Below are 142381 nucleotides of genomic sequence, written 5' to 3' on the forward strand. Positions count from 1 at the left end.
GCAGTCCGTGAGTTCGAGCCCCGTGTCGGGCTCTGGGCTGACGGCTCAGAGCCTAGAGGCTGCTTCAGATTCTGTGTCTCCCTCTCTCTCTCTCCCCCCTCCTCAGCTCATGCTCCGTCTCTCTCATTGTCTCAAAAATAAATAAACATTTTAAAAAAAATGTTTTTTAGGGGCTCAGTCGGTTAAGCGTCCGACTTCAGCTCAGGTCACGAACTCGCGGTCTGTGAGTTCGAGCCCCGCGTCGGGCTCTGGGCTGATGGCTCAGAGCCTGGAGCCTGCTTCCGATTCTGTGTCTCCCTCTCTCTCTGCCCCTCCCCCATTCATGCTCTGTCTCTCTCTGTCTCAAAAATAAATAAACGTTAAAAAAAATTTAAAAAAAAATTTTTTTAATCTATAACAATGCATTCCAGACACAGTACAGGGTAGTATGCAGGACAGTGCCAGATGCTGTTCTTAGTGTTTGTTATTCTAAGCACACACAGCTTCACAACAATCCTATGGGGTAGGTATACACTACCCCCATTTTACAGATGATGAGACTGACCTACCCACAGTCACACAACCAATAAGTGGCAGAGCAAGATCCAACCCCAGGCACTTGCCTCCAGCCTCTGCCTGCACCGGCACTGTGTTCTCCCTCTCCCCCATGCTCTATGGCAGGTGGTCCCATCATCGGGAAATTCAGGGAAGTGGAGGCACGGCCTGTGGTTCAGACAGAGGCCTGTGGGTCTTGCCCACGAGAGAGGAAAGTGTCCAGAGAGTGTGTCTGGGTCTGTGTGTCCTGAGGAACTCCAAGGCCAAGTGTTGAGAAGGGATGTCAGAGGAAGGGGTCAGCTGAGACAAGCAGATCCTGTCTTGTTTCCAGACTAGAGAGAATAAAGACCTCTATTCGGAGCCCCTGCCTTCCCCCTCCCCGGCTGGCTGCTCCCAGAAGGGCCTCTTGCCTCCTCCCCACTCCGGGAAGGCCCTGAAGAACTTGCCCTTCCTCCTGACCCTGCCCTGGGAACCACAGCTAAATCTTACCCCACGATTATCCAGCCGCACCCCGCTTGGGTCCATGGCCTCCCAGCCCCTGGGGACTTCTCGGCGGGTACCTGGTCTGGCTCTCCCCGCTGGCACAGGAAAGAATGTGCTTCTGTCATCCTATCCTCCCTCCCCGACCCTAGCCCAGTGCAGAATTGGATTAAGAACAAAAATATGAGCTGTGTTTGTTTTAATCAGCTTCAAGACATGGGGGCTTTTAAAGGGAAGGAGAGCAGGCCGGAGCTGGCCTCGGGGCAGGCAGGCCGGGCGGTGATGCCATCCCAGGGTCAGGAGCGAGCCAAACAGGAGTGCATCCGAAGGTCAGATCCTGGGGCAGATAAGGGCTGAGAGGAGGAGACCTGGGGGCCGAGGGCCTAGGGCCGAGGGCCGGGGCTGAGGGAGGAAGAAAAAGATGGCAGGAGGGAGGGGAAACATAGGTCCCCCCCCCCACCCAGAGAGTGCTGGAGTGAGGTGGGAGAGGAGGGAAGGGGGAGGCCCCTGTGGAGAAGAGCAGCAGGGAGTAATTTTTTCCAGAGGAGGGGCTTCCTCGGGGTCTCTGGAATGAGGGATGATGGGAAGGAGGTGAGGGAGTGTCAGTGATGATCTCCACCACCCATTGCAGGAAGAACCCCCACCACAGTCTGCCACTGAGCCTGAGGAATGGTGTCTGGACTTGAACTTCATGCCCTGATGTGCCAGCACTAGGGACACAGGTGCTAACCTTAAGTCAAACATGTGGAACCCAGTGGAAAACGGGAGGTGTCAGGGCCAGACTGAGGGAACAAAGGCCTGGTCTCTGGGCAGATGGAAGATTTGATGAAGACCTGGAGGCTGTGAGGTGTGGAGGAAGGGCTCTGAGGTGGGACCAGGAGCCTGGGTGCCCAGGGATCCTGGGATATTTAGCCTCTTCTTAAGAAGAAGCCCCTGTGGCCATACAATCAAACACTTGCTATATGAATGGCTATACTCACATTAGCTCTGTGAGCCAAGGAAAGGGGCCCAGAGAGGTTCAGGGACTGGTCCAAGATCACACAGCCAATAAGAGTCAAAGCTGGTATAGTTACCTAAGGTTTAGGATAACCAGCTGGCACTCTGACCCCTGTGGGTTGAACAGTCTCGACTTGTTCTGAGGTCGAAGCATCCAGATGGAAATAATGCTGTGTGATGTCAGACAGTTGAGGACAGAACTCTCAGAGGCCCTTCCCAGAACCCTCCTGCTCCCCAGCCACCAGGAGAAGGGTCTGGATGGGCCCTGCCCACACTCCAGCGCTTTGGGCCACCCTTGCCTGGAAGCAGCTGTGAGGTGATGGCTGGAGTCTGGGCCAGCCGTTAGACCAGAGCATGGGCTCCTGGGGACAGATCTGGGTCTTCTAATCTGGGTTCACAGAAGGGATCTGGTCCATGATGATGCTATTACCAGTTGGAGGTAAAGGAGAAAAACCAGTAGTGAATTCTTTATGCGGTTACATTCAGTTAGCTTCTAAGTTAGAAATGATATCATCCTTTTTCTGATTTGAAATGCTCTTCCTTTCTTGTCACAAAACATAATGAAAGTAGGACTTCTAGAAAGTCTATTCTCAGCAAAATAAAAATTGTCAAACCTTTTCCTCTTTTCAGTTAAGAGCAATTTTTAACCAACTGGTCCGTATAATCCCCAAGTTTGGGAACAGCTGTATTATTTATTTGGAGACATTCTTACCTAGCCCGAGACACAGTCCAAAGCTCTGCATGCTGCAAGTGCTTAATAAATGCAGCTCACAGGAATTCTCACAGTCTAGGTCAACAGGGACATGGGTGGGGAGGTTTGGGGTCTAGAACCTCAGATGGCTGTGCAGGCCTGGGCAAATTACTGCATTTCAGCCTCAGTTTCCTCTTCTGCAAAGAGGAGGAGACAGGACCATCTGGCGACCCTGAGATGAATTTCGGTGGCACCATTCCACAAGCCAAGGAGGGGCAAGTCTGAACTCCTGGAAAACAGACAGGGCCAGTCTCAAGCACGGCGTGTGCAGCTGTGGCCCAGGCAGAAGACTTGGCGGGGGACAACAAGGGAATGTACCTGTTCAGCTGGCCCGTGTGAGAGAATCTCCAGAATCAGCAACAGAGGGGCTGCTAGCCCCAAGGAAAGAGTATAACTGGACATTAGCCAGGACTCAGGCCCAAACCAAATGAAGGGCCCCTTGCCCACTGTCCCGAGCCTCTGGCTGCATCTCCCCACCCCTCCAGGCTGGGACCGGTCTCAGAGCCTCCCCTCCACCATGAGTCATGCCACCTTCTATAGGTCAAGTCCATCTGATCCGGTGCAGCAAACCTCAGCTTAGCCCCTGCTCTGATGCCAAGTGCGGGGGGCACACGCATTATCCGGGAAAACGACGCACACAGTAGTGTTCCCTCATTTTGATTTAGGATGTAAGTGTCCATGCGGATCGACTGTAGTCAAGTCTGCTAAGAGGCAATTGGACTAAATAAAGTATGACCAGTCTCTGCCCTTGAGGACCAGCTTTTGAAAAACACCCCTACCGACCTGAAAGGAATACACAGGAGAGAGGAAACCCATTCCACCCCCAGGGAGCATTCTGGCTAACGGAGAAGGTGAGTGTTCTGCACAGACCCAGTAACAAGGTAAAACCAGAGGCAGAAGGCATGGGCTGTTGGCCATCGAAGGGGCCGGACGAAGATGTCTCTCTGAGTGCTGGAGCTAGGTTAGAATCGGGAGGGGAAGGGCCGAGGCCGCTCTGCTCCTCCCTGAAGCAGGGCCCTCACACCAACCGGGGGAGGAAGGGCCTGGCCTGTCTGGGACAGGCACTGTCTCCAGGGTGTGGGTGACATTTTCCAGCTTGGGTCTGGAAAGAAGCGTCTTGGCCAGGGTCCCTGGGTGCAGGGGAGAGGGCATGACTGCCTCCACAAAGTGTGGAAAGGACAGGGAGCTGTGGGGGGCTGGGGGGGGGGCAGTTCTGCCCCTCGGGCAGCTCAGCTCTGCACAGTCTCAGCCCCATTCCCCAGACACCAGGGGGCACCCGCTGCTGACGCCATGGCATTGGGTTTCCCCTGGGCTGGCTCAGGCTACTGTCACCAGGCCTGCCGGGAAATTGCTGCTGACACTGGGAAAGGGCCCGGGGAGTGGGGGACCTGGTCTGTGCAGTCAGCGAGCTCTGAGCAGGCACGAAATGGGCTGGAGCAGGGGGACAGCTGTGGGCTGAGGGGGTTCTAGCAGCACGGAGCTGGGCCCTGCGTCTCCATCCTGGTTCTGCTCCTCTTAAACTGTCCCCAGGGAGGCTGGGGAGCTTTGGAGCTCGTGGCCAACATGGCTGCGCGGGGTGAGAAAGGGAGAGGAAGAGGCCAGGACAAGAGGGTCACAGGACCCCCTCCACTTCCCCGCCCCCAAGGTTGTACAAACTGGCGCCTCAGCATCCCTCCAGGAAGAAAGCCACAGCTGCCCCACCCTCACCGGGCCCATGCCTGCTGCCTCAAGGTGTCCCCCTACCAGCTTTAATCTGGATGGGGATCATGTCCCCCTCCTCATGGGTTGTCCCCTGTGCTGCTGTCCCACTGGGTCCTAGACGGCCTGCTCTGCACCCTCCCCCCCTGTGCCATCCCTCTCTCTCTCCCTCCCCTGCTACCTCTCTCTTCTCTGCTGTTTATTAAAATAAAAACATGCATTAGCTCCCAGGTACTCCTAAGTATTTCCAAGACCTGGGCAGAAACTGAGGAGGGCTGGGGGTAAGCAGCAGGAGGGAGCCTCAGACTGGGAGTTGAGGTCCCCCAACTGTTACTGCCCCTCCGGGTTCTCCACCACAAAGTGTGTGGCTGTTGGGGATGGAATGACCAGGGACACACAGCACTCTGGGCTCTCAAGGGCGATACTTACAGGAGGCCGGGCCCAATCCCCACCTGCAAAGAAACATCCGTGGACTTCTCTCCCCTTTGAACTGCACCGTCCCCCACCCCACCGGAGATGAAAGCGCTCCGTCCTGGACTGTGACACCCCCCGTAGCTTTGGTCCTGGACTGCCCCGGCCTAGCCGCAGCCCCAGGAGGGAGGAAGCAGAGGGTGCAGAGTAGAAGTAGGCCCAGTGGAAGTTCAGGAAGGGGCAAGTCTGTTGGGAGAAAGCCACCAGGATGCCAGGGTAAGTGTGGGGACGGAGATGGGGCTGGGGGGAGGGCGGTGAGCAGCCACTGTGAATACAGGGCAGGGGTGTACGAGTCCAGCCAGGGACCCCCAGGAGGCAACGGACAGTTGATGGTACCGGTCTGGCAGCCTGAGGCACTTGATCTCATGACCCCCGACTGGGCAGGCCTCTCCCCAGGAACTTCACAAGGGCAGGGATGGACCATTCACAGAGATGATCAATCCATCCATGTACCCACCAACAGGTGTAGGTTCATGCATACCCACCACAGACCCGACACTGTGACAAACGTGCAGAAGGCCCCAAAGGCCTACTTCTTCCTCAGTCTAGGAGACTCAGGAAGGCACTTCAGAACGGGGTGGGGTCGTTGGGGTAGGGAGAGACCACTAACTTGTTGGTTGGTTCCCAAATTTGGTATGAATAGACTGTCAAATTATAATGTTCTTACTTTTCATTTAATCACAAAAGAAAAGGATTTTAACACTTGTTTTGAAAGAAGTAAAGAGGATAGAATGAGAAACAGTCCTTCTCAATATCAACTAGAGATAAAGATTCAGCTAGGGGTAGCTTTGGGGGGAAACGACTGAAAGGGACACCAGGTGGCCTGGGAGGCATGGGTCAAGTGCAAGTCCCAGATCCGGGCAGCCATCACAGAGCTATGGTACACAGAGATGTTCACCGAGCTGTCCATCTGGGAGTAGTGCACGTGACCATGTAAGTCACCCCTAAATGAAGAAAGGAAATAAGGCACAAGTCAGACATTGAGCCCAAGGAAGCTTGTGCACTTGGGGGCCACGCTTCACAAATTCAAATTCCAGCTCTAACCCTTGGTATCTTTGTGACTTTGAACAAACTAGCCTCTCTGTACCTCGGTTTCTTCATCTCTGAAATGGGAATCATAATTACACTGACCTCAAAGAGTTCCTGTGAAGATTTAATGAGTTAATGCATGTGAAACCCATCAAATGGTATTTGCCCTGTAGTAATTACTCAGTGGTATTTGTTATTATTCCAAGAAAGTGCAGCTGCCAACTTTATGCTGAAATATAAAAATAGATTGGACAACTTTGCATCAAGGAAAGAAAACATAGTGACATTTTATAGGGTGAATCACATTATATGATATTGCTCTCTTACACAAACTTATTAGAGGCTCTCTATATGATTACTCATTCATTATTCAACAAATATTTACTGAATGTCACTAGCTTCTGTGACTGTTCCAGAGAGTGGGAATAAAGCAGTGAATCACACAAAGTCTCTGCCCTCATGAATTTACATTCTCCCGTGGGAGATAGTCAGTAAACAAATAAGCAAATAAATGTATAATGTTAACAGAGAATACCAGTCAGGATAAATCCCCCCAAAATCTACATGTAGATGTACCACATTCAAACTGCAGAAAATCAGTACAAAGAGCAAATCTTGAAAGAAGCCAGAAGGAAAAATGTGTTTTGCCTATAAAGAACAACAGTAAGAGTACATTGGACTTGTCTTCAGACGCCATGCAAGCAAGATCAAAGCGGAATGCAATATTTAAAATGTTGGAATTAAAAAAAAAAACCCACCTAGAATTCCAGAGCAAGTGAAATTATCCTTCTGAAGTGAAAGAGAAATAAAGACTTTCTCAGACAAGCCATGTCAACAGTGGTAAGTGCTGTGAGGAAAAATAAAGCAGGGTAGGGGCGCCTGGCTGGCCCAGTGGGTAGAGCATCCGACTCTTGATCTTGGGGTCATGAGTTTGAGGCCCATGTTGGATGTAGAGATTACTTAATGAAAAAATAAATAAATAAATAAAGCAGGGTGAAGGGTTAGAGAATGGTGGGGGAAGATGCTCTCTTGGGGAGGCCAGGAGACCTCTCCAAGGGGGTGCCATTTCTGTGGAGACCTGAATGAAGTGAAGGTTTGAAGCAGGAGCCATGTGAGGATCAGGGAGAGAGAGCCCCTGGCACAGGGCACTGTAGGGGCAAAGGCCCTGAGGTGGGAGGGAGTGTTGGTGCAACACGAGGAAGCCATCACGGCGGGAGCATGGCCAGCCCAGGGCAGAGGGTGTGAAGAAGGAAAGGCACAGGGCCCATGTCATGGAAGGAGTCTGGAGTTTGTCCTGCGTGCCATGAGAAGCCATTGAAGAAATTTGAACTGAGAGGTGACACAACCTGATTTATATCTTCAAAAGCTCACTCTTGGCTTTGGCGTGTAGAGAACAGAGAGGAGCTGTAAAGCATTGTCCAGGCCAGAGATGGCGGGGCACGGACCAGGACAGTGTCAGAAGGCGGGAGGGGTGGGGTGTGACTGGATTCTGGATATTTTTGGAAGGGAGAGCCAATCAAACAATGAATGGACTGGATAAAGGGGCCAAGTGGATATTTTGGCCTTAGCAACTGCAGAGTAGCAGTGCCTGTGGCAGACATGGGGGACCTGGAACAGAAGCAGGTCTGGGGGCGGGGGGGGGGGGGGGTGTTGGCAATCAAGAGTCCTGCCCTGTTCGGCCACGTTAAGTTTAAGATGTCTCTGAGGCCCGCAACTGGGCAGAACAACTGGACAGCTAGATGCACAAGTCTAGACCTCAAGGGAGCAGGCAGAGCTCAAAATATCATTTGGGAATTGTCATCAGCCGGGAGTGTAGCTCAAATGCCCTGCTGGTTCTCATGCTTGGGGTTTTCTCATAAGCATTACAAAAATTCCCTGTAGCTCTGCTAAGGAAAGTGCAAACAGTCTTTCTAGGGTCGTCTCATTAAAGTGGGGATATTCTGGGCAACATCAGAGGTGGCGAGACCAGCACCCCTTGTCTCCAGCAGCTCTGTGGGTCCTCTTGCTGAGGCCTGAAGAACATGGCTCAGTGGAAAAGATGTCTGTGGTGGAGCTCTCTCGAAGGTGTGGTCCGAAACTAGCTGAGAGGGAGGCTTTAGGCCAATGGCCAGGGGACAATTTCTCCAGGGCAGAGCCACTCAGTGCCCCGGGTGGAACCTGCAATAATCCTAGATGGTGCTTAGAAGAAAGAGTGAGACCATCATTCCTCTCCAATTCCCTTTCATATCGGCTTACAATGTGCCCTCTAAGTAGCAGGGGTATCTGGTCACCAACAATGTGGCCAACGGAGCTCTGATGCCCTCTAACACTTGCTAACATTCCTGCTATAGGAAAGAAAGCAAACCTTGGATGCAAAGCCTTCTATAGGCAACAATGGAATCTAGCCACAATGGTATCACACCGCTATGATTCTGTTTTATTTGTTTTTATGGCTACTCCCTGTTTATAACAAGTGCTACCAGTGTTCCATTTATGATACGGATGTAAAATTTCCTTTTAAAAGATATTCTCGTGTGTGCCTACGTACACATATGTGTGTAGTGAGTTAATTTAAAGAAAAATGCTAATGGCCCAAGTGGCATTCAAACGTGGCCAAAATCACGAAGGTGCTACTTACGTAACTAAAGTCTGAAGAACACATGGCCATGTAAGATGCAGAAAGGAAAACAGCAGCCCTGAGCCTCATATTCATATACAAGGTTATAATCACCCAAGTCACCCCAAGATCAAGGGTGGGAACATTTTCCTTTCCCTCCATAGTCCCTGCAGGCCAGAAGTGGATAAGAGTCCCTCTTCCGTGTGGCTTTTGGTATTCTGCCACGAATGGATTTCACCAAAGGGGAAAATTCTCTAAATATACAATTTTCACCATCTCAAGGCCATAAAATGATGTTGTTATCAATGAGAGCCCTCCCCCCAAGTGCTGCAAATTCATGAAATGGCCTTTGAATCAGCAAAGATTATGACATGCCCTTTAAGTAATGGCTGCATCTGGTCATACTTCTAACCCATGGAGACAGAAGTTCTGGACAATCACTTCTGTAAACAGTGCACTCTTGAAATTAAGAAGTGGGTCTGGACACGATTCAGGGCCTTCCAGAGCCTGGCCCCGAGCAGACCTAAGGGCTCTCTGTGCCGTGTCAGATGATAGCAAACGTGTGGGGTCCACAGACCCAGGCAGAGAACAAGCTCAGAACGTGGATAGAAGATGCTCAGAAGCCAGTCCTGCTGACCTCTTGGGACCCTGTAGAAGCCGCCACGCCCCTTTCCTGGAGCCTTTTTGGTCCAGTGATATTATCCTGTAAGTAGGAAGCGTGGGTCCTGGGTTCTCAGTACCTCCAGCTGCGGCTGGGCTGAGGGAGGCACAGCTGTCTGGCCTGAGGCTGTGTCTCTTGTGAAGGAGAAACATCCGGCCAATTCCATCAAGAATGTCAGTCAAAATGCAGGGGAGTAATGGGTCAGTTCAGCCATCCTGTCCAACAGCACTTGCATTCAGAGAGCAGGCGCCTGGACGGTCCTCGGCCAGGGAGAGGCCCACCTCCTGAGGACCGTGGCCTGAGCAACACCCTCGTCCCAACAGTCTGCTCCCACGTGGAGCCTCGGGCTTGTGGCCTACAGCCTGGGGGTGGCACAGGGACCCTCGGGTGTGACCCAGGATGTGGGGACCCAAAGACTCAGGGAAAGCTATGCAGAGGTGAAAGGGCAAACCTGTTTCCAGTCTCCTTATCAGGAACAGCCGAGTGAAGGGAAGTGGGCGGCCCTGGAGGTCAGGCTGGGGGCCATGGCGGGGGCAGGGCCAGGCCCAGGAGACCTGAGAGAGACCCGATGGGTGGGGGAGAAAGAGAAAGGCAGGACCAGGGAAGGACTGACTGCAAACTCTTTGCCAAGGGGAGGAGCAGCTAGGAGCATCCCGTTTTGCCTGGGGCTGAAGGGCTTCCTGTAATACAGGGCTTCCAGGTTTAAGACCAGATGGATGGTCACCCCAGGAGCGGCCCTGGCTAGGGGACTGTCAGAATCCCCCACACTGTCCCAGGCTCGCCTCCCCCCTGTCCCAACCACCTTTACTCATCCAATACTAAGGGATGCCTCCTCTATGCCAGGCCTGCTGCCAAGCACTGGGGGGCCATCAGTGAAAGGACAGACTTGCCCCCTGCTGTCCAGAACTTGTCCCTTATGCCTCTCTCAAAGCCCAGGCGGATGGCTCACACCCACCGCCACCACTGCCCAGTCGGCCCACCACATCATGGCTCCAGGGCATGCTTCTGGGAAGCTCTTTTCTATCTACCCAACCCCCAGGGTGGGGACTACATCTAGTTCATGGCTCTACCTCCCACTGTGCCCAACACAGGCCCCTGTGCGGGACAGGTGCTTAATACATGTCTTTGGATAAGCGGCTAAAGTACTGAGGACGGCTGGAAGTGGGAACACCTCAGCGACCTGTGAATGCCCGCAGCCCACCACCAGCCCACCCCACAAGCACACACACATGTGCATACGGGGCGCACTTAGTCTATGAGGACATTCTCCCCAACCCAGCACAGTGGTGCACCCATGCCCTCTCAGCTGGGGAGTGAGAGGGGGAAACACAGCAAGCCTGAGGGCAGACCCAGCCCAGGTTGGGGGAGGGTGGGCCCCGAGATGAAAGGCAGGAGGACCAAAGCTGGCTTTGCCCTTAGCTGAGAGGTGTTCCTCTTGGGCTCGGCCATCCTGTTCCCTTAGGGGTCCCACCTACAGGGAGCCCACAAGAGTCAACATGCCCCGTGTGTGTCCAGGGGCATCATGGGGAGGCAGAGCCCAAGAACCTACCCTTTTTGGGCCTTGGGCCTTGCGGCTGGAGAAGCCAGCAGGAACCCGGAGGGGAGGCTAGGCAGCTGGGGCTAGGACATCCAGGACTGCTGAGGGCGGGGGCGTGGGTGGTGGTGCTGGAAGAGGTTAGGAGTTCCAGCTACAACTCCAACAGACTCAGCTGCCCACCTAAGGAGTAGGGAATTGAATCACTGAGGTCACCATGGGACTGTAAGCCTCTTGCAGGCAGGGGCTGTATGCATTCATCTTAGTCTTCCCGACAGGGCAGTGTTTAGAGCAGGCTCTCCACACTTTCTCTGCACTGTGCCAAAAACAAGCCTGGCCCCAGAGAACAGGACCCCACGTTTCTGTTCTGCCCCCTGGTGGCAGTTTGTTGTATTGCAACTCACAGGATCCAACAAGCTCCCAGAAGTGGGGGTTCTGACTGCCGCTGAGCTCAGCCCCCTGAGATGGTCTTGGGGTATCATTAGGATAGGGCCCCTGGGTGTTCTTGGAACAGCTGGAACTCAGTCACTACCAACCAGCTGGGGAGTGGGAGAAAAGAACAGGATGTGGGAAGACAAGGCTGGAGAAAACAGCAGCCTGGGACCTGATGTGTGCTCTATCCACAGGCCACAGACAGGGACTGTACAGAAGGGACTTTGCAATTATTGTCACTGAAACTCAGGTGTCCAGGATTGGATTATGGCTTAATCACCATCTTTGGTTCCTGATGCACTCTTATGCTTTCATTATTCAATTAGATATTTTTTCATAACGCCCAAGAACCTATGAACCAGGCGTTTTCTTTCTTTTAAAGCAGCAGAGCTCCCCCGCCTTTTATCCCAAAGGAAATTTCACATAGAACCCCAGTACGTAAAAAGTGGAACTGCTCTGGTTGCAGTGGGGGTGGGGGCTGGCCACTAACACCTTGGCTTCCCCCTTTCTCTGCCCAGCAGCCCCAAGTAGCCCCTTGGAATTCTGTAGAACCTGATCTATACCAACAACGTCCAGGAGGGCAGGAACCTGTCTCCTCCATCACTGTGCCCCACTGTACAGCAGGTGTCCAATTTGGTGCCCCGTTTCAACACCAAGTGGGTGAAATGAATTGAATGAGATACACTTGTTCCAAAGACTATCCAAGTCTGGTCTGGGGAGGCAGCACCAAAAAATGCCTCTGTACCCCAAAGTCTCCCCCATTCACCTATCACAGTGCCTACCGTTCCCCATTACCACACAGTCTAGCCCTGCATGTCCTCCAGAACCTAGAACAGATGCTACCTCCTCCATGAAGCCTTCCCAGAATGCTGAATGCTGAAGCCACTTCGTTACACCTCTCTCCTGCATTCTTTACATGCACTCAGCCTTCAGCTCGAGTTACGTGCACGCCAGTCTCATTTCCCCAGCAATGCAGATGCGGCACCTCTTTTGCGGCACCTCAGAGTGCTAGTGGGGGGGAGGGGCAGAGAGAGAAGGAGACACAGAATGTGAATCAGGCTCCAGGCTCCGAGCTGTCAGCACAGAGCCCGATGCAGGGCTCCAAACCACGAACCGCGAGATCATGACCTGAGCCGAAATTGGACACCCAACCGACTGAGCCACCCAGGCACCCTGCAGATGCTGCACCTCTTAAGGGCCGGACACGTTTGATTGCCTTCCGCACCCATCTCAGCGCCTTCACACAGTAATATTTAATAAATCTGCGGAAGAAGGAACGTCTCCTCATGCTCCTAAGGGTACCAGGTCTCCAGAAAGCCCTGTTAAAATTCTCCAGGAGGGGCACCTGGAATCAATTTGACCTACTAAGATATTAGCATGGAGTGCTTTATCCACTCCACAAACTGTCACCAAGCAGTGCGAGTAGAAGGGGATCTAGTATAGGGAAGTTTGGGTGGAAAAGAGGCATTTAGGGCCTCACTAGTGCCAGAGACGCGCACAGCGGATGCGTCCTTGGCCCCGAGAAGGATTCAGAGAGTGTGGCCAAGGAAGAGCTGGGGGTAGAGAAGAGGAGGGAAGGTCCCTGGCTCCCACACCAGAGTTTGCCTCCCCACGCCTGTCTCTGGGGCCTCGTAGGCTGGGACACAGGGGACTGGTTCCCTTTTTCTCCCGCAGAACATCTGGGGCTGCATCAGACATAACTGTCTGGTAAAGAAAATTGTTATGGAAATATGTAACCGTGAGACGTTATCAAAGGCGTCTTTAAAGTCCCTCTTCAACCCCCAGCCGGTGGAGGGAACTGGAAATTGGAAAACTGGGAGACAATCACAGGACCATCAAAGTGGCCGAAATTCAATCCAATCTGCAGGGTTGAGGATGGCTAGCAGACCCCTGCCCCAGCCCAGAAGGCTGCAAACCCACTGTTTAAAAACCAAATCAACAGCATCATCAGATCCGGGTCTGGAGCAAACAAACGGCGCCCACAAAGGCTTCCCTGGATTTCCCTTGCGTTGGGGAAATCTGAGAAGCGAGGCCCTGGGGAGGCTCCCAGCTTGCAGGGTTTCTATCTTCTCCTGCCCACCCACCCCACCCCCAGTCTGGGCTCTGGCTCTTTGTCTCCATCCCTCTTGATATCTTTCTTCTTCACATCTTTTTGTGCGTCTTTCTCCTTCCATCTGTCTCTCTTCTCTATATCTCTTTCCACATTTCTTTTTCTGATAGTGTTCTCTCTTCTCTCCACATTTTCCTCTCACCATCCATCTTTTTGTGACACTTCCACTTGTTTTTTGTGAATTTCCATCCCTTTCGTGTCTTTCAGCACCAGATCTGTCTCTTCTCTTTCTTTCCTTTTTTCTTTTTCTTTTTCTTTCTTTTCTTTCTCTTTCTTTCCTTTCTTTCTTCTCTCTTTCTTTCTCTTTCTTTTTTTTCTTTCTGTTCCTCTCTCTCCCTCTCTCCCCTTCCTTCCTTCCTTCCTTCCTTCGTTCCTTCCTTCCTTCCTTCCTTCCTTCCACAGCCACAACCTTGCTTCCTTGGCTTCTTTTTACTTTTTCTGCCCCTTTTTTCTGCTTATGAATTCCCTGCAATTTCAGACTATATATATAAGATGAAATCCTCTTTAACTAGTTTGTTTAACAACGTGAGTCCTGGGTATTTCCCCCCAGCTCTGCAAACACAAATGGCCCTCCATGCATGCCCATCCCGGGACCCTTCTCCCAAAGTCCATCACCATGAACTGTCCATCCCTGCAATATAACTGCCAGCACACACAGGCACACCAAATAGACATGTGGTTTTACCTACGAGCTGGCTCTGCAGACATGGAAATTTATGTCTGGAGGGGTGGAATGCTACAGCACATAAAACTGATACACGCTGAGAACTTTCTTAATTTACAATTTTTTTTATGTGGGGTGAAAGAAAGAGACTGTAATTTTGCTACTAATAAAGTTCTCTATATTTATCATCAGGATGTGACAGTTTCTCTTCATTCACATTTCTCGTGGCCGTGACCTTAAAGGCTCTGTTAGATTGAAGGTTTGCGATTAGACACGAGCCCAAGTCGCGCGCGTCTCACTGGAAACGCTCGGGAGTTTCACTCCTGCAAAATTTCCCAGTGACCACGAGAAGAAAGCTCCATTTTGAGTCACCCACCTTAGAAGAATCACTTCGGGAACGGAAAGGGAAACGCACACGTATGTTTATCGAAAGATGGAACTGAGAAAGGGCAGGAGAAAACGAAAGCAGAAGCCGGGCCTGACGCCGCGGGAGCCCCGGGAAGGCACGGGAGCCCGCACGGCAGGGCACGGACAACCGACGGAACTTGACGATTCTCTGCCCGGCCGCTCACCGCGGGCGGCCCGGGAGCTGCAGCAGCGGGGTCGGAGCAGGCGACACCCGGCCGCCTGTCCCGCAGCCCGTCGGGCCATCTGTCAGTCGCAGACCCCAGGAGCCACGCTCTCGGCTAGCGCGTTTCCTGGGCCGGTCGCCTCCCGTTGGGCTCCGGGCTAGCCTGGCCGCACCGCGGACAAGCTGTGGGCTGCTGTCAAAGCACCAGGCCTCAAGTTCACGGGCACCGCGTCCGTTCGCCCGGGTGCGCGCCCCGGCCCCGCGCGGGCCCCGGTGCTGGAGTCCGAGGCCCCGGCTGGAGAGAAGACCGCGCCGGGCGGCCTCGGGCTCCACCTTCGGGACTCTCCGAGCCCCAAGGCCCCCGGCCATCCGGGAAGAAACCAAGCGCCTGTTCCCTTTGATCTGGTTTTATAGAGATTCGATGTTGACATTAAACTTTGAATGCTTTTATCTATTTCAATCTCTTATTCCCTTTTTGGGAGGGGACTCCTGGGCCCGAGCGGCAAACAATCTCCTCCCTCGAGCGAGCAGGACTCGCGGGCACCGGGATCGGCAGATCTGGAAGCTCGAGGGTGCGGGGGCGACTCTGGTCGCAGCACCCACCCACATGCACACGCAACTCGCCTGGCGTACCCCCCTTCCCCACCCGCTCGCCTGGCTACCCCCTTTCCCCCCTCGCGCGCCAGGCGGCTCTCCGCAAGGCCGGCGCGGGAGGCGGGTGCGCGGTGCAGGAGCGGCGGAGAGACCAGGGCTCCGGGAGGCAGGCGCAAGGCGCGGAGCTGCACAGGAACTGGGCGCCGCCACCGCCGGCCTCGGTCCTCCCTGCGCAGCCCCCATACCCATGCCGAGAGGCTGAATTACTTTCAGGTGTGGACCACTTAATAAAATAAATCTTCTGGGGCAGGAGGCAAGTTTCCAGGGGCCCAACTCAAATCAGCAGACTTCACATTTAGAAAGAGGGGTTTCCCTAAAATCCCTTAGGGGTTTTGTGGAGCAGGGGGAAAGGGGGTTCAGGAGCAACAGGGTGTCTCTTCCCCGGGATGAGACTATCTTGGCGGGGGAGCCGAGAGCCTCTCTCTTTGTCTTTTTTGGTCTCTCCTTGGGCTCTGGCTCTGTTCTCCGTAGTTCAGAATGGAATCAACCGCTTTGGGGACCAGATCACTAGGAAACCCACCCAGAGCCCTCCAGCCCAGTCGGGAGACCCAGTGGAAACAGAAAGCTGTGTTTCCCTCCTCTCCCTCACTTCTTCTCTCTCTTTCTCTCCTTTGTCTCCATCATCCATTGCCCAACGTTCTCTTGATCTGACATTTCCAAATCCAGTTTTGCAACACTCCAGGGAAACTCCAATTATCTCTGGGGCTTTGTGAAATGCTCAAGACGAAATAAGCTTCAATTAACTTTAATTATTTAACTGCAGGTTATGGACCTCTCGTTGGGCAGGAGAAAGCAGAGGACAATGTTGGTGAATTCAGGCAAACCATCCCCAGGGTGTCACAGCTCTCTGAAGGTGAGTAATGCCAGCTTCAGAAATTTCAGGGCTCGGGAAAGAATCCCGGACTCGGGCAAAGAAAACCAAGTCCCCGGGAGGTCAGGGCCTTAGTTTAGTAAGGTTTAGGGCCATGGAACGCTCCCCACTCTCTTGCCAACCATCTCCAGCTAGGCGTTTGAAGGAGGAAGGGAGCGGGTTTCTCCCCCACTGCCCCATTCTACTTCCATCTAAAATTCTTCACTAAAATGCAGTTTACATTGAACACAGCAGTTCCTTCACTGTTTGAATTCAGACAACAGAATTTTTTTGCATGAACTCCCCGGGAATTTGGGCTGAATGTAAACATACTATCTGTCACGGTTCTGCTCTTGTACAAGAGTAACTCACCCAGAAGTCTTGGAGAGCCCCTCACTCCTCCTCACACCTCCAGATCCAGAAAACTGCCCTTCTCCTGAGCTCAGGGATGAGAGCCCCAAGAGGTGACCAGATGGCTGTGGCGGAGGGCAGCTCACTCTCACGGCGTCTGACAGGAGCCCACATGTTTCCCGTACAGAGAACAAATCTGCCCCATTAAAGCGTTACTCCGTTGGGGAAAACACTGAGGCAATATTGGAAACATGCTGGGCCCACTGCGAGAGCCGGAAGGAGAGGCAGGTCTTCTATGGAAGGCAGTGAAGGCCAGTAGGCGAAACTAATCCCACTACGTCCACCCTCACTAGGCCAGGCAGATTGAGGGAGGGATTATTGGCCAAAACATCTGCACGGGGCGAGCCTGATGGGGCTAGTGGTGCAGTTACAGAGAGCACATCAAGGGACAGACAGGGAAAGAAGGTGCTGGTGACTTGGGGGGCAGCTGAGGGAACCCAGCCCGGCTTCCTGGGCTTGGGGCCCAACTGGAGAGTCTACTTCCCAGAGCCTGAACTTTATGGCAAATAACTCCATGGTTGGAACAGCAACACTGCTGACCTAAGTAGCTTATTACAAATGGAAAATATATAAACACATAACAACTGCCTCTAAGAAAAAATGTATTAACCGCACCCCCCCCCATGTTATTTGCAAAATAAATAGCTGAGAACATATGGGTGAGGAGGGAAGTGGCTGTGTCCTAATTAGCTATATGCTCTCGGCAAAAGTTTCCTCTCTAGGCCTCCCTTCCCTTATTTTAAAATGAAGATGACAGCCTAGATCAGCGGTGCTCAATCTTTAGACGGCATCGGTATCACCCAGAAAAAAGTATTAAAGTTTTCTGGGCCCCACCCCCAAGACTTTCTGGCTTGGTAGGTCTGGGGTAGGACCAGTGATCTGCCTTTCTAACAAGTTCCTTGATGCTGCCGCTGTTGCTGGCCTGAGGCCCATCCTTTGAGAACCTTTGGACTAGATGATGTTTAGGTGATGCCCTTCCAGGTCTAGCATTCTGTTCCATCTCCATGCCCCTGTATTTCCCCCTCACCCCCTGAAGTGTTTGGAACCAAATATGAGAGGCTTGATGTTTCTATACTCAAGCTTGTAGCCCCTGTCATCAGTACAGAATAAATCTTTCAACTGGCCAACATGGGCCGACCATCCTGCCCCCCGAGGGATTCCTGACCCCTCAGTGCATGTATTCCAGTCTGAATTAACCCCAGCTGGCTGACTGCGGGGGCCTGAATCTCCAACAGTGGCTAACGCTGGTTTCCCTTTGTACCAAGCAAGGCTGGGCCTAATCCTAACTAAATCCCGAGCAGGCCTGTTGTGTAGAGGGTTGCCTTCAGAGGGATTGGCAGGAGCCCAGGGTACATCTCCAGGCCCCTCGATGTAGCCTAGTGTCTGCCAAACATTTGCCCCAACACACACACACGCACACGCACACACTTGGCCACACGCAGAACCCCCGGTCGTCAGGAGAACTAGTTTTACTTTGATGTACCTCTCGCTGCACATTTGTTTCAGCTCCTCTCCTGGAGCCACAGCCTTATTTATCTTCTTGGCATGGGTTCTTAGAATACTTCCATTCAGGCAGCAGCAAAATCACTCAGCTCCACTGTTTTATGAAGTTTATCAAACAGCAAAATATCCGGTCTCTTTGTCCAATGGATCTGGTGTGAATGTGCCTACAGAGCTGCTTTTCCCCAGACGTCCCGGGGTCTGTGTGTGGTTACGGATACCCTCCCCTGTATGCACCCCACCAAATCCAGGGCTTGCCTGCTTCGGCTGCAAGGCCCCCCACCCCGCCCCCCTGCAAAGCAGATGCAGGCTTTGAGGCTTCTCCCAAATCGGGAGACCCAGCTACACATACTCCACACATGCACACGCCATGTTCACACCCCGCTGACAGAGCCCGAGACTCCCACAGCAGACCGGCAACCCCTGATACCCCCACCTGAGCCCTGGCCTGGCGCAGCACCCCCACCCCCAAAGGCAAGAGCTGCTTCTGCGACCATCACTGTCCTCTCAATCCCAAGGTTTGGGACCTCTGTGGAGAGAGCCATCTTCCCTGCAGCTCAGGGCTCAGGCTCTGCCCACCCATTTAAAGGGACCAAGTGTTGGACAGTCTACACAGGTCAGTTCAGAACAGCTGCAGGCCTGGTCTTCTCCAGCGTTCCTCATCCAGCACCCAAAGCATCCTGCTTGTTTCCCAGGAATCATGCCAACCCCAGGGCTGGGCTCTCTACCTCTCCACCTCCACTCCCTCCGGAGGCTTCCCAGCCAGGCCCCATACTCCCTGAGGGGCAAGAGAGCCAGCTCTCAGCCCTGCTCTCACTCAGAACCTGGTATGCCCAGTGCTGGCACCAGAATGGCAGTGATCACAGGATTTCAGAGCCTGGCAAGTCCACTTGGAGCCTTCCTCCCTCTGCCCCAAAGTCCAGGGAGTAGCCCTGACTTCGCAGCTGGTAATGTATACTGAGTGAAGGACCCCTTTCTGGATGGACATCTGCCTCAGAGGTTCAAAATGTCCCCTGAAGGCATATCCCTGTGCCCTGTCTCTGCAGCGCCCATTCTCTGGGCTGCTGGTCATCCATACACCACAACCCGCCCCCCCCCCCGCCCCCAACCATGGCAATCTGTCACTTCTTCCGACTAAATATCTCTTCCTTCCAACCATCCCTCATCATTCCCTCAGCCACACCCTAGGTTCAGGCTTTAGTCACGTCATCCAGGACCACTCTCTTGCACACTGACTGTGTCCCCTTCTTCCATATCCCCTGGCTACCTGGGGCAAGTGACTCTCTCTGTGCTCTAGTTTCCTCATCTTTAAAATGGAGATAATGGCGGCGGGGGGTGGGGCACCTGGGTAGCTCATCGGTTAAGCATCCTACTTCGACTCAGTCTGCTACAGTTTGCGATTTCGATCTTCGAGAGTTCAAGCCCCACATCAGGCTTGCTGCTGTCAGCATGGAGCCCGCTTCATATCCTCTGTCCCTCTCTCTCTCTCTGCCCCTCCCTCACTTGCACGCTCTCTCTCTCTCCCAAAAATAAATAAACATTAAAAATATGTATATATGTATATATATGTGTGTGTGTGTGTGTGTGTGTGTGTGTGTGTGTATATATATATATATATATATATATATATATATATATATATGCCTAGGCTCAGCCTTGGTCACTTGACCACTTGACCTAGGTAGGCTCAGCAACTACCCTCCTCTCCATCTGTCCATATTTTGCTGACCCTTCACATCTTCTCAGACCACAGCTCAGACATCTACAAGGACTCTCTGCAAGGGGCAACGGCCCTCTGCTTTGGTCCCCAGGGCTGTGCATCTGGGAGTCCAGAGATGGGTGCTGATATTCTCATGACCACCCAGCGGTTGTCTTCTCCACCTGGAGGGGACTTGGCATACACCATGCCTTCCTGCCTGTGTTTGTTCCTCAGCAGCGGCGGCCTGTCTCACACTTAGCAAACATTCTCATTTCACTGGGCAATTGTTCACGTGTCCACATCTTGTCTCCCCAGGAGGAAACAAAGTCTAGTAAGAAGGATCCACCCAGAATTTGGAATGGGGGTGCTAAAAATGCACCCCCACCCCAATTTCTGCCCAGCACCATCTCTGCCCCACCCAAGGCTCAGATTCACTGAATGGCTGGGGCGAAAGCACAGCTCACATCCCCCAGGTCTGTCTGAAAAGACTCAAGACGGCACAGTGCAAGCTGATCAGGCTGCCCGCCTGGAGGTCCATCCTGGTTCCACGTTTAGGAAGTATATGACACCCTGGATGACTTACTTCTTGGAGTTCTGTGTTATCATCTGTGAAGCAGAAATAATAACATCTACCTCCTGGGTGGGTTGTATGCCGTTTTAAAAAGTGGCGTGCCTAGTTCAGGCTGAACTCAGAGTGGGCTCTCAACACAGCCCCCCTCCCGATCCCCCGTCACTCAGTTCAAGGCCTAAGGCCAGGGTCCCCTTTGCTAAGCTGACAGCAATGCATATAGCGGACTGTAGAATCCTGCTCAGGGAAAAGGTGAGTCGGCTTCCTTCCTCCACCCACATGGGTGAAGAGCCCCCATGGAGCCCCAAGATCAGCTCGCTGTACTAAGGGAGCCCCTAGGAGTTCATGTGCTGTGACCGCTGAACACTCAGGGTACGGAAAAAAACAGGGCACACCTGTCCCCATTTCCGTACCTCCCCAGTCTTCCTCAAGACAGGCAGTGAGCGTGGCTCTCACCGGCCACCGGGCTTTGCCACTCACCTGCCAGCCTCCTCATCCTGCCCCTTCAGGGACTCTTCTGAACTCATCAGTACAGCCAGTCTTTCTGAGCCAACATTTGGCATTAGAGCCTCTGGAGTCAGGCGCCTTGAGTGTGAATAGCTGCAGTACTTTGCAGCAGTGGGATATGGGCAGATTTCTGAGCCCAGTCTGGGTAGCCGGTCTCCACAACGGCCCCATGCTTGTGAGATCCCCTCCCACACTAAATCGGAACCGAGAAGAACTGTGTGGCCGGCACAATATGGCCACGGTAATGGTGTGTAAGTTCAGAGGCCAGGCCATAAACGGCACTGCACCTTCCGCCGTGGTCTCTTGGATCATTCGCTGCGGGGGAAGCCAGCCGCCCCGCCGTGAGGACACCCAAGCAGCCAGATGGAAAGGTCCACACGGGGAGGAACTGAGGCCTCCCATCAACAGCCAACATCAACTATGTGAGCGAACCGCCTTGGAAATCAATGCTCCAGCCCGCATCAAGCCTTCAGAGAACTGCAGCCCCCCAAGGCACACCACTCAGCCAAGCTGCTCCTGAATCCCTGGCCCACAGTCACTGACCATTGTTGCTTTAAGCCTACCAAGTGTTGGGGTGATGGGTTACTCAGTACTGGATGACTGACTATGGGGATATTAACGCCAACTTTGTAACAAGGTAAAGACAAAATGAGATGTGTTTGCTTGGCACATTGTAGGTGTTCTGTAACTGGGGGATATTATTATTATTATTATTATTATTATTATTATTATTATTATTATCATTATCATTATTATTACTATTACCTGGCCCACTACCTCTCCTGCCCTGGTGACCCCAGAGGAGGCCAGGCAGAGGCCCTTTTACCCTTGTCCACTTACTTTTCTCCCAGTCTCTCGTAAACGTCACTCTCTGCCTTCCTCCAGTGCAGGAGCAGGCAGCAGACTGGGGTGGATGTATATCTGTGGCAAGGTGGTGAGCGCCTTCTGGAACTCTGGGGTGCACCCCGCTCACAGGGCTGAGGGTGTTCGGTGGTGTGTGTTTGCATTTCCTTTGAAGGGCCCCAAATGTGATAATTACATACTTGTTAGCCCTATAAAACAACAAATCTGGAATCTACACTCTGGAACCAATGGATTTCCTGCTGGAATGAGTTCAAGAGGTGCCCCAGCCAGCATTCCCGGTAAGAGCCAAAACTCTGCTACAAAAGGCCTCCCAGATTGCCACACTTGGCCTGCATCACGCAGCCCCGCTGCCCCTCCTCCAACCCTCCACCTCAGGGCGCCCAGCAAACAGATGCACTTGGTTCTTCTTCTTCTCCACTTTTTCTCTTCATATTATTTACTACCTGCCTGCTAGGTGTGGGTCCTTATGCCCCCTGAAAGTCAGGGGACCACTGGGCCACGGGGCTTGCTCCTCCTCATCTCTCACTTGCAAATCTGGTGCTTGAAGCTGGGCTTGGCATGAATGGATGCCCGTGGAACCGTCCTGCCCTCCCCCTGGAGTCTCTCGATTCAGGTGGACGCCTCTGCCTTTGTCTCTCTTCCTCCCACTTCAGCAGGGACTCTTCCTGCCCTGCCCCCAGCAATTCAACAAATCCAAGTTCCCCAAACTTGGCTTCCTCTTTCCCCTCCTCTGAGCCGTTTTCTCTGGATGCCTTCTCTCCCTGCCCCCTCCATACCTCTTCCCCTCCTAAGCCCCACTCAGTTTTCTACCTGGAAGTGCTCCCTGACCAGCTGCCCCCAGCCCAAGGCCGGGACAGGTGCCTGTCTCATGGCCACCATGGCCCCTGTGATCTACGCGTCCATTGCTCTGTGTCTCTCCTGCCAGCCCGGAAAAGCCATGGGAGTAAGGGTTCTATTCCCTCAGTCCTCACTGTGCAGCCCCAATGTCTGGCACATGGCAGGCATTCAATAAATGCTGGATGAGGGGTGCCCGGGTGGCTCAGTGGGTTAAGCGTCTGACTTCGGCTCAGGTCATGATCTCGTGGTTCATGAGTTCGACCCCCATGTCGGGCTCTGTGCTTACAGCTCAGGGCCTGGACCCTGCTTCGGATACTGTGTCTCCCTCCCTCTCTCTGCCCCTGCCCCTCTTCTCAAAAATAAATAAACATTAAATAATTTTTTAAATGCTGGATGAATACATGAATGCACGATATTAATTGATCAAAGTATTCGAACTGCCAAGAAGTCCAAACCTGCCTCCTTCTGTTTTACACCAAGAATGAGTTCATAGAAAACTCTCCCACAAAATCACTTCTCCTGGTCTGAGCTGGCCCTTGCCACAGAACTCATTTACCTTCACACAAAGGCAGTTAGGCAGCCATCGGGCCACACCAGGCACTCAGGACACATCCCAGACCTAGCTCCGCCTCTCTGTTCACTGCCCCCATCCCGACCTGACCCCAGGGAGGAGGGCAGAGAGCAAAAGCAGGGAAATATAGGTTCAGGGTGGAGTCGGGCTCAAGAAACATCTGTATAAACACTGTTTTGTTCATTCCGGTGAAGCTGGCCTACAAAATCCTATCCCTCTCCTTTTCCAGGAGAGCAACGGAGGTATCGGCAGGTTAAGTGACTCTCCCAGCAAAACAGATCAAATGAACGGAAGAGAAAAAATAGTTCCATAACTCCCCAGAAACTTCACCCCACAGCACAGACTACAGCCTGGATGGTCAGAATCACAGCCCAGGATTCTGGGTATATCCACAGCCCAAAGCTTCCCACCCCCTTCCTTCTTTCTTTTAAAAATCATGGGTAAGGAGGAAGCACCGGATCTGAGGGTTTATTTACCATTCCTTAGCCTGACCTTCCAGGAAGAATGTCACTAATGAGAAACAATCTACTTAGGCTCCCAAACCCAGAATTTTCATAGGGATCAATTTAGGATTTCAGAGTCTAAACAAGACAAGGGTAATACCAACTATCTTCCCTTGGAAGAAACAAATACAAAGCAACGGAGTTTTTCCTGTCTGGAAGGAAGTTTCGTATGCGGCAGATCTGGGTTTACATCTTTCCCGCTGTTCCGGCCCCTTTTGGATAGCCACTGGGGACAAAGGGAAGAGCGTTCGCCTTCATGTGGTGCAGGCTGAGGGTGGTCCAAAACCAAAGAAAGCAGTAGTTGGGACTGGCTCCCTAATTCAAGAACTGACCTTACAGGTGAGGCTGGAAGCTAGGAACTCTGCTCTCGAGACCAGATCCCGTTCTGATTCACATCCAAATGATGCTTGTGTCAGCTGTGGGGGAGACACTTCCATTCCAGCAAAGTGTGTGCCTCATGAAGGCGGGAGTCACATCTGTATGGCAGGGCCAACAAATGCCTGTCACATAGTGAGTCCTCCTATTGAATGAATGAATGAATGAGTGATGAATGAAACAATTAGCTAATGTAAAACAGCTGCATAGACATAGCCAGTAAGCATCATTTTTATTTTACTTTTTTAATGTTTATTTATTTATTTGGAGGGTGGGGGACAGAGAGAGAGAGAGAGAGAGAGAGAATCCCAGGCAGGCCCCTCGCTGTCAGCACAGAGCCCAACGCGGGGTTCAAACTCACGAACCGTGAGATCATGATCTGAGTCAAAATCAAGAGTCGGGTGCTTAACCGACTAGCCACCCAGGCGCCCCAAATGACTCATTTTGATTTCAAAAGCAGTTTTTCTCAGCAGGTGGAAAGTTGTAGTTTTGGGGTGGCGGTTTTTGTTGTTTTGAGTTTTTTCATGATAGGACCTAGAATGATCTGGATCATCCCATCAGCTCATCTCACTTAGTCCATGGATAATACAGCAGGGACAAACACCATTGTAACGGAACTGGTTATTATTAAGCAGCACAAAGGGGGAACTCGCAAATTCTCTTAAACCTTTGCCCCACATCTGGCTGTGTCAGTGGGTCGTAAAAACCTCTCAGGTGTCAGCCGCTGTGTTTCATTTGGTATCAGCTTAGCAGAAACCACCCTCCACCTACTATCCCAGCCACCACAGCTGGGTGAGGCATGTCTCAATAAACTGCCACTAGGTGATCAGGAAGGCAGTAGTGTGGCTCCACCTTGGGCCAACTCTGTCCCTGATCCACTCTGGCCTCAACTTCCTTTTCAGGAAAAAGTCCCAACCTTCCTCCGGGAAAAGGAGGGTGTGCACTGAATCATTTCAGATTTGTCATGTTGGCTGAAGAAGGACTGATGGTCAGAGTCAGGTGGGAGACCGTGGATCTGGGCATAAGTTCTGGTTCTGCCACTAAGTGGCTGCGTCCACTCTGGGCAAATGGCTCCTTCTGTGGCCTCAGGCTCTTCTCTGTAAAATGGGGATAATAGTTGTGCCTACTTCATGGAGTTGTTGTGAGAATTAAACAAACAGGTGTCTACAGGATACGTCAGACAGTGCCTGGCATGCTGCAAGATAAATCAGCTGTTGTTTTTATCTGTAAAATGAGGGCCCCTGTTGTACTCCAGGATCTCTCAGCCCTCCTAACAGAAAAACTGAATATCTCTAAGAGTGCCATTTTTTGTGTTTTCTATGCACCTCTGCCCCATCAAACTCTTTCCAGACCTCATACAGATAAGCGTTTGCACTAGTGGTTTAAAAGGGGAACAGGAAAGCTGTACCCTGTCTTGCATGACCCTAGGAAAAAAGCCTCTCAGTAGGGCAACTCTATCTACGCATCCAATCTGAAAGTCCGCTGGGGCTTTCTGCTGCCTCAGTTCAACTGGCAGCATGGAAATTGGTTCTGTTCAGAGAGTGGGGAATGGCAGGAGGGGCTTCTACGCTTGGGCTGGGGTGTGAGTCCCTAGGTCTCTCTGATCGGCCCCAGCCTGTAGCCCATGCAGCCTGGGGCCAGGAGTCTTCCGCCAATTCAGTGATGGAACTCAGAACCCTGGGCTGCTGTTTCTGGGTATTGTAATGGTAATAATGATCTCGTTAATTAACACAGTTCATCACGTCCATCAAAACAGAAGTGCTTCTCAAGAATCCTTTGTCCATCCCGCGCACATGGCCCATTTTTATGACAAGACACCTGAGGCTGAGAAAGGTTACCACCTGAGGCAAAACACTTGTCATTTAAGCCAAGCTGCCTTGTTTAAATTGCTGGTGATATTTTTCTTGTGTCCTACTCGCATCGCTCACAATAAGCTGCTTGATGACTTTGTTGAACAGAAGCAGTGTCCTGAGTTGACGCTCCTAAAAAGTCGACAGTATCCACAGCCCTAGCCCCATAACTATTGAAAACCTTATTAACGAGCAAAAGTGGTCAATGCTCACAATAAGCTGCTTGATGACTTTGTTGAACAGAAGCAGTGTCCTGAGTTGACGCTCCTAAAAAGTTGACAGTATCCACAGCCCTAGCCCCATAACTATTGAAAACCTTATTAACGAGCAAAAGGGGTCAATGCAAATGGATTGCCCAGAGCTGCGATCCACTGGATCCTAGAGAATGGATCCTCCTGGTGAGGTCAGAGAGGAAGCTTAATTCTGAGCTGAGCCTCCCTCTTGGCTGGAAATACCAGCCCCAGGTGCTCCCATCCCACCGCCCCAGCCTGCAGTCTGTGATTAGGGGCCCTAATGGCCATAATGCCTCCAATGTGGTGTTTAAACCAATAAGGCTTCAGAGAAGTTACGGTATGTTTAATAACGGCTTAATGACTACTTGTGAGATGCAAGGCTTCTGGTTCCTGTTTGGCCTTGATTTACAGCCCAACTCTGGCTGAGGACAGCCAAGAAACCCCCTTTAAGCCCCCAGCGGAAGAGGGAGGTGTTCACACCAGACCTCTTGGATTCCTTTAAAAATTGAGAATTCAAATGAAATACAAATGATATTTGACTCCCCACCCCTCTCACTAGTCCCTGGAGGTACTGAAAATAAAAAGCAGTGTAACCCAGACTTAGGAACCCCTCAATCCACACAAGTGAGCAGGGTTCCAGGGTCCTCAGGACTTTCTTCCCAGGTCTTAGGGTGGGGGTTGTTTCTCTTCTCAGAAATTCCAAGCTACTTCGCTAGTCCTATGCTTCCTTTTGGCTGGGAGGCTCAGCTTCTAGGACATGCCACCCTACCCTCACCTCCCTGCAAAATGGCAGGCCTGGGGCAGCAGGGCCCTGAGGTCTGGGCTACCTACCACCAGCCTTTCCCCAGTGGATCCCCAGGCACTTCCAGATCATTTGAGAGGTATCCACTCCATGCCTCCTGTTCAAACCCCAAACCCTCCAGGTACGCCTCCACCTGCTCCAGAGTCAACCTCTGCTGAACCCTGTCCCTTCTGGCCCTGTCTCTGCTTCTCAGACCCACCAGGAATACACAGAAAAGCTCTAAGGATTGACTCAATCCAGCCTCCAGAGTCAGAGGAGGACACTAGTGACAGTTCAAGGTCCCAGAGCTAATTAATGATAGTGCCCAGGCCCAAGCTTCTTAGCCCCCTTTCCCGGAGTAGTGCTGTTTCCACACATCTCTGTCAAGGGCTCCCCTCCCCGTGAGGAACAAGGGATCCCCAAGAGAGGTGTTTTTGCTGGAGGCAACGTTTTTCCAGCTCCTAGCAAAGACTTGGGTTAAAGTGCCAGCCCAGCCCCTCCCCCACCCCGCCCTGATCCCAGGTTTCTGTCAGGAGCCCAGGCCTAAAAGTGTTCTCTGGGAGCAGAGGCTCTCCCCCCAGGTGCCTCACGCCTCTAGGGGCAAGAGACTCCAGGCAGGGTATCAGGACCGGGGTTGCTGCTCTGAGCCAGGGACTCACCAAGGTGTGCGGACAAAGCGGACCCTGCCGTCGAGAGAAGGTGGCTTCCTCCCTGTGCTCGAACTGCCTCCGAATACGGGGGCTGGGGTGAAGCAGGGGGCTCCCGGGCTCCGAGGGGTTAACCCGCGCGGGGCTGCACGTGACGTGGATGGTTCCAGCATTAAGTCAGAGGCGCGGCCCCCTCCCCTGTCCCCCGCCCCCCCGCGGCGCGCGCCGCTCCCGGGGGCTCCGCGCCCCCGAGCCCAGGTCCCTCCCCCTTGGCGGCCGCTCACAGGCCGCACGGGCAGCGCGAGGCCCGGAGCCCCGGCGGCCTGTGCGCCGGGAGCCGGCATGGACCCCGAGCGCTGCGCGCCTTTCGGCGTGGGGCCCGGGCCCGGCCCTTACGCGGCCTCGGGGGACGAGCCACCGGGCCCCCACGGGACCCCCGCCGGCGCGCCTCACCTGCACCCCGCGCCGCCCCGCGGCCCGCGCCTGACCCGTTTTCCGGCCTGCGGACCCCTGGAGCCCTACCTCCCAGAGCCGGCCAAGCCGCCCGCCAAGTACCTGCAGGACCTCGGGCCCGGCCCGGCGCTCAACGGCAGCCACTTCTACGAGGGCCCCGCGGAAGGTAACGCGCGGCGCGGACGTAGCGCTCAGCCCCGACCCGCTCACCCACCCTTCCCCGGCCGCCCGGGCCTCCCTGCTTCTCTCGCCCGCTCGCCCAGCTCTCCACTGTTTTGACCCTCTAGCCCGTCGTCGCCACGGGTCCCTCACAAGGCCCACCGGCGCTGGTCCAGGCCGGGCAAAGCCAGCGCGGTGCGGGAGGCAGAGCCGCTCAAGCCTCCGGTGGCGGGAAAGGGGAGGGGGAGGTCGCTCGAGGGTGGAGCTGCGACGGCCCCCGGCCCAGTCGGGCCCGAAGGCGACCGGAGGCGGGAAAGAGAAATCCTGCTTGGCCGGAGTTGGCCTGGAACTGCCACTGACCCAGAAGCCGGGACCGGGCCCAGGGCCTGGGCCCCGCACTGAGCCCGTGGTCCCGATGCGGGGAGAGAAGCTCGGTTTTTGTGTCTGGCGTCCGTTCAGGGTCCTGAGCTTGGGCCCCGACCTGGAGTGGCCAAGCAGGACTCCAGGGGGCTGCGGCCTGGCCTCCACTGGCTTCTCCTCCCAGGCCCGGCCACCGAAGGGAAGGCGCTGCCTGTGCGTTAGGCTTTGGGCGGCGCGGCCGCGGCTGTTCCCGGAGTGCCGGGGCCATTCTCAATACCGAATAACTGTGTTCTTATTTCTCAGACCAACCTGGCCTCCCCGTCGTTATGCACGGGGAGGGCCGCCCTTCTCGCAGTCTTGGCTTCCTCGCACTGGATCGCCACCGCTGGGGCCGTCGAGAGTAGCCCGGTGGGCCTGTCCCCTGGGCTCCTCGGGCCCCGGGCCGGTGCCCCATGAGCTGAGGCCAAATGGACGCAGAACGCGCCTGACCGCCGGGGCCTGCAACGCGGGCCCGCAGCCCCGCCGCCACCCGCGGCACCGACCTACCTGTAGGAGTTTGGGCGCCCGCCCATCTGCGCTGCCGCATCCCGCACCTTAGGCCCAGAGTTGAATCCTCTGAAGTCGGCCCCAATCCGCCTCCACCCCGCTGGCGCCTCGCGGGCCTCCACAGAATGGTCAGACAGCTCAGGCCTTCGCTCAGCCGGAGCAATGGGAATGTGTAGGGGAGGGCGGGGAGCTGTGTGGGGGTCAGCGGAGGAAATGAGCGAGTCCGCGGAGCTCCGTGTCTGTGCCCTTTGAAAGAGGCTCTCCTGATAAAAACCACAGTTGGGACTTAATGAGAAGCAGTTGGCCTGGCTCCTCTGATCCCAGCCAGACGGCGGCGGCCGCGCAGCTCCATGAGCACCGCCGGGGACAGGTACCCGGCCTGGCTGGGCGCGCGCGCGTCGGGCGAGACCCACCCCGCGGGCCCGCGTCCCTGCTGGGCGCACCGGGTCCCTCACGCACCGCGGGGAAGCCAGGACGGGCAAAGTGCGGAGAGCGCTGGAGCTGAATGAGCGACGGGGCGTGGAGGGACCGGCCCAGCGACGGCGAGGGTGTCAACAACGAAATGCGTGGAAGTAAACCCGAAGAGTGTTAACAACAACCAAAAAGAGGGAACACTGAACAAAACAACGGAGGAGAGAGGCGAGAAGGAGAGGTCAACGAATGTCGGCAAGCAAGACAGAACGTTAAGAAATACACGGAGAGCGAACAGAAAAAGAAGAAAAAGCAAGCGGAGGATCCAACGATCGAACGAAGCGGGTACATGGAGGAGGGAAAGGACAAAAAAGAGTAGAAGCAGGAAAAAAAAAATGAAAGGAAAATAAAGGACATCCTAAAAGAGCAGAAAACAGCAAAATGAGATCAAGTGGGAGAAGAAAATTGACGATTCGAGTTGAGCGGACGACAGGCCAAACGAAAAACAGGCGCAGCGGGTGCGAGCCGAGCCTGGGACCTTGGCCGCCGCTCGCCTCCCGGGTGCCCAGGGCCGAAACTCGGCGGGCGCGGGCGGCTTGCGTCCCTGCGGGGGAGCGGGGCTGCTGGGGAGGGACAGCCGCGGGGGACTAGGGCCGCACGGTCTACGAGGTAGGAAGTGGTGGCAATGGGGGAACACACCTTATTTCCCGGCCTCTAAATTGACGGGCTGCGAGCGTTTCCAGCTCAGTCCAGTGAGCGCGCAGCTGCGCCCCATCTGCGGCGCGATCTTTGCCGAGGCCGGGCAGTCGCGAGCTCCAGAGTCTGGCGCTTCTCTCCCGCTCTTTGCGGCACCCTTGGCGGAGAGCGCCCAGCCCTGCCCTAGACCCCGGCCGCGTACTGGCGGTGCCAGCCACCCTTGGAGTGTGGTGCGCGCGGCTGCTCACAGGGCCGGATCAGTGCCCGGCCGTTCCTTCCTGCTCCGCCGGGGCCGCCCGGGCCGCCCCTGGCTCGGCTCTCAGACCTGGGAACCACCGCCTCGGAGGCCCCGAGCCGGGTAACTGGAGGGCCGCGCTCATCGGCCCGACTGCAGACCTCGAGGATTCCCAATCACTGGCCCTCGGCTGAGGCCCCTACGCCAAAGCTGGAAACTCTAGGGAGAGCGCCAAGGCCCCGCTAGAGTCCGGCGCACGGCGTTCTTGTCCATAACGGTTTCAGGTTATCAGCCGGAGCTTCGAGAGCCCAGGCCTTGGCGAGCTCTGCGGATCGCGTGGGAAACGGCGCGGGCGCCGACTGGGAGGAAGGCTCCCACGGAAGCCGAAAGCCGGATGGTTGGCCGTGCGGCCTCAGGGGACGCTCTCTGAGGAGGCAGTGGGGCTCCCGGTTGGCGTCCCAAGCGGTACTGCTCCCGAGCTGCTGCTCTGGCTTTGAGACAGCCTCTAGCAGGGGCTCTGGCGGCCCCCAGGGTGGGGGAGAGCAGCGGGCGTGAGAGCAGAGTCAGGGACGCAGCACCGTCGCTGCCTCAGAGGTTTCCGTCCAGGCTCCAGTCTTTCAGGCCCGACAGACTTCTGCTGTGGTGCTGTGGTCTTGCAGGCTGTGGACACCCTGGTGCTGAGCCCCAGGATGGATACCAGTCTCCACCATGAGCACTCCCCCTCAACCACAGGGTGTCCCCACCAGGTGCAAGTGAATCCTATACACAGCCTGCACACATCTTGAAAGTGCTGGGCGCTGTGGGGTGCATGCACCCTTCTCTTTACAAGCTCAGATGCAAACTGCTGGCTTCCCTAACTACTCTGCCTTTCCTTCCTTTCCTCCACCGCTGCCCTTCATTGATCCCACCTGCACCAGAGCACTGGGCTTTGCTCTTCTATGAGGTGTGCCCCTGTTCCCCCAAAGAGGGAGGAATGCCTGCTTTTCCCTGGAGCCCTCCAGGCAGATGGAGGTTTCGGGGCAATGGCAATGGGGACGGGAGAAGTGCTCCCATCCCTTGGGAGGGCTGTAGTATGGGCAGGCATGGGAGGCCAGCAGAGGCCAGCAGAGGCCAGCAGGCTTGGCCCCCTCTTCTGGTGGCTATTCTGAAAAGTCCTGCTGCCCGTTGTCTCTCTTGCTCTGGCAGCTCAGAGCCCAGAGCTAGTCCCTTCCTCTGGGCAGATCCTGTTAGGACAGCCACCGAAGGCTCAAGAGCCGGATCAGCAGGCCTCAGAGCTTTGGGGAGCCCTCTACAGTGACATCGGTGCTCCCCTGACCCCCATCCCTGAGCCATTCTCAGCCTTTTTTGCCTGGAGTCCAGCAGTGCCTCCCTCAGAACCCAGGACTCCCAAGACTCTACGTCTCAAAGCTGTTGTATGTGGGGTGCCCTCGAAAATTTTAGTCTCCCAGTCTCCCTGACCATTCAGTTATTTGGTTCCGTTCCCATGAGTCCTTATTCCTCAGCTGCTACCAGTGTACCTCCCTCTAGAACCAAAACATGTTGGCTAAGAATGGAAGTCAGTAGCTGGTGCCCTTTCTTCCCTATGCTCCACTTGAGTTGTGACCTGGCGCCTAGGCTGTTGCCGTGCACAGCCCCGGGGGGCAGGCTCTCACAACATGGCGCTTACTGCCCAGCCTGGCTGGTCCAGGCAGGTCACCCACCACCTTCCATCTGAGGGGGACCTTGCCCAACTTGTCCTCCGTAATGCAGCCAGGGAGCCAGAACCTGAAAAATCCCATCTCTCTGGTCCCCTCCTTCCCTGATGACAGCTGTGATCCCGACACCAAGTCCCAAGGAAGAAACTGCCTCTTGGTGCCAGCTTGCTGGGCCTGCTGGGGCCCAGGCCCCTGCCGGGGATGGGCCAGGGCCAGGGCAGGGCTGCGTGAGTCAGTGGGGCGTCTTTGTGGCGGGAGCTCCTGGGAGGACTGTTGAGGAGAGATTTCATGGCGGCTCTGCTGGGGGCCTCTCCAGAGGAGAGGGCGGAGCATCAGCAGTGACCTATTTTTCATCATGCCCGGGGTTGTGACAGAGCTCCACCAAGCTTCCTGAGGGCTAGCATGTCAGAGTGGGGCTGCTGGCAGCTGGGCCCAGCTGCAGCCAAGACCCCCCACCCCGCTGCTTGCTAATCAAGGGCAATGGGGGAGCCATCAGAAATTACGCTGAGAAGGGAGGGGGCAGACAATAACCAGAATGATGGGGTTGGGGGCTGGATGCTGTTTTGACACTGGTCCGCTGTCTCTCCTTCTCTGAGCATAGCCTGTCTCCTGCCTCTCTAACACTGCAGCTCGAGTCCTTGCCCAAACATCACAATTTTCAGAGGCATGAGACAATCTTTTTGGAAGCATCTTTATCCCATCTTGCCCTTCATACCCCAGGGCCGGGGTTGTCCTGAGACTCGGGGTCCAGAGAATGAGGCACAGCCAGACCAGCCAACAGTGATCTGAGTGCCCCTGTCCATTGCCTGCCTGGACCTGGGACCCGATGCATGGGCGTGAGGACCTGGGAACCAAGGCCCACAGTCAGGGACAAGGAGGCACTTCCTGGCAGGGGCAGGAGATGTCGAACACCCCATTCTCGCCCCCTCCTCCCGCCCCTGCGCCTCTGTGCTGGGCCCTGCCACGGCGCCAATCCTGGCACCTCCACACCCTGTGGGATGCACCACCACAAAGCACTTCCCTGAAATGAACCCTCCTCCGGCCCCAGCAGATCCGCCCAGACCACAGAGCACATGGTTCCCTAGGGCCCCCTCCCCAGCTGGAGGCTCAGCAAGCAGGCCTCCGAATGCCAGGCTCCCATGGAGGGTGGCTGCTGAGACAAGGGAAGAGAAAGGAAGGGGGAGGCGGGGACTGAAGCGTCAACGTTCTTCCCCCTCCCCCAGTCCACCCACAAAACCTCCTGGTTCGGTTTCCATCCTCCTTTTTGTGTTTTCCATTGCAGCTGAGGAGAAGGCCTCCAAAGCTGCCAGCTTCCCCCAGCTGCCCTTGGACTGCCGAGGGGGCCCCAGGGACGGGCCCTCTAACTTGCAAGGCTCCCCAGGCCCTTGTCTGGCCAGCTTGCGTGTCCCTCTGTCCCCGGGACTCCCTGACTCCATGGAGTTGGCCAAGAACAAGAGCAAGAAACGCCGTAACCGCACGACCTTCAGCACATTCCAGCTGGAGGAGCTGGAGAAAGTCTTCCAGAAAACCCACTACCCTGATGTGTATGCCCGGGAGCAGCTGGCTCTGCGCACGGACCTAACCGAGGCCCGGGTACAGGTGAGGGCGCTCCGGACATGGGCCTCTCTGGCCGCCTCTACCACCCCGACCACGGGCCCGGCCACGGGAGAGGTGGGCACTAGTGCCACACAGAGCTGCCTTTCCCAGGTGCCTGCCCCCAGCCTGCCTGCCCTGGGCTCCCCCTCCATGCCCAGCTCTGCTGCAGCCACAGGCTTGCAGTCCAAGTTGAGGCCTAGGCCTCATGGGAGTGGTAGCCTCTTGGAGCCCAAAGACTTGTCTGGGAGTCCTAGCTCTGCCATTTTCTAGCTGACCAGGTGACTGGGGGCATGCCATTGGATTGCTCAGCGTCACTTTCCCTACTTAGGGAGTCTTTGAGGACCACAGATATGACAGCATTTTGGAAGCCGCGAAATGCTGAACACATATCAGGGCTGCTCCTGAGGTAGCTGCTCAGAGTCGGAGGGTCCCCACTGGGTGGGGGGCGTCTCAGGCTCCATGATGCTCAAAGCCATCTTGAGCCAGCGACCGTCAGTCCTGCCAGCTCCCAGACCCTGGCTGGGACAGCCTGGCCAGGGACTCTTCCCCACCCCACAGACTCCCCAGCAGAGATCAGGCTCCATGGCTTCCCAGATGGGGCTGTGGCCAGCTTCAAGTGGGGCGGGGGGGACAGGGTGAGGAGATGGAGGGATGCTGGGAAGGGAACAGGGGAAAGGGAGAAGGGAAGCCCCTGTCCAAGCCATGTCAGAAGTGGGAAAGAACATGAAGGTGGACAGCAGGGGGTGGGAGTGGGAAAGGAGGCTTCAGTCGAAGCCTGGCCCAAGAGGAAGATGGTGGTTGTTGCCTTGTTTTGAACTGGCATGATGCATGACAGGCTCCCCGAAACCAAGCAGAAGGCACTGGGAGAGGAGTGGGACTCGGGCTTCTCGGGAGAGGTGAGGAGGTCACCTCTAGGCAGAGGACATTCTCTCTCCCACCACAGGGGAGACTCAATAGGGACAAAGCTCACGCCTAGCATACCCTGTATGGAGCCTCTCAGGACACTCTGTCTGAAGGTACTGGGGCAGGGGCCTGCTCTGGAAGAATGTGGGGGCCCGCAGGCCAGTCCACAGAGAGGCCAGCTGCCACCTGGCTGAGAAGGCCCTACAGCTGGATTCCGTGTAGGACCAGAGGGGCTTGGGCTATTTCCCCTTCTCTGCTGGGTCCTCCTGCTTCCGCTTTCCTCCCGAAACAGACTTTTAGGACGGTCCTCCCAGGGTCCCCCAGGCCCTGAGGCCGTCAGGATGAGAGACCAAACATTCACAAGAGCCCATGAGATTCCATGAGCCGGGGACGTTCAGGACATTGAGTCTCGGGCGCCTCAGTGAGCCTCTAGGGTAGGGTCTGCATAGCTGTTGCTGTGGAACTGCCATGGAGAAGTGGAGCGCACCCTCCTGCTCCTCTTCCAGGACTCTTCAACCCTGAAGGGGTCGCATGGGTGGCCGCAGGCTCCCAGACCTAGTCCCAAAGAATCCCGAGGGCTGAGGCCCTAGAGTAGGGCTCTTTTCTCTGACGGGAACGTGGCATCTACCCGTAGGCCCTGCCCCATGGACAGCAACAAACAACCACCCAGGACAATGCAGAGGGCACGGACAGAGTGCAAGTGGACGTCTACAGTGGGGACTCTAGAGATAACGGCATGATGGGGAAGAGTTCCCAGTAAAGCAATCAGCTCACCAGCTCGACTCCTTCAGCTGCCTGCAGGGGAGGGATAGTAGAGAAAGAGAGGCCGGGCAGCTGGGCGGCTGGGATGGTGTATCCCTGACCTTGCCTCAGGTCTCCTCTGGGATCTCTGTATCTGGGGGTTAGGGGGCTGGGGGTATGCCGAGCTTTTGAACTGTCGTGGCTTCGCCCGCCTGCATGAATAGGAGTGTGAAGGGATCATGGGGGGAGTGTGAGGGGCTGGGGTGGGGTTGCATTCACACGTACACACACACACACACACACGCACACACATGCGCACACACACACACACACAGCTTCTCTTGTGGTTCCCAGCTAGATCCCTGAAAAGCAAGAGGATGGCTTGGTTTCGTTTTGATATTGCCGACATCTAGCCCCGGGGCCTGACACACAAATGTTTAGTAAGTGATAGAAATACAGAATGTACGCACTGGTACACGTAAATATAACGGTCATACGGCGTATGCCCAACAGCAGCTTCGTCACAGATATGTACACGGATGTGCACAGCACACAGGCTCCCCTGACCTGCCAAGAGCTCGCAAATAAGCAGGAGACGCAGGTTACAAAATGGATAATGGCAATAGGGTGTGGTAAGTATGAGAGAGATGCCAGAGCACCATACCACGCAGGTCCAGGGGAGATGTACGCATGTGTTTGTGGCAGAAGAGTGGCGGGGGGAGGGGATGGGCAGCCCCGGCAGGGGAAGCCCGAGTGAAGACAGGGAGTAGCAAGGTAGCAGACTGTCTCAAAGGCAAGCTGGGGTGGGAGGCAACTAGGAAGAACCAAGTGTTACTGCCCAGCCAGAGATGTGGCTGTGGAGAGGGGCCGGGCTCTGGGCTGAGGATGAGAGGTGGGCAGACGGAAAGGAGAAGAGGCAGGGTGGGGCTAGAGCCTGGGCACCGGTACACCTCGGAAGTGCCCCGGCCTCTGAGGCCACACAGATCCCACAACACCCTGAGTGACACAACCCGGCTGGAGAACCAAGAGAGTGACTCAGCCTGGTGAGTGGGGGTGGGGGGTGGCCCAAGGGACCAGTAAGCCCCCTCTGAACTTGGGCCTGTTCTAGGCTCCATTCCAGGTTCTCCTGGCCCTGAGAACAACATGGATTTAGAAGTTCCTGCAGCTCAAGATCCCCCAGGCAGGAGCCAGTGCCCCACCCTGCAGGAGGACACACACCCTCAGCTCTCTCCCCAGCAGGCTCTGTTCCTCGGGGCTGCTTTGTCACTCTCTCCGCCTCGCCCCTCTGTCCCCCAGGTCTGGTTCCAGAACCGCAGAGCGAAGTGGCGGAAGCGAGAGCGATACGGGAAGATCCAGGAGGGGCGGAACCCCTTCCCGTCTCCCTATGACATCTCTGTGTTGCCCAGAGCAGACAGCCACCCCCCGGTGAGACCCCTCTTCCCCTGAGGCAGGGCCTGGCCAAGTCCCGTGGGGGTAGCTCTGGCCCCAGGGAGACCTGAAGCAGCATTAGGGTTTTGTGTGACCATGGGTAAAGCACTTCTGCTCTGCAAAATGGGGCTCTTCTGTCTCGTGAGTGGGGCATGCAGAGCAGCTGGCACGAAGGAAGCACTGGAGAAAACCTCATCTGGAGGAGCCGCGGCAGGGGTCTCCTGAGTATGCCATTTCGAGTGTTGGGGGTAGGAGGGAGCAGATTCTAGACCTGGGCCAAGTGGAGGTTTCCTGGTAGGTTTCTGAAGCCCCAGGAGCAAAGACAGAACCCTTAGGTGAGGGTGGCAGCCCCTGGGTTACTAACTCATGGGCCTCCTTCTCTTTTCAGCTGCAGAACTCCCTGTGGCCCAGCCCAGGGTCTGGGAGCCCCGCGGGACCCTGCCTCGTGTCTCCGGAGGGCATGCCCTCCCCGTGCATGTCTCCATACTCCCACACTCATGGGAATGTGGCCGGCTTCATGGGGGTGCCGGCCTCCCCCGGAGCCCATCCTGGCATCTACTCCATCCACGGCTTTTCCCCTGCCCTGGGGGCCCACAGCTTTGAGTCTTCCCCAGATGCCGACTATAAGTCTCCAAGCCTCATCTCGCTCAGGGTGAAATCCAAGGAGCCACCCAGCCTACTGAACTGGACCACGTGATCGGTTGCATGGACATACAGACTAAGCTGCCCATCCCCTTTTCTGTTCCCAGCTGCTCCCACCCCACCCCAGCCTGGATGTCAGAGAGGACACACCTCTGCCTCCAAACCCCAGATGGTTCTCGGAGGCCCAGGCAGAGCAGCTGGGATCCTCAGCCTCCCGCAGGGAATAAGCTAGAGTTTGTTTTTTGTTTTTTTTTTTTCTCTTAGAATAAGATGGAGCTGCCCAGGAGAAAGTGGGGTTCAAAGCAGGTAGGATTCTTCCTATTACACATTAGGTCCCTTCATCCAACTCTGGGCTGGAGGGAGGAAGACACTGCCCTGCTTCCTTCAGATGTTGTCCAAGTTTAACTGTCATCCCTCCAGCTGAAATGGCTGAATTGGCTCCTCATTCAGGGAACCCCGTAAAATAAAAGGAGGAGGATGCTGGTTGAACCAGAAGCAGCTCTTTGTGACTTAGGGGAAACCAGTCTTGCAGGACCATCTAGGGCCAGACTTACTTCCCCCTCCCGCCACCAGGGGGCGAGCGCTCAGCGTCTGGAGCTCACGAGGCCAGTTGGTGTAAACGGTGCCCGCAGCCTCTGCTCTAGCCATCCCTCATCCCTTACTCTGGCCCTGTGCCCCTCCCCCAACATGCCATGGAGTCCTCTTCCCCTCCAAGGGGATGGAAATTTGGATTCTCTTCTATGGAATCAGGCCAGAGCAGGCTTCCTTGGTTTACTCATTGGATGTTGGTAAGAATAAAACAGATTTCCACAGATTTGAAGCCCTTGAGATCTCAACCCAGACTTTGGTTTAAAAAAAAAAAAAAAAAGGCGTGCTGCCTAACATGATAATAAAGATGGCAAGTGTTTCCTAGACCAGGCGACTGTGCATCCTCAGGGTTTGGCACTCGGTTACGCTAGAGCTGGTCGGTGCCCAGGGCTCAGGCTCAGCCAGGCCCTCCTGAGGGGCCAGCAGGGATCCTGGGGGCTAGGGGAAGGTAGGCTGCAGCAGAGCCCCCAAGGCTGATACATGCCATGCCTGGCCCCGTCACCTACCCAGGACCTCTGTGGCTTCAGCTAGTGCGTGCGGGTGGTAGGAAGAGCCCCACTCTAGAGTCAAAAGGGAAAGGGGCAATCGGGGCCTGAGGGTCGGAAGGCCAGTGGGAAAGTGGAGATAAGCTTGTGGCTGAACTGGCAGCGGAAGGGAGGTGGAATGAAAGATGGGGGCCCACTGAGAGCTCTGAGCTCCCCTGGGCCAGAACCCCAGAGCAATGGGGGTGGGGCAGCCTCTTGCTCCCAGATGCCCCAGGAGCGAGTCTGAGCTGTGGGGCAGAGACGAAAGCCAGGACTCTTTCTTGTGGTTTCAGAGTATTAGCCATTCTATCCTTCACCCCCACTTTCTGCCTTATCTCCACAGCCGGGAAAGCAGGAAAAAAGCAGGCCTGGCCTCCCATCCTCCCAGTAAACACAACCACATTGCTCAGAGGAGCTCAGCCTCAGCCAGCAGCCCAGCCACCCCGCCCCGTGCCTCCTCTTCCAGGCACAGAGAAGCCCAAGCACACAAAGACACCAGGGCTGTGCTTATTCCCAAAGAGGGAGCATGTCCCCCAGCAGGTCAGATTTTCCTGCCAAGACTGTCACTGTGACTAGGCTCAAGCATCGCCCAGAAGAAACCAGTCTTCCTTCCCTTCCCTTGAGGGCCTGGCTTCTGGTGATTTCTCTCCATACTGACACTGGCTCTGAGGTCCAGGTGTGAGCCCTGAGAGCCCGAGCAGTAGGGAGAGGCAGCCCCGGCACCTCGGATGAACACAACCCCCTTCGTACTGCTGGCCAATAGTGAACTGGGGGCTCAAATCCAAATTTCTAACTCAGGGCTAAGAGCCCTGCACTAGAAGTTTCTTCACCCAAGGAGCGACCAGCAAGATTTCGAGTTCTGTTGTCAAAAAGTCAGAGATGCAAAAAGACTAGTTTGTGCTACAGATATTTATTGAAGGCCCACTCTGTGCCAGGCATCGTGCTGGGTGTCAGGGACAGAATGACGGTCAAGAAAAACACAATTCCCTCTCTCACACAGCTTGGGGGCGGTGGGGGGTGGGGGAGAGAGGAAAGGATCTATGAAAGCAAAGGAAGCAGAAGTGGGAAAGAGACAGACTAGAGAAGACAGTAAAGCCAAGCCAGAGATCCATGCAGCAAGAGTGGGAGAGGCAGGCAGAGGCTGGGAGTGAACCGTGAGGGAGGGAGGCCCTGGTGGGGGAGGGCACAGGGAGGCCAGAGACCAGCTACTGGCTCTCATCCAGGGGCATCTGCCCACAGCTCATATTTTTCTGTCCCGTGACAGCTAAATGAAGAGAAAGCGAACTTTACAACCGCCCACTTCACACATAATGAATATGAATGGGCATCCCGGAGCCTGTTCCCTGGGATTATCTGTGAGCTGATGGTTTCTCCCACTGACTGGGCCATCCCAGCCGGCCTGTCCCCTGGCTGGGACACAGGCAGCCCTTCCACCTGCTTCCCATTAGCCGTCCTCCCGTCCTCCCCTCCTCCTCCACACCCTAGGCGTCTCACCCCTAAGACACAGTGCCCAGTCTTCAGGCGCCCCTGCCCCCAGCCTCACTACAAAGGTGACCTCAGCCCTCAGCCTAGGTCCCAGGTTTCCCCAAAGCCAGGCTGGGGCGATGCTCACCCCTTCTGGAAAAGGAAATGGTTAGTGGCCCCACCTGCAATCCCAAATTTAAGAGATGCTAGGCTCAGTGTCCCTTTGCTAGGGCTCCTCGGCCCCAGTGAGGCCCACCCAGAGAAGCTCTAAATCTTCATCCCGGCCAGGGCACAGACCCCAGGCCCAGAGTGGAGAGCCCTAGCTGCTAGCAGGCCCTTCAGTCCAGGTTTCTGGTCTCAGGCCGGCATGGGGAAATGCTTCTCATTAGAGGCATTCAATCTTCCTTCCCCACCTCCCCCCAAGCATTTACACATCAACCTGAATTACAACCCTGAAGTGCAGACCTTCTGCAGCCCCAGACAGGAACAGAGCCCAGCATTGCCAGAACTGGGCATTTCCTGTCTCAGGCAGAAGGAGCACATACCTCCCTCCCGCCCCAGGCTCATCCCAGCCATTTCAGCAGGGGCAATGAGCATAAAGTATCTGCTCTCAGAGTCCCGATGCCCGAGCCCCCTCCCTTCCCCATTGACAACGGCAGGCACCCCACCCAGGCTCTTCTCCAGGAGGGCACCGGCTGGGACCAGTGGGACCCATGTGGCCCTGCAGACGTCCTCCTCGGTGCCGACCACATTACTGCTCTCACTTGCTGTTGTAGCCATCTGTCCATCGACTGAGAGCTTGTCGAGGAAAGTGAGAGTGTGGTACTCTGTTTAGCTGGATGCCCAGGGCATCCGGAACGGGGCCTGGTCCAGAAGAGGCCTTCAAAGGATGACGGCAGAGATGCTAGGTGAGTGACTGACTTTTGAAAGCCGCCTCTATCTAGAGCAGTGAGCTCAGGATGAGGGATATAAGGAGGCCTAAGACATGGTTCTGGTCCTCGAAGGGGGGTCTCCTTTCCAGGGGCCTCGGGAAATGGATGCAAATTCTCATCAGCTGGAGGGGGAAGGGCCATTAGTAGGACTAATAGCTGCGGTTAGTTAGCAGTGCTCTTCCTCATCAGCCAGGTATGTAGGTCTCCGTTACCCTTCATCTTATTCGTGACCACCGTGCTATTTTTACACTGATTTTTATAGATAAGCCAACTGAGGCTTGGAGCTGGAGGAGCTCAAGGCCCTTTAGTGTGTAAATGGGAGAGCCTGCAGCCTGACGCTGACCGTGCCAAGTGCCAAATGAATGGCACAGCTACTGCATCCCCGAGCAGGCAGTTCAGTAGGGGACAGACGGGAAGCCGGCCTCCTGGGAGAGAAGCCTAGAGGGTCTGGTGGGGCAGCCACACGAGTCCTCTGGGGCCCAGGAGAGAAAGACATTTAAGCTCAGGCTGAAAAGGCAAGTAGCAGCAACAGCCCCCAAATTACCTTGACAGGGGCACATGTGGGACATACCAGAGGCCGGGCCAAGGCCTCACTGACATTTGCCCAGAATCTTCTTGCCAAGGACTGTATTTGAGCAAATACTAAGTACCGACTAAAGTGACTAAAAGAGCAAGTGAATGCACTGGTGGTAGGTGCTGGGGAATAAAAATGATTCATTAGAGAAAGGGCACGGTGGAAGGGGTGGGGAACGGGGCATACACACTTTGCAAACAGAGCCCTGGGTTGGCATCCAGGCTCTGGCTCTCGTTATTTTGTGACCTTGGGCAAGTTCTTTATCCTTTCTGTGCCAGTTTCTCATGTGCAAAATAAGCACTATAATGGTACTACTTTTCAGGGTTATTATAAGCAAGAAGCTATTACATATAAAGTGCTCAGAGTAGTGACCGGCACATAGTAAGCACTAAACATTTGCTAGCTCCTGTGTGGAAAATGAACTTTCAAGAAGCATCAATATTGGGCCTGGCACCTAACTGGCCCTCAGTAAGTGATAACTCTTGATTAACAGGGGACAGTTCCCTCAGGTGATAAAGCCACGGGGTAACTCATCCCTCAGTGGATTGAAGGAGCACTGGACCTTGAGCCTGGTTGGCAATAATCAACATTTTATATAACTCAGCCATTTACAAAGGATCTTCACATACCTTGCCCGTCTCAGGACCCATATGAGAAATGAAGCCAGAGATTGTGGATGGCCACTTGCTCCAAAAGACATTTCTGTACAAAAGCTTGGATTTGAAAGGCCAATCTACCACTAGCACATTCTGCAGCTATGATAAGGCTCTTACTCTCCTAGGCCAGGCCCTGGGCCTACAGATGTGTGGATCCTCCCACGCACCCGGGCTTTATGGCCCTTGCAGCTTTGATATCTTGTGTTCTTTTCCGCACAAATTTTTATATAGACATTTATAGACCTTTGCAACCCAAGGGGAAAAAATGGCAACTCTGGTTAAGGGAAGCTTCAGAGGAGAATGGGGAAATCAAAAAAGGGGAAGGAAGCAAAGCTGTCAGACAAGCTGGCTCAGTGAGCCAGGCTGCCTGGTGGAGTACGAATGTGAAAATCTATCTTACCCAAACTAAAATTTCATGATGCATACTTCCTATTGGTCCTGGCATGAAACAGCAGAAAATGCATCACGCACACATGAATTGTGTCAAACTCCCTTGTCCTGTGCAAGTTGCTTAGGGGCAAAAAGTCGATCAGTCACAGGGAATTCCTATCAGAGGCTGTGTGACTTACAGAAAAAATACAGTGCTCGCTTCCCCTCTGCTGCTCCTAACCATGCTGGCACATCAGGCTTCTCTTGGAAGCCCAGCTTGGGGCCTGCACTGAGGCTCAGTCAAAACCCAGGCCAAGCAGGCACTGAACAGAAGAACCCACGAGAGGGAGATTTTCCCCAGAGTACATTTCCTATATAAGTCAAGAGACTTAAGATCCCGTACACATGGCCTAAAGGTAAGACAAGGGACCTTTTAAGTCATCCTGGAAAGGAAACAGTACTTTCATAAGCATCAGAAACAAAGCCTCAAGATCAAACTAGGTGGAAGCAGACGTGCCCAGGATCGCAAGGCCAGGTGCAGGCTCCAGGGTCTGCAAACCGACACCTCCCAGAGATCGTCCTTGCCTCTTCCTCCAGCGAGGCGGGCTCCTGGGCCCTCAGACACACTCCTTCCCACTGTGAGGCTGACTCCAGATGGTCTGCTTCCCCAGGCTCTGGGCAAAGAAGTTTCCTCTCAGTCCCAACCACCTACCCTTGCGAGGGCCCAGAGCAGCCGACCTAGCCCCTCCCCCTCCCTAGCACTGAAACTGGTTTGGCTGAGGCCCCCTCAGGAGAGCGATCCGGAGATGCCTGGGGCTCCTAATGCAACTCTATCAAACACAGGGGTATAGGACAACTTATCACCTCAGCAGCCCAGAGCCCTGAGCTGGGCTGGAACAATCCTGGATTGACTCTGGATAAATGCCAACTCCCCCAGTACCTCCCCCTCAGGTGGCAAAGGCAGGCAGCCTGGCAGGGAACAAGCGGGTGACCTATCAATGCTGGCAGGAAAACCCATTTTCTGGACTTATAGATACTCAGGGACCGTATTTCCTGCAGACAAGGCAATGGGGGTCATTTTTGCTTCCTTTTAATGTAAACAGAATACACAAACACGTTAAAAACCCCAACGTGACACAAGAGAATACACAGAGATTTATATATAGGTATTTACAGACCCCTGCAAGCCAAGAGGAAAAATGGCACCTCTGGTTAAGGGCAGCTTCCGTTCCTACCCCCCAACCCTGTCCAAAACCAAAGTACTGAGGCAGCTGTAGGAGCCTCTGCAATTGCCTCGGGACGAAAGCAGGAGGCTGGAGTGACATCAGAAACCCCCCAAAGCAAAACCAAGATTCCGACTTTCTGACCCTGGCCTAATGCTAAGCCCTCCTCCTCGGCCGGCTGAGACTCCAAGGATGTGTGTGTCTCAGGAAGAGCCTCAGTGTGGCCCCTGCAACTCAGATGCAACGGCGTCCCAGCCCATCTAGGCTTTTCCCAGCCTTGGGCTGACTGAGAAATGAGCCACAACCGACCACGTCCAAGAGAAGAGGGTGGGGATGAGTGAAGAAGAGATGATCCCACGCAGAGAGCTCGCTGCTCTGAGCAGAACGCTGGGAATGAATGAAGGGCCAAATTTGACTCACCCACAAGCCCAGCGGGGCCTAGGGAGGGCACAGTGGGGCTGTGGTGCCACCTGGAGGGAGGTGGGAGCACTGCGGCAATGAACTGGGACAGCCCCTGGGGCACCTCCAGATCACCCCTTCTTTCCTTTGCAGTCAGTCCCCTGCCCAGGAGCCTCACTGCAGCAGCTCCTCCCAGGAAATGGGCTTGGAGAAGACCTCCCTTTCTAACCAGAGGTCGTAGTTCATCTGGAAGTCCTCAGGGAGGTCCACCCGCTGGCCCAGGACACTCTGCAGGCAGTTGTCCACAGGTAGGAAGTCCGGGTTGCTATGGGCTCGGTCATACCGCCGGGCATTGAAGCGTTCGATATTGGCACGGAGGGCACATTCCTCTGCCTGGAAGTCCCAGGGCCGCGCATCAAGATCTGAGACAAAGCAGGAAGACACGTTCAGGGGCCAAGCGCTCGTGGCAGCTCCCCCTAGGTTCACTAGAGCTTGGGGCCAGGCTGGCCCTGGCCTGAAATGTTGATTGTCAACTGGGAGCCAGAGACCTCCAATCTCTATCCTCGGGAAGACTGACAGGGCTTTTTCCTTAGACACAAAGGAAACTCAGGTAAAAAGAGAAAAGCCAGATCTACAGGGAAAGGGGCCACACTGCAGTTTAGGGGGACCCAGCCAGGGAGAGCCATGGAATGACATACTTCTCTGAAAGTTACACTCTCCTGGCTCTCTGAGATCAATGGCAGGAAACTGCAGATTCCCTCATTTGCTCATTCCCTCAGTTTCCTGACCAGGGACTGGGGGCCACGCTGGGTCTACACAAATTCAGGGCATCGGGGTACAGATGTGGTCACCTGGCCATGGGGCTGTGGGCTAGAATGGTATGGTGTGGCAGCACACTCAGGAAAGCCCGGGAAGAGCCCACTCTGCCTGAAGGCTGAGGGAGCCCCCCAGATGGGAGGGACACATACAGATACCGAACAGTGAGGCGTATGAGGGAGGCTTCCTGCCAAGGGCAAGAAAAGTGGGGGACAACGTGGTTAATGTGCCAAGATCCCTGTATGTGACAGAGGCTGGGCTGGAGAGAAGCTGGATCAGATTATGAAGGAGGGGAAGGGAGGCTGGGCAAGCCTCACATGCCTTAAGAGTGTGGCTCAAATTCTAAGGGAAATCAGAAGCTAACAAAGGATTTCACTCGGGGAGTTAGCCCCACAAGATATGCTTTTTAAAAAGATCACTGGGGCAGGGCGTCTCAGTGGCTCAGTCAGTTGAACATCTGACTTCAGCTCAGGTCATGCATGACCTCACAGTTTGTGAGTTCAGGCCCTGCATGGGGCTCTGTGCTGACAGCTCAGAGCCTGGAGCCTGCTTGGGATTCTGTGTCTCCGTTTCTCTCTGCCCCTCCCCAACTCTTGCTCTGTCTCTCTCTGCCTCTCAAAAATAAAGAAAAAAAAATTTTTAAAAGATCACTGGGGCACACTTTGAGGCACCGATGAAGAAACTGGGGGCAAGGAAGCCATCAGGCTCTGTGGGAATTTCAGTGGCCAGAACTAAGAAGGTTGTAGTGAGGAGAGAAAAGATGGGAGAGCATCTTGTGAGAGTTTCTGGAAAAGGAACTAGTTCAGGGGGAGGAAGAGAGTACTGGGGGATGATCACAGGCACCAAGTCAAGGCAGCTTCTCAAAGTCCTTCCTGGAGCTCCTATCCTGAGGCCACAAAAGCAGGAACTAGATTCTTCGGGGTTCTGGAAAGCTGTCACCCCTAACCCCCCCACCCCCCTGGCCCGGCCCAGCTTGTGCCAGAGCCTTACCGTTGCCGTACGCCCAGTCGTCATTCAGCCGATGCCGCACCTTCTGGTAGATGGCGGACATGGTCTTCATGTTGCTCTTCCGCCACTGCCGTCCCAGATACTTGGTTTGCACCTTGAGCAGCTTCAGCACGTAGAGCTGCATCATGGCCTGTTTCACCTTCAAGGCCCGCTTCAAGATGGGGGCCGACTTGAACACCACTAGCATCTGGAAAGAGGCACGAGGACCAGGCTGAGGGCAGAGAAAAACTCCTGCACTACCACCTTCTAGGGTTAAGGGTAACTAACCATCCCAGTTTTCCCCAGACTGAGAGGGTTTCCCGGGCATGGACGCCCCACTGCCCAAATCACAGGTCATTGTGAAATCTGAGGAAAGCCGTGAAGTCTCTCACTGTGAACGTTCCTATGTGCATGTACGTAAAATCTCCGAGGATTCGTGGACTTCCCTACTCCAAAGGCGTCCTCAGACTCAAGGTTAAGGGAAACTCCTAGAACCCTGGTTGTGTTACTGATGGAGATTAAGAGAATGTAGTAAAATCCCTTCTCTAAGTGTCGATTCGTTTCAGGCCATGACCGAGACTCTTCTAGCTTCTAGTTCAACTCAGCAAGGGGCCAGGCATCAGCCATTAACATGCAAGGATGTGGCTACAGGAAGAGTCCAGTGAGAAGGGTATAGGGCAGCAGCAAGCCTACTCCACGGACGTCCTGGGAGGGGACAGCACGAAGTGTGGCCCTCTGCCTTGAGCTCCGAGTTGCGTGCCTGCTGACTGTACTAGCTCACCATCGTCCTCGAATGCTTCCATTTTGTCAGCTTGTTCAAGATCCGAAGCAGATTGATGCAAGAAAAGAGGTTCCTCCAGCAAAACTGGTTGTTGTCACCTGCTTCCTGCAGGGAAAACCCAGGAATGCCTGTAACTCTCACAGCTGCAGGGTGCTCAGTGGTTTCCAAGGCCCTCACACCTCTCTCGGAACTGCCAGCTCTCTCCTCGTCTATAGCGGCAGCCCTCTCCTCTCCTCAGCCCAGGGTACTTCCATCCCAGAGCTTGGCAGAGATAAGGGAGTCCCCTAGAATTTTTCTGCAGGAAACACGGAGCATGATTTGAGGGGGCTGTGCCATCAGCCTCCACACCCGGGGCACCCACACCCAGGCTTCCTCAGAGCTGTGCCCCACAGAGATCCAGTGTGGGAGAGGGAAACCACACGACCAGGTGAGCTCTGGGTCGGCAGCCCCTGAACACCACACTCCTGATGAACTACTCCCTGTATCCAAATCTTTCCACTCTGCAAGGTCCCTCCTCCGGCCCTTCTGTGCAATTACAGTGCTTTAAAAGCCAGCACCCAACGGGTGACCTCATCTGTGAGCCCCTCTATCTCTGTATCGGGGGAGGCAGGCCCTCCAACACCCCCCTCACGCCAAAGGAACAGCGTGACTCACCAGACTCTCAGCAGTCAGTTCCGGCAGCTCATGTACCACGCAGTGAGGGTAATCCAGGACAGAGATGCTGCAGGGAGAAAGAGAAGCCGGGCGACCACCGTGAGCAAAGATAGGGGCTGGAGAGACAGCTGGGACGTGGCTGGCTCCCAGCCTTCCTCCTTACTTGCTGGGAGTGGAAGCAGGACTGCCTAGCCTGTACTCCCCTCATTTCCCCAGCTAGAGGATGATGAAATCCCTGTTTCAAGAGAACTTATACGGTCCCTCTATGACCAGGGACCAGCCTGTCATCTTGTAAGGTTCAGAGAGACTGCTTTCCCAATAGCAATGAGTCTGGGGCTGGAGCAGAAGATTTCTCTAGGCAATTAATGTATGCCAAGCCCCTAAAGGAGACGGCGTCTGGCCCACAGCTCACTCTGCGGTGTACCATCAAATACAGCTGGTACCAGGCGACGGGGACAGGGGTAGAGTCAGCAGATGGGTCCTTACGGTGCACGTGGCAGAGCTCCGTAGAGAACAGGAGGCCCGGCCAGTGTCCTCGAAGAAGCACACAACAGTGAGGGCCCAGGATGAGAACCCTCCCACCCAGGCACAGACTGAGTCACCTGTCACTAGACTAGCTGGACTCAGACCTGACACACCGGCATTTTCCAGAGCAGAGACCATGACTCGTCCATCTTTGTGTCCTGACGTCTGGCAGAGTGCTGGCTTGTAGGTGCTGAATGAGCTCAGGAGAGGCCAGCCGGGCCTCTGGCCATCCCTACCCCTTCCTGATCCCTCATCCTTATCACCTGTTCTTGGCGGTGATGTAGGACATGATGTTTTGATTGAAGAACTTTAGGATCAAAGGGATGCAATTGGCAAACACCAGGTGCTGGGCCATGTATTCAAACTGAAACCAATAGAAAAAAATAAGCATGCCCTTTAGGACCACACCCTCCTCCCTCCAGTGATAAAAGGCCTTAGTTGGAGGACTGGATCTTAAAACATTCACGCAGAGCTCAAGGGGGTTTGAAGGGCAAGGCCTCCCTGGGGCTGGAGGAGCAGCGCTGCCTGAGGCTCTGGCCCAGTGAACAGAAGGGAAGGCCCGGCAGGTACCTGGTAGACGTGGTTCAACTTAAAATGCTTGAGCAGCAACAGCAGGACAGCAGAAATGGCCTTAACAATGACCTCTTTGTGGCGGTTCACATCCACCCCTAGCTTCATGCTCTGCAACACGGTGGTGCTGGAAACACAATTTCCGGGTGAGCCACCAGCATGGGCAGCGCTACCCTTTGGGCACTCGCAGGAGAGATGGGATTCCTGAGCCTTCCCCAGGCAAAGGCTTCCACCTCACCACCCACCCTGTGGACATCTCTGAGATCAGGGCCAGGGCTCCTCCCACCCACCTCAACAAGCAATCCAGCTCAGCAAAATTTGCTTCCTGGGGGGCCTCAAACACGTTCTTAGCCTATTGCCCTGCTTTTCCTCCCAAAATGAACTTCTCCTTTTCAAGATCTTCCTACACTTTTGCCATGAGATGAACCTGGGTTCCTCAAAGTGTATTCTGGGGAACGCTAGCACACTGAGATGTTTCAGGCTATGGAGAAAAAAGGGCTTTGGAGTCAGATAAATGGAAGAAGCACTGAGTTAAATCGGTTTCTTAATTCAGGACTTCTCACTGTAAATCAAGAGGAGATTTAATATTTGACTCTGGGACCCTTCTTCCAAGGACCATCATGATGGCCTAGTGTTCTGGGACACTCCCTTTGGTAGTAGCCAATCCCTGCCTCCTCCCTCATGCAGCTATCACTGCCAGACTCAAGGGGCCCAGCCCCCAAGCCCCCAGGGAGCCGGGCTGAGCTGGCACCCTGGCACGCAGGAAGGAGGTCAGATCAAAGCCCAGGTCCTTCTCAAAGCAGAAAATGATCTTGCTTTGTACTCTTACATCAAAGTGATGAGGTCAGTGCCTCAGGGAAAAAGAACCCCTAAGGATTTCACTATCAGCTAGAGATATCCGCAAATACTCCACATGTCAAATCGCCAGCCAATAGGAAAGAATCCTATACCCAGCTCAGGTTCAGCTGCTGGCTGGTAAACTGTCCAGAAGCTAAACCTACAGGTCCTGGGTGTGTTGCTCAGACAGCTTTCGAGGGAAGGTTTCAGGAAATGTCGAACACAGCCTGATTCATTTTATAGAGGAGAAGATGACTTTTCCCTAGTTCACTCAGTGGCAAAGTCTACACTAGAATCCAGGCCAACCACACTAAGCCACTTCCCCAACCAGTAAAACCAAATATTTAATCCCATAGATACATTTTCTTTCTTCTGAGTCAGGAACACCCTAAACTTAACCTACAGAGAAGTTGAGCCAAAAAAAGAAAACAAACGAGCAAGAGTGGGACCAAGAGGAAAACGCTTCCCCTAGCTCCTCTACTTGGCGGCCCCTAGCCTGCTCCATTCACAGGCATACTACTCACGGCATCTCCTCAGGCAGGACGTCTGCTAAGATGTTGATTGAGTCTGTTTTGGCTTTCGAGGTGGGGGCGGCAGCCAGCAGGATCTTCAGCAGCGCGATCTGGGGAGCAGCAGACCGAAGCCTGAGAAGTGGTCCTTCGGGAGGTGTTCGGGGGGGCGGGAGGAGGGGCTGACACCGGCAGGGCATCCTCTCAAGGCCAGTGTAGCAGGGAGGGCGGTCCCATGGCAGGTACTGATGGGCACCGGAGGGGTCCCAGACCCAGAGCACTCACGAAGAGGAGGCGACACCTCAAGAGCAGGAGCACTCACCATGTACTGGGGCAGGCTGGGAAGCAAGCCTTGGTAAAGGGTTTCCGCGGGTACCTGCTCCACTTCCTCTTCTCCCTTGTAACACAACAGGTACAAATACAAAACCCCAGTCCTGACTCTGCTCTCCTGAGCCAGCTTGCTAGCTGGCTGGAGGAGAATCTGTTAAGTATTGATGTAAATGATGATGTCGGTAACAATGGCAAACCGTGAAGAATACACGTGCTACACGTGCTACACGTGCCAGGCACCATACTTGTAATAACTCACTTCAACTTTACTGCAGCTCTATGGAGGAGGGACTATCATCATTCCCATTCTACAGGCAAGGAAACTAAAGCACAGAGAGATTTGGTAACTTGCCTAAGTTGCCACCTACTGAGTGGTGGAGCCGGGAGTCAGAGGCAGGTGACTGTGCTCTTGACCCCCACCCTAGACATACGCCAGCCCTGGTGTGGGAGCGAGACTGGGAGTTTTTTTTTTTTTTTTAATTTTTTTTTTTCAACGTTTTTTATTTATTTTTTGGGACAGAGAGAGACAGAGCATGAACGGGGGAGGGTCAGAAAGAGAGGGAGACACAGAATCGGAAACAGGCTCCAGGCTCCGAGCCATCAGCCCAGAGCCCGACGCGGGGCTCGAACTCACGGACCGCGAGATCGTGACCTGGCTGAAGTCGGACGCTTAACCGACTGCGCCACCCAGGCGCCCCGAGACTGGGAGTTTTTTGAAGACGGGGTCTGGAGCAGCTCTGTAGTCTGGGCCCAGCAGTGCCTGGGAGCTGTTGGCGGTCCAGTGGCCGAAGAAGGCCTCAGACTCACCCCCGAGAGAGGAGAGCGAAGGTACTCCTCCTCCATCTGCGCCTGTACCTCTGCAATCGACGTGTACTTGTGCTGGAGAAAAAGAGGGAACGCCTCTCAGTCTCCGGCCAGAGCCCCGCACCCTGGCAAAGACCTCAGGCAACTTTCCTCAAACCCGAGCTTCTCAAAGAGGGCTAAGTCACCACAAAGATCCCTAACTCAAATCCTGAAATATTTTCTAAGTGGGCACATACTTAAAACCAGTCTAAAAGCACACATTAGACACAAACTAAGGGAAAGGGTTTTTTTCAGATAGCTATAAAGACAGAAGAAAAAACTATTAAAGGGAGAATCAAGTACTCAGGAGCAAGTACTCAAGTACTCAGAAGCTAGTACTCAAAAGCCTAGCCGCACAAGGCCCACTTCGTACTACAAATCTCAAACACACACTTCAAAAACATACCGACATTCACACGCCGACATGTTGTCAGGGAAGACATCCTTTCCCCACTCGTGATGCCTCCTCCCATGTGGAGAGACATGTGCGTGTAAAAACTCCTGGCCTCCCTGCTTCTTCCCACAAGCTCTTTCCTCACTTTGCTGACTGGCAGGTATGGAGGAGGAACAGGACTTTCTGACCCCAACCTCCTTCTCTCTTTAGAAAGAAAAAAAAAGCCTGGACTCTCTTCTGCTCCTCAACCAGGCTTAGCATAGTTCCAGCCCTGCCTGGCCCTGGCTGCCTAATTCTGGAAGTAAAGCATTGGGATGCATATCATTACCATGTTCTTACGGCTCACTCTCCAGTAGCTCTATCAGCAGTAAAGCTGGTGTTTTGATCTCCATCTGCCCAGTTCTCGATCTCAAATGCTTTAGAACTAAGGCTAGGAAAACTCAGGCCCCTTAAAACTCCCAACTATCAAACACATTTTTTTTTTTTAATTTTTTTAAACGTTTATTTATTATTGAGAGACAGAGCATGAGGATAGGAGGGGCAGAGAGAGGCGGAGACACAGAATCCGAAGCAGGCTCCAGACTGAGCTGTCAGCACAGAGCCTGATGCGGGGTTGAACTCACAAACTGCGAGATCATGACCTGAGTCGAAGTTGGACGCTTAACCGACTGAGCCACCCAGGCGCCCCTCAAGTATATCTTTAATAATGGCCCAGTTAAGTCCCCAACAAGAACTCAGCTAAAATAAGTAAAACTTACAAAGAGCTGTGTTAAAGGTATGGCTGTGGTCCACCCATTCCCCTGCCCCAGGCTCCTTCAGGCAGACAACCATCTCAAAAGGTTTATCCCAACAGGCTGCTCTCACTTTACTCACTTGGGACCAAAGTAGGCCAAAACCTCACCCAAGGCCACCTACCTGTTTCAGAGTCTTGATGCTTTCGTGGATTGGCCTGGGCAGCCCCACCACTGTGTTCGTGTCACTGCAGAATAAAGAAAGCCCTGTGTTGAGCCCGGACATCAACTCGCCTTGATCCACAAACACCAGAGGCCAGGAGAGTGCACTCCCGCTACCTTCCTTCAAAAGGAACTCAGATCACACTCACCTGCCTAGAGTGTAACCGATAAACTTGCTACGGCTGGACTCGAGGAACATCTCAATGTCTTTCTCTCTGCCAAAGAGAACGAACAAAGTTTTTATTAAAAGTTATTTCAAGGTGCCATGGTTAATAAAACATAGAAGGTTCAGAAACTGCAAAGCCAGAAGAAAAGGTCTCCCACCACTTTTTTTTTTTTTTTAAGTTTTCATTTTTCAGAGAGAGAGACAGAACATGAGCAGGGGAGGGGCAGAGAGAGAGAGGGAGACACAGAATCCGAAGCAGGCTCCAGACTCTGTCAGCACAGAGTCCGATGCAGGGCTTGAACCCATGAACCAAAAGATCATGACTTGAGCCGAAGTCAGACGCTTAACCGACTGAGCCACCCAGGCGCCCCCACTGTTTTTCTTTTTAGTAAAAAAAAGAAAAAAGAAAATCTTCACACTGTCTTAATGTCCTTCATAACGTTGTTGGGTCAATAACCTGAAAGTGTATTATGTGTATGTAACCAGTTTACCTGTAAAATTAAGGTGACACATCAAACTTAAAGCACATGTCATTCAGATACCAATAACAAGTTTGTCAAAAGAATTTCTCAAATATGTAAAGTTTTTACAACTGGATCTATACGCTTCTGATATTTTCATATGAGTCCTGTTCTCCTGCCTCAGACAAGCAGCACATGTCACGTTTTCTGAAGACTTGCATTGTAATCCCATCCACAGATCACTGAAAACTGGGGTTTCAGATGGAAAAAGTGACTTCTGCATTGCCCTTTCACATACTCACCTATTTCTTAAGTTGGTGACTTTTTAAACAGAAACCACTCATATCCAGGTACCTTCCCACCTGATTTATGCATACATATCTCAAACACCTTACCTAGGATTCTAAAGCTCTTCCTTAATCTTTAATTTTTCTGTTAAAAACCACATACAACCCCAAGGTGAGTGGAGATGGGTTCAGTTAAGTGTCCTTGTTCTCATTTTTCCCTATTCCCCCTTCATTAGTACGGCTAACCAAGAGCTAATTCATATTACTGATTCAAGAGCCATACACGGGTCTCTCCGAGGCCAGCACCCTGAGGCCTCTAGGCCAACACAGGGTACTTTAAGAGAGCTTCATCCCAGAGCCAAGGTCAGCCTGGCCCTTCAGAGGATCTCGTGTGGTGACTCAGGCCTGGGGCAGGCTTAGGGGTGGAAGGCCTCTGGTTTCAAGAGCCAGGAGTGTTCCAGGTATCTGAGGCTCACCTGACCTTGGGAGCCCACGGAAGCCCCTTTGGGCAGGTAAGCCTGTCAGTCTGAGGGTGCTGCAGTGGGGGAGGCATCACTTCATCCCGCTCAAGGGGGAATGTCTCCCCCTCCAGGCTGTTGTCATCGTCATTCTCCTCTTCCTCTTCTCGAGAGTCATCAGCCTTGTAAGGATCCCGCTCATTGAAGGCATCCAAGTTGTCCTGTTTTATCAGTGCCTGAAAACAGAGGGAAGGGGAATCGGACAAGTGCCAAGCAAGGAACCATAAGAGGGCAAGGAGGCTAGACAAGCCATAACACACAAAGGTGGAAGGCAGAGCCAAGGGCAGTGGAAAAACCAGAGAGGAAGTCAAGGTTGGGCCCAGAGGACAAATCCTCTCTTGACGCAGTGCCTCAAGAGTGCCATGTGGTGAGTGTCCACTCAGAGACACAGCATCCCCCAGCCTGGAGGCCTTCATTTGGATTAGCTGCTCAGAGAGGATTTCCAACAACCCCACCCACCCGGGGATCAGGCTGCCACGCGATGTGCCCCTTCAGACCCTCAGGAGTCACCAGGGACACCAGTCACCCTCACCTTGTGCTCCCGACGGCCCCGCTTCTGCTGCTGCTCAATCAGGTCTGAGGCAGACGCCGGCGGGGAGGCGGCCCTCATGTTGCGGATCACCTTGATGCTGTCCTCAGGCAGCGGGGGAAGGCCCAGGACGGTGCGCTTCTCGGCCTTCATGCTCTGCAGCTCCTCGAAGCCGCCCAGTGTGCACTGCAACGCGGACGAGGGGCGGGGCCGGGGTCACACATCTACAAATGGGTCCCTCAGCCCTGCGTCAGGCTTGAAAGCATGCGTGACACCATGACCTGCATCAATCTCTGAACCAGGGACTAAACCCACTCACACGAGAATTCAGCGACACCAACGTGGGAGTGGAGAAAGCAGACCAAGGGAAGGAGGTATGCGGGCTGACTGAGCCGGCACACACAGGTTTAGCTCTGCACGTAGGATATATACTCTTCATGCCAAAAAAGCAAACTCAAGAGCCTATCCTTTCAGGTTTCTAGAAAAGCCTGTGACTCACATGCTTCCAAAGCTGTACCTACCAGTCTTTCAAATTCAAATCGGGAATACATCATTAGATACTCCAACATCCCCCTAGAAGCCAAACCCCAGTGGTATTCAGCTTTTGTCTCTGGCTTCAGCAAGGCTTTGTGAGGAACCAAGAGGATGTCTCACCAAAATATAATGTGCGCACCACTCTAAAGAGATCCTAAACTCACGAGCCTGGCTCTGTAGAGTTGGCCTGCTCTGGAAAGAGGGAGATGAGCCCCAGGGGGAGGAGGAGTCTCGACGGCAGCTCCACTCTCTGCTGAGGTCTCTCGTCCAGGTGGAAAAGGCGGCGAGCTCGGCTGCCGACAATGCCCCAAGCCGAGGGTGCTGGCCACTCTTTCCCTAGCCAGAAACAGGCTCCACACCACACCCTGAGGAAGATGGCGCTAGCCCAGGGCTCGCTCTTGCTTCCTTCAAGTGACCTCTGACTGAGGGGACCCAGTTACACCAGCTCTAATTCTGCTTCCAATCACTTTACTGACTCCAGCCAGGTTCAGAAGCAGCCTGTCTGGCTGGGGGAAGGTGTTTTATGACTCCAGGAGTCAGGGAGCCAACAATCTATTTTGACTCAAGGGCCAAGTCCTCTTTGCCTGCCGTGAGTCAAGCGTGCTATTTTGTTTTAAACCAAAGCAGTTAATTACATGTTAATTTATATAGAGATTTTCATACAATTCAACATTTAAAAGGATATACAGTACCCCCCTTCAAGGGGGTACTCACCAACACTGTCTTCCAGAGAAGTAAGAGAACTTTCTTCATGGGGAAGTGAGGGGCATGACCGCTGCAAAATTTGGTCACCATCCCAAACAGCATGATGGCAAATGGTTCGTTGTTGTACAGGGGGGAACCTAGAGGCAACACAAAATGATCAGGGCCACTAGCAGGAACAGGACCCTCCCACAGGCCAGCAGCCTCAGCTCCCGGGCAGAGCCTCCAGATGCCAGGATCTTCAGGGCCCTACCCAGCTCAGCCCTGAAGGTCTGTCGCATGGTCCTCCACTCGGCCTTATCGCCCTCACACTCCTGGTGAACGGTCTCCACAATCAGGTACATGATGTTGAGCAGTACCCTGGGAACAAGAGCCAGTCATAATGGTGAAGAATGAGGAATCAAGGGGGCGTCCTGGCTTCCTCACATTCCAGCTGACATGAGGAAAGCTCGTGCACAAAGGCTAGTTGGTGGCGGACGGCTGTGACATGGGGAGAACTGAGAGTCTCACAGGGCCCCTCTTGGTGTGCCCTTCTCACCCAAGTGCTAAGGTTACGACCAGATGTTACCCTGCTTTGTATTCCGGCACTGAGCTAAGTGCTCACTCAAAGCAGGTGCTTAATAAATAAATGGTTGCTGAACGCATTAATATGAACAAGAACGGCCATAAGCATTTACTGCCCTAAGCTCCCTGGAGCAGGAAAAACAGAGGTGGGCATGAGCTGTGGAAGTAGCTGCCGGATCAGAAGAAGCAACGCAGAGTCAAGGCAACAAGAAGCAAAGGTTACCACACTGGCACGGGAATCGGGAGCGAGCAGGCGGTGCCCCAACCACCGTGGGGAACACCACAAAGAGCCAGTCTGAAAACTCCCAAACAGAGACAGATTCTAAGCCTCACGGAAATGGGAAGGTGATCTTACTGTTTAGCAGCCGCTATTACTTCTCGTGCGGCCACAAAACGCCACAAAGGAGGTGGGGGTCGAGCTACCCACAGAAGGCGGAGCCCAAGGAACCACGTCGTGTGTTTCACCAAACACAAAATACCACACCACCAAGGTCTCGGCAGCAGCGCGGGCAGGAGGCCGCCCCTCGCCACGGCTCTAGTAAGCAGCTTCACCCGACGTTTCCTTTAGGAGTCTCCTCCGAGCCCCTCCTAGGGAGGGCCCTCAGCAGGGCCACCACAGGCCACACTGAGTCAACATGTGCAGAAGGAGTGCATACGTGGCGAGGACACCTGAGGATGCCCTCCTGCCCCTGCTCCAATCTCATCCTCGGGGAGCCTAGGCTCGCCGCCTGCTCACCTCAGGTCTGTGCTGTCAGCCAGGGAGATGGCCGGCTTCCTCACCGCACTGCTGCAGGCGGCACTGTTGCTACAGGAGAAGATTGGGGAGTCAGGCCCTCCTCCAGGAAGGACGATGAAAAGTTCCCCTGACAAGTGCTGGGGAACAAAATGCTTTATCGTGTGTTACGACTGCCCAAGAGGCCACAGTTCAACGTGACCAGAACGGAGCTGGGACCGCACCCCCCCCCCCCACCCCGCCCCATGTGGCCCACTCGCCCTTCTCAAAAGCAGTTGGTTCTGCAAGCTCTGTCCCTTCATCCCCTGCCTCCCCTTCCCTACTCAAGCTCCCCAGAAGAACTCACTCTATCTCCATATTCAGAAGCTCCACCAAAGCATTGAACGTGCCCACCTCCAGGAGCAGAAAGATGTTGTAGCGCATCCAGGACTGCACCTCTGCCTCTGAGCTACACTCCCCAAAGGTGCCTGCGAACATGGGGCACAGCTGAGTCCCTCCCTGTATCCGACAGGGCGGTGCCAGGGTGCCTGGGGGCCCACTCGGTACCTTGGGCAACGTAGAGGATTGCTCGAGCCACCTTGAGTCTTTTCTCCCTGGCAGTGACTTCCAAGCCATCCAGGAGCCTCATGGCATGCGTACGGTGCTGGTTGGTGTCCAGCTCGGTCCATTTCTTGTCTGTTACTGCAGGGCAAGAGACCACTTACACAGGAGCCCAGAAAAATCCTCGCAATGGAATGGGTACAATGTTAACTTCCTGAATTCAGGCCTGCCACAAGATCAGAAAACTCAGAAAGATAAGTTACTCTCTTACAGCAGCGTAAGGCCACACTGCTGCTCTATGCATCTGAGTTTTCAGACTGAAACACTGCTAGTTTTGGTGCAATTTCAATCACATAAAAAGTTACTTCCCCCCAATACTCACACTCTGAAAAGCCACCACCAGAGCACCAGCAGGCCCACCCTGAAGGTCACATGTGGCTTTGAACAACCGTGGTTCAGCAGGTTTCTTAGGTCAGTCCAGGGTGACTCCAGTCACTCAGATGACTAAGAGAAACCCTGCGGCCCTCATGGTGCTGGGTCAAAGGAACCAAGAAGTGAGGGGAATCCTCTCACCATGGATCCGGAAGTCTTCCTCAAAGCATTTTCGATTCATCAGGAATTCCGGCCCTTCCGTGTAGCTGTAAAGCTCTGTCAAGAACAAAGCCCCATCAGCTCCATGTCCGCGTTCTGTAGGGGCCTCATATATAGCAGAGACGTAAGGCATTTGCTTCTAAGCCCCATTCTGTCCCTCGGTCACAGTGACTCCAGGCCTGTCCAGTTACTAAGGGGGTCTTAGTGCTCTGACGGGCCCGACAGAGAGAGTGCTGACTTCCCCTGTAGCAGATAATCAGAGTGCCAGTTACAGACAAATCCAGGCATTTCCAGTCCAGTGCACATCGATTCTGCCATGCCACAGGCTGACTGCCACTATGGACACGTGTCTCTCCAGTGGCTACTATGGAGCAGCTCAGGCTAGCTCACGTTACACATGAGCGGCAGCGACAGATGTGCACAGATGCAGGCACGCTTGTCGGCACGCCCCATGACCTGCCGCCCTAGGAGACACCACCGCCAGGCAGGCAGTGGATGGCCGAGGAGCATCACCATCTGTGACTGGGCCATGGTCAACCGACCTGACCGCACAGAGGTGCTTTGCCAAAGTTATGAGCTATACAAGGCTTGAATCCCATAATTAACATGTTTTATCTATCTATCTACCTCATTACTAGGCTAGCCAGGGGGGAAAATGAACTCCAAAATGACATTCACTCTTAATTGTATTAAAGACCAATATGGGAAAAAACACCCCCAAATAACATGAAGGTCTATGCTTTACCTGAGAGCTCTGCAGCCCACTTGTCCGTGTCAGCATATTCAAACTCGAGATCTGGAGACTCGGAGTAGCCCTTTTGAGAAAAGGAGAGAGAGTAACGCAAAAGACCATTGTGAGTATTTTCCAAAGGAAGAAACACATATGCGTCCAGAGACACTGCTGGGTTACAAGACACCACCGCCTCCACTCCTTTGAGGTTTTATCACATTTCGCCTCCTGGGCTAGCTCAGGCCTCCTGATTAAGACCTTGCACAGCACCTTCCACTTTTCCTTAGAGCGCTTACAACTGACCATTATATACCGGCACGTGTATTTGTTTTGTGTCTGCCCCTCCACGAGAGTGCAAGGTCCCTGAGAGCGAGAACTCTGTCCACCAGTCTGCTCACCAATGACTTCACAATGCCCAGCACACTACCTGGCCTGAATGAGGGCATGAATGACGAGTTTATAGTCAAATAAATTCTCGTTAGATGAATGAACACAAAGCTTCTATGTGTTCTGTGCAGTGAATGTACCATTCCACATGGTGCTACGATTCCGGAAGGCTCACTTCTTTCTGGCTAGTAGGCCATCAACAGCTCAGGACAAAATGCGTATTGACACTCTCAGCTTTCCTGCCCTTCTCTCAAATTTCAGTGAGAACTGACAGACAGAGAAGGTAGCAGCCTAACAGAATGGTCTCCCTCCCACACACAGGAGAGAATCTGACAAAGAGAATCTTTTCACTGACGGGGATAGGTGATCACCGAGGAGGAGAAACACCATCTGGGAAGCCTGGTGCTCGGAAGATAGAAGAGGTGATGAACAGGTAGAGCCCTCAGGCTTAATTACAAGCTACTTGGGAAGACAAAGACCACCCACAAAGTGACATAACAAACCCACAGAAACTGAAAAAAAAAAAAAAAAATGAAGAACTCTACTCCATCAGAGGCAACAGAAGGTACACTTTCACAAGTTACTGAGCTTCAGTTTCCTCATTTATGGAATGGGAATGACAAAAATCTATCTTCAAGGTGTTTTTTTGTTTTTTTTTTTAATGTTTATTTTTGAAGGAGACAGAGCATGAGTCAGGGAGGGACAGAGAGAGAGGGAGACACAGAATTCGAAGCAGGCTCCAGGCTCTGAGCTGTTAGCACAGAGCCCGACGCGGGGCTCAAACCCACGAACCACGAGATCATGACCTGAGCCGAAGTCGGACGCTTAACTGACTGAGCCACCCAGGCGCCCCAATCTTCAAAGTTTTTAGGCCAAATCAAAATTATGTAGCACACAGTGGGCGCTTATCAGGTGTCGGCCTCCCTGTCCTCCAGGCATTGCTCAGGCTCCCAGCCCACGGATTCCAGCTGTGCCCCAAAGAGCTGAGTACAGCACCAGGATCTCTAAGAAAACGAACTGAAACAGGCCTCTCAGCCTGAACGTGTTCACTGACTGGCCTTTCATGTGTTTAGTCTCTATGGAAATTAAAGGGTAGAAAGAGACATTTAAATGCATCGAAGGGTATTTATCTGATCATTTGTGGCTACTTAGGAAAATTTATCACTAGTTTTATTTATTTATTTTTATTTTTGAGAGCGAGCAAGGGAGAGGGGCAGAGAGAGAGAAAGAAAGAGAATCTTAAGCAGGCTCCACACTCACCATGGAGCCGGACATGGGGCTCAATCCCACAACCCTGGGATCATGACCTGAGCCAAAACCAAGAGTCATGCTCAACCAACAGTCACCCAGGCACCTCCACAGCTAGTTTTAAACTAAAACTCCTCTTCTTGGGACGCCTGGGTGGCTCTGTCGGTTAAGCGTCGACTTGGGCTCAGGTCATGATCTCACGGTTCATGAGTTCAAGCCCGGCTTTAGGCTCTGTGCTGACAGCTCAGAGCCTGGAGCCTGCTTCCGATTCTGTGTCTCTCTCTCTCTCTGATCCTTCCCCGTTTGTGCTCTGTCTCTCAAAAATAAATAAACATTAAACTAAAACTCCTCTTCTGATGAAGGCAGGTTCACTCCCACCACTTTCATAATCCTCTATCACACCACAATGCAAAGGCTTCTAAAAAGTCAGATTCATTGCTTTTTCAAATAATGCGCTTCAAAATTAAAGTACCTCCATTTTGGACTTGGCAAATTCTGACACGTTTTACCAGAGGTTTGCACTCGCCAACAAAATACAAAAGCTTGAGAGGAACTGATTTCACCTATCTAAAGATGGTATCCTCGCCCTGTGGTAGGACCTGGGACACTGCGCTTGGACAAGGAGGAATTCCCCATCATTAATAAGCGCCTCACTGCTGACCAGCCCCTGAGTTATCTCAGGTGGAGACCTCACGGTAAAAACTCTGGGAACGTGCTGATTAAGAAGCCCTAAAGTGCTGTGACGCGTGTGTCTTCATTCATGAAATCTACAATGGGAGGCAGTGGGAGGAATTCTTTAACTCCGGGTGAGGTGACTAGTCAGCTCCAGACTACGGTGTCTCCGGAACCAGAGGAACAGCCCACTAGCAAGAGAGGGAATGCTGAGCCCTAATGCATGTTTACAATGTATATTTATGACTGTTAACAGTTCAGCATCGGACGCATCAGGCACCGTCAAACTAGGGCCAGGACCTGTACTAGCTAAGGTCAGAGTGAATAGGCAACCCCCTGCTATACTCGAAAACGCCGGGCGCGTAGTACCATTAGTGATAATTGGCTCCGTCCGGTTTTGAGCTCCCTTCCCAGCCCACACACGCCGCCCACCGCGCGCTGCAAAGCCCACAGGACCAGCGGACAGAGATGGTTAGGGGTCGGGATGCAGCCGCCCGCCCCCTGGGAGCGCACGCAGACCACTGACTCCTCATCTCCGAACTGGGACCGGGAGCGGCTTCCCCAGGGGCTGGGGCCCCGAGGCCGCACCCTCAGCCCCCGCCCCAGAGGAACAAACGAGCAGTCGCCGGCTTCGGGAGGTTCTCCCGAGCGGCGGAGCTCGGGGATGGGACCCCGGCTTCACACCCCCGGCTCCGGGGGTGCCAGCCTTGTTTCCTGCTCCTTTCTCTGTAAAATGACAACTCCTCCGCCGGGCCATGTCCAACCCTCTGGGAAGCCCAGCTGGAACCCGAAAGCAGCCCCGGGCCCCTCGCAACCGCCCGCCCGGTGCCGTCCTCGCCCCCCGAAGCTCCTGACCTCCGAGTCTTTGCGCTGGTTGCGGTTGAACTCCCGGGCTTTGCCCCCGGGCAGGAGGCCTCCGCCGGCCCGCGGGGCTCCGGGTGGAGGCTGCGCGGTTGCCGGTGGCGGAGGTGGTGGCGGCTGGGGCTGTTTGTTGTTCATGATCAGCGGGCCGGGGCCGCCGGCTGCCGGCTCCATCTTGGCTGCTCCACACCCCCGGCTCAATTCACGGACTGTAGGCGTGCTACAACTCTCGCGTGATTTCCCCCAGGAAACTTCCCCGATCGCCATATTAAGTGTGGCGGCAAGTGCTGGAAGCCATCTTGGCTGCCCAACATCTCGCGAGATTGCCTCTGCTGTGACTCTTCTCTCTCTCCAGTCTTTTTGGTTCTCACCTCCTTCAGTCCCGGTTTAGGTGCGGTTTTATCTGTGAGTACTCCCGTAGCTCCCTCAGTCAGTTTAGTTGCCCCTGCCCTTCTTTAACATAGCTTTGCACTTGTCACTGCTATAGCTCTGTTCCAAACGTTAGGAGATATAATAGTGAACAAAATGGACACGATCCCAGTTTTCACGGAGTTTACATTCACTTGGGGGAAATACGGGGAACAAACGAATAAGTCAATAAAACAGATTTATGATAAACATGCATTCATCATTCATTCAATAAACACTAAATGCTTCCTGCACTTTCAGGCAGTGCTATAGAATGGGGAACAAATTAAGTTCCTGCTCTAATGGTACATAACTTAGTACCTAGTGGGAGAGGTAAACAATGAGCACACAAATACATTAGAGAAGTAAGTGCTGAGAAGAAACAAAAAGAAGTGTAACAGATTAGGAAGTGGCAGTGATGATGGGACGCATGGCTATATTAGGTTGGATGCCCAGGGAAAACAAGCCTGAGGGTATGATTTTAAATGAGTTCTGAAGAAGCGCCATGGAGACAATTCAAGTGGAGGGACCGGCCAGCTACAGAGCCCCTGAGGTCAGTGTGGCAGGTGAGGGGATTAGGGAGAGGATAGGAGGAGATGAGGGCCAGATACATGCAGAGCCATGAAGGGCATGAAAACTTTTTGAATTTTATTCTAAGTGAAAAGGAAAACCATCAGAGTATGTCAACCACGGAGGTGTATGGTCTGATGTTTAAAAGACCAGTCTGGCTGCTTTTTTGGAGAAAGGATTAGAGAGTTGAGAGTGGATGAGGGTAAACAGATTAGGAGATTATATAGATGAAAATGGGTAGGAGATTATATAGATGAAAATGATGGTGCTTGCACCAGAGTAGTTATGATATTTCTACATTGTGTGGGTAGACTGGACAGGATTTAGTGAAAGGCTGGAATCCTATCAGCAGGATAGAGAGGAATAAAGGATGGGTCCTAGATTTTTGGTTTGAGAAACTAGGTGAGTGGTTGTATTGCTTATTAAAATAGGGAAGTCTGGGAGAAAGAAAAACAGGTTTAGGAGGAAGATCAAGATTTCAGTTTTGGACATGTCACATTTGAGATGCCCATTAAACATCTTAGAGGTGATGTGTCATAATTACCTGCTACTGTGTGGTAAAGTCCTTAAAGGCATTTTCTCCATCTTTCTCTCTCCAGAGTGCCACCTTTGCTGCTCCAGCTCGATTCCCAGAAAGTCCCTGTGATGCAGCTTTGGCGAAATTTCCACCAGGGTCCCAACTAGTAGGTGCTTTAGAAGTCTTTGCTGTAAAATAATGAATGAATCTAAAGCCACTCTGTTGCTACTTCTTCCTATTGATCTTCCTGTCCTTTGTCCCTGTTTCTTTTCATATCCAGTAACACACTTGGTAAATTAGCATTTCATCCAAGCTGGGCTGGGCCAAGGTGACAGGAAAAATGAAGGAATTTGCAGGAAAGGGACCCATGCAGTTCTTGGATAAAATCAGCAGATCCCACAAAACCCAACACATAACTGCTTTCTAGTTTTAGTAACTGGTTGGGCCAACGTCTAAGACTGGCCTACCACAAGCTCTATCTCCTTGGGGGGAAAAATAGGCCTTTAAACACCCTATATTGCTTCAGCTACATCCGGGACAGGGAAGGTTTAAGGTTTTTGTTCAGTTATTCCCCTTGTAGTAATAGGTCCTAAGGAAACAAAGATTTAGACAAAGATATATGTACGATGAGATGTTCCAGCCAGTGGTATTTTCAGCTGTGCAAAATTGGGGCCAACCTAATTTGAGAAATAGCCAATAAGAAAATGGGTAACTAAATAATGGAGCACTGACAAAACAGAATATACAGAAACCATTGATATTTGTGTTTAATAATTAAGAATTTTTAGAGACCCTTAGGAAAATGGTTCCTTCTCTCCTCATCTGTAAAATGATGATAATCCCTTGTTTTATGAGACTATGGATCAAATGAGCTAATTTATGTGAAATAATTTTGATCACTATAAAGCATTTTTTAAAAAGGAATTATTGGGGCACCTGGGTGGCTCAGTCGGTTGAGCATCCGACTTCGGCTCAGGTCATGATCTCACGGTTCGTGAGTTTGAGCCCCGTGTCGGGCTCTGTGCTGGCAGCTCAGAGCCTGGAGCCTGCTTCAAATTCTATGTCTTCCTCTCTCTCTCTGCTCCCCCCTGGCTCATGCTCTGTCTCTCTCTCCTTCAAAAATAAATAAAAACATTAAAAAAAAAAAAAAGAATTATTGCCAAAAGGTGAAGCCTAGGTGAGAAGGCCCTTCCTCTACCATAAGTGGTTATGGTTCAAGAGACCGGAGGAAGTTAAATTTCATATCTGAGTCATTACAGCATGGCAGGGGCTGTACCAAGAAGACGGTGGTTATCCCAGTTAGGCTCTGGAGTAGGAAGTTGACACATACTGTGTGCCTCCAGGGTGTCATCTACTGAGCAAGATGCTTCACCTCCGTCTATACCTAACTGCATGCCGGGAGGCAAAGTGAGCCTCTTTCTGGCAATTTCTGTCTTAGCCCTGGTCAGGTTATTACCAGTCCATGAAATGCTGCATATTAAAGTCATGACTTGTGGGGCACCTATGGGCCAGGTCTTAACCTCTATCTAGTTGCAATGCCATGTGGCGTTTTCTCCATTAATGGTTATGAGAGGAAGAAAATATGGATAATGTGTTAGTTAGTTAGTTAGTTAGTGAATAGGGCAAATAACCTGAATCTTGTCTCCCAAAGGAATCAGCTGTCTGTCCCGGGACATATTAATTTATAACTTCTTAGCCTTCTTACATGCAGTATGGCTTAGTCAAAAGAGGACACAGAAATACATCCAGGGGAGCCTGGGTGGCTCAGTCTGTTAAGGGTCTGACTCTTGATTTCGGCTCAGGTCATGATCTCACGGTTGAGTTTGTGCGATTAAGTCCCACATCAGGGCTGACAGTTCAGAGCCCACTTGGGATTCTGTCTCTCCCTCTCCTTCTGCCCCTTCCTTGCTCATTCTCTTTCCCTCTCTCTCTCTCAAAATAGATAAACTTAAAGAAAATTAAAACACACACACACACACACACACACACACACACACACACATCCAATGACTGATTTGACATCTCACTTGGATATCTAATAGGCATTTCAAACTTAACATGTTACAAACAGAACTCCCAATTTTCCCTCCCTTTACCCAAACCTGCTCTTCTCTTGCTTTTCCTCATCTGAATAGATGATATTACCAACCGCCCATTTTTCTCAAGCCAAAACCTAGGACACATCCTTAATTTCTCTCCTTCCCCCTTCCATCTAGTGGGGCGGTGACTTTCCCATCAAAACCTGTCCTGGCGCCTTCCCTGCCCTTCACGAACATCATTACTCGTCTTCCCTGCTTCCCTCGCTGCTGTTGTTTTCCTGATTCTCCCCACAGCCAGACTGAGCTTTTAGAACCACATATCAACTGGTGTAATTTCTTTGCTCTTACTCTGCCATGGCTTCCCACCTCACTTAGATTTAAGTTGTAACTCTACAAGGCCCACATGGGCCCAGCAGGGCTCTGCCTGCTTCTCTGACCTCAGCCCCTACCACACTCCTCCATTAGCCTCAGGGCCCTCCGCACTCTCTCTCTCTCTCTCTCTCTCTCTCTAGCCTGCCAAGTTTGCAGCCACCTCAAGGCCTTTGCACTAGCTGGTTTTTTGCAGTGAGGGGAGCAGGGAACTTGGGATGTTCTTTTCGTAGATAGTAACAATAACAACAGCAACTCTCTATATATGTTTACTATATATATATGGCGGGCACCATGCCAAGGACTTAAACTCATTTAATCATGGTATTTCTCCCATTTTGCAGATGGAGAAGCCAAGAATTTGAAAGGTAAAGGGTTTGCTCAAGGTCACATAGTGTCTTAGGTCAGGTTCCCTGGAAAACAGGCTCTGAGGCAGAGATTTAGGAGGTATGTTGGAGACTGATCCTGGTAATAACACCTGTACAAAGGTGGGAGAAACAGGACTTGGGGCTGGAGGAGGGAGAAGTTCAACTGTGACACAGTTGTCACAGAGATCTCAGTGGATCCTTAAGGGTTATCCCATATTGGAGGCCAAGGGGCCAGGCCTTTATACTCCTGCATGGACAAATCCTTGGGCGGCAGACTGCCTGGGAAGGGGGTATATCCTTGGGCAAGGTAGCTCTCTTTACCAAAAGCAACAGCTGGAGAAGGACTTAGCTGCAAACTGCTAGCAGCCAACACTCTGTGCAATAGAAGCAGGAGAGCCCGGTCTTGGAAGGAGAATTTGAGCCATGCATCACAGCATCCAGGCCACATCAGGCATTAGTTTCTAGCTCTGTGCAGCAAATGACCCTAACATTTAAGGATCGAGACAGCAAACATTTATTATCTCATAGTTTCTATTGGTCAAAAATCTGGGGATAGCTTTGCTGAGTGCATTTCACTCAAGGATGTTAAAGAAAAAAATATTCTGACACTTTGTTAACATAGTAAAGAAGACTTTAGTCAGTACCCTTGCAATAGGTGTCAAGGCTATCGGTAGGTGAGAAAGATTGGGCTCAACTCCAAATCCAGCAAAAATAGCTGGGGATTTGTAGCCAACAAGTGGAATGAGGGGGTCAGTGGATGAAAAAAAGTTACCAAGAGGAGACAGCTAGGGTAGGGCGATTCTTGCTAAACTGACTCAAAAGGAATTCTTGCTGAAGGCAGGCCAAGGTGATCAGATATCAAGGATAGAGAATGAAGAATATGATCAGATATCAAGAGTGAGGAGATTCTTGCTAAACTGACTTAGTGGGATTCTTGTTACATTTTGGCTATGCAGGCCTGGCAAGGATCCCCCCCTTACTCTACCTCTCCCTCTGCACCTCTGCCTGCTCTTTCTCTCTCTTAAAAAAGAAAGAAAAGAAAAGAACAGAAAAGAAAAGAAAAGAAAAGAAAAGAAAAGAAAAGAAAAGAAAAGAAAAGAAAAAAGGGCTCAGAGGAGCCTGACTCCAGTTTGGACAAGCAGAGCGTCTTTGTCAAGGTCTGTCATGAGGTTACAGTCAAGCTATTGTCCAGGGCTGTGGTCTTATCTGACAGCTTGACCTGGGGAGGGGAGAGATGATGGGACATATTCAAATGATAGGCAAGTGTTAAAATCATAGGGGGTGCAGGGAGAGGCTTCTAGGAAGATGGAGTAGGAAGCACCAGGACTCGGTCTCCCCACCTAGAGCAGAGTTGCACTGGCAGAATCTGTCTGATGTAACTATTTTGGAACCCTGAAGTTTGTTGAAGGCTTTGCAACTTCCAGGGGAAGGGCTGGAGAGTAATTTATGATTAACTTTGATCAATTTCAGCTTTTAGTACACAATTTACCCATCCCCAGTGGCTTGTTACTATTCTCTCTTTTTTTTTCTATATGAGACTAATACATTTAAAAAATAATTGGAGGTGCCTACGTGGCTCAGTGGGTTGAGTGTCTGTCTGGCTCTTGATTTCGGCTCAGGTCATGATCCCAGGGGCATGGGATTGAGGCTTGTGGCCAGCTCGCGCTGCTTAAGATTCTCTCTCTCCCTCCCTCTCCCCCTCTTGCAAGGGCTCCCTCTCTCTCTTAAAAAAATAAAAAATAATAATAATAAAGAAAAAATTGTTAGCGTGAAAACCAGTATTACTGTATCTTTGGTTTGTAACTCCACACTTTGTGTTTTACATAACTTAGAAGAATAATGAATTTTAAAGAATTATTAGTCTGTTTTGGGGTATACAATGTATAAAGATGATATTTTGTAACATCAACAACCAAAAGGGGTGAGAACAGAGTGAAGGAGCAGAGTTTTTGTATATTATTGAAGGTATATGTTCAAATTAGAGCATTGTAAGTTTAGAATCTTCAGTGTAACCCCATGGTAACCACAAAGAAAATAGCTATATAATACACACAAAAGGAAATGAGAAAGGAATTTAAACAATTCACTACGAAAAAAAAATCAACTAAACACAAAAGAAGACCATAATGCAGGAAATGAGGGACTGTAAGGCATATAGAATACAAATAGCACAGTGACAGAAGTAAGTCCCCCTTAATACGTAATTACTTTAAGTGTACATAGATTTAACTCCCCAGTCAAAAGGCAGAGATTGGCAGAGTGGACAAACACATGACCTAACTATATGCTGTCTATAAGAGACTCACTTGAGATCCAAAGGCACATCTGCAGATGATGAAAGGAGTTGAAAGGAGAGGATGGAAAAAGATATTCCATATAAATAGTCACCAAAAGAGAGCAGGGATGGCCATACTAATATCAGACAGAATCGATTTTAAATTAAAAAAAAATTAGAAGAGACAAAGAAGGACATTATGTCTTAATAAAAGCCTCAATACAGCACGAAGCTATGATAATTACATTTATGCACCTGATGAAGACCATCAAGATATATAAAGCAAACACTGATAGAATTGAAGGGGGAAACGGACAGTTCTACGGTAACGGTTGGAGACTCCGATACCCCACTCACAATAATGGTTAGAACAACCAGACAGAAGATAATCAAGGAAACAGAGGGCTCAAACAACACAATAAACCAACTAGATCTAACAGGCACACAGAACACTCTATCCAAGAAAGGGGAACCCTCTTGCACCGTTGGTGGGAATGCAAACTGGTACAGCTGCTCTGGAAAACAATGTGGAACTTCCTCAAAAAATTAAAACCAGAACTACCCTACGACCCAGCAATAGCACTATTAGGAATTTATCCCCAGGATACAGGAGTGCTGATTCATAGGGGCACATGTGCCCCAATGTTTATTAGCAGCACTATCAACAATAGCAAAATTATGGAAAGAGCCCAAATGTCCATCAACTGATAAATGGATAAAAAAGATATGGTTTATATATACAATGGAATACTACTTGGCAATGAGAAAGAATGAAATCTTGTCATTTGCAACAATGTGGACGGAACTGGAGGGTATTATGCTATGTGAAATAAGTCAGTCAGAGAAATATGTCATATGTTTTCACTCATATGTGGAATTTGAGAGGTTTAACAGAAGACCAAAGGGGAAGGGAAGGAAAATTAAGTTTCAAACAGAGAGGGAGGCAAACCATAAGAGACTCATAAATACAGAGAACAAACTGAGGGTTGATGGGGGTGGGGGATTGGGGGGGGGGGGGAAATGGGAGATGGGCATTGAGGGCACGTGTTGGGATGAGCACTGGGTGTTGTAAGTGATGAATCATGGGAATCTACTCCTGAAGCCAAGAGTGCACTGTATATACACTGTATGTTAGCTAACTTAACAACAAACTATTAAAAAAAAAGAGAACACTCTATCCAACAACAAAAGCATACACTTTAGTAAGCCCACAGCATAGATAGGAAAAAGCCACAGGCGGTGGTTTGCTCCCCATTGTATGTGTGACAGAGAAAGACAGTTCCCTTCTTACTATACCTATTAGATTTGAGATAAAGTCACCTTTGCTTAAAAGAAAGTTCACACTCAGCTCTCCCCTCTGTCGACAGATTTGCATGAAAGCAAGCTGTAGGAGTGAGTGCACCTCAGAGAAGGCTGTGCTCACTTAACCTTCAGTAGAGCAGTATGCTCTTATTTATCCAGTTCAAGCTCTTTCTCCTTTCCCTGATGAGAAAACACCTCTAAGTGGCCCTGTGGAAGTAATTTGCCCAGATAGAAACCCAAAGGCAAGAGAATCATTGAAGAGAATGGACCTTTCGCTTGGTGTTTATGCGCTGAAATAGTGGTGTCAGTAATGAACATGAGTGTGAATTTCTGTGGTTTAAAAACAACCAAATCCAGAGCACAAGGGCCCCACGGGTCATCAGTAAATCTTTGGGGCCCCAAGAGAGGAAACTTTGACCTGGTTTGGTTCTGGCTTTGGGAAGCAGAATTCTTTACGCCAGGAGGCAGCAGGTTCCCTGGGCTGTCAGGGCCATTAGCAAAGTCATGGCATCTGCAGTTTGGGTCTTCATGCCCATGCTCTTTCCTCTGCTGGAAGGATCTTCGCTAAGACATAAGAACCATAGGGAAACTGCCTGAAAGTACCCTTGGGGAGTTTCCAGGTGACTCAGAAGAAAGGCCACAAGGGAGCCAGAAAGACTGGAGGTCAAATCCTAGGTCTACCTGTCAGTGGCACTGTGACTGGAGATACGTGGTTTCCTCATGGCTCTGAGCTTGTTTCAGCAGGTCTGGGGCAGGATCCTGGGATCCGTATTTTTCAAACCAAACATTCAAACCAAACCTGGTTGGAGGCTGTTTCTTAGAAGCAATATTGCCTGGTGTTAAGCATAGACCCTGAAGCCGGACTGTCTGGGTTAATTCCAGCTTCACCAACTTGGGAGTTGTATACCCTCGGGCAAGTTACTCCACCTCCCTGTCTCAATTTCCCCATCTGTACTATGGAGATAATAGTAATATCTGTCTTATGGGGTTATTGTGAAGATCAAGTATGCTTATTGTGTAAAGCATTTAGAATGGAGCCAGTTAGAGCAAACACTATGTGTTACTATTCCATAGCCACAAACCTCATCCACAACTCCAAAATTAAAAAAATTTTAAAAATCAGAAATTCCCCTTGAAGCTTGTCACAAATCAGTTTAGCAGCAAAACCTGATCTAAATGAATGGGAGGCTTTTGATAGTCTTTATCCCTTATTCTGTGAATATTAAAACATAATTGAGAAAATATCAACACATTTGATTATGGAATGTCACCGCCCCATAGGTATTACATAATATACTGAGTATTTGTGTATTTCCTAAAAATATGAAATATTCTCAACTTCAAAACACAAGGTTTCAGAGAAGGGACCGTGGAGCTATATTTTATTATTTGTTGGCAGGAGACCATGTGTGACAACCAGAGAATGTGAGAAAAGTCGCCATCTGGTGGTTGCAATGGAGAACCACGTCACACGGAGGGCAGGATGGGCGGGGGAAAGCCTGAACATCAGAGACAAATAGACCCTCTGGCCCACAATCTAGAGCAATTCTTTCTAGAGGACGTTTTAAAATATGTTCAAGGGCTGCGGTACGGGCAGAGAAGACACCACTGCCAAGAAAATGAATATTCAATTTATTAAAGCAACAAAAACATTACTTCAGCTTTTTCAAGTACAGCTTTTAGATCTTATTTATAAATCTAGCAAATGTTAATTACTTTTAATTGAGAGAAATTTGAATACCCAATTTATTTATAAATTTAAACTCCTTTAAACATTTCCGATTTGAGTTCCTTTTTTTTGTTCGGTTTTGAGAGACAGTGCACACACACGCCGTTACACACCCTAATTGGAATCACAAATTACTTTCCCAGGTAATTTTTAAGTTGCTTTATCAGTCTGCTGAGATTTCCTAATACCATAGTGAATCCTGGCCAGGATGCAGGTGGATTTAGCATACGCTACCTAGACTAGAATACTTTGTTCAATATCCTTTTTTTTCTAAGTTTATTTTTGAGAGAGAGAGAGAGCATGAGCAGGGGAGGGGCAGAGAGAAGGAGGAATAGAATCTAAAGCAGGCTCCAGGCTCTGAGGTGTCAGCACAGAGCCCTACATGGGGCTTGAACTCAAACCATGAGATCATGACTTGAGCTGAAACCAAGAGTTGGACGCTTAACCAACTGAGTCACCCAGTTCCCCTTTCATTTTTTATTAAGCCATTCATTCATATCAGTATATAGACTCATAGTTTCCTATTTATTCAATGGTTTTTAAGCCATTATTTTGGTGTCAGATTGTCTCAGATTTGCCCAGTGTGAATCCCTTAAAGCTGGCCTCTGTGTCTTTTTGACATGCCCCCATCATTTTTTTGAGTACTTCCTTTCTCTCTGGCTCACCTTGTACTTTTCCTGCCCAGCCATGGAATCAGCCCTTTCTCCAGTCAGTCCTGGCTCCTTTAAGTGGAAAATGTAGTACCTGAATCTGGATGCTAGATGTGTGCACCATAATGGGGGAAGGAGACAGCTGCCAGGTTCACGTATTAGACAGAGCTAGGGAATGTTTGTACACACACATACCTATGTTTATTTTGGAATTCATGAATTCACAGCAATACCTCCTATTCAAACACACTAGAGTTCATCCTAGTCTTCTCTCTTTCCGATTGGTAACACCTTCTCCAAAAATGAGAAAAATTGGCTTCTATTATTCTTACGATTTTTGCTTATTTGATCAAGTCCCATGTTCCTATCCTACCTGCCACTGTCATCCCTCCCCTGTGTCAACGTCCCCCTCATCCCACTTAGGATAACTCCCTGCACTGGGCCTCACCCCAGCTCCCACATCCACATACCTGGCTACAAATCCATGTAGGTGCCTAGCTTGCTCTGCCCTACCGAATGGCAGAATTGTGGGTAAAGGAAAAAGGAAAGAGGAATCTGAGACTTATTGGAATTTTATGTAAACTCCACAAAAGAAATCTGATTCTCACTGATGTATCTCAAGTATCTAAAACAGACTTTTGGCACATAGTAGGCGATAAGAAAACTTTGAAGAATCAGTTTTATGAAACTATAAGGTCAACAGTTCATTTAAATTCCTTATATTCAAATATTTAAGATATTTTCCCACCATAACAGATGACTTTTTATAATCTCAAGAGTTATCAAATAGATTCACAAGACGGTTAAAAGTTTAAATCACTAATTAGGCAATATGAAGTTTATCTTAAATTCAGATTTATGTGTATGGATGAAGCTTCCAGAATTAAAAACACGTCATTTTTCTAGTCTGCATAGAAATCATCAACATTGTTTGGGGCCAATTTAACAAAACATAAAAGGTTTTGTTTTTTTTAAATTTTTTTTAATGTTTATTTATTTTTGAGAGACAGAGCACGAGCGGGGGAGGGGCAGAGAGAGTGGGAGACACAGAATCCGGAGCAGGCTTCAGCTTCTGAGCTGCCAGCACAGAGCCCAGTGCGGGGCTCGAACCCACGAACTGTGAGATCATGACCTGAGCTGAAGTCTGACGCTTAACTGAGTGAGCCACCCAGGCACCCCCGTATTATTTTTTTTTTTCAAAAAATTGTTTTAACGTTTATTTTTGAGAGACAGAACACAAGCAGGGGAGGGGCAGAGAGAGAGAGAGGGAAACACAGAATCCAAAGCAGGCTCCAGGCTCTGAGCTGTCAGCACAGAGCCCGACTTGGGACTTGGAACTCACAAACTGAGATCATGACCTGAGCTGAATGAAGTCTGACGCTTAACTGAGTGAGCCACCCAGGCACCCTAGAAAAGTATTACTTTTGAAAGATATTAATACATAGTCACATCAGAAGCCACAGAGATAACTCTAGAGATGGCTACAGGTGTGGGAGGGGCTGAAGCTTTCCTAACTTTAGAGACTTTAAGGAAAAAAAAAAGGTACAGGGTCTTAAAGGGGAACTGCACAAATGAGGAACCCTGAAGCGTAAGCAGATTTGTCTTTTTTTTTTTTTAACTTTTTAAAGATTTTAAGTAATCTCTACACCCAATGTGGGGCTCAAACTCACAACCCTGAGATCAAGAGTTGCACACTCCACTGACTGAGTCAGTCAGGTGCCCCGCAGATTTGCTTCTTGATGGAGTTTACAATGGAAGTGCTTTGGCACAGAGCAGGCAAAAAAACTTAGGATCACTACAGGGGCGTCTGGGTGGCTCAGTGGGTTGAGCTCTTGACTTTGGCTCAGGTTGTGATTCTGGGGTTGTGGGATTGAGCCCTGCGCCAGCCTCCATGTTGAGGGCGGAGCCTGAATGAGATTTTCTCTCCCTCTCTCATCTCTCTCTCTCTATACACATATATATATGGAGATATTATTGAACTCTGCACCCAGCCTGCTCCTCTCCATATTAGGTCCTCAGCAAATCTCTATCAGAGACTGCTGACTGGCCCATGACTCATCCCACCCTCGAAAACAAATTCTAATGACGTTCTGCTGTTCAGTCAAGAATGACACAGAATCCCAATAAGGTCTTATCATTTTAATTGACTTTAATGATTATTGCTCATCTGCAAGGATTAATATTGCATTCATTAAAAATCATTCAATACAAAATAAACTTGTTCCTCCCAAGTTGCTCTCCACACGCTCCCTCTGATGCCAGACATTTTCCCACAGTGTCCTTTGTTACATGGCTTGACAGAGATGGAACCCTTACCTATTATTCCTATGGACACAGAAATAGATGGGGAGCAGGGGGCAGGCCAGAGGGCTGCGGGACCTGGGCCCCTTCCCTCCAGCAGAGCTGATGCGATGGATACCACTGTTGGCCAGGTTACCTCCCCTAAAGGATGGGGTGTTCTGATTGGCTGGTTCAATGCCCTGGGGAAAAAGGGCTTGAACCATTAGCATCTACAGAAAAGAAAGCATGGTCACACTGAAAAGGAGTGGGAAGGGGCTGGGTGGGGGAGAACTAGGAGAGGAAAAGGAAAAACGTTTTGGCAAGACTCTGCTAGAAGGCTGCAGAGTGAAAGCTTTCCTTTCGTATGTTACTGTTTTTTTAATGTCTGTCTCTCTGATCAATGGCAACAGAGAAATGAACATTTCTAGTACCTAGCACTAATGCCTGACCCAACTTTGAAGGATCACCAGCTAGAACAAGTTGAGGATTTGGAATCCTGGATAATTATATACTTAAAGCTCATGAGCATAAAGCTCATTGGACCATGCAGAAATGCTGGTAAGCAGGGTGCATGGCATGGGAACACACCTCTCTAATCTTTGAGGGCCTCTCTAGGGATTCTTTCCAAGTATGGGCCAGGACGCACGGATTACCTTCTCTGTGCACAAACTGCCCTTTAAGATCTTGGTTCAAAAACTCTTTGTGAAATGTGTCAATTAAAAGTGGTACCACTTCCGTGAAACTAACATTATACATGGGGCCTAAAGTCCCGGACCAGTTATACGGAACTGTATTTCCCTCACCCTGGCCCAATTTATCCTTCTTCCTCCCATCCACATCTACCTCCCTTTAAATATTTTAGGTTGCAAAAGCACAGCTGACCAGAAATTTGCTCTTAAAGGATAAATCCTAAAGATAGAGCTCAGTGTTTTAGACTGAGTAATGGCTCAAGAAATTCGCCATCAGCACAAGCTGTATGGGGCAGAGCTGATAGAATTTGCCGTTATGGCCCCAGTTCATTGATGCTATCAACTATGGGCTTAGAAACAGAGGGACTTATCAAGAGTTTGAGATCAGCACTTCTCTAGACTCAACTGTGTACTCTCAGCTCCAAAGGTTCAAAAGAGAAACTGGTAACAACTAATCACCCAAGCAGTTCCTCAGTGTTAACACTAAACATTTTTTTTTTTTTTTTTTTGTACAACAGAAATCAATGCTAAGGGACAAAATTCAACTGAATAGAGTGCAGTCTGGTTAAAAACCTGAAAAATGAGAAGGTCTGGTGGGAGTGGAGGAAGGGCTGTACTAAATCCAAGTGGACCAACTGGATCTTAACAATACACATCTCTGAACCAGACACACCACCTTCACACAGGAAACAGGGCTTGGAACATCTGGGGAAATGAACATGCGCCACCTACATCTAACCTACCTGGCTGGTGGGTACCATCCCTGCTCCTCTGAAGAAGTGAAAGAGCACTGATTTCAGCAGCTAAGAAATGGGCTCTTTTAAGGCAATTTAGACATTGCAGATTGTTCAACATGGAAGGTACCTTAGCATTTCCTGTTAATAAGGTACCCAATTAAGACTAAAGTCCCCAGAAATGGGAAAGGAAGAATCACCTTTCTGGGTTGGGAGAGTAAAATCCTTCTTTAGTGACTAGGGTGAGGAACCTTGAACCTCAGTTTCATCTAAAGAGCCATGAAGCAAGTTCCTGTGTGGTCTGCAGAACTTGGATAATGAGATGAAAAAACAAAAATGAAATTATAGAAAAAAAAAAAAATCAACAGGAAAGGAATAAGAAGAAAATAAAAGTTATCTTAAAAAATATTTCTTTTAGAGTTGTGTGGTTCATGTGGACTGGTCCTTGGGAATATGGTCCATTAGTATCTGTAAATAAAGAGATTGGTTGGTTAGCACTTGTGTCTTCCACATTGAGAGATCCAAGAGAAAAATCTAAAACAGGGGACACTCCCCAGGGTCCTTCCCCAGCCCCAGCTGGGATCCCGAAAGCCGTTCCCCAGGGATCATTCTTCCCTGTGCTTCCACAGGGCTTATGACAGTGCCACCTCTGGCTTCATTTCCTGCTCCCTGAAAACATAAGCCAGTGGTTTTCAACCCCAACTGTATATTAGATTAATCTAGGGAGTTTTTATCAAATAAGTCTGGGCCCCAAGCCAGACCAAATGTATCAGACTGTCAGGGAGTGAGGCCCAAGCTTCCCAACTCTAGAAAACCCTTAGTCCTTATATCTACCACTAGATAACACAATTTCTCTGCCTATCTTGTTAGGTTGGAGCAGAGTTCTTATACTCTTCAGAATCAGGCACAACACTTTATTTAAGAAAGCCAGCTAACCTGCTTGGTTTAATACTGCGTAAAAGAGCTTTTCACTTGTTTTTCCCAAGTTACCTGTAATAATTGGGTTTGAATGGCCCATTTTTGTTGAGTCCCAGATATTTTGCTTGGTCATCTGTCAGCTCTGTCAGGTGGGCATCAAATGATGGCAGGTGCAAGCTGGCAACATACTCATCTAGGAAGAACACAGTGATGGGGGAGCAGACCCCATTTCAACCTGCCTCTCAGAACATAACCTCCCCCTATTTTCATCTGAAGCTTTTTGAGAAAGAGGACAAGAAATGGAATAACTGCAAGCATCTACAACTCAAAATATTTGCTTAAGGAGCCCTCAAAGTTGCCTTTTTTGGCAGGGTACTCCCCCCTGCACATCCAGCGTGTGTTTAGAAAGGCATTTGCCAGGGTAACAAAATGGGGTGGGCTTGTACCTCTGCATCCTTCTCTGGCAAAGCTTCTGGCTTTACCCCAGTGGCCAACATGCTATGTATCACTCTCATCTTCCTGCAACAACTTCTTTAACTGAATTATACTCAAACTACAGAACAAAGTAGACACCGGTAGCTCAAAAGACCTTTGTGTCATTAAGATTTATTTAGAATAACATCCATAAGGGCCTTGAATTTTAGGATCATGGATTTCTAAGGCAGCTGGTGCAAATTTATTACTCTTCCCTGGATAAACTTCCTGGGCTTTTATGAATATGAATTAAAGAAAAAAACTCAATCTGTTGGAGGAGATGAGAGCGAGAGGTCTTTTAGCTTTAATCAAGGGGACAGGGGCTGATCAATTATAGATGGGAGGTGGGCATCACTATTCAAGAAGGGAAAGAATCAGAGAGGACATGTTTTCCATATGAACGCAACACAGCTGTCCCCTAGAATCTCAGAGGTTGCATTATTTACACAGAGGATGGACAATAAAACCTAGATTTGTTTCTGTTTCTCTCATCTTGGTCCCAGGCTGAAGTCACTAGTGGTAGGAATTTTACTGAACTTCATAAGGCTACTCAGACTAAGAGCATCTACCCTAAACCACCGTGCTAAACACTTAGGCTCGTTAGTTGTAATTCTTACTACAATTCTGCACTGTATGTAAGTATTACTCTGACTTTATTGATGAAGAAACTGAGGCCCGTAGCGATTAGAACTTGTCCCGAGGTCCAGAAACCATGAGAGGTTAGGATGGGGATTACAACTCTGACTCTAAATCTAATACTTTTCATGATAATCATTTCACCAAACCATTCAAGAGTCTGAAGATCGGTACAGGTTCCTACTGTTTCTCACTCACCCATCTTCTTAGGAAGCAGGTATACGTCTTGTTTGTATCGTCCCTCAGGTGCATTATAGAGTTCTATCAGTGCCAAAGCCTAGGTTGAGAGAAGAGGGTGAAAAAACACAGAAACACTTCTTAGACAGGGACACAAAAACAAAACTAGATGTAACAGGGTCTTGGGGTAAGTACTACAGTGATGTATCATAGTGACAGCACCTAGGACTTGGCCTGTAATAACCACCATCACACATCGTAAAAGGATTTGCTGCTGTTTTTGTTTAGTTCCTAATAAAAGAACAGACTAAATACAACTAAGCCAGAACACTACATTCTCAGCTAACACAGCCAACTTAAAGGGACACAAACTCCAAGTCTGCCTGACTGAAGACTCTTCTCTACATTCGAGAAAGCCTGTCTTGCCCACCCACGACCTGAAACGTGTTGAAAAGAACATAGCAGGGCACACTCTCATCGGAACTATGCCCGAGGCCCCGTCCCACTAATCCCAGGGCAGGAGAAACAGGCATTTAGTCACATACCTGTGTTGTAGCTGTGATGGACAGAACAAAGGTGGGAACTGTGGAGCAGCTCAAATTGAGCAGACGACCCTGGAAAGGTAAGAGAGCCCTGGGATGAGTTTTGCTCCCCTTCGGGTTTCAGATTCCAGGGTCATCCAAGTTAAGCAAATGCAACTCAGATGGTAGAGAAAGCATTACAGTTCCAGATCAGGACTCGAGATTTTATCTCATTTTCTTAAGTCCATCGGAGTAAGACAAATGAAGAACGAGCTGTGGTCAGGAAAGAGTATGTTACTTGGGAAAAGGTAGGTGTTTTTTTTTGAGTGGTTCTATGTTAGGGACCAGAAAATGTACGAAGGAGATCTGTATCCAATGACAGAGTTCAGGGAAACATGACATAACATTTCCTCCCTGCCCCTCCTCCTGCCGCAGATCTAACTACGGTGCCTGTGCCGCACTGCCAAAGCCCTTCCGAGTGCGTACCTCTGCCAGGAGGACGACGCGTTTGCCATCTGGCCAAATGACATGGTCCACCTGAGAACGCACTCGCTCCCATGTCAGCTCTGGAGTGCGGAGGCTGGTCTGAAAGGAAGACAGCACAGTTGACTGTGGCTCTAATGAAAGGAAGGGGAAAAAGGCCTTGCAGTCAATGAATGAGAGAAACCATACCACATCAATTTCCGTGTTGGAGTGGCCCATATTGCACACGATACAACTGTTTTTCATGCGGTCCAAGTGCTCCCGTGTCACTACATTCTTATTTCCTAAAAATAAAGGGAGAGCGGCTGAAGGAAGATGTTGGGCAACAAAGGTACCAACCGGCTTTCAGTAGAAGACGGGAAAGAGGAGTTTCGCTGCATGAAAGGGCATGTATACTCTGTGAGAAAAGTGTATGCTGCATAACTGCTCTTCAGGCTCACTGATTTGGTTTTAAGATTCAACTGTATAAAAAGCCATCAGGAAAAAAGTCTCTTTGTTCTGGAAAACACTGAGGTTCTGATCGCTTATGCTAGTTCTGAGACTTCTACTCCGAGCACAGGCCTCCCCTACTTTATGTGACGGTCAGACCACTTTCACGATCTGGCCTCAGAGTTACCACTCCTCCACGCACCTCGGAGCACGGACACTTACCCGTGCAAGTTATTACGACATCAACTTGCCGGATGACTTCATTTAGCTTTACAACCCTGAACCCATCCATGCTGGAAGAAAAGGAAGGAACATTATGAGCAAAGCAAGGAAGCAGTGGGACAGAAGCTGGTCACAAAATGAGACTGCTAAATTCCCTTGCAAAGTCAGGTCCAGGGCTACCTCACAGGGATGATAAGTGACAAGCTGTGCTAAACTATAGACTGGCCTCTTCAGACTCCCCAAGACTCCATTCAGGAAGGGAAAATGCCAAGAAGCTCCCGGAGTGCCCTGGGATTATAATGGAGGGAACAGAGCCATCCTAGCCTTCTCTTCCTCTGAGAGATTTCTGCAAGGAATGGTTAATACGATCCATCATGAACTCTCAGAAGCACGAAGTACTGGGGTCAATCTAATCGTATCACCACTCTGTTCTTACCAGGCCTGCAGAGCACAGATGGGGTCGATTTCTGTGATGTAGACAATTGCTCCAAGGGCCTTGAGAGCAGCACAGCAGCCCTTTCCCACCTGCAGCACGTAAGAAAGAAGTAGGGTGACAGGTCCATCACGGCATGGGTACTGGGGCAGGTAGGCTCTTCGGGAGATGGGGATGAACCTCCCTGAAATCACCATCTAGTGAGCCCTTGTGGGGATGCTCCAATCCAAGCAGAGCAGAAACAGATCCAGATTATGCTGTGACCCTTAGTCAGAGAGGTGATTTAGCGGACACTCACATTTCATAGCAAGGGCTGGGGCTTGGGATGGTAAAAGAAATCAGGAGATCAAATAGGTGTTACCATTAGGAAAACAAGACCAAGGAAGAGCAACTGTAACCTCTCCTATCTTAGTCCAGAAAAACTTGATTAACTCTCATCTAAGATGCATCTAACTCAAGGAAAGCCCAGCAGCTTGGGAACTTCCGTGGGTAACAGATGACAACAAAATCTCCTTCACCTTTTCTAGTTTACAGATAATCAACTATGTATCACTTTGGGTCCCACCCTTCACTCCAATATCAGGGCACTTGTGTGGCTAAAATGCTACATATTCACTCGAACTAAGTCTCATAAAAAGTAACTGTTATGGGGGGGGGGGGGCGGGTGATGCCCACATTCCATTCTACAAGACAACGCGGTGAGATCTGAAGATTCGATTCATTTTGTGCATCTCTATTCCTAAGTCTGAATAAAACACTTTTGCTATTATTTTGAGATACGTTATCTAAAAGCATGTTTTAACCTCACAGCAGTGACCATCCTGACAGCACAAATCTCCTGCACTCAACATTTCTGGTAAGTCTACGAAAAGACACACTGAGGCCCAGCTATTTACCTCACCATAGCCACACACCACCACTTGTTTCCCACCAAACATCACATCTGTGGTCCTCTTCAGGCTGTGGAAAACAGACAAGGGCTCAACTTAAACATTATTAGCCCAAACACAGTCCCTCTGCACACAATTAAAAGAACTCTGGCTGGAAGCTGCCTGGGCTTGGTATGAAATGGACCCCTCTGACAAACCTTTAAAGCCAAAGGAAGACCACGGGACAAGACTGGAGTGGTATCAGATTAACACTGCAACCCAACCCAGATCTGTCCCCTGTAAGTCTGAGTATCTCTACATTTCAACTTACCCATCCAAAATGGACTCTCGGCAGCAGTACAAGTTATCAAACTTCTGTTTGGTAACAGAATCATTGACATTCATGGCCGGAACACAGAGCTTCCCAGCTTTGGAGAGCTGATATAGCCTAAAGGGAGAAGAAGCCACAAAAACAAACAAAAACAAAGTTAGCTGATGAAACAATATGCAGCAAAATCTGCCTAATTTTCTTCAAGCTTCATGCTGCCCTCCCCAAGGACATTAGTAACCAAGATCATTTCCTCACACTTCTTTTCATTTTCTCTCCCCCTTAGCCCTCCCCCCACCCCTTTTTTTGGAAGGGAAAAAAACCCCTTTCCATTGAAGAAATTTACTTCTCTTCCATAAAAGGGGATGTATTTCCTTAGACCAGCATTTTCTCAATATATATAAAAAAACATGCCCACCCCTGATAAACAAAGATTATCAATGACTCTGCTTTGGTTCCCTCCGTGTGCGTGTGTGAGCATGTGCGATGTGCTCCCAACTGAGAAACACTCTTTTAGATAGAGATCTTTTAGATTTTCCGACAAGCCAAGAATATTTTGCCCAGTTTTGCTTTTTGTAGTGTGTATAATGTATACTTTTACAATAGGATTTTTTTTATATTTCAAATATAAAATTATAATACAATATTGAATACAGTTTTTCCAGATATATTCACTCCCTACACCTCCCAGCATTGGCTGAGACTCACAGTGGGTTAAGTGGGAAAGAAAAATGTGTGAACGAGAACCTGAGATAACTTCCTCTTAGGGCCTCCTGGATTCTTCAAAAGGAAAAACTCAGAAGTTTTATCTAATGAAGATACTCCCAATTTAGTTACAAGTCTGAAACATAGCCCTAAAGCCTGACAGAGACCAGAAGAATTTGCTGAGGCAAGAACACAAGGGGCAGCTACTCCAGAATCTGTTACCTGTGAACACCAGTCACGCTCTCTTCCACAATGCCTCGGATCTTCTTAAACACGTTTGGATACTTCTTATAAACCCAGTGGGTTAAGTCTCCCCCATCATCCAGGATCTATAGAACAGCCAGAAGACTTCTATGGGCATTCAGGCTGCTAGAGCTGGGGGGAACTTTGAACCCACTTTCTGTACTAGTAAGAGAGCCCTGTATGTTTTGGAAGAGCACTCCTCAGAGCTCCTTAGAGCAGGTTTAGACAGTGGAAACACAGTCAAATTTGTCGGTGTAAATGGTTAAAAGGATTCCTAAGTTTGTTCTTGGCTAGAGGGAAGAGTATTAGGCTAATCATAGACTCATTTTTAGTCTAGAGTCTTGAAATATATAACTCCTTGGAATGCAAAAGGAGAGCTGGGGCAGGAAGGAAAGAAACCAGAATCCTATTCCAAAGAGGTACCACATTACTTCTTTCTATTTCTTTCTGCCGTGTTTGAGCCACATGTGTTCACTTTAGTCTTACCCTTCCCCCACCTTTCCATTCAGTACTCCGACCCATTCTGAATAGGTTATCAAGCAACAAAGTAAGTGCATGAAGAACAAACATCCAAAACATATTTAGGGAACCATGCTTTGAGGGAAAAAAGGAAACAAATCTGTGGTCAAAGTGTAGGATGAATATGTATCATTACCATGTTAGCTTGCCAACCATCCATGTTCACACAGCGGTCAATACACCACCAGAAGTCATCTTCCGACTCGCCCTTCCAAGCAAACACTGCAACTCCTGTAGGGATGGGAACAAATCAGCTGACTCCTCCTTCCGGGAATTCCCTATACCAATACCACTTTCTGAGATCCACGTGAAGAGAAAAAGGCTACAGAACCTATGTTGGAAAGGAAACAACTTCGAAGGGGCAAAAAGTCAAAAGAGCACCTTTAGTTGAGGAATCGGTAATGAATTTAAGAGATTTTTGTTTTAAAAATATTTTAGAACCTTAAAATGTTATTCTCTTTGGCCAATTTCACACTTGGAACTCTGTCCTAAGGAGATAAAATGAAGTGGGAATTAAAATAAAGTTGTTCACTGGAACATTATTCGTATTAGCAAATATCTTAAAACAACCTAAATGTTTAACATGAGTATTGATAGTGAAGTAAAACCACGTGGCCATATGATTATTACAAATGATGCTATCAAGTTTTCAGTGACATGGAAAACTACTTCTGAAAATGTTGTATTTTAGGTTATAAAATTGTATACGTACAGAGATTTATTTATCTCTGTAAAAAGTGAATTGAAAAAAGGAAAAAATGTGTCAAATATCCCTGTGTACTAGGATTATTATTATTATTATTTTGGAAACTCCTCTAAATTTTCTGCAATAAACACCAGAAAAAGGTAAACAAGAAAAACAGAACTATTATAAAATTGCTGAGGATCTCAAGGAGACAGGAGGTCCTTCAAGAAACTTCATCGTTCTGGAACGCCTGGGTGGCTCAGTTGGTTAAGCCTCCAACTTCGGCTCAGGTCATGATCTCATAGTTTGTGGCTTCGAGTTCCACGTCGGGCCCTGTGCTGACAGCTCAGATCCTGGAGCCTGCTTTGCATTCTGTGTCTCCCTCTCTCTGCCCCTTCCCACTCATGCTCTGCCCTTCCCTCTCTCAAAAATAAATAAACATTAAAAAAAAAAAATTTCATGGTGGTTTTCTTCTGAACATTTTAACAATAAAAATTGTTTTATGCTTAAGTGAACTTACAAGCAGTCGACAATTTTTCAATGAGCTACTAATACAGAAGGCACTTCTTAACTTGTGTTCTCTCAAAAGTGATGAGCCTTTGGTGAAAAAAGACCAGCTGAACTTGTATACCTCACACAGTTGAATACTCTGTTCACTTAACATTATAATTAAGCATTTCCCCATGTAATTAAGATTCTTTTCAAGGGTTGGTCATTCTTAATGACCATATGATATTTCATCACGGATATGGACCTTCATTTTATTACCCATTTTCTTCCTGTTGATATTCTTAATACCCTCCAAATTTTACAGCCCCTGGACATACATGATACTGTAAGGACTATTTTAATACATAAATACTACATTTAGATAATTATTTTGAGGCAAAGGTGGTGAAAAAGCCGAACTTACCAGCCTCAGCCAGTGCTGCGGCCACTTCATTCTGAGTGGAGTAGATGTTGCAAGCAGACCAGCGGCACTGGGCCCCCAGGGCACAGAGTGTCTCAATCAACACCTATGCAGATAGGGAGCAAGAAAGGGTGAGAAAGAGGAGGGCCAGATAGGAGTGGCATGTGCGGGAACAGTACGGGCAACTCTGCAGCAACCTAGCCGCACTGTGACATTACAGAAGGTATAATCCAGCGAGGCAGCACACTGGTATCTAACTTCACCCAAAAGATGTGCTCCTAAAAGTCATTACATTTTCCTAACAATCATATTTTTGCAACTCTAGATCTCCCGAAGTCAGGTTATGATTATACGTATGTATACAAAGAAGAAAACCCCATTATTGGGTAACAGGAGGCCCCACCTGATGGTCATTTGCATTTGGAGACTGGATAGATAGGGAAGGAAAAGCAAGTAAAAAGAGTTTGTTTTTTTCTCCTCATCACGAGTCCCTCCTTTTTCTCCCAGCAAACTCACCGCTGTCTGGGCTGTGATGTGTGTACAGCCCACTATTTTAGCACCAGCCAAGGGCTTCTCCCCCTGAGCACGTTTCCTGAGTGAAATCAGAGCAGACATGTCTGTGAAAGAACAGAGGATTTGAGCCAGGCCTGCACCAGCAATATCACCAATTCCTGCCCCAGCAACATCTAGGGCTGCTCTGTATCTGTTGAGATATCGCAAGATAAGGTAGAAAAACTCTAAGTATATTTCCTCGATGAATTGGCAGCTTCAACAGCAGAACAACAGTGGGGAGCTGCCAGCCAATCACCTGGAATTTCTTTTTCACTGTTTCAGCCTTGTATACAGAGGGCTGAATGGAGAATGAAGTAACTTCTCAAATCTGATCCAAGTGGAGGGTGAGTCTCCTCATTCATTTGGGAGGAGGGGGAAATGGTTATGGCAGTGGCTAATGGGCTCCTATATATAATCATCAGACCAGGAAGGAAGACTTCACCCTCAGCAGACGAGCACTTGTTTCTCTCTGCTACCGAAGCCCATTCTGTCAGTGTGTCTGGTTTCTGTACTACCCCCTCCCAGTACAGAGCATGCCTGTAGTGGGAAAGCAACAAGAGTAAAAAGACTGTACCAGGAATGGGGTCGGTGAGGAAACCAAATTTAACTGTCAGTCACTTTTACTCTAGCTCCAGCAGAGGGTGCTCAGGACCAGAGACCGAAGGAGACCCTAGGCGACCACATCCTTAGCTGAAAACCCTCCCACATTTGCCGCTTCTGGGAAATGTGGGTCTCTGAGATTGGCAGCTATGGTAGGATCCCGCAGAACTAACCACCGTGTAGTGTTCTGGGACTTGCTGACTCCACAGGCAGATCTCCGAATATGGTGTCATGGGGGAGGAAAACAGAAACTACACTGTGTAATTACTATGTGCTGAGAACAGGAAGCAAGGAGAACAAGAACCCTGAGGCTCCGGCTCCAACAGAGAGATCTGCTTGTACAAGAATCCGGAACACTGAACGTTCCCAGAGGATTTTTCAAGTTAGTTTTCAAGTGTGAAGTTGTCTATGGATCCTGATGACCAGCAACTGGGTTGCTTCTGGTCCCCTACCACTCCCTTTCTTTACCTTGCTCAGCAATCTCAATCTCCCGGCGTCCAAATTCTGCCTGCTTGATGTTCTTCACGCAGAAATTGCTGCTGCCCTTGGAGTTGGTTTGCTGCTTCTCTCGGGGGGAAACCTCATCATCAGAGCTATCTGTGTAGGACGCAGCTGGAGCCAGAAGAGAAAGAAACAAGGATAGGAGAACCTCAATAGCCCCCAACTCCACAAAGCGCACTCCCCAAAGGTCTCATTTAAGTGAAGTGAACTCTTAACTGCGGCCATCTTTTATGTCACTCTCAGCCCTACTCCTACAGAATAACAGAGGAATGCGATTGTTGGGGATCTTTCAGTGTTGTGGCCCCTCTATCCACCCTGATGATACTGTGCCATTACTGCTTGTAACCAGAAGCTACTGATCCCAATTCTGCACCGGCCCTCGTGAATCCCAAGATAACAGGGGCACCTGGTCCCAACCTGGACTGTAGTCAGACATGGCAAAAATGGAAGAATAACTTAGGGCATATAAGGAATGCAATTTCTGTAGATCACTGGTTTTCAAACTGAAGCATCTAAAGCACTCATCAGAATTACATGGAAGGTCAAAATACAAATGGCTAGGCCCCACCGCCAGAAATTCCCATTCAGTAGGTCTCAGATAGGACCCAAGAATTAGCATTTCTAACAAGTTCCCAGCTGTTGCTGACAGTGCTGTTCAGAAAACCACATTCACAGAACCACTAATACGGATGACAGCGACAAGAAAATCTTACAAGGGATTTTATACTAGGTTGTGCTCAAAGAATACAGAGATGGAAAGAAAGGACTCAGAAGGTGAGCAGCTCTGGTTCTACTGTCAGCCCTAAGATCCCTCAAGATGTTCAACATTAAAAAAGCAGCTTCATATAAAGGCTAAAAATGTCCTTTCAGACAGATATGTAGGAAGGCATATAATAATCACTCCCTGACTCTTAAATCACCTCTTTCTTCTCTGAATCGAGTATTTCCTGATCTCGATCTCAGCCGGTATGTCAGGTCTCTCACTGTCTCCTACATACTACTTGCTAACACAAATACTCCTAAAGGTATCTGTCCCACTAGAGCAGTTTAACTGTATCACAAAGCTTTTAAAAATGCTCTGACAGGTTCCTGTTAACACATGGCCGTCAAGATCTTTGAGGACTTCGTTAAAGCTTTCTTCACTCACTCCTTTCTTCCTCTTTTAACTCAGCCTTTCACAATTAATTCTTTCTTAGCTGTGATCAGCCCGTTTATGACCCCCAGTCTTTTGTACCTGTCACTCCAAGACACCTTTTGTTTATGACAGCCATTATATTTGGAATCTTTTCTTGTACACAGGCCCACAGCGACTCTGTATATTCATTTATTTCAGTACTTAACCCTGTGTACCACCCTTTGTTCTCATCTGCCTATCTTATTTACACTGGGTTACCAGCAGCACAGAACAAAAGGACAAGTTTTTAAAAATGTGTTTACTTGTTTGTTTTTTCACATTCCTTTTACCTTGAGCCCAGTCCTTAATGTTGATACCATAGGGGTGCCTGGGGGGCTCAGTCAGTTGAGCACTGGACTCTTGATTTCAGCTCAGGTCACGCTTCTCACAGTTCCTGAGATCAAGCCCCACATCAGGCTCTGTGCTGACAGAGTGGAGCCTGCTTGGGATTCTCTCTCTCTTTCTCTTTCTCTCTGCCCCTCCCCTGCTCATGCTCACATGCTCTCTCTCAAAATAAATAAATAAGCTTAAAAAAAATAACAATACCATACAAATAGTATTCTGGCAAAAGTCAACAAATGGGTTTTGGTACAAATCCCTTTGTAGACACTAACGGCAATCTATGACCTTGGGCAAGCCTCTGAACCTTTTGACGATGTTTCCTCAGTTGAAAAATGAGGTGGGCTTAGGTTGGATGTCCCTGTGGATCTTCCAGTACTCAAATCCTAAATTCTATATCTTTTTCCACATTAACTTTCTAGTAGCCCATCTAAAGTTGAGAAGGGCACAATTAAAAAAAAAAAAAAAAAGGCTACTTACATAGGGTTAAAATAGGATACGGGAACTAGAAAGAAACAGAACTAGAGACACATTATAGTAGTTTGAACCTTTCCTATTCCAAAGGTTAACAGGGGAGGACACTTCAACATAAAGGGTAACCTAGTGAATGAAAGGAGCCAAAATACTAGTTTTTATTGTCACAATTCAAGCAGTCTTGGAGCCGAGGAAGAAAAAGTCAGGTGGCAGGGTATATCTTATACAACCAAATTAGAAATTATACTTCCAAAGTACACCTCTTTTTCAAGGCCAGTTCTGTCAGCCAAAATAGAATTGATTTTCTCCCTTTGTACGTGGGCAGATAAACGTGGGAATGGGAACTGGCCCAGTACTACCGACCAGGCACTGGCCACAGACCACACACAGACACGGCCACGCATGGGAAGAGAGTCTCCAGATGACAAAAGCCTCACCAGCTACAAGCCTGGCTGGGGACATTTCCAGTGCTCAACTGCTAATTATCAGCTTTTAGCACAAAGGTGGGAAGTCCTGACATGAGGTCCTTTCAGATTCTAGGTAAGTAAAGAGCAGGGGGTAGAGAACTAGCTTAAGACCGTGCAACAGAGAAGAAAGATCGGAGTGGACTCAGAGCCCGCACTTACCTGAACTGTAGCTGTCGGTGGAGGACTGGGAGATGGAGCGAGACAAAGACCGGCGGCCTGTCTTGGTGGGGAACTTGGTGAACTCTTGCATGTCATCGGCAAACTGGATTTGCTGTAGGAGGAAGACACACACTTGAAAACTTACAACAAGGATGCTATAAAATGCTCCATTTTTTAAGGCCATACATTTCCTTCCCTGAAACCTCAGGTGATCACGTGGCCCCTACCAAGCCACCAACTCTCCCACCAGAATGAGGGCAGGCAGAGGCTACTTGCGGACTCCTCTCCAAATGCCAATTACTATCTCTTTCCAATTGTTTCAGAACCTTTTGTGGGAGGAGGGGGGCAGAGCTCAAGACCCAGCTTTTTGTACCATCTGTCCAAAATTCACAAGTCCCTCTTCTCACAATCCGTAAAGTTTTATTTCTTCTTACAACCTTGACACATCAAACCCTTCACTCTTCCTCCCAACTCTACCAAAAAACAGGCACCATTTCATACTGCTTCTGCTCTTTTTCATTTTCCAGAATATAGTCTTGTAGCACATTCTTATCCTGAAATTAGCACAGGTCTTGTTGTTTGAAAAATTATGGGGATGCCTTGAAATGGTGATGGTGGGTGCCAAGCCAGAGTCCAATCATACCCATACCTCACAAAGCCAATATAGTGTCCTTAGAACCTGCTACGTCCAGTAAAATGCTGGAATACACTAAAGAAAGCCAAATTAAAAAATATATGCACACCATGGTAAAATCCAACTAATCAGGACTAATTTAAAGGAAGGAGAAAAGAAATGACTTGGTAAACTCTGTATTCAAAACTTCCTTAAATGAAATACACCAGAACTAGGTAACTGTCTGAAGGATATTTGGAAAACTGGCTTTAATAAATAGCAAATACAATTAATATTATTTATAGTCAAATTAGCGGATGTTTCTAAAGTATATGAAAACATTTTCCTCCATTAAATGACTTAAACTTTCCTCCTGAACTCTTATTTAAACTCTGATAAACCCTTCAAGATATAAGAAATAAACTTCAGCCTCCTGAAAAACAGAATGGTTTGAGACTCTGAATTAAGATTCTCCTCTCCTCACAACCTGACTAAATCTGAAAGGTTCCCATGGAGAATCCATTAAGCTAAGTCTTTAGCAGATATCTTTGGAAATGTAAAAGCTATTACAGATTAAAATCTTCTCTCCATAATGCTAGCAACATGGTTATAGCCACTTTGAAGCCAGGAATAGTAAACTCCCCATTTGTTACAGCTGCAAAACATTCCTCTCCTCTGTCACATGTACCTTTGAGATAGGGTAGCATCAGCTGGCAGTAGAAGAATCAGGCTTAAATGTGCAACACAGCAAAATAAATAAGTAAATAAAAGAGACTCGGGCTAAACAACATATATATGGCACTAGAACGTGACTAACAAGTATCTTTGTACATCTGAAGCAGTTTTTTCAGTTTAGATGCTAAAACTTTATAGCTTAAATGCCAAAAGCACTAGTTCCTTTCGGGAGGGGCGGGGGGAACCACCTACTCCGTTGAAGTGGCCACAGGTCAGCATCTGCCCTTCTCGATAGGATTTTCCACTGCATGTTCACATGACTTCTGCAGTCAGCAAAGCTAGTTTTACTGAAGAGATTAATCCAAGACCAAGGTAATGACTTTCAACCCAATATGCAGTTCTTTTGGTGGCAGAAAAAATAGAGTCAAGATACCATCAATGGCTTTTAACACTCTCCAAAGGCAGCCCTTCCTCCAACAGCCTTCTTGTTCCTGGCATGGGCAGTCTAGTCGGAAGCTAGTCTTCTCTCTTGGCTGTTATGATTCCCTCCTCTGTTCATCTTTTTTCAAAAGGCTCTGGGCATATTCCCAAACACCACCTACCTGGCGGTGGAGGAGGGAAATGCAGTAACATTTGCAGTTTCTTAAATAAAAAAAATAGAGAGGTGGCTGTGGCAAGATAGAACTGTGTTTCTTCAGCAACCTAAGAAGTGACTTAACAGTCATAATCCCACCTTGTATTAATGAAGCTCGTCAGTGGCCTAAAGCTTAGCAAAATCTTTCCCATCTAAAAATATTAGACTGTGTTGCAAGCAGCTTACCAATCAGTGCTGTGCCCCATCTCTCAAATCATTAATATGGTGCCTATTTGAAGTGGGCAGCATGTTAATTCAAGCCATGACATGGATGGATGGCTGTCTATTCTCACAACTCTTTGACACTTTCACTGCTTGTAAATAAGGTAGTCCAGCTCTACAAAGATGCGTGATAACCTGTCTTCTCTCCCACCACCAAACTGCGCAAAGAGATCTGCCCTGCCAGTTCCCACCAGGCCTGCTTGCCCCCCTGGATGTCTTTACAGCTAGTACCCGTCTTCCTTCCGAAGTACTTCCCGGAGTGCCGCTCACCTTCACATTATAAACAAAGACACTGCTGTCAAAAGCAATTTTGGGTATCACAGTTTTCCCTCTAATGAAACCAGATCTCTGTAACAGCCTTCTAATTGGGATGGATTCACTGCATTTACACCCAATACGATCACTTAAGTAAAAACAAAATCCAAAGATGGATTGTTCTGTTTACATTATTTCCTATTGTCATGATTTCTTCCAAACATAATTTTTAGTTGGTATACTTCAGTGTTTCTTCAAAGCTGTATCTATAAGGAAGGCTAGGTCTAAATATGATGCAGAATGGGAAAGAGGGGAGGGGGAAAAAGAGATACAGTAATTGGAAATCCAAAAAGTATCTGATCATCAAAAAGTCCTACGTTAAAGAACTATTTGTGTTTGAAGGCTCACCACCCTGTAAACAGCCTTACCCACAACAAGCATGCCAGTATTTCATTCTTGAACTAATATTACATCTGAGAAAGGCTAGAAGGTCAGATTGACCCATTCTCCAAATAGCACATCCAAATACAGAAGTCTACTTGCTGTGCCTTAAAAACTCAATTAAATATCAGGCCAATTTAGTGTGCTATTTCAGAGCACCTTTTCAAAGGGCTCAGTGGGTACAATGGCTGACTCCCTTCAACACATGACACTGAAAATGATAAAGAGAAGCTCTACCAAAGAAACAATTTGGGATATGGTACATCCACCACCTAGTGGTTAAGTATGGTGACAAAGTGAGCTGAAAGAATTGCTGTATGTAATTTATCAAGAAAAAGGGATCACAGGCAATCCAAAAGTTATAAGCCTCCAAGGAAGAAAAATTGTTGTATACTACTCAATTTATCCTAACTGATATTTCTTACCATAAGAAGCTGAAAAGCTTCTTTCCACAAACATTTCTTCCATCTATTCAAATGTCAAATAGCTTAGCCACACTTCTGTCCCCGGTCCAACCCAATTTTGCTGTCTAGCTCCTGAATCACAGGGAATTAAAAGCCATAGGAATTCCACTATGACACTATGGCCAATGGATGGTGATCAGGAGAATAATCATTATTATATCCTTTTAATCAACACATTTGGCAGGCACCAACTAAGTACCCAGTGGTATTTCAGGAAAGATCTATGAGGTGAAATATGCACAATCTGTAGATGTGTTTTGACCGACAGGGTAATGATAACACAAATGGCTGTGAGAGAATTTTACTGCTTCTTAAGAAAGATACTAGATATTGTGGTCTTAACAGCCTTATCTGGATATTGTTTAGCTTAGGCCTCCAAAAAACAGAGGTTAGATGAGACATCTTATTAAACGTATTATTTCACATGCTTATCTAACAGCTTGTCATTTCCTCAGAAAGGTTTCCTCCTAGGGGTGAAGGACTAGACTCAAAGGTAAACAGCAATTATTAGGAAAACAAATCATTAAGAAAGCATAGCTTAGAAGTGAGTAAAGGGATCAGTCTGTCTCAACTGCTGAGGAATATCTGAAGAAGGGCCAGTCAGTACCCCTCCTCCTGGTACACTACTGATTTTCTGAGACATCCCCAAACTTATATAATCTGTTCCAGTGTCTCTTCTAGCATGTTGTGTGTGCAGATTTTTCTGTTTTGAAGTTATGGTCAGCATACTTCTTAGCAACTGAGCAAAAAGATGACTATTAATGAAGCTAGCAATTTTAACAAGTCAATTACTAAGCAACGTATTATGACACCTTCCAGGATTCCTACATCTCTTCCAATCCCTCTTTCACACATCTTCTGTCTAATGTATTCCTTCTCCTACAGATTCTACCCTCATCTGCTCTTTATTCAGAGGAAAGGAAGAGGGTATGGCTGTCAGCCTAAACTAAATAGGTACAAGACTTTTCTCCTTGATACTTACCACTGATCAGTCTGATTCCATTTCAGATGAATCAAAAGAAACAGTTATCAATAAACACCAGCTTTTAAGTACAAGAACTACAGAAGTCTGCACATCTTTCAAACCTTCAATTAGGTAAAAGAAATTTCCCAAAGAAGAAGGGTATCCTCTTCCCAACACTTTGCTCTCAGGTACACCACCAGAAAACAATTTATCTCAAGGGAATCAATCTCAGGCCACAGAGTCAAATCCACAGTCACCTTCAGTCACTTCCATTCCCCAGCGCAGAAACCAGTCTTCTGAGACTCAGCAGGTTTTGGCTGCTCCCTGTCCTCCTTCCCTGTCTCAAGTTTCTTAAGTTCTCAGTTTCCCCAGATGGGGCCTGAGCTTCTGGAGGGGGAGGGAATGGCAAGCTGACTAATCACAGCACGTATCTCCCTCCACCACTCCACTCCTCTCTGGGTAACAGGAGGGTAACAGGATATAATGTGAGTGTGTGCATACACACACACTGCTAGAATCCAATTCCAGAAGAAATACTCCTTTCAAAAATGGGAATCAAGTTCATCTTTCATCAATGTTGGTGGGAGGAAGGGGTGAGGCAATACCAGGGTTCATAATGCCAAGTCACTTAGCTGGTGAGGAAGGAACATAAAGTTTGAATACCTCTGCAAAGAGCAGTTTTATCCTTATCGGCTACTCTCTACCCCACCTCCCACCCTTCATATGAGACAACATACCTCACTGGCTTTGCTAATTACCTCCTGAGGTGCTCTAATGAAAATAAGTGATCTAGGCCTCCAACTGCCAACTAGAGGTAAAATTAAGAGGTTAAAAAGTGGCAACAAATAGGACAGGGAAGGACTTCCTAATCTTTTGAAAACTGCAATTTACACTAGATACACATCCCGACTATGTTTCAATGCCTATTTAGCTATCTGCCCGTCCAACTGCCTGGCCTGTCCATACTTTCCTCATCCTCAATCTGCTACAAATAGTATATGAAAACATGCTTGTTGTTCTTTTTCTCTTAACATTCGATTATCATCAACTCTAGCATATTTTTATTTTAATTTTTAAAATATTTATTTTTAATATTTATTTTTGAGAGATAGGCAGACACAGAATCCAAAGCAGGCTCAAGGCTCTGAGCTGTCAGCACAGGGCCTGATGCGGGGCTCGAAACCATGGACCGTGAGATCATGACCTGAGCCAAAGTCGGACGCTTAACTGACTGAGCCATCCAGGCGCACCAATGTTTATTTTTGAGACAGAGAGCGTGCGTGTGTGGGGGGGGGCGGGCAGAGAGAGAGAGGGAGACAGAGAATCTGAAGCAGATTTCATGCTGTCAGCTCAAAGCCCAACCTGGGGCTGGAATCCCCAAACCATGAGTTCATGACCTGAGCCAAAGTCGGATGCTCAACTAACTGAGCCACCCAGGTCCTCCATTTATTTATGCAGAGGTGACTGAAGAAATCTAGGTTCCTGGAACATACCCATGACTTTAGTGATACACCAAAGTTCCCTTCCAACTCCCTCTGCACCCCCACTGTTTCATTTTCCCAACTTTATTATGATCATTTTCTACATACAAAAACTTATCAATAGTATAATGAACACCTTTATACCCTCCATCTACACTGAATCTATTTTCCACATTAGGTTTCTTTCTCTGCATATATACACATGTATACATGCACACTTTCAAGTGGTTCTGCCAAAAAAAAGGGTTGCAAACATGAAAATTCACCAATAAATTCTACAGAATGAATTTTCTAAGGATATTCCCCTACAGAACCACAATATCATACTTAAGAATATTAACAATAATCCTGTATCATCCAGTCTGTATTCAAACTCCTCTAATCATCTCAAGAATTTCTTTCAAAAAGATGTAGTATATGCACAATAGAATATTACATGGCCATAAAAAATGAAATGACATTTCCAGCAACCAAAGGCTATAATGCTAAGTGAAGTAAGTCCATCAGAGAAAGACAAATACCATATGATATCGCTTGTATGTGGAATTTAAAAAACAAGCAGAGAAAAAAGAAACAAAAACAGACTCCTAAGGACAGAGAACAAACCTAGTGGTTACCAGAATGGAGGTGGGTGGGGGATGGGTGAAGCAGATATAGGAGATTAAGAGTAGACTTATCTTGATGAGCATTGAGTAATGTGTAGAATTGTTTAATCACTATATTGTACATCTGAAACTAATGTAACACTGTGTTAATTATACTTGAGTAATTTTAAAAAAAGAGTGTCTTTCATAGTTATAGACCTAAATGCCTCCCCAATTCTTCCAACCCAGGTAGAACCAAGGTTCACTAAATGCATTTGGTTGTTAGGTTCCTTCAGTGCCTGGTTATCTATCTAGAATAGTTCTCCTGTGTTTTTCTCCCCCTGCTGCAATATTGACGTTTCCTGGACAAGTCCAGGCCAGTTGCCTTTTGGAATCTCCCACTTTTCAGATTACTTTTTCCTATAAATTGGAAGTTCAGCTTTGAGGTTTGATTAGAAAGAGATTAAGATTTTGGCAAGAATACTTCATAGATAATGTTGTATACTTTACTTTGCATTGTATTAGGTAGCATATCATGTTAGGTCATTCCATTATTAGTGACACTAAACTGAACCCTGGGTTAAAGTGAGATCATCAGTCTCTGAAAGGTGTATTTTCTCCTTTGCAAGTAAAGGTTAAATTGTGGGGTGATATCTGTCAGCTTGTGAATATCCTGTTCCCTAGTGACTTTACCATCTGTTCATAATCCTTGCCTGAACCAATTATATTGTGGTGGGGGTGGGGGGATGTTATAGAAACATGTTTTTTTCCCTTACCATTCTTGTCACATATATTAGCTGGCATTACTTTTTGTAAGGAGAAACTTTTCTTCTCCCTCTTTCATTTTTTTTCCTTCCTTGTCTTTCATATTTTTATTTATTCAATCTGTTACACTCAATAACACAATGAGTACACTGAATGCTCCAATTGTCTCAAACTGGGCCAGTGGGAGTCTCCTTCAAGCTGATTCTTCTGTTTAAGTGCTTCCTTCCTTTCTGGTATAAGAAGATATACCAGGCTCACCTTGTTCTTTCTCTGCTTCAGATCTGGAATCAACGATTTCTCCATTTCTCCAAGCTCTGGTTTCTTTCAGTGGGGAATGGTATTTAGAAAATAATATCTGAGTTTAAAATGTGCTAATTGTTAATAGAAGTGTCAGTGCTCCTAAGTTCTTGCAGGGGATAGAGAAATAAATCTTTTTGTTTACTCATGAGTTTATATTGATATTTCCATTTCAAATTTAACATTTTTTAAACTTTTAATTTTCCTATTTGTATTTCTTTTCTCTTATTACTGTTTTTTTTTAAGTGTATTTAGTAAGAGAAAGAGGGAAGGAGCAGATAGGGAGAGAGACAGAGAATCCCAGGCAGGCTCTGTGCTGACAGCGCAGAGCCTGATGCGGAATCCCACGAACCAGGAGATCACAACCTGAACCAAAATCAAGAGTCAGACATTAAACCGACTGAGCCACCCAGGCACCCTCTGTCTTAGGTTGACAATGCTGGTCTCTAATAGCAATGATATGCTTACTTGTTTTATTCTAGAATACAAATAAAACAATTTCAAAATTACAAGACTAATGTTACTAACAATATTCTATGTAGTGAAGTGTCAATATTTCACTGAAGTTCCTTTTGTCCTTAGAAAATATCTCACGAAGGATATATAGGTGAAGTATGGTTTTCTGAGTGGTTAATATCAATTTGATATGTAGCTAGATTCATTTGTTTCTGTTTACAAGCAATTTTAAGGTTTCCTTTGTCTTTAATTTTTTAACACATAAGGCACATGTCTCAAAAGTTTTAAAGGTATATTCAGAGAAGTCTCACTGCCATTTCTATCTCCCCAACCTTCCTCCCTCCTCACCATTTTCATTAATTTCTGGTTTATGTTCATTAATACAGGTTAAAAAAAATAGCAAGTATATACTTATACTCGTATTTTCCCTGTCTTTCTTACTCAAAAAATAGACTGCTAAAATATTCTGCACCTTGTTTTTTTCCCTTAGCAATCACTTTGTATTGGTTCAGAGTGTAAAAATCAATAATTCTTAAGTGCTGGGAAAGACTGAGCCAGATTACTACTGTTCACCTTATATGTTTGTCATAAAAAGTCATTAGACTTAATTCACAGTCCTCTCTAAAGCCTATCTTGACTTTAAACAAAACTCACAAGAACTTAAACTGGCAAACCTCACTGCAAGGTACGCTGGGATGTTAAGATGAAAATTTGCCAACTGCTTACAAATAGGCAAATGTGTATTCTTCAAATTAATTTCTATCAGAGAAAAGTTAACAGTGAAAGCAAGCAATCAATCATTGGACAGGTGTAGAAGATGGAGTTTCTGACATTTTGGAAGGTGGCCACACAGACTGAATAAATGCCATCTGTATAATTTCTTAGCCTGCCAAGAAGAAACAAGATTGGAGACGTATAAAAACAATCCTTCCTTCCTTCCTTCAATTTGGAAGTTTAGCTTAAATGAAGTTGAAAGCCAATTACATCTTAGAAATTCAAACCCTCTACACATATTTGCTTGAGTGAATGGGAAGGCTATATCCACTGAGGGGTGAAAGACATGAAAATCTTTGCCAAATAGTTTATGGCAAAAGAGCTACAAGCAGCTCCAAAAAAGTGACAGCTGAGTTGACCTGGGTGTGCTTTCTAAACCCTAGGTTAATACCCAACAAAGGTTAATGAGACAGAAACCATATCAGTTGTTTTTTGTTACCATCTACTGCTTCCCATAAAGTATAGGCTCAAGGGAGGAAAACGCCATCAAAATTCAACACCAAATAAAATAATAATCAGACTTTAAAGACCGAATATTGAATAGCTAACTATGTAGTAACAGGTATTGTTTCCAAGTGTGGGTGGGTCAATGGGATCCTTCAGAATCTGCTCTGTAGACAGATGGAATAGTTTCGATTTCAAAAAACAAGGTTAAAATCACTTTAAAGATCAGCTGTAGGCGGCTTTAGTTTCCACAGCTCTTAAAAACACAAAATAGCAAACATCTAGGAGATTAGAAACATAATTCAAGGACAAGAATCTGACAGTCACATCAAATACAATCACACTGTATTTTCCATTCTAGAAAGGTAATATTTGCCATCCCTTCCTGACTTTCTAATTTGAGATGTATATATTCAATTTTAGATAAAAGTCTCAGCATGAAATCATGACCTTAAATAGTCTGTAAGAAAAAAGGTAGTTGATGGGGCACCTGGGTGTCTCAGTTGGCTAAGTGTCTGACTCTTGGTTTTGGCTCAGGTCATGATCTCACAACTTGTGGGTTGGAGCCCCACGGTAGGCTCTGTGCTGACTGCACAGAACCTGCTTGGGATTCTGTCTCCCTCTCTGCCCCACCAGAAGTCTGTCTCTCTCAAAAATAAACATTAAAAAAAAAAAAAAAAAAGAAAGAAACAAGGTAGTTGAAAGGAATTGGTGGTTGCAACGTGCCTGGGGCTATTTAACAATAAGAACCACCTATTGCTCCAGGATGAATACAGTGCAATTCCCTAAACTCTCTAGCTCCCCAACCAGAACACAGAAGTGAGTTTTCCTGACCTGTGACTTTCTGAACAGCCATTTTCTAATGAGGAAAAGTGGACAGATGCACAAGGATAAAGATCTCTTCCTTTAGGCTGTACTGCAAACCAAAAGTCAAAATCAAATTTGGTATAGGAAGAGTTATTCTTCAAATGTGATCAATAAGCAATACTGCAAGAACATCACTGATCTAAATATTTTTCAAACCATTCTTGTTTAAATTCTGGCATATAAAGAACAAGTAAAACCACTGCAAGCATTACATCAGGACTTTTACCTAAAGCTGATTATAGATTTGAAATCCACACTTACTGGTATCATAAAAACCAAGGTCCTGAATGCCTAAATTTCTATGACATTCTAGTTTAAGCACTCTGCTTCAACATCAGTGGCCCACAGATATGATTTCTTTACAGAAGATTTGTATTTTCAAAACATGTTGGAATCTTTTGAGTGAGAGATCTACTCTTCACAGATGAAAAAACAGAACAGGGGTTGGGGTTAAGTGACTTGCTGAAGGCAAATGTGTTAACAAACTGAGATTTAGAAAAAGCAAAAAAAAAAAAAAAAAAAAAAAATCCCTACAAGCCTAGTACCATTATATTATCCTTCTTCCAGAATAGGCTGGGGGAAACAGCAGCTCTCCCCTTTATTTTCAAGAGGTCAGTTAAAGGATAGTCCACTATTGCACTGAAGTTTTCTGAGCTTCCATATGAAGACTTGTGAGCTCTAGGGAAGGAAGAGAATTCTCTCCATTCCAAAATCTACATTGATTTTGGGAAAAGTGAAATGATGCAGAGAAATGTAGTATTTTAAAGCTGCCAATGAATTGCTTTAAGAGGTGCTGCTCCTTGGATGTGGAAAGGGTGAGGAGAGAGTAAGAGCCCAAACGTGGAGGCAAAAAGCTCCGGTCTAGCATACACTTCCACCATCTTCTGAGGATGGAATGGGGAGGAGGAGAACGTACGGGCAATCTAATCCAGATCACTAGGATGAAAGAAATGACCCCAGAACTTCCTACTGTAGGCATCAAAAGCAACTTAGAAATTCCACCTGTTATTTATTTATTCAACAGGTTTTCAATCTGGTATGATTAAAACTGATCAATGATTTGGTTTTTTTCATCATCTGGGAAACATTATTATTGTTATTATTATTATTATTTTTAACGTTTATTTATTTTTGAGAGACAGAGAGAGAGCATGAGCCGGGGAGGGGCAGAGAGAGAGGGAGACACAGAATCTGAAGCAGGTTCCAGGCTCTGAGCTGTTAGCACAGAGCCTGACATGGGGCTCCAACCCACGAACCGTGAAATCATGATCTGAGCCGAAGTCTGATGCTTAACCAACTGAGCCACCCAGGTGCCCTGAAACCTGCTATTTTCATTTAAAATGACCATATTTTAAAACATACAACAGAGAATATATTTTAAATGTGCTTTTTAAGGTAACTTATTTATGTTGTATACAATGGTAATGGGGGAACTTTTCTTTCACACAACAGTACAATCTATATAACTAACTGTATAGTTTTGTATGGTGAATAGAACCTTAAAACAGACCTAAACAGTCCCAGGAAGTGAGGCCTGAAATTCCTTTGATCACTCAAAGGGCTTCTTTAAAAATAGAAAGTAAACATAATTGGTGGTATAATTATATTCCCCCTAGATTAGGGAGTTTTGGGTTTAATGCATCACTGAGCAAACAATGAGATGTCCTTATATTAATAGCAGGTTAGAAACTTTAATAGCAGAACAGTTTTTCCATATGCTGGACAACTGGAGCAGTTACAACTGGAATCATCTAGAGCCTCCAGGCTCCTTTGGGGAGGACTATGGGCTCTGAGTGTATAGAAGTTTGATGATCTCACATTCCTGAGACTGATCCCTATGTTGGGCTCTGCACTGAGTGTGGAGCCTGCTTAAAATTCTCTCTCCCTCTGTCCTTCTCCTCAGCTCACATTCTCTCAAAAAAAAAAAAAAAAAAAAAAAAAAAAAAAAAAAAAAAGTTTGGCCTGGAAGACCTTGAATACAGCACAATTTCAGCATCCCTCAGTGTGGGTCTGGAAAGTTCCCCTTAGACGTCAGGCAGAGTGACAAGAATTCCCCGTAAAGACCACCCTTAAAGAGGTCTTGATCTGTAGTTACACTAAAGGTCAGATTTTAGGGAGGTAAAGGCAGAATTGGCACAGGACTCAGTGTGTTCATTGTGCTCCATTCTCTATTATCTGGCTGGGTTATTTCTATGTAATTCTTTCTCCCAGTGTCCCAAACAAAATTTCACTCATGTTTCTGCGGTACATGTTGTACTATACATTATACTAACCCTGAAGCACAGTTTAGCCATTCGCTCAAGTCAAACACCAACTTTTCCAAGGATAGAGACATATTAATATTGGTATACATGAAGCAAAGCCTTATCTGCCCTCTCCTTTTATCTTGAGTTCTGTTTGATAATAAAACAATAGTGACAGACCCTTTAGAACTAAAATGTAATCTTTTTTTTTTTTTCTTGGTCTGGGTCTCAAATCCACTCTCTTTGGTTTCAGGCTATCTGGCTTACCAGCTCAGTCAATTGTCTGAGTTCTGCCCTCTTTTTTTTTCCTATCCTCTTTCTCCAGTCTTTACTCCTTGGGTATTTTCTCAGCCCCTCATTTATCAACTCCTTCTGTGATGTTGTGTTTTGAAGCCAGGATTTCACTATAATGCCCTCTCATGATCTTTATAATTTTACTGTCACTCTTAGTCTAGGAATTGATAGTATAAATCATGTTAAGGAAATTCTCATATTCTGACCTGATTTTTAACCTATTGAGTCCAACAAGCTCAGCCAACCAGAAACTAGGGGTGGGAATGGGAACAGAGAGTCAAAATCATTCTTAACATTCAAAGAGAGCACAGACTAAGAAATGTGACTGGTGTAGTGGAGGCCTAGCAATTCTTATTCTTTTTTTGAGATGCTCTCAAGTTCTTTGCAAAGGACCTTGGCTGTACAGATGAAGAAACTACAACCCAATGTGGCTAGGAGATAATAGTCCCAAATACACAACTCATGGCCTGGCTTTACCCCAATCACCACATTCTCAATTCTGGACAAGCATTCTAGGTTTTTAGCTTGGGTTCGCGGACGGGCCTCAGGCTGCCAACTCCCCTTATATGCAAATTGGTGTGTGTGTGTGTGTGTCTGTGTTTCGGGAACATGAACACAACTCTGATAGGGCTCCAAACTCCAAATGATTAAGAACCACTGTATAAGACTTATATGACCCAAATAATAACCTCACAAGAATGTAAACTCCACAGGATATGGATCTTTGTCTTGTTCACTGATTAATCCTAAGTGCCCAGTACAGGTCCCGGTAGACAGTAGTAGGTGCTTAACCCTGAGCTAATAGAGCTACATGATTTCTGGTCATAGCTTACTCTGAATACTTTGGAAAAGAAGAGTAACCATAGGCTATTTTCAGGACCTCTCACATGGGGCACAAGATTTTTTCTCATGGCCAAAGTCGTCCGAGATAGATGGTAGCTACATTACCATTTCAATATCAGATATCATAACAATTTTGGCCAGCCTTGTTAGATAACCTAAGTGGTTCTAAATATGGGATCTTTCAGGCTTCAGCGGTTTCAAAAAGCACATACTATCCTATTCTCCACTTGCCCCTTACCATCAACCCTTCCCCATTCTGATTAAGTAGGTCTAGGTTAGGGCCCTGAAATGAATGTTTTAAAAAAGTTCCCTAGGTGACTGATTCCTTCCATTCTTTCTATTCCATGAGAAGTACTCATCCGAGACAATCTAAGCAGGATCTGAAAAAGCAAACACAAGCACACGGAGTTTACCAGGCTCTTGATAAAGCAACTGAAGGCACACAGGGAACAAATGGGTTAGACACATCGTGTTCAGAGAGAAAACAAATAAGGCAAAGAAAGTAGAAAATCTGCCTTTGTAATACCAACTCCATCTGTCAGGTACAGCCAATCCATCAAATGGATCCACAGGGTTTAGGAGAACATGACAAAGAGCTCGTCTCAGGAAAAGAGACTATATTTTTACAATGGCTTGGTCCAAAATCAGTAAAAATTGGCAAGGTGCTCTCATTCCAAACATGCCCAGCGTTCAGCTAATCCTCTCCCTGTGGAGTCAGAAAAGAATGTGCAGAATTCTGAACCCTCTATTTCTCAAATAGGAGGGGTTCCTTCTTCTGAATGCAAGGGTTGAAACTAATCCCATCAACTCTCCACTCCGAATTACAAACTGGGTAGAGGAATGAGATGCCTCCCTACACGGGTGCTCTCCTTCTAACCTTTATGATCTGTAAATATCCTATACCCCATCTCACAGAAGCCATGCCTTTGCTGACCTCAATTCATTCTCAACTGGCAAATAAGAACAGAAACCACCCCCAGAGTAATGTTTCCCTCTGGGAAATCCTGGGGAAGGGTGCAGTAGGGTCAGTGCCTCCAGCATGCATTTTCCCTGGACTTACAATACAGCTTATTACATTTAGAACATCATGTTCTCAACCAGCTTGGTCTCTTTTCTGTTACAAACCTGAAGTAAACAGATTCTACAGCAGCTACAAGTCTGTTACCAAGGCCACTGTATTGATCAGTGTAATTAACATTCACAATTCATCTAGTCCAGCATGACAAGCCAGCTGGGCTACTCTCCGTAAGAACTGAACATTGGGAATCTTCCTGTCTTGCTTGTTAAGGAGTCTGGTGCTCCCGAAGCTGGGCACTAAAAACTTAAGTACTGAATTAGAAGCAGGATACTACCTGGCTACCCACAGGAAACTGAATTAGTTACCAGAATAACTGAACACATCTGCCATCTCTACAAAGCACCTACTTCTACTTCCAAAACTACAACATTCTGAAGGTCTCCCTTTCCCCTGAATTCTGCTTACATCACATACTTAGGGAAACAAAACACAAAATCCTCAATGCCAACTAGGGCCTGATTCCTGGTTAGGACAAGCATTGGCCCAGTTCCCAGAAGCCTGTAACTCTAAAGGAGGTGAATTTCAAAGACAAGGGCATATATAGTTTTTGAACATGGAGCTTAGCTTTTGGTTCAGAAGGGGCAGCTAGGGTTGCAGAATGAGAAGAATCAGAAGTTTGCCCATCATTGCTGGGCAGCACTGTTGTTTATTACTTTCAGGACTCCAACACCAATTCCAAAATGAAACTGTTTGACTCACTGCTGGCCCTCAAATCTCAAACACCCTAAAGGTGAGCCTCTGTTCCTTAAATCAAGAGCATGTGTAAACCAGAAAACCACTTTCAACTTAGGGTAGTGTCCCTATTGCTAAGGGTTTAAAACCGGGTGGGACATCAAATTGCCTTCCCATTACAAGGAAGAATATCCCTAGGCTTCTAACCTACTGCCTTGTGATTCTCAAGCAACTGGGCTAAGAAGCTAGAGGCCTTGTATCTCAACAGTCTCCTCCCTTAGTTCCTGATTCTAGCATTATAAAGGGATCTACTAAGCTGTTGGAAATTCTTACCAATGCCTCACCTGCAGTTCTCTGTATTCCCATTATCACCCATGTGAGAGGGATCTAAGTTAGAAAAACAACCCTTGCCAACTGAAGGGGATGGTGAGCCAAAGCCACGAAGTGAGTCCAACTCACTTTCTCCTAGAGAAATCATCTCACAATATTTTACTCACTAAACAATTGGCAGTACTTATATGCTAAGCACATGGTCCCTGCCCTCAATGTCTGGTCTAGAGAAATCAAATGAAAAGTATGATTCAGATATCAAGTCAGTTCTGAAAATAGTTTTGAGAAGTACTACACTGAAGTCAAACCTGTTTTTGAGACATACAGGGGAGCCAGTTATTTTATTTAGTTTTGATAGTGCAGCATGTGAGCTCCCTACTCTGAACACTTCAGCTCTGAAGCTTTACAGGCACTCACAGCTCATATGAAGGGCAGTGGGTATGAGGTAGTACAAGAATCCCCAAAAGTTGCTGACATGCTGGTTTCAGTACGCCTAAGTTCTTGAGTTGAACCCTCAAGGCATTGATAATGAGGCTCTTGGGAAGCCAAGGAGCATCCCAAAGAGGCGGATGACAAAGAACACCAACAACCTCAGTTTCGTTCCAAGGACAAACTGCAAGCTGGAAACAATCGGCAGTTTCTGGATCTGTAAAGGAAAGAGATACTATGGCTTAGAGACCTCCTCCTCTAAATCAGGGTTTTTAACCCAGGATCCATGGATGAGTTTCAGGGAGTACCACAAGCCCTCTGAAAAGTATAACAAGTTTTTGTGCCCCTGAATTTTCCTAAAGAACTATAATTTTCATAAGATTCTTAAAGGGATCTGTGACTCAAAAGATTAAGAACCATTGTTCTAGAGTCTCTAATCCAGTGAATATCTCAGGAGCATCCCTCAAACAGGCAAAATAGAAACCTATTTCAGTTCTCTACCTTCTACAGACTTGTCTACTTACTGACCTCTCTTCTAAAATTAGAAACAGAGATGAGAGTGTGTACTTTAAAAATTCAAGGCAAAGAGCTCTTTTCTACATCTCCAAAATAAAGCTAACCATCATGAGAGCCCAAATGAATCTTCCTTAAGACCTATGAGGAAGAGGACAGGGTGGAGGTGGTCCAAAAGGGCCGAGCAGAACCACTGTCCACTACTTACTTTCCTGATAAGTCCCTTTTTTTTAAATTTCAGGATCCTATGATAATGAAAACAAGTCACAGCCCAAAAGCCTGGACTCGAGGTCAAGCCAGTCCTGGGAGAAGGGAATAAAGTAATTCCCCTTATGATCATGGAAACCTGTGTTCCAAAAGTTCCTCTTAATTGATAAGTACTGTAAGAGCTGAAAACACTTATTAAAAACAGAACTTCCAAAATCCTGACATTACTCAAAACACGGTAATATGGACAGCTTCATTCAGGAGGCCAAAATGAAACATGGTTACAGTCCTCTCCTCCAGGCCTTTCGCCCCTTCACTCTGTCACTCACCAATCCACCATCTGGCTCACAGAGCCGCGCCCCAGTGCGGATCAGCACATTAGCATTCTCCTTGGCACCCTGAGCACATAGCATGTTCAGGGGGATTCCACGGATGGCACTGTGCACACACTCTTCAGGAAAGAAGAGAAAAATATATAAACAGGGCTCGCAGTTCTTCAGATTGTAAAGACCTAGGCCTGAGGCAGGGCCAAGACCAACGCATGCAGCAGTGAGCAGTCCCAAGCCCTCCCGTTTAAGCCTCACTCTAGCATACAACTTCGCACAGGGTGTCCATTTTAGAAGTGAACTGGTTTGGGCTGGTAAAGAACATTTTAAGCCCATTAAGCCCTACAGGCTAAGTACAGAGGCATGTCAGCTGAGGCACTGGGACTTCTGTGGCAAGAAAGCAGGAGCATGCAGGGCCAGTCCTAGATTTGTGTTTCTTCAAAGTCTTTTCCTCATCTCCACTACGGTATTCCATATACTACCTTTTACCCGTAGCTCATTATATTTTTTCTCTTTGTGGCCAGTTTGGGTAGTAAATGATTAAGCCCCATTGTATATTGCTAAGTAGTACCAGGCATTATACACGTTGTGAGATTAAGGCACCGGACTGAAGCCTTTAGAAAAACTGAACAGAGATAGGAAAAAAATGAAACCAGTCTGAGTGTCAACAAAGGCATGAGGGTTCCACCCTAGTTCTGTAATTGCCTTGGAGCAAAGGCCACACACTTCTGCTGGAGAAAATCAGTTAAATGTAATTAGGAGCAGGCTGTTTAGGGCAAAGAGAAACAGTACCTGGGGGAAGGAGGTGGAATACACTGGGGAGTGATCTGAAGGTGACCACATAAAAAGATAGTCATACCTCAAAAGAGTCTTTGGAATTGTTTCCTGTAATTCAAGGATTCTAGTTTGGGAAGACTCCCAGATAATTACAGTTTGAGGATATAAACTCATGGACTCAGCTGGCCCACTGCCTGATAGGTGCCCACCTTCCACAGGTACATCGTGTGATGTGGGGGGGTGGGCAAGGGAGGGGTGGTGGGCAGGCAGAGCACATCCATCCCATTTCCAGTACGAACTCGAAGTTCTCCGGTTGTCTACGTCCTTCTTGGAAATCAAATATTTTAGTGTTCAGCAGGTTTAAGCTCTACATTTTTCTCAGGGAAAATTTCTTTCCTGGTGAGAAGCCATTCCAATAGAAACATCTTCGTTTTGGCTCTTTAAGACTATTTCCAAATTCCATATAAACCAGGGTACTTTTCAGAGTTTATGGAGGTAGTCACTGAACAGCATGTTGGGATAATACATAAACTGGAACTGCAAGAAGCAAACCAGATATATGGTCACTCTAGTTATAAAGGAACAAAAACACTAAGTAAATTTAATAAATTCACTAAATGCTAATCCCCTCAACAATCCTGTAGTACTATCATTACTTCTCATTTTACGGACAAGAAAACGGAGGCTCAGATGGGTTAAGTCACTTGTCCAAAAATCACAGTTATCAGATGAGAGGAACTGAAGGTAAACCTGACTCCAAAAATCAAGTGCCTAACGTACACGGTACTACTCAGTTAGCCAAGCAACAGCGGGGATAGCTAGTGAAATACCTGAACGGGTCAAAGGGAAATACAGAATCGGAAGAGAAAAGGTGAACACACCTCAAAGTGAAGTTTAAACTGCTTATCATATGCAAGATACTGACACTATTGACAAGGGTCGGAAGGAAAATTTGTGGTAAGAATCAGTCTTTAACGTTGGGTTCTTAGATTTCAGGTTGGAAAAAACTCTGGCCTATGCAAATGTATTGTTCTTCATACCCGATGAGGATGCTTCTGACCTACCACAACATGACGTGTTCTGAATTCTTCTACGCAGTATAATGAGGGTAGCCTTTCTTTATAGAATTTTAATATTCAAATTCCCAAACTTGAGAAACTGGTAAGTATACATGATTCTCCTTTACTGGCCAGTTCCTTTAATTAACAGTCCCAAGACAGCATTAAAGTACTTGTTTACAGATCATAATTACTTCAGGTGGAAGAATAAATTTATCAAGAGTCATAGGCAACTAGAAATCTACATGATTCTATATCAAAATATCCTTTATGAATAACCTTACAAGAATACATTGGGTAACATACACTGGATCCAAATAATATCCTCCTGATAAGACACACAATTGTAATCTTGCCAGCAAGGGATCTAGACAATGAACAAATTTCTCTCTGTTACAACATAAAAGTGCAAAAGAACTAGAACAAAGTAATATGGCAACTAGTGTCTAATTAAACAAATAAGAAAAAGAGAGATAATCAGTAATTGTGGAGAAATCCAAACTAGATCTTCTTATATACATCCCTGACTCCTGTTTGAAGACTGCCACTAAAACAGCTGTTCTAAAGAGAACTGAGAGATACTTAAAAAAAAAATTTTTTTTAATGTTTATTTATTTTTGAGAGAAAGAGAGAGAGACACACAGAGTGTGAGCAGGGGAGGGGCAGAGAGAGAGGGAGACACAGCATCCAAAGCGGACTCCAGGCTCCGAGCTGTCAGCGCAGAGCCCGATGCAGGGCTCCGACCCGCAAACTGTGAGATCATGACCTGAGCCAAAGTCAGACGCTTAACGGACTGAGCCACCCAGTCCGAGAACTGAGAGATGCTAACGACGTAGAAAAGATAAGAAACATCCACCTATCAAACCTCAGTGAATCTAAGAAGTATCGGTGCAAATTCTATAAAACTGCGCCAAGAATTAGTCATAACATAATCCTTCCTGATGAGAAGAGGGGCATCCTGCTGCATTCCACCCAACACATGAACAGCTAAGCAGTACTCACTAAAGCTCTACTCGGTGTGCTTTCCTAAGTCTTAGCCCACCCTTTTGATGAACCGGTGCTATACATGCCTTACTCAAATAAAGAATATCCTACAAGCAAAAGTTGCTGTTTTGTCTCTCTTTTCTTCTGCTGTGCTGGTGGTAAAAGTCTGTCTGCATAGATCTTAGGTACAACACCTAAGTACCACTCTGGAGAGACCCCCGCTCCCGCACCCCCCCCCCCCCCACAGTAATAAATGTTCAGAAGTGCAGAGAACAGCAAATGCTCTGATAAGGCCTTCCAGAGAAACTTATCTATCTTACAAAGTTTCATCAACAAGCTGGAGATCTGAGTTTACTCTAAGAAAAAAAAAAAAAAAAGTCAACTTGACACAATGTTAATTTCCAAAGGTCCAAGGACAGCCATCACCCCTGCAACACAAAATAGCAGAAAGAGGGAAAAATACCCAGTGACTATGGGGAACTAGCTGACTTACCTGGGTCGACTGATAACCACCAACATTAAAGAAGAATCCTCTTTAGCTGTGGTACAATGTACACTACCCTTACAACTCAGGGACCCCTTTTATCACCCAAATATTCCTGGCAGTACAATCTGAAATCAACAGTAACAGTTGTGAACAAGCCTTACTATCGCTGTTAATACCATCTCATGAAAGTTTCCTTTAGAACTTTATGTGTCAGCAAAAGCTGTCTTCCCAAGAAAACGGTATGTATTATTTCCCATGTCTGCTAGCGTGATTCCCTCTATCCTCTGGCTGCTAGGAAGCTTGGAGTTGCATGTGATGATCAGGTTCATCAACAGTCTTAGCCCTCAGGGTTAAAGGTATTTTTTTTTTCCTTTCTATAGTTTTGACTTTCTATCTAAATTGTGTATGTCTTGCGTTATAAGTCATCTCAAATGCTCACTAAAAACAGGCAGCATAAGAATACTAATAGACTTCCTTAAAACCACTTTTGCTATCTTAGCTCCTAACATGCACCTATCTCCACCTGTTCCAAATAAAAAGCACTTATTGGTAGATGAGGAAACTGAGGCACAGAAGCTCACTTACTTAAGGTGGTAGCCACTTAGTTGACTTTTTGACACCCAGATCAAGCCTTGAATCAAACCAACAAGTCCTATTAACTTCACAGTACTGTGCTAGACCCTAGGGCACACAAAACTAAGTTACGATTACAGTTGAAGAATTTCAATTTATCTATGCTTTGAACTGACGGACAATTTGTCCCCAAAGTGAACAAACTTTCACCAGTTACACTGGAATCTGATCTGAGGACCATCAAGGTCACCCTAATGTAACCTGTAGCCTGACTAGCACCTCACTTCCTAAGGGGCCTCAGGGCTTGGAATGACCTAAGGATTACTTGGTCTAGAGCCACGCTGGAGTCCTCACAGGCTAAGGACGGCACCTTTTGAAGAGGCCTTTTTCTGGTACCATTCAGTACACGGCTGAGCTACATTTTTCCCCCTCTCTTCTCATGCTTTCTCACATTATCAATACATGGCAGAGGTACAAAAGTGACTTAAGTCATAACGTCCAATTCAGTAGTTGTGAAAAAACAGATCACCTGGGACTTGCTGTGTGACCTTGACTAGTCCTCAACCAACTCATTAACTAAATAAATGCCTTCTATTATCACTAGGGAAAGGGTAATTAGTCATCATAAATCACTTTAATACAAAGTGCTGTGTAAATGCTAAACAATAAAGCTCAGAAAGAGCAAGATTAATAAGAAACATGGGGTACATTTACTAGCAAATGGAAACTTCTAACAGGGTCTTCCCACATTCCTGGCAGAGACTGCTTCTTTCAGCTAACGGAATATGAGTCTTTAAAATCATTAGCATTTGTCCTGACTATAATATACATTTAACAGTATTTCTCCTGGGAAGCAAAGAGGAAAAGGGATATTTATTCCTGGTAGGCGGTCACACAGACATCTCAATTACTAGTTGGCAGGTGGGCAATTAATACTTGAGTACCTACTATGTGCTAGGTACAGAGCTGGGTACAGTAGGTACAATGGTGAACAAGAGTCCCTCCCTGCCTTTATGGAGTTTACAACCCACAAAACAAACTTTGTCTTATTAATAGTGGCACTCGCAAGGATACCGGCTTACTAAAATTAAGGCAAGAAAGAATAAAAACGCTTAATCTCTGAAGCAATTAGACCAAAGAGGATAGGCTAATGGGGAGAGGAAGAGTTCAGGGAATTAGGGTACGAGGGCTTTCCCCTAACCCATCATAGCTACTACCCTCAAGCATTCTTAGAAAAGCTGTGACTGTCTCCTCAAATAGTGCAGATTAGAGTTACTGCCCCCAACAAAGCAGTCAGCTGAAGTGACAGCACGAAAAGTAACGTTAATCAGACTTCACAGAATCAAAGGATCTTCTACCACCTTTTTAAGGCATCTATTGGTAAGTTTCTGAATTTTACGGGAAAACAGACCCACGGCACACAACGGTGAACCGTCTTTTCAATCCTGCATTTGCCTCCTGAGTGGTAGATTGATCTCCTTTAAAAATAAAGTCATCTTGCCCACTATGACAGCTTGACTAATTCAGGTGTAGGAGCCTCAAGGACTCTTATCTAGTCCTGCAAACCTTGCTGTATTCAGCTTACACAAGCACTGCACCCCGTCAAACGCTGCAGGCCCGGACAGCCTTGAAATACCGTCTTTAAAGGAGGGCAATATGTATCCAGCTTCTCACTGGTTTCAAGAAAGGTCACCTCTCTGCAAAGGTTCTCCGGTCTGTTAACTGGGTGCCAGGTATGTGGAAAGTCAAGATGTGGGTGGCAGCAAATGCTCACAAGGCACTCGGGATCCCAATTCCACCGTTCGGAGAGCTAGTGAGACTAAAATCTCCAAAGCCTGCTATTTAATCTTTCAGGACAAGAGAATTAGAAGGGTGTCCTCTGAGCTCAACCCCGCAGCACAATAGACTAAACTTGTTCTGCCTTAGTTGAGTGCAGTACAGAATGAGCAATCCTTCCTTACCACCCACCCCTCCAACCCACCCAAGCTCCCTTCCCAAGGGATGCCTAAGTGATCTATTCACATGACTACCATCAACCTGTATCCATGGCAGTGTCTGCTGTCACCAACCCCCAAACGTTAGTATCTTACATACGTCCAAGCAACCGGATGACCACAGAAGGTGAAAACCACAGTGTCCTTTCCAATCTCACACTGCCCTCGCTGCTTTCACCTGCATAAACGAGCTAGCCCCACGTATTTCTTCCTCTTGCCTCCGAGCTAGCACGCAGTTGTCGGATAAACCAGCCGCTGCTCCCAAAGATTTGCCCAAAGCGGCTCTGCCAGATTTATCCACTCACCTGAGGGGAGAGGTTCTGTTCAGCCCCAGCCCCTGGGGCTGGTCACAGGGGTCGTGAGTTGGCTCACCCCAATCCCGGACCCCACTCCCGTCTTCGAAGGGCCCTGCCTGCATCCCGGAAAAGTCAGCCTCAAATTTAAGGCCCGGCCCTGGCGGATTTCAGAAAGATCCCGGAGGACTAGGGCCGAGGGACAAAGGAAAGTGAGGTCAGGGGCGGCCTTTCCAGCTCGGGATAGGCCTGGGGCCACTCACTCGCCACCCTTCACACCGCCTCAGTCGTCCCGGACCTCCTCAAACCTGGCCCCTAAAGTCCCAAACTCGCTGGATCCCGGGCCCCGGGCAAGCTCGCGCCCCTTCCGCGAGGCCCCAGCCCAGGCCCCCACCGCCACCCAGAGCCCCCGCACCTTCTTGGGCGCCTTGGTGACGGTGGCCATGAAGGAGTACTTCTCAGCGTCCTCAATCTCCTTGGCCTGCTTCAGCTCCTCCCCGACCCCGGGCAGCGGCATCGCGTCAGGCATCGACATCCCCCGGCCGGCCCGGCCCGCGGCCGACCCGCCGCCCCCGCCTCTTTCCCTCACGGGCGCCCGCCCGCCCGCCCGCGCGGCGCCCTCCGACACGCGTTCGCCCACCCTCCCGCCCGGGCAGCGCGGAGCTGCGTTCGGTGCTAAAGTGCTGTGGCCAGCGCTTCGTCCGCTCGGCAGTCTATACCAGCCGGACAGCGACGGCAGCGACAGGAGCACCAGGAGCAGCAGCGCCGAGCTCCGACCGGCCCGCGCCGCCACCTCCGCCGCACGCAAACACGCACGCAAAGTAAGGGTAGAGGGTGGTGACGCCACGTCAAGTACTGGCAGCTCCGAGTTGGGGAGAGAAGAGGCGGGGAAAAACGGCGTCCTGTCATGACGTCACCACGCTGGACCCGGCCGCAGAAGCCACGCCTTCTTCTTCCTGCCTCGCCGAAGTTCCCAGAGGGAGTCAGACCCTTCCCACCGCCAGGTGGCGACATCAGCCCTGTAAGACGCGCGTGGTTTCCGCAAGAATGCCTCGGACCTGGGAGGGAGTCTCTGAGCTGTGGGGTTCCCCCCAAGGCCTCACTCAGGAAGGTGTAAGGGGGATGTTTGGAAGCAAAGCCCAGAGCCCCACACGACACGTCCTACAGTCAGTACTAGGAAATAGGCGGGGCCCGAGACAGCCCACCCACGGCCCCAGGCCCTTTGGACCAGCAGCCCCTTCCCCTTCTGCTCACCGACCCCCCCCCCCCCCCCCCCCCCCCCCGCACAGACTCAGAGAGCAGTGTGGTTTCCGCACAACCTTTTATGACCTCCTCCACCACAGTCTCCGCTGGGTCTTGCCTGTTTACAAGACCTTCAGGTCGCAGAGCTGATGTTATCTTGCCCCTGGGATAGGGGTAAGGGAGCCGAGAGAAGGAGGGGGGATTTGGGGGTGGGACAGATAAGTCCCTGGCTTGAATGGTTTTCCTGCTCATCCCTAGAAGCATTAGATTTTGCCAGTTCCCAGTGGCACCCAGGGCATTCGCATGCTGTTACTGGTCCCTACCATGTGCTCTGTGCTAAGGCCCTGGATGGAAAAGGTGTGCGCGATACATTTTATGTTTTGCAAGTCTTATTAGACCAGCTGGAGAGGCAAAGCCTGTTTGTAACCTAATGTCAGCTGAGGTAGCATGTCTTTTGAGAGTGAAATGACACTGGCTAAACGCCCGTCCGTGTCCTGTGGAAAGTCCAGTGCCCTCCCCAGGATTTCTGTGAATTAGTAGGGGGACTTAGATTTTCATGGTTACCTCTGGCTCTAGTTTTCTGCCTCATCTGAAGTGTTACTCACTATTCTGGTGTTGTGACTGTTTCTTCAGTTCCTGCCGTCAATTCAAATACGGAACACGGCCCCTTCTCCTTTCAACCCCCACCCCTATTCCAAAACAACTGCAAAAATAATGCTGTAACATGTAGCAGAACTTTTAATGAAGGTTTGTGGGCCACAGGGGAGAGATTACATCACCTAGCAAACAATTTAAAATCACATTTCTGAAATGTTCTGTAAAGTTATTTTGGCGATCTCGTCACCTGGGGTTTCTCACTGGCCACACCACCCCACAGAGCTGCCCTGGCCCACTGCTGCCTAATGTGGCTTCCTTGTTACTCCCTTCCATCCCCCCACCTCCCTCTCTCCTCCTTGATTGACTCTGGAAGGCCAGATTCCTCTCTACTGTGATGAGTAATTCAGGTCTCCCCCCCCCCCCCCCCAGTGCCCTTTTTTGAAATTTCCCCTGCCCCACCAAGCCCACCTTTTTCTATCCAGAAGCCCACCAGGTCTCTGACAGGTTCAACTCTTTTAAGAAAGAAGTTGTGGTTTGGAATGACATCTTTTCCACTGGTTTGTGTTCAGGAGTGGGAAGAGTGTAAAATACTTGCCTCTGGGGCCCCAGAAGTCTTAGTCAGAGAAGCCCATGTTCCAACCACCCCGCCCCATGGGGCCATCTGTTTGAATGAGGCCGTGGAAGTGCCTGAAAGGATGCATACTTCTGCATATCCTCATCTTAACTGTTCGGATTCTCTCTTCTGCCCACTTTTTCAATCCCCCAACTTCCTTCTCGGGGGTATTCCTGTATCAGAAGGGACAGAGAGTAGGGGACTGGGATACCAGATTTATCCACAGCGTGCCAGACTGGTATCTTTCTCCTTATCTCCCAGCTGGGGCCAGGAGCCATACCTGCCCACCCAGGAGTCTTTGGATATATGGCCTAAAGTAGCTTTCATCCTGTGGCTTTGTCCAAACTGTTGTCAGAGTCCAGGGATCAGAGCTGCCTGCTCAGAGAACAGAGGGAGAGCCAGTTGGAACAGAGGTGAAAACTCCACATCCCCAGAATAGGAAAACATGTGACTTAGGATAGCTTATTAAAAAAAAAAAAAACCAAAAAAACAAAAAAACATAGATATGTCTTTTGGACTTGATGTGTAAAAAAACCCTATTGTCTGAGAGCTTTGTCTCTCAGATCCCAAGTTCTGCCATGCATGTTAGCAACCAAACTGCCAACTTCCTGGAGACAGGAGTTTAGCCCTTCTTTGAGTCCTCCTGAATCAGGGTAACAGGTGTCAACATCTCGCTCACAGAATTGGCCGTTGCTGCTGCTGAGGATGCTGAAGACAGGAACAGGCCTAGAAGAAGCAGCTCCTTTGCCATTAGAACGAGGAAGGAGGCTGACTCCACTTACCTGAGTGCCTGGCCCAAGGGGGGTGTGGGGTGGTCCACCTACGGGAATTGGGTGCTTAGGCTAGAAGGCAGAATGGACAGTACTCCTTGCCCTGGAAAAGGCAGCAGGCCTATGTGGTTCATGTCAGGCCAGGGTCCAGGGCCTTCCTGGAAATTAGCCTGCTGCAGAGGACATGATTGGCTGCCACTGCCCCCACCATATGTGGGCTGGAACCCAGAGGACTCACCCAGCCAGAGAGTGTGATGACATAACATGGGTGAGAGCTGTTGTGTGCTGCCCCCCCCCCCCCAGATGGCCTCACATGGCCCAGCTAGGGAGGTTGCCTCTTATGGATGTCAAGAAATGACCTGTCCTGGGGGCACCTGGGTGGCTCTGTCAGTTATGCTTCGGACTTCGACTCAGGTCATGATCTTGCGGTCCATGAGTTTGAACCCTGCGTCGGGCTCTGTGCTGACAGCTCAGAGCCTGGAGCCTACTTTGGATGCTTTGGATGCCGTGTCTCCCTCTCTCTCTCTGCCCCTCTCCCTCTTGTTCTCTCTCTCTCTCTCTCTCTCTTTCAAAAATAAGTAAACATTAAATTTTTTTTTAATTTAAAAAAAAAAGAATTGACCTGTCCTCAGCCCACCCAGCCACCTAGCTGACTCAGCAGCTCTGAGCAAGGTCAGGTAGGTAGGTCAGGGCTCACTCCCCTGAACGGCACAACCCACACCCCACGAGCAGGCGCCAACATTTGAGAACAGCAGAGACCCAAGGATGGGTGCACCTGTTGTGTGTGGTGGAGGGAAGCTGCCAAAGAGCCTAAGGACCAGAAGGGACCCTGCCCTAGAAAGGAGTAGCCTGGGGATAGAGATGAATTGGGGGATGCCATCACCAGAAATGTGGTAGCATTGGGGTGTCACACATGGGCTGAGTCTTGTCAGTCAAATTCACTCTTCTGTCTACCCCAAAACTTCCTCTCCACATTCATTCATTTTTTTTTTTTAATTCATAAAATATACACTGAATGCGAAAGATGTGTCAGGAGACGCACTGGATATTGGGGCTACAGAGACAAAAGAAGTACTGATCTCTACCAGGGACAGATGGCGGGGGTGTGTGTGTGGGGGGTATGGGGGGTAGGGGTGGGGACAAGCAGGAATGGTGTTGTAGAGGCAGCTGCTACTTGAGCTGACTCTTGACATATAAGCAGCCGGACAAGGTAGGGAAGGGATAGCATGAGAAGAGGCAGGGCAATGAAATAACTTGGTATGTATTACGGGAACTGTAACTATTTCAGCACAGGTGGGGCACAGGGTGCAAAATGGGGCAGAGTGACAGCTGAAGTTGGAGCCAGATGGTGCAGAGCCTGGCAAGCTGTGGGTGGATGGCAGGGATGTCCACCAGGATGGGGACATGGGAGGAAAAGCAGGTCTGGGTGGAGGGGCTGCTGACATAAGGAGTCTGCTTCAGACATACCGGCTTTGATATGTCTGTGCAGCGCACTGTCCCCGAGTCCCAGGGGAGCCTAGGCTGGTGCCTTTCACACCTGCCTGTTCCCTGCCAGGCTGGCATCCCCACCAAAGCAAGGCCAGGCTCCCCCTGGAAGCCTCTCATCTTCTATAGGCCAGGCGGCACTTTAACCCTCCTAAATGAAAGGTGCAGAAAAATTGCAAGAGATTTCAGATGACAACAGAAGCAGGGAAGCAAGGCTCAGTGGCTCCACGTTCAACAGATCCGCTCCAACCTCTTTCTGTCCCAAGGCCTCCATGTTGCACAACTCTGGGAGGCGCCATTAATGTTGTAATTGACGTGAAGGGGGCCCCTGGAGCAGGACTCCAGGTTGCTTACGTGTCCTCCTGGCCCTGAGGGACTCCCGGAGACGAGGCTCCCAGGTGCACCTCTATATCTCTGAGCACTGTCTCCCACCCAGCTCCTTCACCCCACATGGCCAGTCTCCTCCCCCTGCCACCCTCTTTAACTCTAGCCTTTTGGGGAAGATGGATAGTCCCCTAGGGGCCTTCTGCTTCTCTGCCTCCTCCTCTGCTTATTATGATCCTATTTTTTTTAATTATTTTTTTTAAGTAGGCTCCATGCCTAACATGGGGCTCGAACCCATGACCCTGAGATTAAGTCGTATGCTCTACCAGCTGAGCCAGCCAGGCACCCCTGTTACGATCCTATTTATTATTTATTATTGTTTTGAACATTGTAGGAAAGAAAAACCTGTGAAGATAAAAAATCTCTTCATGTCTTTCTAAGTTCACTTCTGGTTCTTGGCAATTCACAGAAGCTCGACTCTTACATACCTATGCTCAGTAGATGCATGTTGCTTTGTGTCCTCCTGCTCTGATCAGATTACAGTATTTCGAAAACACATTACCACATACGCAGACTGCTAACATGCTTGTCCTTGTCAGTGTTTCCCAAGCGTTCCCTCATCTTGCCATAAAAGTTGTCTCCGTCGTTCTCCCAGCGCTGGGCACTGGTTTCCAGTTTAGTGCAACCTGAATATAGCGTGTGTCAGTGTAGGAGGCACAGTGGGATAGGCTTTCAAGCAAAACAGACAAGGTTGGTTCATGGCATCAGGTCCTGCCAGAGGGAAGGAGCAAAAATGTAAACAGTGGGGCCAATTGTCCTGGCTGTGAATAGGACCCAGGGAAAGGCACCTTTCGGCCACAGGGGATGTGAGGCCCAGTGCTTGGAACTCGTGACGGCTGACTCATGGGGAGGCTGCGTGTCTAGCGTGGAGCAGAGCAGGGCATCTGGGAAGACAGAGATGTGGCCTCAAGTCTTGACTCTGCTACCAACTTGGCTGCCGGAATCCTGGGACTTTCTGGGGCCTTCTGGGCCTCTGTTTCCTCATGCAAAACCGGGTGATAGCTCTCCATCTGGGGTTTGTGATGATCCAATCTAGTAAGATAATAAATATAAAAGAGCTTTGAACAAGTTACAAGTATTGTGCAAATGTAAGGCACTAAAATGTGGCTCCAGCTAAAAATCTGGAGGGGAACGCGTTATTGTTGAGGATTTGGAATTCTCTGTGTGCCCTGCTTCCCAGAATGAGGAGCAGCGGCAGAAACCTGCTTGCTTCGGGAAAGGTTGTCACTGCTGGTGCTGAGTACGCGTTTAAGTGGGGATTACTGCGTCCAGCACTGGGGCCGGAGCTTCGGGAGCCGCCAGCATGCGCCACTCCCCTGGCCCAGCCTGGCCTGGGGTCTGGCTACTGTGTATCCAGCAGCCCCTCCAAACTCCCTCAAACTTGGACCTGAAATCCTGATATATCTTTCTTCAGTTTTCAGCTTTCAAAGCTACAGCCCATTAAAGTTAAGGCTGAGCAAGCTTCCAGTAATGGTAAACAATGTTCAAGGAATCTGTTTTGATGGTTCTTTGTGCTACTTTGTGTACTTTCCTGCCCCTATGAGTGTGTGTGTGTGTGTGTGTGTGTGTGTGTGTGTGTGTGTGTGGTAAGGCGTTTACCAAAAAAAGCAGACTCCAGAAATTGTGAAACTGGCCTTGGGCACCAGCTTGTGCCCAGGTCTCTGCCAGTCAGTTATTTATTAAGCACAGGCTTTGTGTCAGGAGCCGTGCTGGCTGCCAGGGAGCCCACGGTCAACAAGACAGACCCTGTTCCTGTCCTCATGGGGCTTGGAGTCAACAGCTGAACTTTGTCACAAAATCTGGGCCTCTGGATACCTTCTCCTCCCTCTCTCCATGTGCCCCACCCTGCAAAGTCCTTCTGAGAAGCAAACTTGCCTTTACCACGCCAGACCCCGGCGTGGGGAGGAGGGCAGCACTCCGTCTCCAGAGTTCACATCAACGTACCCACTCTTGGATTTGTCCTGAGTCTTTTAGAAGTTTCTGAAATATCGTCTCCCTGGCAGGTAGCCTGTCTCAAGACAATGGAGAGTGGGCTGGTGAGAGGAGGTGCCAGTTTGCTGCGATCAGGGACTGCATTGTGCGTCTACACCTCTCACAGGCCCAGGTTCCCCACCTGCTACCTGCCACCGGCCCCTAGGACTGGAAATGGTCTTGGATTTGGAAGAGACAGGAGGTTGGCCAGGTTGGTTAGGTCTGTTGTTGGGTGCCAGGAGAGGGATTTGCCTTGGCTGGAAGGGCACTGGGGCCGGATGCAGTGGGATAGGCAGGAGCTGCAACTCCCAAATTTTCTGGTGGCCAGTCACCTGCCCCCTTTGCCCCAAAGGCCCTGCCCTGTGGTTGGCTTGTTGGAGCCGGAGGAGAGTGGTCAGCTGTTGGTGTGGAGGCTGCTGCTGGGTGGGAGCTCGCCTTCCTCACCCTCTCTGGTGTGCAGGGCGGGCCCCATTGCATCACCCTTGGAGCCTCTACTCCTGGCTTTGCAGCCAGCTGGGCCCCTGGAGGAGGGACTCTCCCTGTTTTTCAACAAACCATTAACCATTTCACCCTCCCGGCTCTTCCTATAGCTGGCCCAGATTGCCAGCGCTGCCCCTCATACCTGTCTGTCTTAATCCCGCAAGCCTCCCTCCTGCTCCGCCGTGTGCAGGAGTTCTGCCGGGGAGGCCTTCTGAGGGTCAGGGACTCCACCTTTACCCATTGCGAGCCTGGCCTCTTCCCCAGGAAAAGAGTTAACCCCCCTCTTCCCCGCCCTCAACATTTGTCCCATTCTGCAGCAGTGAGGAAAGACTCCTCAGCCTCTTGCGTGAGCTCATGCCACTTCCACACTCCAAACAGAGCCTGGACAAAGGGTCAACACAACGTTTTAGACCAAGGGCAACAGTGGGGCCCAAGCAGAGCCCGGGAGCTAGGACATTAACCTTTTCCCACAGCCCCCCCTCCAGCCATTTCCTGCAGACCTGGTTGGGCCCTTGCCCCCCGCCCCCCCCCATAGGGACTCAGGGACAGAGTGGGCGGGGCGAAGGTCCTAAGGGGCCCACAAGGGTCTGATGGAAGAGTCTGTAGTACACAGTGTTTCTCTGCTCCTTCTTGGGTGGTGGGGAGAGGAGGGAGGCAGAGAGGCCCTTCCAGGCAGTGAAGCCCAGGCCACATTCCCGCTCAGGCCTTTTATCTTGCAGCCCCAGCATTCCCCTCATCACCCCACCCATCCCAGGGCCTGAAATAGCCTGAAACTTGAGCCAAGCCTAGGCCCAGGTCCCAATTCTAGTTCCACAAACATTTGGCTGCACCATAACTCGTAACATCCTGGGCTGAGTCCTGTGGGGCACGCAGAGATGAGTGAGGCCCAGCCCCTGCCCTCAGGGAGCTTGCAAATTGTACCCTGATGACTATAGTCACAGGCCTAAGATAGCAGTGGATGAAGAAAGAAAGAAGTCCACCCTCTGGGGGTGGCCTCCTGGAGAGTGGATGTTGTTGAATTTTAAAGGACCAGTCTGATTGTCACAGGCAAGAATGAGGGCCCCCCATTCCAGGGGAACAGCAAGAGCAAAACCATGGAGGTGTAAAACCCAGAGTATGTTCTGGAACATGGCCCACAATCTGGTTTGACCGGAGCACACGGGAGAATATTGAGCTGCTTATGGTTTCCATGGCTATGTCATTTAATTTATCGGTGAGTGGTCTAGACTTCCTAGAGGCTGAGGGCTCCCAAGAGACAAGGGCTTATGGGTCCACAGAACTTTACAGACTGGGAAGTCAAGGCACAGAGAGATAAAGAAACTTGCTCAGAGGTAGAAAACACATTAGTGACAACGTGGGGACTGGAACCAGTTTCTCCCACCTTGTCTGTCTTTGCCGGGTTCTGATCTCTCAACCCAAGGAGCTTAATCCATTGAGCTGACTGGCCCAGCAGACATTACCACCCCTTAGGGGGCCAAGATGCTTGAAATGAACAGCCTGTGTGATCAAGGATGAACACAGAGATTCAGCCACATGAACGTTCCTCATGTTGTTGTGCATAAGAAAGGAATAAATAGCTCCATGACACTTGATGGGGAATAAATACTGATATTCCGTATTTTGCCAGCTTTGTTTGTTTAAAGAGAGCACGCAGGGGAGGAGCAGAGGCAGAGAGAGAGAGGGAGAAAGACAGAGAATCTTACTCCGGTTCCACAGCCAGTGCAAAGCCCAATGCAGGGCTTGCTCTCACGGCAGTGAGATCATGACCTAAGCCAGAACCAAGAGTCAGGTGCTTAACCGACTGAGCCACCCAGGCACCCTGCCAGGTTTATTTAAATCTGATCCCAAGCAGGGCACCTGGGTGGCTCAGTTGGTTAAGTGTGCAACTTCAGCTCAGGTCATGATCTCACGGTCCGTGAGTTCGAGCTCTGTGGCAGGCTCTGTGCTGACAAGCTCAGACACTGAAGGCTGCTTTGGATTCTGTGTCTCCCTCTCTCTCTGCCCCTCCCATGCTTGCACTGTCTGTCTGTCTGTCTGTTTCTCAAAAATAAACATTTAAAAAAATTAAAATAAATAAATAGAATAAATAAATCTGATCCCAAGTCCCATCCACAGTCGGTGGGAAGTTTAAAGTCATTATTAGGGCCTCATCCCCTGGCCCATTGGATTAAAAACAAAAAACAAAAAAACAAAAAAAAAAACACCAAAAACCCAAAAATCTCCAAATAAGCAAACAAAGGATTTGATCTTGTACAACTGGGGCAGCTGGTCCTTATTCAGTGAAAAAGGCCACAGTTGCATCTGCTTCTTGTAGTACATGCTGAATGTTGCTCCTTCCTGTCTGAATGCTGCTTCCTCCTCGTAACCAGACATCCCATACCAGGTTTTTGCCACCTGGGAGGCACAGGGGGGTGAGAATGTGTGTTCCAGCTGGATCTCAGCTTCTGTCACCTGTGGACACTCGTGACCTTGCACCTTCTTCTCAGATACAGGAAGTCACTGTCCCGCAGGTAAGGCTCGCCCTCCCCTGCTGGAAAACTAGCTCCAATCCTCTCCAGCCTCCAGGACTGGAAGCTCTGGCCGCCCTCCTGGGAGGATGTGGGGAAAATACTTCACATTTTTTCCTGAAGAGTCCACAGCCAAGAAAACCACGTATAGCTGATTTCTCAATCACATTATTCCACCACATTAAATGTTCAATTAATCACCCTCTCCCATTTCCAATGGCAGAAGCAAAGTACAGCGGTAGGCGACCAAAAATATGGTCAAAGCCATGCCGTGCGAGAATGCTTAAGGAAATGAAAGATGCCCATGACAAAATTGCTAGCCAGAAAGGGTAGCTTTTATGGGTTTTTTTTAACGTTTATTTTATTTTTGAGACAGAGAGAGACAGAGCATGAACAGGGGAGGGTCAGAGAGAGAGGGAGACACAGAATCGGAAGCAGGCTCCAGGCTCTGAGCTGTCAGCACAGAGCCCGACGTGGGGCTCGAACTCACGGACCGCGAGATCATGACCTGAGCCGAAGTCGGCCGCTCAACCGACTGAGCCACCCAGGCACCCCAAGGGTAGCTTTTAAAACCGTGTTACGGTGTTGTGTACAGAAAGGCTCTGCTTCCCCCTCCCCACCGTTGTGTCTCTCCTGCGTGTGTCCTGCACTGGACACAGAACACTTTTCTTCTGGTCACCAAATGTGGAGAGGTTTTTCCCCACGACGAAGCAATTCTCTCTGACACCAGCTGGGCTCCCACAATTCAACCCAACTCCAACACCATCGAGCAGGAGACAGTGTCAGATGCCCCAGGTTAAGGGCTCAGTCCCACAAGACTGACACCCCCACACCCCTCCCCAGTCCCAGTTCAGATGCCAGTCGCAGGCTCAGGCTGTCCCTTGTGGTTCTGGCCGGCCAGCTGTAGACCAGAGATTCTGATGACCCCCTCCTTGGGTTTGATTCATCTGCCAGAGCTGCTCATAGAACTTAGGGGAACACTGACTTATTTTTGCCAGCTTCTTATAAAAGGATATGAGAAAGGATATGGTGCTGCTCTCCCCACACCTCCATGTGCTTTCTGAGCTCTCCAAGTGCTTGTGCGAATTGATGGACCTTTTATCATGCAGGCATGATCCATCATTAACTCCATTTTCAGCCATTCTCCCTTCTCGGAGAGCCTTAGAATTCCACGCTTCTAATCTTGGTCTTTCCAGTGACCAGCCCCCACCCAGGAGCCCACCGATAGTCACCTCATTAGAAGGAGAGATGTCCTAGGGCTCTGCACTTGGGAACTTACAACGGTTTTAGGAGCTCTGTGCCAGGAAATGAGGGGGAAGAGGCCGATATATATTTTCTATTATCCCCAAGTGTCAACCAATTTTTTGATAAACGTAAAATCATATATTTATACCCCAAAAAACTGAAAATGTAAACACCAAAATGTTAATTTCCTCTCTGAGGTGAGATTGCAGGTCATTTCTATTTTCTCATTTGTGCTTGTTTTTCTTCTCTAAAAACTTGAGGGGTGCCTGGGTGACTCAGATTGACTTCAGTTCAGGTCATGATCTCGTGGTTTGTGGGTTTGAGCCCGGAGCCAGGCTCTGTGCTGACAGCTCAGAGCCTGGAGCCTGCTTCGGATTCTGGGTCTCCCTCTCTGTCTGCCCCTCCCCCACTCACGTGCGCGCTCTCTCTCTTTCCTCTCTCAAAAATAAATAAACATTAAAGAAAAAGTAAAAAAAAAAAAAAGGACAACAAGTGCATACTACCTCTGGTGAATAATTTGAAGAAAAATAGAATTTTGTTTAATGTTTTATTTATTTATTTATTTTAATTTTTAATGTTTATTTATTTTTGAGAGAGAGAGAGAGACAGGGCATGAGCAAGGGAGGGGCAGAAAGACAGAGGGAGACACGGAATCCGAAGCAGGCTCCAGGCTAACCCATGGACCATGAGATCATGACCTAGGCTGAAGTCAAATGCTTAACTGACTGAGCCACCCAGGCACCCCTATTTATTTATTTATTAAAGTTTATTTATTTATTTTGAGAAAGAGATAGCATGAGTGGGGGAGGGGTAGAGAGAGAGAGGGAGAAAAAGAGAGAGAGAGAGAGAGAGAGAATCCCAAGCAGGCTCCTCATTGTTAGCACAGAGCCTGATATGGGGCTCAAACTCATGAAACCATGAGATCATGACCTGAGCTGAAATCAAGAGCTGGATACTTAACCAAACTGAGCCACCCAGGCGCCCCATGTTTTATTTATTTTTGAGAGAGAAAGTGCACGAGGTGGGGTGGCAGAGTGAGAGGGAGACGGGATCTGAAGCAGACTCTGCGCAGACAGCAGTGGGCCCGACGCGGGGCTCGAACTCATGAACCATGAGATTATGACCTGAGCCAAAGTCAGACACTCAACCGACTGAGCCACTCAGGCACTCCTGAAGAAAAATATAATTTTAAGGGATCTAAGTAATACACACTCAGAAAAAGAAATGTAAGCAAATGTTAGTATGTGCAACAAAAGTGAAAATCTTTCCCTGTACATGCACACAACTCTAGGCTTAGAGTGGGGAAACTTACCTCCACATAATATTTTTTTGCATTTTCATAGGTGGATTTTTTTTATTGTATACATAAGGTTATTCATAGTATTCTACAACCCCTCTTGTGACAGTTACCTAGTAAAGTTGAGATTACAATAATGCCTACCTTATTGGGGGTTTTGTCACAATCAAATGAGTTACTATATGTAAAAAGCTCAGGTAGTGCCTCACATATAAAAAGCACTACTGGAATTTCCACAATTTTAATGTATTTATTATTTAATTTCCCACTCTATTTTATAGACATCCCTCCACATTAAGACTATATCAACTTAATACTTAGGACAAAATACAAATTAAAAAAAAATTTTTAATGTTTATTTTTGAGAGAGAGAGAGAGACAGAGCTCGAGAGGGAAGGGCCAGAGAGAGAGGGAGACACAGAATCCCAAGCAAGCTCCAGGCTCTGAGCTGTCAGCACAGAGCCTGATGTGGGGTTCGAACTTACAAACCGCGAGATCATGACCTGAAAGGAAGTCAGACACTCAACCGGCTGAGCCACCCAGGCGCCCCACAATTTTTTTTTTAACTAAACAAATGAATAGCTGACTCATCTCTTCCCCTCATGGCTTGGAGAAGGGCTGCCTGTGGCAAGTTCCCCCTTTATCTACTTTCCCATTGATGACCCTTCACCTGAATGACCATGAGCCCCCGATGGGCAATCTATTCAGCCAAATAAATGTCTGCTACCTAGAGGCCCTGGGGTATCCGAACTATTCGTACCTTTCTGGAGAGAAGGAAGCAGAAATGCCCTAAGCCATCTTCAAATCAATATATGCATCTTCTTCTGCTTACAATGATGTTCCATTTTGATAAACCCATAGTAAGTTAAAAATATCTTTAAGTCGAAAATGCATTTAATACACGTAAACCACTGAACATCATAGCTTAGCCTAGCCTATCTTAATCGTGCTCAGAACACTTACATTAGCCTACAGTTGGGCAAACTCATCTAACACAAATGCCTTTTATAACATAGCATTTCATATTAAAGTGTCAAATATTTCATTTAGCTTCTTTTTTTTTTAATATTTATTTATTTTTGAGAGACAGAGTGAGACAAAGTGAGACTGGGGGAGGGGCAGAGAGAGAGGGAGACACAGGATTGGAAACAGGCTCCAGGCTCTGAGCTGTCAGCACAGAGCCTGACGCGGGGCCCAAACCCACAGACTGTGAGATCATGACCTGAGCCGAGGTCGGACGCTCAACCGACTGAGCCACCCAGGCACCCCTCATTTAGCTTCTTGAATAAAGTACTGAAAGTGAGAAACAGAATGGCCATATGGGCACAGAATGGTTGTAAGCATAGGGGTTGTTAGCACAGGGGTTTCATGATCATGTGGCTGACCAGGAGGGAGCTGCAGCCGGCTAGCAGCACCCAGCATCACGAGGGAGGATTGTAAGGTGCATAGGCAGCCCTGGAAATGACCCAAATTCAACGTACGGTTTCTACTGAATACTGCCTCTGCGCCTTTGTAAAGTCGAAACGTTTTTAAGTCAAACCATGCAGTCAGGGACTGCCTGTAGTTGTGAACTGCACAGAGGCCTGGGCTTACCTGGCCGGTAGATTTTGTGCTGTTCTAGGTGTGGCTGCAAAACAAAAGCAAAAAAAAAAAAAAGAGATCAGGTTGATAGTGCAGCTGTAGGAAAATTTACATTTTACGTCAATCACTGAAAATGTGTCAGCAGGGAAGACTAGTTTTAATAATTGGCAATGAGATATTGAGATTACAAAAGTCAGTTATCACTGCAGCCAGCATGACAACCATCTGTATTTTGGATTCAGGAGCAAAACATAAAAGAAACTATATGCAATTCACAGCCCAGCAAATGGCACTGGTTCAAGAATCCAGGAATTGTCTTCAATGGGATGTTTGCAGAATCCTTGTCATTTCTTAGTTTTGATCCTTTTTAAAATAAAGGATTGGTCCATTCATAGAATAGAACTATACCCAAATCAGAAAACGACATCACAATAAAAGAAAATTAAAAACAAATAACTCTCATGAACAGAGACACAAATCCTCAACAGAATATTAGAAAATCAAATCCAATAACATAATAAAAAAAGGAATAATACACCATGGTCCAAGTGAGGTTTATCCAAGGAATGCAGGGATTGTTCATTATTTGAAAACCAATCAATGTAAATCCCACATTTGCCACTTGAAGGAAAAAAAACAAAACAAAACAGGGTTAAAGCAATAACCAGGTGCATAAAAAGCACCTGACAAAATTCACATCTATTTATGATTTTGGTTTTTTTTAATGTTTTTATTTATTTTTGAGACAGAGCATGAGCAGGGGAGGGGCAGAGAAAGAGGGAGACACAGAATCCGAAGCAGTCTCCAGGCTCTGAGCTGTCAGCACAGAGTCTGATGAAAGGCTCGAACTCACGGAGTGTGAGATCATGACCTGAGCTGAAGTCGGACGCTCAACCGACTGAGCCACCCAGGCGCCCCTCTATTTATGATTTTAGAAAAAAGAACTAAAAGCTATCTGGATTGTAAAGGAAGGAACGAAACTATCTCTATTCACAGACAACCCTACAGAATTCATATGCACGCACGAGACATCATCTAGCACTAATACTTGAGTTTAGCAAGATTGCAGAATGTAAGATCAACACATAAAAATCATATATCTGTATACTAGCAATAAAAATTGGAAACCAGGGGCGCCTGGGTGGCTCAGTCGGTTGAGCGACCGACTTCAGCTCAGGTCATGATCTCACACTCCGTGAGTTCGAGCCTTTCGTCAGACTCTGTGCTGACAGCTCAGAGCCTGGAACCTGCTTCGGATTCTGTGTCTCCTTCGCTCTCTGCCCCTCCCCCACTCATGCTCTGTCTCTCTCACTCTCAAACATGAATAAATGTTAAAAAAAATTTTTAAAATTGGAAATCAAAATTAAAAAAAACCATTATCACTTGGCAATAGCTGAGAAAATCGTATGTTTAGATATAAATCTCCTAAAACATATACAGGATCTATATGCTTAAAACTATAAAACACTGATGAAAGAAATCAAAGAAGACCTTAAAAAAATGGAAAATCATGCCATGTTCAGGGACTGGAAGACTCAATAGAGTATAGATTTGATACTCTCCAACTTGATAAACAAATTTAACTCAGTTCCTATCAAAATCTCAGATTTTTGGTAGATATAGATGAACTGATTCTAAAATTTATACATAAAGGCGAAGGAACTAGGATAGCTAAAACAATTTTTTAATGTTTATTTATTTTTGAGAGAGTACAAGCAGGGGAGGGGCAGAGAGAAGGGGACAGGGGATCCGAAGAGGGCTCTGCACTGACAGCATGGAGTCCTATGTGGGGCTCGAACTCACCAACTGTGAGATCATGACCTGAGCTGAAGTCGGCCGCTCAACCGACTGAGCCACCCACAGGCTCCTAGGATAGCTAAAACAATTAAAACAAAACAAAGCTGGGAGAATCACACTATCCGATTTTAAGACTTACTACAAAGCTATAGTAATCAAAACTATAATCAAAATGTGGTACTAGCAACAAGAGAGACACATACATCAATGAAACAGAATACAGCATCTAGAAACAGATACACGCGTCTATGGCTGACTGATAGCTCACAAAGGCTCAAAGGCAATCCACTGAAGGAAGGACGGGATTTTTCCCCCCAACAAATTGCTCTGAAACAGTTAGATATCCACAAGTAGAAAAACAAACCTCACGCCGTGTGCAGAATTGAACTCAGAATGGATGTTTAATCCATGTAATTCTCAATGTAAAACATCAAACTATAAAACTTTTAGAACAAGAGAAAATGTTTACAACCTGGGGGTTAGGCAAAGTCTGAGATTTGACAGGAAAAGCCTGATTCATGAAAGAAGAATATAAATACATTGGACTTCATCAAAATTAAAAGCTTTTGGTAATAAGGGAAGCCGAATGAAAAGACAAGCCACAGACTGGGAGAAAATATCTATATGTCATATGTCCAACAAAGGCTTTGTAACAAAAATATGCAAGGAGCTCTAAAAACTGGGCGATAAGAAAGCAAAGAATTTAATCGAAACTGAGTAAGAGCCTTAAACGTTTAACTAAAGAGGATGAAACAAGTAAGTATGTGAAAAGATGTGCAACATCATTAGCCATTAGGAAAATACCTATTAAAACCTTAATGAGATAGCAACACACGTGTTAGAACGGCTAAAATAAACACCCCGACAACACCAAGCAATGACGAGGAATGCTCTCATGCATTGGAACATGGTTCTGATACATTGCTGGCGAGAATGAAAACAGGTGCAGCCACACTGGGAAACAATTGGATAAATTCTTAAAAAATGAAACATAAGTTGCCATATAATCCAGCAGTTGCACTCATAGCTAGAGAAATGAAAATTTATGTTTACCCAAAAACCTATACAGGAACATTGCTAGAAGCTTTATTCATAATTGCCAAAAAAATCGAAATAGTACAATTGTCCTTCAATAAATTAATGGATTAAAAAAACCGCTGTGGTTCATCTATACAATGGATTAAAAAGGAACAAACTATTGATACATGAAACAACGTTAGTGACCCTCAAATGTATTATGTGGAATAAAAGAAGTTGCTCTCTCTCTCTTTTGGTTAGTATTGGCATATCTTTCCCCATCCCTTTACTTTTAATCATATTTCTTTATGCATATTATCTATGTTATATTTAAAATGGGTTTCTTGTAGACAACATTTAATTGGGAATTGGTTTTGTTTTGTTTTGTTTTGTTTTTGAGAGAGAGACAGAGAGATCAAGCAGGAGAAGAAAAAGAGAGGGAGAGAGAGAATTCCAAGTAGGCTCCACCTGAGTTCAGTGCAGGGATCCAACTCACGAACTGTGAGATCGTGAGATCATGACCTGAGCTGAACCAAGAGTTGGTTGTTTAACTGACTGAGCCACCCAGGCACCTAAATTGGGTCTTGTTTTTTGATCCACTCTGACATCTCTGTCTTTTAATTGGCAAAGTAGATTATTGACATTTAAAGGGAGTTTGGCTAGGGGCTCCTTGATGGCTCAGTCAGTTAAGGGTCTGACTTTGGCTCAGGTCATGATCTTGCGGTTTGTGGGTTCGAGCCCCACATCGGGCTCTGTGCTGACAGCTCAGAGCCTGGAACCAGCTTCAGATTCTGTGTCTCCCCTCTCTCTCTGCCCCTCCCCCATTTGTGCTCTGTCTCTCAAAAATAAATAAACATTAAAAAAAAATTTCAAAGTCATTATGGCTATAGTTGTTTTAGTGTCTACCATAGTTGTTGCTATTTTCCATTTATTCGCATTTCTGTCTTCCACTCTTTTTCTGGCTTTCAGAGTTTTAACTGAGTATTTTATAGGATTCCATTTTCATTCTTTTCCTACCCTATCAATTATGCTTCCATTTTAAACCTTTATTTTTAAGTTTATTTATTTATTTTGAGAGAGACAGAGACAGCATAAGTGGCGGAGGGGCAGAGAGAGAGGGAGAGAGAATCCCAAGCAGGCTCCGTGCTGCCAGTGCAGAGCCCAACATGGGACTCGAACTCATGAAACCGTGAGATCATGACCTGTGCCGAAACTAAGAGTTGGATGCTTAACTGACTGAGTCACCCAGGTGCCCCCTTTTTAAACCTTTTTTAATGGTTGCCCTAGAATTTGCAATATACAATTTATAGCCAATCCAAGTTCATTTTCAAACGACACTGTACCACTTTGTGGTTAGTGCAAGTGTCTTGTCATAACAAAATATTCCAAATTCCTCCCTCCAAACAATTATCTGTTAGATTAATTAAGAGTAAGAAAAAGGGAGGTGCCTGGGTGGCTCAGTTGGTTGAGCATCCAACTCTTGATGTCAACTCAGGTCATGATCCCGGGGTTGTGACATTGAGCCCCACGTCCAGCTCCATGTTGAGCATGGAGACTGCTTGAGATTCTCTCTCTCTCTCTCTCTCTCTCTCTCTCTCTCTCTCTCTCTCTCTCTCCCCACCCCTCTGCCGCTTCCCTGCTCACTCTTGTGCATGCTCTCTCTCTCTCTAAAATAAAAAAGAAAGAAGAAAAAAAGAGTTTTTTTAAAGTTTTTTTTAATGTTTATTTTTAAGAGAGACAGAGACAGAGCATGAACATGAGCAGGGGAGGGACAGAGAGAGAGGGAGACACAGAATCCGAAGCAGGCTCCAGGCTCCTAGATGTCAGCACAGAGCCTGACTCGGGGCTTGAACCCACAAACCAAGAGATCATGACCTGAGCCGAAGTCGGAGGCCTCACTGACTGAGCCACCCAGACGCCCCAAGAAAAGTTTTTGTTTTATTTTAACCTATTCCTTTTCTAACACTCTTCCTTTTTTAAAAAATGTAAATCTTAATTTCTTGCTGACATAATTTCCCTTGTCTCTGAAGGACTTCTCACATTTCTTGCACATCAAAACCTACTGGCAACCAATTCCCTCAATTTTTGTTTGTCTGAGAAAGTCTTTATTTCTCCTTAACTTTTGGAGGATAATTTCACAGGGCACAGAATTCTAGGTTGGTAGGTTTTTTTTTTCTCAACACTTTAAATATTTCACTCTATTCTCTTCTTGCTTGCATGCTTTCTGAGAAGCCAAATTAGTTCTTATCTTTCTTCCTCTGTAGGTAGGGTGTCCCCCCCCCCCCCCCCAACTCCCTGGCTTCTTTCAAGATTCTTTCTTTAATTTTATGCAGTTTCAGTATGATATGGTTGGGTGTCATTTTTTGTTTTGTTTGTCTATCTGTTTTTTTTTTTAATTTTTATCCTGCCCTGTGTTCTGAGCTTTCTGGGTTGTAGTTTGGTGTCTGACATTAACTTGGGGGGAAATTTTCGGTTATAATTGCTCTAAATATTTCTTCTATTCTTTTCTCTTTTTCTTCTTGTGGTATTCCCATTATATCTCAGAGTTCTTGGATATTCTGTTCTTCTCTCTCTCTCTTTTTTTTTTTTTTCAGTCTTTTTTCCCTTTGATTTTTAGTTTTGGAAATTTCTATTGACATGTTCTCAAGCTCAGAGATTCTTTTCTCAGCTGTGTCCAGTCTACTAATGAGCCCATCAAAGGCGTCCTTTATTTCTGTTTCTGTGTTTGTTTGGTTTTATCTCTAGCATTTCTTCTCGATTCCTTCCAAGACTTTTCCATCTCTCTGCTTACATTACCCATCTGCTCTTGCGTGTTGTCTATGTTTTCCATTGCAGCCCTTGGCTTATTAATCATAGTTGTTTTAAGTCCCCAGTCTGATAATCCAAGATCCCTGCCATTTCTGAATCTGGTCCTGATACTTCCTCTACCTCTTCAAACTTGGGGGGGGGGGGGGTTGGTTCTTGCCTTTTGTTATGGCTTATAAATTTTTTTGGTTGTTGAAACCCTGACATGATGTACTGGATAAAAGGAAATCTGGTAGGGGTGCCTGGGTGGCTCAGTCGGTTAAGCGTCCGACTTCAGCTCAGGTTATGATCTCACAATTCGTGAGTTTGAGCCCCTGTATTGGGGTTCTGTGCTGACAGCTCAGAGCCTGGAGCCTGCTTGGGATTCTGTGTCTCCCTCTCTCTCTGCCCTTCCCCTGCTTGCACTCCATCTCTCTCTGTATCTCAAAAAGAAATGAAACATTAAAAGAAACATTTTTTTAAGGAAATCTGGCAAATAGGCCTTTAGTGGTATGGTGGTCAGGCATGGAAGGAGGGAAGCGTTCTGTAGTCTAATGATAGGTCTTAGTCTTAATTTTTTTTTTTTTAACACTTATTTATTTTTGAGAGACAGAGAGACAGAGCATAGCAGGGGAGGGACAGAGAGCGAGGGAGACACAGAATCCGAAGCAGGCTCCAGGCTCTGAGCTGTCAGCACAGAGCCTAAAGCCGGGCTCGAACTCACGAACCTCGAGGTCATGACCTGAGCCGAAGTCGGCAGCTTAACTGACTGAGACACCCAGGCGCCACAGGTCTTAGTCTTTTAGTGAGGCTGTGGCCCTGGGCTGTGAGCTTCCAATAGGCTCCTCCATTTTCTCTCCCCTTAGGTGGAATAAGAGGCTAGAGTTCGGCATGTCCCTTCTCCTAATTAAGGATTAAGTTCTGATAAAACCCCAATAGGTTAGGCTCTGGTAAAATAGTTTCTCTTGGGAGAGGCCTTCGTTAAGAAGAATGGAACACTCTGGCATATTTCAAAATGGTCACTCTCCCCCTTCCTCTGCCAGAAAGAGGTACAGGGGGATTTTTCTCTGATATCCTCCAGAAGCTGATAAAGCTTCTAGAGCTAAAAGTGACAAAAGCGTGGGCCTCCCCCAGGATTGCCTCCCCCCACGCCCAGAGGTTTTAACTCTCAGATGTGTCCACACTGAGCCTCCAGCAATTTGGCAGCTACAGTTTAGATTTTCCTATCCTAATACTGGCTCCCACGGAGGTTTCTGCTACATGAAGTCGCAATTCTTTGTATGTACCTGTCTATCTCTCCATTTTAGGGGCAGTAGTTTGTTCTGTGAGCTCACTTTTCTGATGGATGTAAGAAAAGTTGATTTTTCGGTGTGTTCAGCTTTTCACTTGTTGGTTGGTTGGATGGACCGATGACTTCCAAGTTCCTTCCATGCTGGGCCAGAAACCAGAAGTCAGCCTCGCGTTAATTTAAAAAATAAGACTCTTAAAATGATTAAAAGGTAAATTTTATGTTAGGTGTATTTTAGCACAATAAAATTTTTTAAAAATAACAATAATAGGGGTGCCTGGGCGCTCAGTCAGTTGAGTGTCCAACTTCGGCTCATGATCTCATGGTCCGTGAGTTTGAGCCCTGTGATGGGCTTTGTGCTGTCAGCTCGAAGCCTGGAGCCTGCTTCGGATTCTGTGTCTCCCTCTCTCTCTCTGTGCCTCTCCCCGGCTTGCACTCTGTCTCTGTCTCCGTCTGCCCCTCCCCTGCTCATGCTCTCTCTTTTTCTCTCTCGGTCTCTCTCAAAAATAAACATTTAAAAGTAACATTAAATAAAAGAAAAGAATGAGACATTTAAGAATAAGACATTATAAGTGAAGAACAAGGCATAAGGAATAAGGTGGATTTTCAAATGCTTGCAAGATATCTCTACTGGCTAATGCCATGAACACATCAAACTCAACATAGTTTGAATTCTTTTAACTTACTTTACCTCCTGTATTCTTGACTTTCACCATAGTGCCACCTTCTGTTGGTCACCCATGCTCGGAACCTTGGGCCAACCTTAACCACTCTGTCCCTCCAACTGTCAATCAATTGCTACATCATGTCTGTTATGTCTCCATAATTCGGGTGTACATCCATTTTCTTTTTCTTCCCTCCTGCCTCTCTTCTAGTTCATCACCATCAATAGGATTTTGCAATTACTTCCTAACATCTCCCTCCCTTAAGAGTCTGCTTTAGAGTTCAGACCAACCCGAGTTTAAACCCTGGCTCTGCCACTTAACACTTTTGACCTTGGGTATAACATGGTTATGCTTAACCTCTTTGGAGCATAGGCGTCATCTGTAAGATTGAGGTAATGATAATAGTCAACTCACAGGGTGATTGTGAAGATTAGAAAATACTATGAGCCAGGCACTGAGTCTTAAATCTATTATGCATTACTTTTATGGAACAAGAGAATGTGTATAAAGGGATTGGCATGGTGATGGGTGCATAGTAAATACCCAGTCATTGGCTGCTTTATATGATTATTCTTCATCTCGGTCCATTTTAGGCACTACAGTCAGATTAATTTTCCTAATGAGCAGTTTTGATTACAATCCATCTTGCTCAGAATCTTTCTTTGACTCCCTCTTGCCTGTTGAAATAAGCCCAAACTCCTTTGCCAAGCATTCAAAGCTCTTGATCAGTTCCTTCCTACCTTTCAAATGTTCCCTCCTGAATTTCACTACTCACTAGACCCCATGCATCCCCCTGGTTTCCCCTCTCTTTAGCTTTGTTCAAACTGTTCTCTCTCCCTGGAATGCCCTTCTTCCTCCCGTCTTGCTTGGTAAATATTTGCTGAGTAAACAGATAGTGTCCTTTGGAAAATCTCCCCCCAGAGAAGATGGTTCTTATCTGTGCTGTATACCCCTCCTGTGGTGGAGACACACAGGGCAGGCTATGTTTATTTTCAGCAGGACTCTCTGTGGGAGAGACATATATACAAATGAAGAGGTTTTAAAGGAGTCCATCCTGCTCCTCATTGCCTCAACCCCTCCAGAATACCGATGCCACATAAAACTGATGCCAAGAAGTGATATTGCTCAACTCTTCTTGCTCTGTTAACCTCTCCATTCAGGGCATATTTATTGAATACCTATGAAGATGATGGGGTCAGAGCACATTTAAGACTATCCAACTGTTGGAGAGAAGGCTTGCACAACAATGGCAAACAGTGCCCGGGGAATTCAGAATCAGATTCTAAGCTCTGTGATGCTGAAGAAAAGTCTGGCCAGGATGAGCCTGTGTACTAGAGAACGGGTTAAAGAGGCTGCAGCCAGATGAAGCTTTGTGACAGCCGTGCCTGGGGTGAGTCTTCATGTTCCCCGTGCCTGGAGAATGTATGGCATGCTAAGGCAAACATCTGATGTGTGCTGGGGAAATGCAAACCAATGACATTCTCCATTATGTGATGAGCCAGGCCCAGGGAAGTTCCCTAGCTGCTCTCCTAAAACCACTGGTAACTTGCTGCTGCTAAAGGAATGGGTGCAGGTGAAGATTTGTTTCCCCCAAAGTCCACCTCCCTACACCCAGTGCAGTCCATTTGGTTCGGCATAAGCTCAGTTCTTTAAAATAATAAGACGCTGTTAATGACAGCAGGCGTGATAAGCATGGGTTCATGAAAAAATGGGTGTAAATGGCCTTGTAATTTTACTTTAGACCTTAGTCCAGCTTAACTCAATATCTAGGTTCTTAGAAGGTCTCTAACCGAGATTTTATTCCCAGAATATTCTCAGCTACTGGGTTACTCGGAACAGGCTTAAAGCTTTCATGATGGATTTGGGTTGAACCCAGCCCAACCATCGACTACCTCTCTGACCTTGAACCTCAGAGAAGAGCTTTGTGGTTCAGCTTCCTCATTTTGACAAGTGGGGTGATAGCACCAATGTTAAGGTTTGTTGTGAGGATTTGAAGAAATGATGTGTGTGGAATGCCTGACAGAGTCAACGCCGCTCAGTATCTGATGGTTATCATCACAGCAATTATCGGTCACCCCATACCCCACACCTCATCCCCTCCTGAAACCATCTCCTCCAAAGCTACCTAAACTACAAATTTTAACGGCCTCCTCTGTATTGCCCTCACACCTCTTAACAACAGTAACAGTGAATAATAAGAATAAGAATAAGAATACAAATAAGAATAGCATAACACAGCTGCTATAGAGGGCCTATTCTATGCCATGCTCTGTAGGGGGACTTTTCAAATTTCATCTCCAATTCTAATTATTTCTACTTTACAGTACAAGAGACTGAAGCTCAGAAAAGAGAAGTGACTTGTCCAAAGTGAGTGGCAGAGTTGGCATCAGAACTCAGGTGTTCTGTCTCCAAAGCATATGCTTTTTCTGCTCAACCATATTCTCTCTTCTGGGAAGATAGGCTCCTTTCTGGACATGAAGACCACAGACACAGCTACCCCGTAACAACTTTCAGACCTTTTCTAACAGTCTCCCTACAGACCATTCATTCATTCACTCCACAAATGTTTATTGAGAGTTTACTAGGTGCTATGGATATAAAACTGATTAAGACAGTTTATGTCTCTAAAGAGTTCACACTGTCATGGGAGAGACGCATAAAAGGGTGAGTGGAGAAGTCAGCGATTAAAAGGGCACAGTGGGAACCCACAATCCAGGTGGAGTTGGAGGGAACAGAGATGGGTGTCAGGAAAAGCTTCGCAGGAGTTGATCTGAATCGTTATCTTGTTGTTTATTTCAGTCCTTCCAGAAACACGTTTCAAGCAGCTACTGTGTTTCAGGCTTTAGCCTAAGGCCTGGGATTAAATACAGCCAGGTCTCTGTTCAGTCTACACCCCTAAGAAATTTATGTCCATCCAGGAGGGATGATCATAAATCATTCAGTGTCACTAAAATTGCATTGGGGCGCACAAGGAAATGGTTAATGCTGTTGGCCAAGGGTGGCTCTAGGGGCCCAGTTTCTTTTAAAAGAAATGTTTTTTTTTCTTTCCCTTTATTCCTGCCTTACTGGTCTTTTGGCACTTTAAGCGCCTTTGAGGATATCCCACAGACCATGCCAAGTAAAAATAGCACATCCAAAACTGCATTTATGTTTTACAGCATTCTCCAGGGGAAGAAGCTGTAATTCAAAGTTCCATTGCCTTCATGTCACCAAGGTGTTGCTAGTTATAGAGATATCACCCCGTCTTGACGTCTCACGGCTCAAATCATTACATGCAGTGTCACCAAATGCACGATTAATTATGTTAAAGCATAATAATCAATAACTTCCTGCTGTTCGCCCATGATTGTCCTTTCTGGAGTGAACTGCAATGCAAGACAAAAGTGGAACTCCATTAACTGTGTCTGGCTCTCCTCTCATAAATCATTTCTTCGACCTAGTGAGTCTCAGACCCCGTAGGTGAGAGCAGGTTCAATAAAGAGTCTTCAAAAGTAAGGAAACTTAATATAGGATAAAGGTGTCCTTTTACATCAGGATCACTGTGTGGCCATTAGGAAAATAAAGTTGGGATCAATACAGCTTGTCTTTGTACCAAAATAAAATCAAGATGAATCAGAGATATTTAAACTTTGAAAAATGAAATCCTAGAAGCACCAGAAGGAAACATGGGAAGGTTTTTTTTTTCTTTTCATAATCTCAGAGTAGGAAAGGGTTGAAGTCATAATAGAAAGTATTGATAAATCCAGTCACATAACAATAAAATTTTTGGGGGGTGCCTGGGTGGCTCAGTCAGTTAAGCATCTGACTGTGACTCAGGTCATGATCTCATGGTCCGTGAGCTCAAGCCCCACGGTGGGCTCTGAATCTAGAACCTGCTTCAAATTCTGTGTCTCCCTCTCTCTTTGCTCCTCCCCTGCTCACACTCTGTCTCTCCTTGCCTGTCAAAAATAAAGAAACATTTAAAATTTTAAAAAATAAATAAAATTGTTCTGCATAGCAAAAAAAAAAATCACCATAAGCAGTCAAAATCAAACAACAAACTGGGCGGGGGGGGGGGGGCGTATCTGAAACTTAGAATATAGCAAAAAGGATAATATATATAATAATACCCTTTATATGTGATATATAATGTGTATACAATAAAATATAATGTCCTTATCCTATAGAGATATAAAATTATCCTTTTTGGATATTGCAGGTATATCTGAGCAATTATAGAGGAAATATATCTATAAAATTTTCTCCAGAATTGCTCAGATCTTCCTGGCTCTCCAGGACCTCAGCTGGTTGCTCAGTGCAGTCTCCCGGCCACAGCCCTCATTGCCTTGTCCCCAACATGCTGCAGGCTCGTCCTCCACCAGGATGAAGCCTGGACAAAGGCCACAGTTGTGTTGGTGCCCAGATGTGGGAGATAGGACTCTCCTCTCTTCTGGACTCAGGGGAATGCCATGCCAAAGGACCTGAAATCTGGCTCCCCCCCCCCCCCCCCCCCCCCGCAAGCTGAACTGGGTGTGCCACCCAGAAGTGCAGGGCAATTAATGCCCTTTGGGGCAAATATTGACCTAAGAGAGACTGTGGATGGGAGGCAACTGACAGGAAAGCCCCGCCTCCCCATTCTCAGCAGCCCTCCCCCCTGATACTCCTGTAGCTGAGCCACTGTCCATTTCCTCATGAAGCTGTGGCCCCCTTGGTAATGTACCACCTTGTATGTGCTTTTCCTACTTTTTGGCCTCCCTTCCATTTCTCCCTTCACCCTTGCTGTCCTGGGATTGCACTCCCCCAGTAAAGCGATAGCGTGTAAGCTTTGTCTCAGCCTGTTTCCTAGGGAATCTGAGCCAAGACCATGTAGAAGCAACTATTAAAAGACAGTATGAAAAAGGCCAACAATGCTATAGAAAAGTAGGCAGATATGAATAACTAGTTCGTAACAAAGTAACTGCAAAGGCAACTATATACAACTCTTTTTTTTAATGTTTATCCTGCTGTCAGCACAGAGCCCAATGTGGGACTCGAACTCACGAACTGTGAGATCATGGCCTGAGCCAAAGTCGAACGCTGAACCAACTGAGTCACCCAGGTCCCCCTATAAATAACTCTTTAGAAACGTGAAAAGATGCTCAATCTCATTCATAATCAGAGGTATCAAGAAGAAAATTATAACGATGTATACTTTTTTATCTATCACACTGAACAGTCTGATAACATAATATGCCAGCACAGCTGTGGAAAAAAATAGGGGTTCTTGCTACTGGTGGAAATAGGTATTGCTATGACCTCTATGGAGAGTAATTTAGAAATACTTTTTTTTTTAAAAAAAAATTTTTTTTTTTTTTTACGTTTATTTATTTTTGAGACAGAGAGAGACAGAGCATGAACGGGGGAGGGGCAGAGAGAGAGGGATCCACAGAATCGGAAGCAGGCTCCAGGCTCTGAGCCGTCAGCCCAGAGCCCGACGCGGGGCTCGAACTCACGGACCGCGAGATCGTGACCTGAGCTGAAGTCGGACGCTCAACCGACTGAGCCACCCAGGCGCCCCTAGAAATACTTTTAAAAATAAAAGAATTCTCATGTTCTTTAACCCAGCAATTTAAGCTCATTGTTGTTTTATTTGTAAAAATATGTCCATCAATTAGAAACCAGTTCAGCAACTTATGGTACAACCATAAAGGGACAATTGTACAGCTATTCAAAAAAAGAAAGAGGAGGTTTTTTGTTTGTTTGTTTGTTTGTTTGTTTGAATGTACTGATATGTAAAGATCTCACTTTGGATTAAGTAAAAATATCTACAGAAAGATACACGGGGAATTGGTTACAGTGGTGGCCTCTGTTAGGGCCACCAATAAAAGGGCCACTTTGCACATTTTGCACCTTTTGAATCTTGTACCAAATGGATCTGTTTTTCCTTGCCAAGTTTACTGAGTTCATTGTATAGTTAAACCACATCCATTTAAAATGCAGAATGTAATGAATTTTGAAAATTGTACGTACTTGTGAAACCACCACCGCAATCGGGATATAGAATATTTACATCATCCCCAAAGATTCCTCATGCCCCTTTGCTGTCCATCTCCCTCCATCCTGGCCCCCGACAACCACTGAACTGCCTTCTGTCATTAAAGGCCAGGGTGCATTTTATATAAATGGAATCATACAGTATCTCTTTTGTATCTGGATTCTGCACCCTGGTAATGACTTAGAGATTCATTCATGTTATTTTGTGTATTCAATAGCTTGTTTCTGAATGGTATTCTGTTGTATGGTTGGACCACATTTTGTTTATTCAGCCAACTGTTGATGAACTTTTGGGTTGTTTACAGATTTGGGCTATGTGAACAAGGCTGCTATGAATCTTTGTGTGTAAGTCCTTGAGTGGAGATATGTTTTCATTTCTTTTGAGTAAATACGTAGGAGTGGGAAGGCTAGAGTGTATGTGTGGATATGTTAGTTTCTTTAAAAATGCCAGTTTTCCAAAGTGATTGGACCTCGTCTCCATTTCTACTCCCAGGGCATGAGAATTCCAGTTACTCCACATCCTTGCCAATACTTGGTGTTGTTGGGCTTTTAAATTTTATAATGAATATATAATGGTGTATTATATACTTTAAAAGATACAGTTAAGGGGCTCCTGGGTGGCTCAGTCAGTTAAGCGTGCAACTTCAGCTCAGGTCACGATCTCACGGTTCATGGGTTGGAGTCCTGCGTCGGGCTCTGTGCTGACGGCTCAGAGCCTGAAGCCTGCTTCAGATTCTGTCTCCCTTTCTCTCTGCCCCTCCCCTGCTCGCACTCTGTCTCTCTCTCTCAAAAATTAATAAACATTAAAAAAAATTAAAAGATATAGTTAAGATTAAAAAAAAATAAATAATAACTTATAGCCTCTACCCCTAAGTCTAAATAATGTGATAAGAAAGGTAGATGTTGACATTTTGAGCAGGGAGGCATGTTAGTTTTCTATATCTACGTAACCAATTCCCACAACGCAACAGCTTAAAATGACGTACACTTATTATTTCATAGTTTCTGTGGGCCAAGAGTCCAGTCATGGCTTTGCTGGGTCTTCTGCTCAGGGTCGCACAAGGCTAAAATCAAGGTTTAGGCTGGGGCTACGTTCTTTTATGGAGTCGGGAGTTCTCTTCCAGCTTACATGGCTGCTGGCAGAATTCAATTCCTCTGATTGTAGGGCTGACGTCCCTGTTTTCTTGCTGGCTGTCATTTGGGACCTGCTTTCAGCATCCAGAAGTCACCCATATTTCCTGGCATGTGGCCCTTTCATAGGCTTTCACAACATGGAGGCTTACCTGTTGCAGGCCAGTGGGATACTCTCTCTCTCTCTCTCTCTCTCCAGTTCTCTAAGACAGTCTTATAAAACATACCGTAATCACAGAAGTATTTGTCCCACTACCTTTGCCATTTTCTATTGGCTAAATGCAGGTCACACCTTCTGCCCACACTCAAGGGAGAGGCTTACACAAGGACATGATTCATCGGGGGATATCTACATCTATTCCACACATGTGTGTTAGACTTGGGCTATGGTTTTCAGATTTGAGTGTGCAGAAGAACCACCTGGGGGGCCTAGTAAGTTAAGATTAAGTTTCCTGGGATATATCCCCAGAGTTTCTGCCTCAATGAGTCTGAGATGGGGCCTAGGAATTTGTTTTGTTAGTGAGCAGTTAATGTCTCGGATGTGTCTGAGGCAGGTGGTCCCCAGGTCACATCTACAGAAACACCATCATGGAGGTTGCCTCATGGCTTTGGACAGGGGCACACTCGATCTGAGCCTCCCCTCTGCCCAGAAGTAAGTGAGACTGACCAAGGCCACTTTTTCTTCTTAGAAGACAGAAGGAGAGACTGGGTGCTTTTACCAGCAGAGCCCTACAGAGGCAAAGACCACAGCCAGGGACAAAGACTGCAAAGGAGACCACGAAGGAGGACAAAGTAATCTCCCACATTGCTGAAAGGTATGAACGAAATGTGTCAATGAATCAAATGTAATGAATCAAAGTAAAACCAACTGGTAATATAATAAAGTTTAGTTTTACGGTATTAGATGTAAAACACTGACAAATCGCTTATCCTTCCTGAGCCTCAACACCTGCAAAATGAAGATAATAATACCTGTTTCCCAGACCTGTTACCACATTATCAGTGAGACATGGTTGGGGGTGGGGAGATAGCCTGCATTCAAATATCTGCCCAACCCTACTTAAAAACTAGAATCTCAAAAAAAGTTCCATACTATCAAAATATTACCACAAAATTTGGTGCTTCTGTTTCTCTACCGAGACAAGCTAAAGAAAACAGGAAAGTAAAAAACGTGATTCAATAAAGATAAATGTAAGGGACAAGGAAAGATCATATACATTTATATTACATGTCAGGGAGATAAACCTCCCTATTAGGAGAAAATAAATTTGAAGTCTGGGTTATAAAATGAATATAACTATTTATTACCTAAAAAAAATAATTAAAACCGAAAGACTTTTTTTTTAAAAGACTAAAATGATGGGCATATTCTAAGTTTTGTCATGAGTATGTAGAAAACAGGATGTCAAATAAAGAAAATTTTACAATCCCCATTTTTTAAAAGTTTTTTAATGTTTATTCATTTTTTGAGAGAGAGAGAGAGAGAGAGAGAGAGAGCGCACGAGTTGGGGAGGGGCAGAGAGAGAGGGAAATACAGAATCCAAAGCAGGCTCCAGGCTCTGAGCCATCAGCTCAGACACAGAGAGCAACCTGGGGCTTGAAATCACAAACCGCAAATCATGACCTGAGCTGAAGTTGGTCACTTAACCAAATGAGCCACTCAGGTGCTGCCCTCCCCACTCTGAAATTATTTTTTTTTAATTTTAGAGGGAGAGAGAGAGCTCGTGACTAGGGTAGCAGAGCAGAGGGAGAGAGAGAGAGAGAATCCTAAACAGGTCCCATGCTCATGCAGAGCCTGACCTGGGGCTCGATTCCACCAACCCTGGGATCATGACCTGAGACGAAGCCATGAGTCGGATGCTCAACTGACTGAGCCACCCACGAGCTCCTACAGTCCCAAATATTAAGGGTGATAACATACATCGAACAATGAGTGCCTGACAATTCTCAAGTGTTAGGTCCTAAATAATGCAATAATTAACACAAGCCCAAAGCTGGTCAAAATTAAAGAGAAGGAAATAAAAATATAATTGCATTG

General features: G+C 48.1%; 3 protein-coding genes and 2 long non-coding RNA genes across 6 annotated transcripts; 3 read left to right on the top strand and 2 right to left on the bottom strand.

Annotated features, from left to right (window-relative positions):
• The first annotated feature begins 3437 nt into the window (after window positions 1-3437).
• LOC109272018 (uncharacterized) lies at window positions 3438-4682 on the top strand. Its single transcript, XR_002082215.2, has 2 exons — window positions 3438-3612; window positions 4407-4682. It is a non-coding gene; the product is annotated as an uncharacterized LOC109272018 (long non-coding RNA).
• Window positions 4683-27663: 22981 nt separating this feature from the next.
• On the top strand, window positions 27664-37730 carry ALX3 (ALX homeobox 3). Its single transcript, XM_019457781.2, has 4 exons — window positions 27664-27996; window positions 33214-33530; window positions 36468-36596; window positions 36988-37730. The coding sequence occupies exons 1-4, from the start codon at window positions 27720-27722 to the stop codon at window positions 37294-37296; spliced, it is 1032 nt and encodes a 343-aa protein (XP_019313326.1). The 5' UTR covers window positions 27664-27719; the 3' UTR covers window positions 37297-37730.
• A 5692-nt stretch (window positions 37731-43422) lies between these two features.
• Window positions 43423-61898, bottom strand: STRIP1 (striatin interacting protein 1). Its single transcript, XM_019457780.2, has 21 exons — window positions 61687-61898; window positions 58540-58609; window positions 57777-57851; window positions 57210-57344; window positions 57010-57130; window positions 56667-56735; window positions 55620-55726; window positions 55379-55506; window positions 54134-54316; window positions 53560-53777; window positions 52319-52384; window positions 52132-52195; window positions 50787-50858; window positions 49972-50046; window positions 49665-49762; window positions 48304-48430; window positions 47997-48097; window positions 47209-47275; window positions 46555-46659; window positions 45777-45981; window positions 43423-44392 (listed from the first exon to the last, which is right to left on the bottom strand). The coding sequence occupies exons 1-21, from the start codon at window positions 61864-61866 to the stop codon at window positions 44145-44147; spliced, it is 2514 nt and encodes an 837-aa protein (XP_019313325.1). The 5' UTR covers window positions 61867-61898; the 3' UTR covers window positions 43423-44144.
• A 56-nt stretch (window positions 61899-61954) lies between these two features.
• On the top strand, window positions 61955-63404 carry LOC109272011 (uncharacterized). Its single transcript, XR_002082213.2, has 2 exons — window positions 61955-62097; window positions 63270-63404. It is a non-coding gene; the product is annotated as an uncharacterized LOC109272011 (long non-coding RNA).
• A 10639-nt stretch (window positions 63405-74043) lies between these two features.
• AHCYL1 (adenosylhomocysteinase like 1) lies at window positions 74044-112277 on the bottom strand. Of its 2 annotated transcripts, XM_019457775.2 has the most exons (17): window positions 111893-112277; window positions 88441-88552; window positions 85795-85938; window positions 84691-84791; window positions 84178-84280; window positions 82716-82810; window positions 82040-82146; window positions 81116-81232; window positions 80812-80875; window positions 79919-80007; window positions 79483-79553; window positions 79021-79115; window positions 78835-78933; window positions 78373-78441; window positions 77849-77927; window positions 76613-76733; window positions 74044-76090 (listed from the first exon to the last, which is right to left on the bottom strand). In XM_019457775.2, the coding sequence occupies exons 1-17, from the start codon at window positions 112010-112012 to the stop codon at window positions 76084-76086; spliced, it is 1593 nt and encodes a 530-aa protein (XP_019313320.1). In that variant the 5' UTR covers window positions 112013-112277; the 3' UTR covers window positions 74044-76083. The 2 variants fall into 2 exon arrangements, with proteins under 2 accessions (XP_019313320.1, XP_019313321.1); XM_019457776.2 differs by lacking the exon at window positions 74044-76090 and having other exon boundaries at window positions 76609-76733; window positions 111893-112109.
• Between the last annotated feature and the right edge of the window lie 30104 nt (window positions 112278-142381).

This window comes from Panthera pardus, unplaced genomic scaffold (genome assembly GCF_024362965.1).
Source record: "Panthera pardus isolate Hobbes unplaced genomic scaffold, ASM2436296v1 HiC_scaffold_11, whole genome shotgun sequence".
Classification (NCBI taxonomy): domain Eukaryota; kingdom Metazoa; phylum Chordata; class Mammalia; order Carnivora; family Felidae; genus Panthera; species Panthera pardus.

Excerpts from the sequence above, each read along its gene's own strand:
- ALX3 (XM_019457781.2), top strand. The coding sequence starts at position 27,720 with ATGGACCCCGAGCGCTGCGCGCCTTTCGGCGTGGGGCCCGGGCCCGGC. Across the intron at positions 27,997-33,213 it reads CTACGAGGGCCCCGCGGAAG|CTGAGGAGAAGGCCTCCAAA; the intron begins GTAACGCGCGGC and ends TTTCCATTGCAG. Across the intron at positions 33,531-36,467 it reads TAACCGAGGCCCGGGTACAG|GTCTGGTTCCAGAACCGCAG; the intron begins GTGAGGGCGCTC and ends TCTGTCCCCCAG.
- AHCYL1 (XM_019457775.2), bottom strand. The coding sequence starts at position 112,012 with ATGTCGATGCCTGACGCGATGCCGCTGCCCGGGGTCGGGGAGGAGCTG. Across the intron at positions 79,116-79,482 it reads TGTCGTAATAACTTGCACGG|GAAATAAGAATGTAGTGACA; the intron begins GTAAGTGTCCGT and ends CTTTATTTTTAG. Across the intron at positions 77,928-78,372 it reads CCATCACAGCTACAACACAG|GCTTTGGCACTGATAGAACT; the intron begins GTATGTGACTAA and ends CTCTCAACCTAG.
- STRIP1 (XM_019457780.2), bottom strand. The coding sequence starts at position 61,866 with ATGGAGCCGGCAGCCGGCGGCCCCGGCCCGCTGATCATGAACAACAAA. Across the intron at positions 53,778-54,133 it reads GGGGCCGTCGGGAGCACAAG|GCACTGATAAAACAGGACAA; the intron begins GTGAGGGTGACT and ends CTCTGTTTTCAG. Across the intron at positions 46,660-47,208 it reads AACTGACTGCTGAGAGTCTG|GAAGCAGGTGACAACAACCA; the intron begins GTGAGTCACGCT and ends TTTTCCCTGCAG.